Source organism: Salvelinus sp. IW2-2015, linkage group LG4q.2, assembly GCF_002910315.2.
Source record: "Salvelinus sp. IW2-2015 linkage group LG4q.2, ASM291031v2, whole genome shotgun sequence".
In the NCBI taxonomy this organism is placed as follows: domain Eukaryota; kingdom Metazoa; phylum Chordata; class Actinopteri; order Salmoniformes; family Salmonidae; genus Salvelinus; species Salvelinus sp. IW2-2015.
Genome location: NC_036843.1, coordinates 5,512,998 through 5,657,176, shown reverse-complemented (window position 1 = coordinate 5,657,176; position 144,179 = coordinate 5,512,998). Strand labels below are relative to the sequence as shown.

At 42.7% G+C, this 144,179-nt stretch overlaps 1 protein-coding gene and 1 non-coding gene across 10 annotated transcripts; both read right to left on the bottom strand.

Moving 5' to 3' along the window:
* Nucleotides 1–38,774: 38,774 nt before the first annotated feature.
* LOC111963166 (ephrin type-B receptor 3-like) lies at nucleotides 38,775–140,556 on the bottom strand. Of its 9 annotated transcripts, none has more exons than XM_070443330.1 (16): nucleotides 139,847–140,554; nucleotides 90,969–91,033; nucleotides 87,541–88,246; nucleotides 80,930–81,085; nucleotides 78,252–78,587; nucleotides 71,853–71,977; nucleotides 70,114–70,276; nucleotides 68,925–69,033; nucleotides 67,355–67,407; nucleotides 65,674–65,880; nucleotides 64,000–64,247; nucleotides 62,879–63,094; nucleotides 59,742–59,927; nucleotides 59,112–59,311; nucleotides 52,912–53,067; nucleotides 38,775–42,768 (listed from the first exon to the last, which is right to left on the bottom strand). In XM_070443330.1, exons 1-16 carry the CDS (start codon nucleotides 139,908–139,910, stop codon nucleotides 42,660–42,662), a joined length of 3,099 nt encoding a protein of 1,032 aa, XP_070299431.1. In that variant the 5' UTR covers nucleotides 139,911–140,554; the 3' UTR covers nucleotides 38,775–42,659. The 9 variants fall into 9 exon arrangements, with proteins under 9 accessions (XP_070299431.1, XP_070299432.1, XP_070299433.1 ...); XM_070443331.1 differs by having other exon boundaries at nucleotides 87,574–88,246; XM_070443332.1 differs by having other exon boundaries at nucleotides 59,742–59,891; nucleotides 139,847–140,553.
* On the bottom strand, nucleotides 85,829–85,901 carry trnas-uga (transfer RNA serine (anticodon UGA)). The gene has a single exon. It is a non-coding gene; the product is annotated as a tRNA-Ser (tRNA).
* Nucleotides 140,557–144,179: the final 3,623 nt, after the last annotated feature.

Genomic DNA, 144,179 nt, shown 5'->3' with positions numbered 1-144,179 from the left:
CAGGGTTGTTGAGTCTAAGAAGGGTGTAGGATCAGTCCCACTGTTTAATTCTGATTAATATATGTTTTTGTCACGACTTCTACCGAAGATAACCCCTCTCCAGGTTCGGGCGGCGCTCGGCGCTCGGCGTCGCCGGTTTACTAGCCGCCACCGATCCCTTTTTCCTTTTCTGTTTTTTTTGTCTGTGTTCATTTTCACACCTGGTTTCAATTGCGTTTATTTCTGTGTGTATATGGGGCACCTGTTACCTGCCTTATTTCGTGCGGGATTAAGCTTGTGGGGGTTGTTGCGCTCGTTTATGGTTGATATTTCTTGTTCTCGTTATTACGCACGTGTAGCGTTTGGCAGAGTTTCGGTTTTGTTTTACTGATCTCCTCTGTGAACTGTGGGACCTTATATAGAGGGATCTGTGCCAATTTTGTATTGGTGGACTATGAATATATAATTATTATATTAAACACGCTTCTCAGTATCCCTGCTCTCCTGCGCCTGACTCCTACACCTCTCACCGAGACGCACCTTATCACAGTTTTCATAGTTTTCATCAAGCGTTTATCATTGTCATTAACCCCCCCCCCCCCCATTTGACGGTTGAGCTAACGTAGGCTAATGTGATTAGCATGAGGTTGTAAGTAACAAAGAAAATTCCCAGGACATAGACATATCTGATATGGGTAGAAAGCTTAAATTCTCGTTCATCTAACTGCACTGTCCAATTTACAGTAGCTATTACAGTGAAATAATACCATACTATTGTTTGAGGAGTGTGCACAAATATGAACTTGGAAATGTCTTAAACCAATAAGGCACATTTGGGCAGTCTTGACACATTTTGAACTGATATGCAATGGTTCATTGGATCAGTCTAAAACTTTGCACATACACTGGTACCATCTAGTGCCCTAAATCTAAATTGCGCCTGGGCTGGAATAATAAATGATGGCCTTTCTCTGGCATTTTAAAGATGATGGTATTATCTTTTACCAGATCTAATGGGTTATATTCTCCTACATTAATTTCACATTTCCACAAACTTCAAAGTGTTTCCTTTCAAATGGTATCAAGAATATGCATATCCATGCTTGAGGTCCTGAGCTAAAGGAAGTTAGATTTGGGTATGTCATTTTTGACCAAAATTTAGGAAAAAAAACAGTCTGATCCCTAAGAGGTTTTTAACTTGTACATTTTATGGGCTTTTTCTAAGACTGATTTATTTTCCTGTGATTTTAATTTGTAACTCAGATCTAACTTCTTATGTGTATGAGATAATCATTTCCCTAATGTACGCTTGAAAAGCATCCCAAATTACAAATCGGTGGTCTGCTTTTCTCTATTCTCTGCCTACATATGTACAGTGCCTTCAAAAAGTATTCATACCCTTTGACCTATTCCACTAGTTGTTGTGTTAGACGGAATTCAAAATGGATTAAAACATTTTTTACATCAGCCATTTACACATAATCCCAATAATGACAAAGTCAGAATATGTTTTTAAACATTTTTGCAAATGTATTGAACATTTTATCACATTTACATAAGTATTCACACCTCTGAATCGATACTTTCTTGTAGAATCTTTGGCAGCTATTTCAGCTGTGAATCTTTTCACACCTGGATTGTACAACATTTTCACCATTATTCTTCAAGCTCTAATTGGTTGTTGATAATTGCTAGACAACCATTTTCAGGCCTTGCCATATATTTTCAAGTAGATTTAAGTCAAAACTAACTAGGACACTCAGGAACATTCACCGTCTTCCTGGTAAGCAACTCCAGTATAGATTTGGCCATGTGTTTTAGGTTATTGCCGTGCTGAAACGTGAATTCATCTCCCAGTGTCGGGTGGAAAGCAGACAACCAGATTTTCCTCTAGGATTTTGCCTGTGCTTAGCTCCATTACGTTTCTTTTCTATCCTGAAAACAAACTCCCTAGTCCTTGCCGATGATGAGCATATCCATAACATGATGCAGCCACCACCATGTTTGAAAATATGAAGAGTGGTATTCAGGGATGTGATAGTTTTGCTCCAAACATAATGCTTTCTATTTCGGACAAATAGTTAATTTCTTTGCCACATTTGTTGCAGTATTCATTTCGTGTCTTATTGCAAACAGGGTGCATGTTTTGGAGTATTGTTATTCTGTACAGGCTTCCTTCTTTTCACTCTGTCATTTAGATTAGTATTGTGGAGTAACGACAATGTTGTTGATCCATCCTCAGTTTTCTTCAATCACAGCCATTAAACTCTGTAACTGTTTTAAAGTCACCGTTGGCCTCCTGGTGAAATCTCTGAGCAGTTTCCTTCCTCTCCGGCAACTGAGTTAGGAAAGACACTTATCTTTGTGTTGACTGGGTGTATTGATACACCATCCAAAGTGTAATTAATAACATCACCATGCTCAAAGGAATATTCAATGTCTGCTTTTTTTTACATTTTCACCCATCTACCAATATGAAGAGGCATTGGAAAACATCCCTGGTCTTTGTGTTTGAATCTGTGTTTGAAATTCACTGCTCGACTGAGGGACCATACAATTATCTGTATGTGTGGGCTACAGAGATGAAGTAGTCATTCAAAAATCATGTTACACACTATTAATGCACACAGAGTCAGTCCATGCAACGTATGTGACTTGTTAAAAAAAAGCTTGTGATAACAATGTGGTTGAATACTTATTGACTCAAGACATTTCAACTTTACATTTTATTAATTTGTAAACATAACTCCACTTTGACATTATGGGGTAGTGTGTGTAGTCCAGTGACAAAACATATCAATGGGATCCATTTTAAATTCAGGCTGTAACACAACAAAATGTGGAAAAAGGTGTTTGAATACTTTCTGAAGTGAATTGTTCTACTCATTTATGAACTGAACGGAGCGAAGGACGGTAAGTGAAGCTCCATCATCTGAATTGTTCTGTTCCTTTTATGAACTTTGGCTTCACCAAAGTCGTTCACCCCCAGCTCATATAGGATGAGACAAAATATTTCATTATATGTTAGTCACCACCCACAGTAGGTTCTCTTTTCGGTGAAGTGTAACTCGGTGGAACAGTTCATAAAAATGTACAGTCACCGGGGTGGAGCCATTCTTAAAATGAACAGGGTCCACTACATCAGAGTTTCTTCAGGTAATGCATCAACTATAGTTGTCACCTCAGCAAACTTGAATCTTTTGAATTTATCATAATTTAGAGCACAACTGAAGTCCTTACTCTACTGAGGCTTTGCTTACAATTTATTTCTCTAAGCAGGCCCTGATATCCTAATGCCAAGGGCAAATCTTATATTTAACCCAAACAACAGATGTGCTTGGGAGGGAGAGGATTGGATATAACAAGCTAATAAGGTTAAAAAGGGGAGAGGCATTGTGTTGTGATGTGCTGTTTTCTTTTCTTTTATATTTATTAGAGATGGCAGGTGAGTTCCAATGTGATCATGGCTCTTTACACAGTATATTACTGTTAATTGTTTTTAATGTGTCTTATGGGATAGGCATGTCTGTCAGAGCTGTATGTTATTTAATTGCATAGACAATTTTGAATTAACACATATTTCTTACAAAAACGAGAAGTGATGCAGTCAACCTCTCCTATACGTTAAGCCAGGAGAGATCAACATGGATTTAGTTGACATTAGCTCTCTGTGAACATTGCAGGGCAAGACGTGCTGTTCTGTTCTGAGCCAGCTGCAGCTTTCCGACGTCCTTCCTTGCAGCACCTGACCAGATCACTGGGCAGTAGTCAAGATATGATAAAACTCAAGCTTGCAGGACTTGTTTGTTCGAGTGTGGTGTTAAGAATACTGAGCATCTCTTTATCACAGATAGACCTCTCCCCATCTTTTCAACAATTGAATCAATATGCCTTGACCGTGACAATTTATAGTCTAAGGTGACACCAAGAAGTTTCGTCTCTTAAACTTGTCAACAGCTACGTCATTCATTATCAAATTCACCTGAGGTTAGAGCTTATTGAGTGATTTGTACCAAATACTTTGCTCTTAGTCTTAGATATGTTCAGGACCAGTTTATTACTGGCCATCCATTCTGAAACTGGCAGCAACTCAGTGATTTCACTAGCTGTGGCCATTGACGTGTATAAGGTTGAATCATCAGCAGACTCACAGGCTTTGCTTAAGGCTAATGGTTGACCATTAGTAAAAATAGAAAACAGTGAAGGGCCAAGACCGCTCCATTGCGGAATATCAGAATTTACATGTTTTACTTTGGAGAGGCTTGTATTAAAGAAAAGCCTCCATGTTATATGTATAGCTTTCAATCCACGATATGGCAAATCATGGTCAATGATGTCAAAGTCTGCACTGAAGTGTTACATGCTGACCACACCGCGAGTGTTGCAAAATAAATGTACACATACATGTTATTAAATCGTTGCACCCACACTGCTCACGCGCGTCAACGAGCGTCTGCGTAGCCAGGCGCTAAAATATAACTTGGTTCTGTTTGTGACGCTTGAAGCACTGCAAGTCCTGCCTCTCCCATCTCCTCATTGGTTTTTAAGAGCATATACCCACGTGGGTGATTGAAAGATGAACTGAGGTTCACACTCCAGTCGGTTGTGGTAATGCACCTTAAAGTTGGTTGCCAACTGCCATATAAAGTCCAAAAAAGGATAAGAAGCCTGAAGGAGGAGAGATTGATTCTAGCAAACTAGGTTTCAACGTTACCCTTTTATCTGTGGATGAATTGTCGGATAAGAGGACCTTGTGCATTTCAGGTAAAATAACAACAATGTTTATATCCCAGGACAAATTAGCTAGCAACAGCTAATAGGTTTCTTCCTAGGTTTTGGCCTTTCTAGGGAGTTTTTCCTAGCCACCGTGCTTCTACACCTGCATTGCTTGCTGTTTGGGGTTTTAGGCTGGGTTGATAAAGATCATGGCCATTGAACTTGACACAGACGCTTTGTCCCAAGGCCTTATGCAGATCGCAGACCACATCATATTCTCAGTTTGGAATGAACAGACATGACAGACCAAGGAGCACAGACCGTCCAACGTGAACAGACTACATTTTCCACTGCCCCCTCCACTCGTTTTGCCTTACTGTAAAAAAATGTAGCAGGTCCCAGTGCTCCCAGTGAGTCATGAGTTTCCAATTCAACTGATTATTTTATGGCCTTTGTTAGTAGAGATGGTGATAGGAAGAAGGGAGCGTGGTGGGGTTGGAGGAAGGGGGTGTTGGGTGGGTAATATCCTTCACTGGGATCCCCCTCACCCTTTAACCCTGGCTAGGCTTGACTCTTTATGTAAACGGGAGGCTGTGGGGGCCTAAGCCTGTAAATGACGATGGCACCCCGAGACCCACAGATGGCTAATCTAGTCTTTGTCTTTTCAGCCACCCCTCAGCTAACACCCGTCCCATTGGCTCCCCCATTCAGGATGCCGGTGTTTACCTCATTCTATCCGATCCCTAATCCTGTTTAGCGACACTCTCAGAAATCCCTGAATGGCCTTTTTTCCCCCATCCCTATCTTTTCTCCTCTCTCTCTTTTGTTTCTCCAGAATGATGGAGGGTGGGTATTCAGAAGAAGGGGCATCTTTATCCCTCAATCCCAAAATGTGAACAGATAGTGCCAGAGGGAGCAGGCTGTAGAATGTGCACTTTTTTTAATGGCGAGTTCATGCCCAGCTAATTAGCGATTATGCTACTTTAGTTTTTGCACTCAATAATACTTAAGGATGATGGATATGGTGCTGACATTTTCAGATTCCTGTGTTGTCCTCAAGGCCTTATCATTCGGCATAAGCCCTGTGTGCATGTGTCACCCCAGCCCCACTAACTGGCACTCCCAGAATCCTTCACTTCTACCTTCAAGCTGGGGGGCCTCTGTTTGTGGTTTCCCCTCGAGTTACAACAACAAGGCCTGAAGCAGAGTCCAAATTGAGCTTCTCTGTCTCTCCAACCTCTACCACAGAGGAATGCTAAAGGATCAGTGGATTGTCTGTTTTTCATGTTGCTTTAAGTCTGTTCTCTCTTTTGTCTCCCCAAATAATGGCATTTCAATTTTTCTCCCTCCTAAAATGGCTTTGCCATTTATACGGATTTGAATAACTGGAAAAAGCACAAAGGATCTCAAAGAATAGGGATCGACACAAAACTCTTTCACCATTCGCTGAATAGGACATTGTTATGTCTGACTGCCATGGTTGAGTTTGTGTTCTGCGTTTCAAGCGGCAGGGAAGATTACAGGTGATGAAAGAATCCACTTAACACATTTTGTTTTGAATTTAATCTATTTTTTATTTTCCTGCCATTTTGAAAGGGGAGGAATTACTGGCAAATGGGATTGCTTTTCTATCTGTTGCCGTCCAGGTATTGGCACTTTAAACTTCAAAGAACAACCAAGCTCTTTGAAGTAGGGTCTAGACGAGAGACACCTGTTTTTTCCTGTTGTAATAATTGTCAAGCGTACCCACACTTAACACAGCTGGTGAATGACAGAGCTGTAGGTTGTGTGGACCTGACAATCGGTCTGTGGCACAGAAATCCTCACACTTAATGATAAATGACAAATGGGAAATAAAACCTTACTGGAGACTTAGTGTAAACGGATAATGACAAGTGTAGTTCTATAGATATGAATTACCACAAATAATGTGCATAGCTGCTATTCTAATATTCTAAAGGTCTTGTGCCTTGCCAAAAATATTTGGTTAATGTCATCAGCTTATAAAATAACACCAAAATAAGATTACATTTGCAGTACATTTGTCCAATGCAGTACTAGTATCCTGGTGATGGCAATTGTCTGACATATAATTTTACCATATAATTTCCTTATTGATTTTCTCTCGGCAGCCATGTAGGTATAAGACAATACACGGTAGACCTACAGAGAAATGGTGGGCAGCATTGGATTTGCACATCTTTTCATTCTATGCCATTCATTTTCAGGATGTCCTCCAGGGACCTTGTCCTAAAAGCATACCACAATAGGATGACTGGATCCATATAACTGTTTGGAACACACATTACCATTAGCACACTTTCAGCGAGGCCCACCAGCTGTACCATTTGCCAGTGGTTATAGCACACCATTGTGTATATTCCCAAACCAACACTCAGTTTACAAAGACATTTTCACCATCTTCAGTTGCAAATGTTTCTCTCGCCATAACTCACTCATCTCACTCTTATGTCTCTTCCTCTCTCAATTTTCAATTTCATATGCTTTATCGGCATGACTACAACAGTCGGTGAGCACTAAACCCAACGCCATATGTTCTATTTTGTGAACTGTAAAAATTACTAGCATTCTCAGTCGATGACTGTTTTTGGAATTTAGTATTTTTAGTTTTGAACATTTTTACCTGCTCCACCACGCACCTGTCTGGTAAGGTTGAAAGCCTCCTCTCCCTCTCAGCCTCCCAACAAAATCTGGATGTGACACCTACACCCTTTGCCTGCTCCACTGCTGCTTGCTCCCCATCTGTCCTGGTCTGTCTCCCCCTGTCTGGTACAGGTACCCCCGCCATACTCTTGCCCATCCAACTCACACACATGACTTTCGACTGATCTAAATTTGTGAATGTTATTATGTGAACTTTACTCAGAAATGGTTTAATTAACTAGCATAGGCCTACTATTTATTTATTTTCTCAGACTTTTATAGCGTACTGGACTCAGAGCTACTCTCTCACATTATTTTGTTGTGGTGAGTGACTCTTTGAACTTACAATGGCTAGCCCGAAGCAGTTAGACTTTTTTCTTGTGCTTTGTGTTATTTTCTCCATGACTCCTGCTCACTTTGTTGACTATGAACTTGGTAATTTACCAGACCGTGGGACAGACAATGTTTTTCCCACACTCAAGACCGACTCTTTATTGGTAATACAGACTCCTGGACTCTCATCCTATTTTAACCCTCTCTCGCCGTTTTTGAATTCATGTAACCTGATGAAATTGCTGTACAATATGATATTGTTGCCATCTGATGCACATTCAAAAAATCAACACTGCAAAGCTCTCCCTGTCCTTTGCCTTGCTCTGATTGAACTACTACTGATGATATACGGAAATGTGCATGTACACCCTGGCCCGTCTACTTTTGCTAGCCACAATTCTGACTTGTGCTCTGTTGATTTCTGCTATCATTAAAAACTGTGTTTTCTGCATGTTAACACTAGGAGTTTATTACCTAAAATGTATCAATTGAAATTGTCGGTTCACAGCTCCAATCGAGATGTGTTGGTCATTACTGAGACATGATTAACTTCTTATGGCTGGGGGCAGTATTGAGTAGCTTGGATGAAGAAGGTGCCCAGAGTAAACTGCCTGCTACTCATGCCCAGCTGCTAATATATGCATATTATTAGTAGATTTGGATAGAAAACACTCTGATGTTTCTAGAACTGTTTGAATGATGTCTGTGAGTATAACAGAACTCATATGGCAGGCAAAAACCTGAGAAATAATCCAACCAGGAAGTGGGAAATTTGAGGTTTGTAGGTTTGCCTATCCAATATACAGTGTCTATGGGGTCATATTGCACTTCCTAAGGCTTCCACTAGATGTCAACAGTCTTTAGAACCTTGTTTGATGCTTCTACTGTGAAGGATGGGGGAATGAGAGCTGAATGAGGCAGAGGTCTGCCAGAGTGGCATGAGCTGGTGATGCGTGTTCACGTGAGAGTCCGCTCTGTTCCATTGCATTTTACAGACAAAGTAATTCTCCGGTTGAAACAATCTTGAAGATTTATGATAAAAAAATCCTAAAGATTGATTCTATACTTCGTTTGACATGTTTCTACGAACTGTAATTTGACTTTTCGTCTGAACTTTCGCCTGACTTGCCCGCGTGTCGTGAGTTTGGATTGTGTACTGAATGCGCGAACAAAAAGGAGGTATTTGGATATAAATGATGTACTTTATCGAACAAATCAAACATTTATTGTGGAACTGGGATTCCTGGGAGTGCATTCTGATGAAGATCATCAAAGGTAAGTGAAAATGTATAATGCTATTTCTGACTTTGTTGACTCCACAACATGGCAGATATCTGTATGGCTTGGTTTGTTGTCTGAGCGCTGTACTCAGATTATTGCATGGTGTGCTTTTTCCGTAAAGTTTTTTTGAAATCTGACACAGCGGTTGCATTAAGGAGAAGTGTAACAAAAATTACGTGCATAACAGTTGTATCTTTTATTAATGTTTATTATGAGTATTTCTGTACATTGATGTGGCTCTCTGCAAAATCACCGGATGTTTTGGAACTGATGAACGTAACGCGCCAATGTAAACTGAGATTTTTGGATATAAATATGATCTTTATCTGTAACGGCTGTTGGAAAGAGAGGACCAAGGTGCAGCGTGGTACGTGTCCATATTTATTAAATGAACACTGAAATAACAAAAATAACAAAGAATAACGACCGAAACAGTACTGGCTGGTGCAGACACACAAAAGGAAACAACAACCCACAAAACACAGGTGGGATGAGGCTACCTAAGTATGGTTCTCAATCAGAGACAACGATAGACAGCTGCCTCTGATTGAGAACCACACTCGGCCAAACACATAGAAATATAAAACATAGAACAAAAACATAGAATGCCCACCCCAACGCACGCCCTGAACAAACCAAAAATAGAGGCATAACAAAGGCACTAAGGTCAGGGAGTGACAGTACCCCCCCCCCCCAAAGGTGCGGACTCCGGCCGCAAAACCTGAACTATAGGGAGGGTCTGGGTGGGCATCTATCCGCGGTGGCGGTCTGGTGCGGGACATGGACCCCGCTCACCCTAGGCTTGGCCCACTTAGGTGCGGCCTCTGGAGCAGGACCTTGCAGCGGGCCCGACAGGAGGGCGACTCTGGAGCTCCGGAAAGGAGGGCGACTCTGGCAGCTCCGGAAAGGAGGGCGACTCTGGCAGCTCCGGACAGGAGGGCAACTCTGCAGCTCGGACAGGAGGGCGACTCTGGCAGCTGCGACAGGAGGGCGACTCTGGCAGCTCCGGACAGAGGGCGACTCTGGCAGCTCAGGACAGGAGGGCGACTCTGGCAGCTCCGGACAGGAGGCGAATCTGGCAGCTCCGGACAGGAGGGCGACTCTGGTGGCTTCGTGCAATATCTCAACCCCTGGATAGGCTTCTTGCCATGGATCATCACTGGAGGCTTCTTGCCATGGATCACCACTGGAGGCTTCGTGCCATGGATCACCACTGGAGGCTTCGTGCCATGGATCACCACTGGAGGCTTCGTGCCCTGGATCACCACTGGAGGCTTCGTGCCCTGGATCACCACTGGAGGCCTCCTGCCCTGGATCACCACTGGAGGCTTCCTGCCCTGGATCACCACTGGAGGTTTCTTGCCATGGATCATCACTGGAGGCTTTGTGCCATGGATCATCACTGGAGGCTTCGTGCCATGGATCATCACTGCTGGCTTCGTGCCATGGATCATCACTGGAGGCTTCGTTCCATGGATCATCACTGGAGGCTTCGTGCCATGGATCACCACTGGAGGCTTCCTGCCATGGATCATCACTGGAGTGGAGAGACACACAGGAGGCCTGGTTCTGGGAGCAGGCACAGGACTTACCAGGCTGGGGAGATATGCAGGAGGGTTAGGGCTTAGCACAGGCACAGGACTCACCAGGCTGGGGAGACATGCAGGAGGCCTCTTCCTTAGCCGAGGCACCGGATACACTGGGCCGTGGAGGCGCACTGGCGGTCTCGAGTGCAGAGCTAGCACAACTCGTCCTGGCTGGATACCCCCTGTAGCCCGGCAAGTGCGGGGAGTTGGAACAGGCCACACTGGGCTGTGCTGGCGAACCGGGGACACCGTGCGTAGGGCTGGCGCAAGATAACCCGGGCCGAGGAGACGTCCTGGAGGTCTGGAGAGCAGGGTTGGCACACTCCGTCCTGGCTCGATGCCCACTCTAGCCCGGCCGATGCGAGGAGCTGCGATGTAGCGCACCGGGCTATGAGTGCGCACTGGAGACACCGTACGTCTCACTGCATAACACGGTGCCTGCCCGGTCACTCTCTCCCCACGGCAAACACGAGGAGTTGGCTCAGATCTATGACCTGACTCCGCCAATCTCCCCGTGTGGCCCCCCCCAAAACAATTCTGGGGCTGCCTCTCGTGTACGCCTCCTCGAGCCAACTCCTCGTAGCGTCGCCGCTCCGCCTTAGCTGCCTCCAGCTCCTCTTTAGAACGGCGATACTCTCCCGTCTGTGCCCAGGGTCCCTTGCCGTCCAGGATTTCCTCCCATGTCCAACTCTCCAACAAATGCTGCTCCCTCCTACCATTTATTAAAGCAGAACACTAAACAAAATAACAAAGAGAATGAACGAAACGAAACAGTCCTGTCAGGTGCAGCAACACAAAACAGAAAAACAACTACCCACAAAACACAGGTGGGTAAAGGCTACCTACGTATGGTTCTCAATCAGAGACAACGATAGACAGTTGCCTCTGATTGAGAAACACACAGAAATAGAAAACATAGAACACACAACATAGAATGCCCACCCCAACTCACGCCCTGACCAAACCAAAATAGAGACATAAAAGGATCTCTAAGGTCAGGGCGTGACACATTCTGAGAAAACATCACAGAAAATGTTTTTAACTAAATCAGGGATTTACTCATCATCTGTTTCATTTTCAGTCAGAGAGAGTCAGCATGGCACGATCATCCTCCAGAAATTAGTCCATCACAACTTTTTCCGACTGACCTTTGTTGATAGCGCCTGATGAATTGGGGGCAGCAATGTTATTGAGAGCAAAAACAATGTTTTTGCAGTTCTCCATATTAAGGCACATGAAAGTTCACATGTTCGAGAAGGCATTTCTGCCAAAAAACGCATTTAGCAAAAAATACTTTTTTTACGTTCAAATGACTCTCCTGTGAAGTCGTGACTTGCGACATAGGCCTAGTTTCCTGAATCGGGTCACATATGAATGAGAGTCATCCAATATGCTGTAATAGAAATAAGGCCATGCTCATGGAATTTATTTTTGTCCTCCCTCGTCTTAATTAAACAACACTGACGGCCACTGGCTGCTACTGTTTATTATCTATCCTGTTGCGTAGTCACTTTACCTATATGTACACACAGTATATACCTCAATTACCTTGTACCCTGCACATTGACTATGTACTAGTACCCCGTGTATATAGCCAAGTTAAGAGTTACTCATTGTGTATATGTTGCTCATGATATAATCTTCCTATATTTTTCTCTCTGCATTGTTGGGAAGGGCCTGTAAGTAAGCCTTTCACTCTTAGTCTACACCTTGATTTGGTTTTTATTTGTCTAATAAGTAATTTACTGTCTGGTGATGTCAGCAGGCAGTCCAAAACTCCATCCCATCAAAATAAGCTGAAATGTCAGTCTTTTCAAACAGTTTACACTAAAAAGGCATTGTCATAATTTTCACAATTTCACAATGTTATTTCAGCATCATAGTGTACGAATATATATATATATAAAAAAGAAAAATCACATTTTTTAACACTGGATTGATTTAGGGGGGCTGTGACTTAATGACACTTCTCCAGATGCTGTTACCATTATCTTTTTTTGTTAATGGCACCCAGACTTGGACTCTTCAAAGATCCCTGTCTGCCCAATCAGTGCTCACCCTGTTAGCATGGAGTAGCATCCTGGGGGGTGGGGGGCAGCAGCACGGCTCAAACGATCGCTACCTCCGCTGGGGGTCAAATCAGTAGCCTCTGCACAGTGACGCAACTGCAATTTTGCTCCGTTTGGGCTCTGCTACTCTCCCGCTGCTACAGGAAGGACACTGACCTGAGCCTAAACCAGCCAGCCAGGCAGCCGCCATCCTGGACCATAGGACACATTTGTACAAATGGTGAAGCATCCATGTGAGTTATACAAATAAAAAAATGGAACAATAATCCCAACATATCTGGCAATCCCTGCATGCCCCTTAAAAATCTATTTTTGTTGACAAAATGTCACCGTTTTCTTATAGCCATTTCTAGGCCCAGTATTGCCACTTGACAACTTGGGTTAGGTGGCTGGGAGATTTGGCCTCCTTGGTTATGAATATATAAGTTCAGTTCTGCTTCATCGCAAGCTAACAGGCTAACTCACTAACAGGCTAATAGCCACCACACTATGAGGCAGTAGAGTATGTCCACCACACCAGTCATGAAATAAACTATAAAAACTATTTCAACTTCCCCCTGCACACAAACTTCAATTTGCAGCCACTAAGTGAATTCAAATTAAGGCCAAACCGACGGGGTTCAAAAAACATATTCCAACTTTCACAAGGTTAAATGTAATTTCTTTATGCATACAAACTAAGCACTCCATCAGATTCTAATGAATTTTCTACAAAGCAACGCAAATAGCCTTCCCTCCCTATAGCAATTAGGTGACCAAACCCTTTCTGAAAAGTTCCTGAACCCATTCGGTGCTCAGATTGAAAGCTATTCATCACAGCTAGCAACTCTGTCACTGCACATGGTGTACGGTGCAATTGAGCCTGTCTGCACAATGTAGGGCACTTAGAGATCTGAGGCGAAACATAATGGTCTGTATCTTTATTTGTTGTGCAATGCAAGTGTGCACCTATAAACACAGCACCTATAAACATGCCACAGGCCACGTGAATAATGGCATACAGCTTTGCATATTTAACCAGGTAGGCCAGTTGAGAACAAGTTCTCAATTACAACTGCGACCTGGCCAAGATAAAGCATAGCAGTGCGTCAAAAACAACAACACAGAGTTACACATAAACAAACGTACACTCAATAACACAAAATAAAATAAAAAATAGAAAGAATCTATTTACAGTGTGTGCAAATGTAGAAGAATAATTTAAAAAACAATTACAACTTAGCATTAATACTGGAGTGATATATGTGCAGATGATGATGTGCAATTAGAGATACTGGGGTGCAAAAGAGCAAGAGGGTAAGTAATAATCTGAGGATGAGGTAGTCAGTTGGGTGTGCTATTTAAAGATTGGCTGTGTACAGGTATAGTGATCGGCTGCTCTGACAGCTTATGCTTAAAGTTAGAGAAGGAGATTGTCAAGCGGGACTACAATGCACACACGTAACAAACTAAAGACAATCCCGCACAAAACAAGGGCGGGTCTACCTACTAAATATAGGGAAGCTCATTAACCGAAAACAACAGAACACAGGTGAAACTAATAAGACAAAACAAACAGACAAACGAAAAAGGGATCGGTGGCGGCTAGTAGGACGGTGACGACGACCGCCGAGCACCGCCCGAACAGGTAGGGGAGCCAACTTCGGTGGAAGTCGTGACAGATATAAGACTCCAGCTTCAGAGATTTTTGCATTTTGTCCAACAAAAAGGAAAGGTGGCCAAAGTAAGTATTGGCTTTGGGGATGACCAGTGCAATATATCCTGCTGGAGCGCGTGCTACAGGTGTATTTACTATGGTTACCAGTGAGCTGAGATAAGGTGGGGCTTTACCTAGCAAAGACTTATAGATGACTTGGAGCCAATGGGTTTGGCGACGGATATGTAGTGAGGGCCAGCCAACGAGAGCATAGAGGTTGCAGTGGTGGGTAGTATATGGGGCTTTGGTGATAAAACGGATGGCACTGTGATAGACTACATCCAGTTTGCTGAATAGAGTTTTGGGGGCTAATTTGTAAATGATATCAGCGAAGTCAAGGATGAGTAGGATAGTCAGTTTTACGAGGGTATGTTTGGCGGCATGAGTGAAGGAGATAAATGTATTCGGCTAGCCGGGAGATGGGCCTAGATTTGAGGCTAGCTCCAGGCTAACTGGTGCTTGCTTCGGGACAGAGATGTTAGCCAGGAGAAGCAAAATAGGAAGCCAATTCTAGATTTCATTTTGGATTGGAGATGCTTAATGTGAGTCTGGAAGGAGAGTTTACAGTCTACCCAGACACCTAGGTATTTGTAGTTGTCCACATATTCTAGGTCAGAACCATCCAGAGCAGTGATGCTAGTTGGCGGGAGGGTGAAGGCAGCAATCGGTTGAAGAGCATGCACTTAGTTTTACTAGCATTTAACTTCTTGTGGGCAGGGGGCAGCATTTTCACTTTCGGATAAATAGCATGCCACAATTCAACTGCCTGCTACTCATCCCCAGAAAATAGGATATGCATATTATTAGTAGATTTGGATAGAAAACACTCTGAAGTTTTTAAAACTGTTTGAATCATGTCTGTGAGAATAACAGAACTTATGTAGCAGGCAAAACCCTGAGGACAAATCATTCAGAATCTTTATTTTTTTGATGTCACTGTCTTTTCAATGAGGTTTCTTAGAGACACCAGATTTCTAATGGACTTGCTTGCAGTTCCTACCGCTTCCACTGTATGTCACCAGTCCTTGGAAATCGGTTGAGGTTATTCCTTTGTGTAATGAAGAAGTAGGGCTATCGTAAATGAGGGTCACATGAAGTACATTTTTTGAGAGAGGCACGTTATGAAAAAAGTTGCGTCAGTTTGTTTTCTTTTTGTATTGAACACAGATCATCCCGTCTTCAAATTGATCGATTATTAACGTTTAAAAATACCTAACGTTCTATCACAAAAGTAGTTTGAAATGTTTTGGTAAAGTTTACATGTAACTTTTGATATATTTTGTAGTGACATGGCGAAAATTGGAAGCTGTGTTTTTCTGGATGAAACGGTCCAAATAAATTGACATTTTGGATATATATCGACGGAATTAATCGAACAAAAGGACCATTTGTGATGTTTATGGGACATATTGGAGTGCCAACAAAAGAATTTCGTCAAAGGTAAGGCATGATTTATATTTTATTTCTGCGTTTTGTGTCGTGCTTGCAGTGAATTGAATTATGCTACTCTCTTTGTTTACTGTTGTGCTATCATCAGATAATAGCATCTTATGCTTTCGCCGAAAAGCCTTTTTGAAATCTGACATGTTGGCTGKATTSACAACGAGTGTAGCTKTAATTTGGTATCTTACATGTGTGATTTAATGAAAGTTTGATTTTTATATCATTTTATTTGAATTTGGCGCGCTGTATTTTCCCTGGCTATTGGCCGGTGGGACGTTTGCCCTCCAATTTGACACACTGAACTCTATCTGAGAAGTATTTGGTGAACCAGGCAAGGCAGTCATATGTGAAGCCAAGGCTATTGAGTCTGCCGATATGAATGCGGTGATTGACAGAGTCAAAAGCTTTAGCCAGGTCGATGAAGACGGCTGCACAGTACTGTCTTTTATCGATGGCGGTTATGATATCGTTTAGGACCTTGAGCGTGGCTGAGGTGCACCCTAGACCAGCTCGGAAAACAGATTGCATAGTCGAGAAGGTATGGTGGGATTCGAAATGGTTGGTGATCTGTTTATTAACTTGGCTTTTGAAGATTTTAGAAAGGTAGGCCGGCTGGATATAGGTCTATAACAGTTTGGGTCTAAGTTGTCTCCCCCTTTGAAGAGGGGGCGACAGAGCTTTCCAATCTTTGGGGATCTCAGACGATACGAAAGAGAGGTTGAATAGGCTAGTAATAGGGGTTGCAACAATTTCGGTGCCAAATTTTAGAAAAATTGTCTTGCCCAGCTGATTTGTAGGGATCCAGATTTTGCCGCTCTTTCAGAATATCAGCTGTTTGGATTTGGGTGAAGGAGAAGCTGGGGGGGGGGGGACTGGGCAAGTTGCTGCAGGGGATGCTGAGGTGTTGGTCTGGGTAGGGGTAGCCAGGTGGAATGCATGACCAGCCGTGGAAAAATGCTTATTGAAATGATCGATTATTGTATATTTATCGGTGGTGACAGTGTTTCCTATCCTCAGTGCAGTGGGCAGCTGGGAGGAGGTGCTCTTATTCTCCATGGACATTACAGTGTCCCATAACTGTTTAGAATTAGTGCTACAGGAAGCAAATTTCTGTTTGAAAAAGCTAGCCTTAGCTTTCCTATCTGACTGAGTATATTGGTTCCTGATTTCCCTGAAAAGTTGCATATCACGGGGGCTATTCGATGCTAATGCAGAACGCCACAGGATGTTTTTGTGCTGGTCAAGGGCAGTCAAGTCTGGGGTGACCAAGGGCTATATCTGTTCTTACTTCTAAACTTTTTGAATGGGTCATGCTTATTTAAAATCGAGAGGAAAGCACTTTTGTAGAGCAACCAGTCATCCTCTACTAACAGGATGAGGTCAATATCCTTCCAGGATATCCAGGCCAGGTCGGTTAGAAAGGCCTGCTCGCTGAAGTGTTTTAGGGAGCGTTTGACAGACCCATTACACACGCAGGCAATGAGGCAGTGATCGCTGAGATCCTGGTTGAAGACAGCAGAGGTGTATTTAGAGGGCAAGTTGGTCAGGATGATATCTAAGAGGGTGCCCATGGTTACGGATTGTGGGTTGTACCTGGTAGGTTCCTTGATAATTTGCATTGAGTGACGATGAGAGAGGTTTTGACTCTAGAAGCACAATTTAAGCCAGGTGCAGTCACCACATGTGTGGGAGGTGGAACAACAGGGCTAGCTAAGGCATATTGAGCAGGGCTGGAGGCTCTACAGTGAAATAAGACAAATATTACTAACCAAAACAGCAATAGACAAGGCATATTGACATTAGGGAGAGGCATGTGTAGCTGAGTAATCATAGGGTCCAGTGAGTTGCTAGGCGAGCTGGAGGCACGGAGATTCAGTCAGCTAGCGGCATGCTAGCAGATGAGCCTCAGGGGGACTTCGCAATGGGGGAGCCTGTTGAAACCCCCGATCTGATGGATCAGATGGATTTCTTCAGGCTAGCCGGGAGATGGGCCTAGCTCGAGGCTAACTCCAGGCTAACTGGTGCTTGCTTCGGGACAGAAACCCCCTCGGACGGTTACGTCAGTAGACCAGTCGTGATTGTTCGGGGGGCTCCGTGTCAGCAGAAAAGGGTCCAGGCCAATTGGCAAAAGAGGTAATTGAAGCCCAGAATTTCTTGATAGATCTATTTGGCTAGCCGAGAGATGGGCCTAGATTTGAGGCTAGCTCCAGCCTAACAGGTGCTTACTTCGGAACAGAGACGTTAGTCAGGAGCAGCCACTTGGATAGCAGATTGCTAATTGCGATGATCCGGAGTGAAGGTTCAGAGCTTGCGGTAGGAATCCGGAGATATGGTGGTGAAAAGCAGTCCGATATGCTCTTAGTTGATATTGCGCTGTGCAGGCTGGCAGGAGTTGACCGGGCTGAAGCTGGCAGATGTCCCAGTTGACGGTGATGGCTAACTAGCAGTGGCTAACTGACTACTAGCTAGTAGCTGGCTAGCTTGAAGGGGGTTACGGTTCTAAAGTATAAAATATATAATACTGTACAGCTGGGATATTTAATGTACTGTTAGTAGTATTAACACTAACTAATCTCCCTAGGCCTACAGTATGTATACTACATGTAGATTTGACTTTGATAATGTGCTGATTGTATAAGATAATAATAACCACCAATCCACTAACATACTGTAATTAAAGACCTGTTTATATTTATTACTTCTGGATTTCCCTACATCGTGTTATTATCATTCACATCTGAATAGGGCTCCCGAGCGGCGCAGCGGTCTAAGGCACTGCATATCAGTGCAAAAGGCGTCACTACAGTCCCTATTTAAAACCCAGGCTGTGTCACATCTGGCCGTGATTGGGAGTTTCATAAGGTGGCGCACAATTGGCCCAGCGTTGTCCGGGTTTGGCCGGGGTAGGCCGTCATTGTAAATAAGAATTTGTTCTTATTAACTGACTTGCCTAGTTAAATAAAGGCTAAATAAAAAAAATTAAAATACATATTGAAATACTCCATATATGCAAGGAAACAGAAACATTTGCAAACAAGAGTACATACTGTAGATCATGCCTCACATACTGGTATTGTTTTAGAAGGGTATGGAGAACGTGTGTGTGTGGACGTATGATAGAGTGAAAGAGCGATGATAATATGTGCATATAATCACAATAAATGTGAAAGTGAGAGAACGAGAAGTGTAGTTATAGGAATATATTCATGAGAGCATAGTCACATCAAATGAGAGTTAGAGCCAGAGCGTGATGGGGAGGGAGCAGAGTACAGTACAGTGAACATGTGCAATGTGGATCCTATATATGCTAATAGCATGCACACTTAATTCCCTTAGTCATGTGTTTGTATCCGTAGGGAAGGTGGGTGGAGACAACAGAAGATGGGAAAAACAAGAAAGGGAGAGCCGGAGAGGAGTACAGTAGACCTACATCATGGAATTATGTAAAGTAGTCCTATATCATGATTGCTCACCACCAGTGAAAATATATTTGGACAACATGACCGTCCCCTGACCTCTTGGAAGGGGCAGATGGACACGTGGATTAAGAGGCTATAGGCATGGCGGAGCAAAAAGGGGAAGAGAGCGAGAGTAGAAATGATCCGGCCTTATTAGAGCTAGCCCCATTTTCGAACGACACAAGGAGGCATTAACATAATTGCCATCAGTCTCCACCGTCAAATCAATCCGAATCCCCTGAACTCTCTGCCGGGAGAGACCTCATTACCTGCCCGTTTCAAGGCGAATCATATGTTTAGAGAGAGAGAGACTCTCTCAAAGTCACAGAAATGTATTCTTGGGTGTGCTTAAAAAAAAATATTCGAGGCCTGACAGAGGAGATTGACCGCAGGAAATAGGAGATGATATGTAAGTAATTGTGATAGGTGTTGACTGGGTGATTGTGCTGTGTCGGTGCATGTCTGTAACCGTACGAGCACCCCTTCCAAGGGACGTGACGGACTTGATCATATCACACCGGGCCAGTGGAGCATACTGTCTTGAAGGGCTAGATTTCTCTACCTGCTTTTGAATCCTCTTCTTCTCTGCTCCATCAGTTGGGATGTTTGTTTAGATGTTAACGTGGCAGCATCCCTCCTCTCGAAACACACAAACACATACAGTAACACATAGTAACATGGACGCATACACACACACGCACACACAAACGAACACACACAGACAGACACACAATAACATGATGTACTGTACACGCTTAGAAAAAAAGGTGCTATCTAGAACCAAAAACGGTTGTTTGCCTGTCCCCATAGGAGAACCCTTTTGAAGAACCCCTTTTTGAAGAACAACTTTCCACAGATGGTTCTACATGGAACCCAAAAGGGTTCTACCTGGAACCAAAAAGGGTTATCCTATGGGGACAGTCGCAGAACCCTGTTTTCTAAGAGTGTATGCATGCGTGTGCACATGCATATGCACACACAAACACACTCACACACAAACACACTGTACAGATTTGAGCCAGCTGTGTACAGGTACACCCTTAGGACTCAAGGTGAAACGCAGCCATCTGTGTCACAGTGGAAGAGAACGATAACGAGGGGAATTGAGAGGGGGATAAAAAGAGTAGGCAAGACACAGATGATAACCGAGAGATATATTTACAAATACAGTAGATTTGGCTGACATAAACCAATGGAATTAGCAAAATGACGGTTTTCAATTGTGTTTCCTTTTATGTCCATTTAATATCTGCCTTTATTACAATAATATACTTTATAAACTAAGCCTCTGTCATAAAGTAACAAAATAACACATATGCCAGGTTTGATAGTTGGTCTCTATTGATGTTCAACATTTTTACAGATTTTCGATGTGAGCATGTGACTGTCACTAATGGTCCAGAATATAATGGACCATCATTTCCACAGCTATCTATGACTGATATACAGTACATCAGATCCTTTTTAGTGTTCTTCATTTGCCAAGATTTAGTCTTTGATAGACTATTCAGACAAATTGAATGTGATTTACATCTCAGTCCGGGTGTGTTTATTCTCCTCTCTAATGTCTCAAATGATTATTGTTCACATATACAATCTGTGTATCTATAACATTATATTTTAGGGCAAGATAAAATGTCTTATTTTTTTGCAGATTTGTTTATAACAATTAATTCAGTTGATCAAATGATCGATATAAGTGCAAGTTTTCTTATGATATATTTCTGAGATTTATTCTTCACTTTATTTTGATGACTTTGTACTAAATAACAAGTACTTTGGCTGTCCAAAGTAATTTGATATATTCCATGAAAATATCTTTATCTAATTCATATTTAACCCTTGTGTTGTCTTAAGGGTAAAAAAAAAATGACCCACCACTATGTTTAACAGCAGAGAAAAAAATATATATATCTTTCTTCAACTTGAAATCGGATATTTTTTCCTAGAGTGTCCCCAACATTAGAAAAAGTGAAACATCGCCTTTGTTCATATTTCCATGAAAGCTGTACACCACCATGGTACAAAGATTGTCTTAGGGTCATCTTTGAACCGGCAGTTATAACTAATCATTCTACCACACACACGAAAACCACACACCACACACACACACACACACACACACACACACACACACACACACACACAATGAGAAATTGAGATTATGTGTGCTGCTGATTGAACTCATCCAGCATCTCCTGAAGAGGAAGATCACCATGGTTGGCACAGTTAGAAAGCACAAGCCTTGCAACAAGGGGGAGGAGGCCTTCTCATCAAACCCCACCACCACTCTAGTTTCCTACCTCCTGTTTTGTGCACACTGCACAAAACAGCTGAGATCAGTGATCGTGAGGACAGGAAGCCAGCCATCATCCTGGACTATAACCACAACAAAGGAGGCGTGGACAACCTGGACAAGGTGATTGGAACTTACAGCTGCAGGAGGATGACTGCCCGCTGGCCCCTGGTCATCTTCCATAACATCATTTATATGTTGTCATACAATGCCTTTGTGATATGGAACAAGATCAACACTACCTGGATGCCTGATAAGCGGAACAAGAGGAGGGTGTTCCTGGAGCAGCTGGGAAAGGCACTTTCCAAACCCCACACATTCAAAGAAGGGAGTGCCTCCTCCGCACAGCAGCCTCTGCAGCGCTTGTGAAAGCTGTTCAGGGGGCTGACTCTTGTCCTGATCCACCTGATGCTGCAGCAGCGCCAGGCAAGAGGAGGAGATTGCAATTCTGCCCCACAAAGAAGGACTGTAAAACAAATACTATGTGCTGCACATGTGAGAAATACATCTGCAAAGTCCATGCACACACACTTGCATACTGTCCTAGGTTAGCTAATTAGATCTGATTGATTTATGTTCTTCAAGTTTTAGTTTTTTATCTATTATCTTATTTTAATCGTATTGTTGTTGTTTATACACCTTGTGGGTGGGTACAATGTTTTTTAAAAATGGGAGAAGACTAGTATTTTGTAGTTGAATTCCTCATTGTACAGTATATAAGAATATATCAATATGTTGCCAAAAAGGTTCAAGACTGTTATTGTTTCCCTTCAATACAATGCATTCAAAACTCCTTTCTGCACATTTCTGCTAGTTTTTTATGCTATACAAGTGCCATCTCTTGCTAAAAAATGTATCTTTACACCAATGCAGTACTTTTAGCAATAATAAACCTCACTTTAGTAAAGAAAACAATTATGGCAGGTGTGTTGTAATAAAAATGATTGGTGTCCACTGGTTAAATGCAGTCTTTCTGCATTGTGAAGAGGGAAAACCCAGATATTCACAAAGTTTGTGATGAATGACAGGTTGTTAATTCATGCAAAATAGATTTGGGGTTTAAAATTCAATTAAGCTGCTTATTTTATGGGTTTAGTGGAGGCGGGTCATTATTTACCCTTAGGACAAGGGGAGTATACAGAATGTTAAGACTACACAAGGGTTAATCAGAGTTTATAAACACAAACTATTGCAAAAATGTCAGAACCGAGTTTCACAGGAATACGGATTGTTTTCTATGTTTACACTATGTCCTACATTCTTGCCCTCCCTCTTAACCAGAGACCCCCCCTTTCGGAAATATTTCCCATCATGCAACTCATTCTGTCCTTTGAGTGACCCCATCCGCAATGATGTCACAGTCTAGTCGCGGGCAGGGTCACAGCTCGGTCACTTTTGTCCAATCAAATTCATCTGTGCCAACTTTGCCTAGCTGACACTGGTGCTAATCACGAGCTCGCCAGCACCATTGGAGTAGCGTCTGTAAAGAAATGAGAGCAACGAAAATAACGGTGAAACACCAGATCTTACATGGCCAGCCTCTCACTCGCTCGTCTAATGGAAGATGTCCCACTTTTCTAGATCGTTTTCCTTTAATATCCTTTGTTGACGAGAAATTATTATCTTTCCAGCTGTGATCGACTCATACTCAAGGGGCATTTTTTCACATTGTCCTCTTTGTTTTGTGACAACTTTGGCTTCTCGTGGTGTTAACAGGTCAACGGCAGTGCAGAAAGGTGAAGCCGAGTTTGTAATGAGTTGACACTTTGGGGATCATGAAAACACCTCCCTCTCCGTCCAACTTATACAGCTGCGAAGCCCTGAAGAATGTTAACACATTATCAACGACCCCCCATTGCCCTTACCTTTGTCCACCTGTCACCTGGCATTCGGTGGCTTCACTAGGAAGCGCTTCGAGGGTGGAGAGGGAAGTGAGAGCAGGGGATACATGGCAGTATGCTACATGACAAGTTCATCAGTGGATAGAATGTTAGAGGCTATGACAGATAGCTCAACATACAGTAGTTGAATTAATGTCTCCAATTGAAATACATTATGGTTCATCCGCTTTGGATAGAGAATGATATTAACCATATCATCCCCCCCATATAGAATGATGATCGAGCTAATGTACGCATTCGATATTCTACAATTATTTCCATAAATGATGTTGGCAATTATGTCAATAACTAACAAAGTTATGCAAATTATAGATTAGATTACGGAAAACCATTGTCGGTGTAGGTCCAGTAGTTCTTAATTCAGCTCTTATTTTACCAGGTAAAAATCTAGATGACATCGAGAATACATTATTTTGGTAATATAACTACAACTATTTTAAGTCCAAATACTAAAGATTGGCATCCTGTCACTTTATCAACACGCTTAATATCCCCCTAGTGCACCAGAAAACACAAATAATGGGCCATTATTTCAACGGTTCAGACCCTGATGCACTTCATACTGTCCACTGTGTTTGTAGTCAGGACAGATAAAGACAAACCGAGGGATTTGCTGTTTATATTCTATTTTATGTGTATCACTACCTTCTCCCACTTCTCTCCTATGGCAGACCTTTTTTTCCTGCTATATCAAGGACGCCGAGGAGGACGCAGCATGATTGCTTTCTCACCCAGGAAGTAATCACATCGGACCTGCCACACTTCTGATTAAGACTGATAAATATCGACGGACAGCTAATGAGATGTCAAACAGAAGATAGCCCCTCCCACGAAGCCCACTGCTACCACTAATAAAGAAAAAAAAAGATTTACATCTCAGCAATGTCATGACCGTCTTTCATTGGCATAAAGCACAGGCTATTAGTTATCCTCAACGGACAAAATGGGAGAGAAGGGAATGTGTGGAATCTGCAGTCTAGGAAAGAGTCACTAAAATATGCTTTGTGGGTTGTTATCTTTCATAATTGTGTATGTTAAAGGAGGAATTAGCATTCATGTGTGTTCAATCAAAAAACAATCTTCACCTTCATGTTCAACTCTCCCTGTGGTGTACGGTGGGAAGAGGCTCAAGGTACGCAGGTCAATTTGTTAATTAAAAGATAATCTTCCATGTTTACCTCAAATCGATTGAATGACTGTTCGTTCGACCCAATGTCCGACATGAGCCTTAAAGTCAAAAAGTTGTGGAATGCCGTAAATATATTAGGAATGTGGATCTCCTTAAGGAGCTCATATGCATTTTGGTTAGTCTGATAATGACTATGCCACCCAGATTCCACAATGTAAACAGCTTCACTCAGACACTAAATTTTCACTCAGACGAGTAGACAGACAGACAGAACACAAGAGACGCCCAAGAGACGTCTGTTCCTCTCTGATGAGGACGTTAGCTCAGCAGGGTGTATCAGAGAGTGTGCTTCACTATCTTGAGGACCATCTTGTGTGGCGTGGGTTTCTGTGTGTGTTCTATTCACCAGCTTGGCAGGCCCAACGTCAATGTGTTTTCATGCTGCAGCATGTGATTTCTCTCTTTTTTTGTGTAGTCCTATTGAAACACGTCCCATATTACGTTTGTGGAGTTCATCTGCCAAATATACATCCTATGCCAGATTATTACATACAGTATCCCTGTCATTTGACTGTTGATTGAAAGCTTTGGCAGTGAAGTTCAAGCATCTCTGTGCACGCCCATAATCTTGTGGAATATTTGTCCTTGGCAGGGATACCCACCATCGATGGTGATCCATCAGAGAGAGAGAGGGACCCCGCAGCTGCACCAAAACACCCAACAATGGGTCACTTGTTCTGGGGACAGAGAATATATGGTGCCCCCTTTGGAGAGAAGACAAGCAGGGGGTTAAAATATTTGGAGGGGTTTTGGGATGGAATAATCCCTTGTGATGTTACTTTGAATGGGGGAGACCGCCCCAGACTTGGTTTCTGTCGGATAAATGTTTATTTGACAAGATGAAACCAATGAAGATGCATATCTTATACACTGAGTGTACAAAAAATTATGAACACCTGCTCTTTCCATGGGATAGACTGACAAGGTGAATCCAGGTGAAAGCTATGATCCCTTATTGATGTCACTTGTTAAATCTACTTCAATCCCTGTATAAGAAGGGAAGGAGACAAGTTAAAGAAGGATTTTTAAGCCTTGAGAGAATTTAGTCATGGATTGTGTATGTTTGCCATTCAGAGGGTGAATGGGCAAGACAAAAGATATAAGTGCCTTTGTTAGTAGGTGCCAGGTGCACCAGTTTGAGTGTGTCAAGAACTTTTGTGAAATATCACAGCACAGTTGAAAAATATATGGCAAATAGACATCAAATCTGGATGGTTTTCAGAGATAGATGGGAGTGGTTGAGGGGAGCTGATGGGTGGGACTAAAACCAAAAAAAGATAACTAATGTAAAATATACTGTGTCCGTAAAATGTATATAATATGTATATATTCCTGTTTCACAAAGTAACAAAATAACACACATGCCATGTTTGATAGTTGGTCTATTTTGATGTTTGGGGCAGGTAGCCTAGTGGTTAGAGCATTGGGCCAGGAACCAACAGGTTGCTGGATCGAAAACTGGAGCTGACAAGGTAAATAACTGTCGCTCTGCCACTGAACAAGGCAGTTAACCCACTGTTCCATGGTAGGCTGTCATTGTAAATAAGAATTTGTTCTTAACTGACTTGCCTAGTTAAATAAAAGTTCAAAACAAATCTACATTTTACAGATTTTCGATGTGAGCATATGACTGTCACTAACGGTCCAGAATATAATGGATCATAATTTCCACAGATATCTATGACTGATATACAGTATAACAGATCCTGTTCATTGTTCTTCAATGGCCAAGATTTACTCTTTGATAGACTAGTCAAATTGAATGTGATATACATCTCAGTTAATGAGAAATATGTGGCCAGGGTGTGTTTACTCTCCTCTCTAATGTCTCAAATGGTTATTGTTCACATATACAATATGTGTATCTAAAACATTTTATTTTAATGCAAGATAAAAAACAGTTTTTTTCTGATTTTTGTAAAAACAATCATGGTTATTTCAGTTGATCAATTGATCGGTATAAATGCATGCAAAACATACTGTGTCTGTAAAATGAATATAATATATATAAGCTAGAAGTTGAAGCCTAGGTGTTGTTGTCTATTAGTTTACTACAATTAGGAGAGGGGTGGTAGGTTTAGGGGAAAATAATAAAGGGAAGAAGAAATATATATATATATATACACATGGGGGATTGGAAATGATGCAGAAAATGACATGATAGAAGCCCCAATCTATTAGCAATGTTAAAGCTGATCCACCCCCCCCTAATAAAAAAACAACAACTGCAACGCTGCTGGGTTTTTCAGCAGTTACCTGAGTGTATCAAGAATGGTCCACCACCAAAAGGATATCCAGCCAACTTCAAAACTGTGGTAAGCATTGGGAGTCAATATAGGCCAGCATCTCTGGAACGCTTTCGAGACCTTGCTCCGAAAAAGTGAGGCTGTGCTGAGGGCAAAACGGGGTGCAACTCAATATTTTTGGGATGGTGTTCCTAATGTTTTCTACACTCTGTATATCATTTTGTATGGGTTTAACGAGCGAACACATACAGCTTTAATGTCACTGACACCTTACAGGGCTGTAGAGAGGAGCATTCTTTCATTTCCTTCAAAATCATAGGGGGATGCGTGTATTAAAAGCATACTGGCTTTATGGCAGGTCATGAATAAAGAAAGGATCATCGCTAATCAGGCAGGCATGTAATAAATGCTCGGCACCTCCCCTTCCTATACCCATTACTGTTGTCAGGTACAGGACAGATAGCATAATGACATACTAAATAATACAATTATAAGACCTATGATTTGTTTACATGCAATTCATACGCTGACATTTAACAGCTGACCATTGGAAAAGCAATTAGACCCACATTTTCTCACACTTGTAGGCAAATGTCCCTGTTGGATCAGTAGTGTGGATATTTCCTCTCTGGTCTTGGCTTAGGTTTCTGCTGTAGCATGCTTGGAGATGTCATAGGCCTCTGTCTACCAGCATCCCCTGTGCAAGTCCACACACACACACACACACACACACACACACACACACACACACACACACACACACACATTCACTCACAAACACTTTTTTGGTCTCTAACACATACACACTCACACTCTTAGCCCATTCTTTGTTCGAAGTCATTGCCAATTAGCAAGTTGCAGCTGCGAAGCTGTAATTAAGGCTGTCCAGTCGGTTGGTGTCAGTGCACAGCTTAGCTCCGACAGGTTCAATGGTAAACGCTACGCTATTTGTCCAGCAATTATGTCAGGTCCCTATGTCACAGTACAGATTTGGCCAATTAGTCACACCAAGCAAAAGAGAAAGAAAGGGATTATACCAGACGAGATTGGAAAGGATGAACAACTAGAGGGAGCGAGAGAGAGGGAGTGGGAGGAAGAGAGTCTTAAGGGAGAAAGAGAATACAGGAGAGAGGGCTTTGCGGCGAGGGGAAGGAGGATGTAATGCACAAACACGCTGTGTGTTCGGTCGAAAAGAGGATCAACACGAAGCATGATCATACACACACCAAAGACAGAGAGAAATCCGCTAGCTCGCACAAGATTTATGCAAATGCCATCGAAGCAACCAGGGGATAAGCAATTCATCTTTATTGATGTCTCACTAATTCTCCATCTCATTATGACATACAGTAAGAAGTATGTTGATGAAATATGCCAGAAACAATCAATATAAGTAACGTCCCACTGGGCACACCACGTGATTTTAATGTGGACATTTCGGTAATAGGGTAAGGGGGGGTAACAAGCCCCCTCTAAGAACAATGTCCAATTGCTGACATAAAAAAGCTAAGTTAGGTAAAACATTTGGTATGTGGGTGATAATCATGCTTCGGCAAACAAACTATGAAAGGCAATAATTGGCTACAGTTGACACTTTTTTATTTAATTTAATGAAATGTTGTTTTTAGAAAAGGGGAATATTTCCCAAGCACAGGGGTAACTGAAGTTTATAAATGTTTATATACATTACACATCAAATATAATTAAGTAGTCGGCTTGAGGATAAATGGAGCCACTATTTATTGTTGAGCTCGGCAGGTTTTGTCTGGCTAATAGCCTACACATATTGGCTGCAATCAAGGTAAATTAAATGAAATCCAACTTGAAACTCGTCTGGTCTTCTGAAGTCCTCCTTGCTGCTTCTCTTAGAAAGAGAGAGACAAGCACAGACACCTAGAGGATTTTTTCTATGTAGAGGCCTGTAGTAGCTACAGTATGCGACTGCGTCACCTTGCATTTTTGTGTGCAAATATTTTCACCATGGCCTGTAGGTCCAGGTTGCGGGCACGACTGTTTTTTATACTGAATATTGACAACCCAGATAGTCTTTCATGAGACATTATGAACTGAGCTGCACACATTGCGCTGCACACTATTTAAAATTAGTCTTGCATGAAGCATGTGAAGATATTCCAGAGATAAGGGACTGTTGATATTGCAATCACACAACTCAAACGCTGGTTCACCAGTATGACCAAAATCGCAAACCGCTTTATTTGTTTGAGCCTTCAAGAACTGTTGTCCACTAAATATGATCATCTGTTTGCATCTGTCAATTTATTGGCTGTTCAGTATCCAGACGACCTGTCCCAAAGCTTATTATATTATACAATTTTTTATTGTGATTTATCAAGGGGTACTGCTGCACCCTCAGTACCACTATTGCCTGCGGCTATGCAAGGTTTGTCTATGTTGAAAAACATAATATCTGTGTTTGAAATTGACTTTTTACAAATCCACGTCACAATACTGTACGTTGACGAAGATTTCACGTCACAATACATTGACAAATTACGTTGAAACAACGTTGATTCAACCAGTTTGTGCCGAGAGGGGTAGCACCATATCATTAGCCATAGGAATGTCTACAGTACCTCATGTTGGCACTGGCCCATATACATCATACTGAAATGTCATAATGTACGTTGGGAGTGCTTTCCTAAAGTAGTGCTGGCTGTCTACCATACATCCCCGTTCTGCTTCAGTGTAGGTATTTGGTTCTGGTTCAACTTGTCTTTTTTTGAACAACGGTTAACGCGTTGTAATGTCATGGTGCTCACAAAGTAGACTGACAGCAGCTGGTTACAATAGCAAATTAAGAGATAGTAAGCAGTACCGGGCCTGTGTCCCCTGAATTCCGCTGCCCTAATATACAGTAACAGTTATTTAATTTTTTACTATTTTCTATATTGTAGAATAATAGTGAATACATCAAAACTATAAAAAAACACATATGGAATCATGTAATAACCAAAACATATATTATAGCCACCTTTTGCCTTGACACAACTTTGCACACTCTTGGCATTCTCTCAACCAGCTTCATGAGGAATGTTTTTCCAACATTCTTGAAGGAGTTCCCACATATGCTGAGCACTTGTTGGCTGCTTTTCTTTCACTCTGAGGTCCAAATCATCCCAAACCATCTCAATTGGTTTAAGGTTAGGTGATTGTGGAGTCCAGGTTAAATGATGCAGCACTCCATTACTCTCCTTCTTGGTCAAATAGCCATTACACAGCCTGGAGGTGTGTTTTGTTTCATTGTCCTGTTTAAAAACAAAGTATAGTACCACAAAGCACAAACCAGATGGGACGGCGTATCGCTGCAGAATGCTGTGGTAGGCTTGCTGGTTAAGTGTGCCTTGAATTCTAAATAAATCACAGACAGTGTCACCAGCAAAACACCCCCACACTATCACACCTCCTCCTCCATGCTTCACAGTGGGAACTACACATGCAGAGGTCATCCATTCACCTACTATGCGTGTCACAAAGACACGGCGGTTGGAACCAAAAATCTAAAATTTGGACTCATCAAACCAAAGGACAGATTTTCACCACTCTAATGTCCACTGCTCATGTTTCTTGGTCCAAGAAAGTCTCTTCTTCATTTTTGGGTCCTTTAGTAGTGGTTTCTTTGCAGCAATTCGAGCATGAAGGCCCGATTCACACAGTCTCCTCTGAACAGATGTTGAGATGTGTCTGTTACTTGAACTCTGAAGTATTTATTTGGGCTGCAATTTCTGAGGCTGGTAACTTTAATGAACTTATCCTCTGCAGTAGAGAAACCTCTGTGTTTTCCTTTCCTGTGGCCGTCCTCATGAGAGCCAGATTCATCATAGTGATTGTTGGTTTTTGCAACTGCACTAGAATAAACTTTCAAAGTTCTTGAAATTTTCCGGATTGACTGACCTTCATGTCAATAGGGGGGCGCTATTTTCACTTTGTAAAAAATCGTGCCCAAATTAAACTGCCTCGTACTCTATTCTTGCTCGTACAATATGCATATTATTATTACTATTGGATAGAAAACACTCTCAAGTTTCTAAAACCGTTTGAATTATATCTGTGRGTAAAACAGAACTMATTTTGCAGCAAACTTCCTGTCAGGAAGTGAAAAATCTGAAATCGAGGCTCTGTTCCAGGGCCTTCCTATTCATTTGCTTGAAATCTATGGATATACATGCACTTCATACGCCTTCCACTAGATGTCAAYAGGCAGTGGGAGGTGGAATGGGGTGTCTAGCTTGATCTGAGGTCGAACAAGAGCTCTTGGAATGACGTGACCCCAATTTCCTTTGTCAAGCAAGGCGCGGGAAGGACATCGCCATTGGCTTCTGAATAGCGCTCGGTATAAACGTCTAATAACTCCGGCTTTGATTTTATTTGATACATGTGATAATATCATCGTAAAGTATGTTTTTTCAATATAGTTTTATCAGATTATTGAACGTTTATCGGGAGTTTTGGCGTTTTCCGTTCTCTGCGTTTGGTGAAGATGGACATCTTTGCGCCACATGGCTTGCTATGGTTGCTAATTCGACAGGCGAAGAGGACATTCTAAAACCAAACAACAATTTATTCTGGACAAAGGACTCCTTGTACAAGATTCTGATGGAAGCTCAGCAAAAGTAGGAACCATTTATGATGTTATTTCGTATTTCTGTGGAAAATGTTTAGTCCTATTTTCCGCCCTCAATGCGGGCGCTGTCTCGCTATAACGTAAGCTGTATGCCGTACTAAAGTAATTTTAAAAACTCTAACACAGCGGTTGCATTAAGAACTAGTGTATCTTTCATTTGCTGTACAACATGTATTTTTTAGTAAAGTTTATGATGAGTTATTTGATTAGATTAGGTGACTGTCCAAAATATCGCCGGATAATTTTGTGCATTTTGACTACGTATTCACATTGTAAAACCACGATTTGTACCGCTAAATATGCACATTTTCGAACAAAACATATATGTATTGTGTAACATGATGTTATAGGACTGTCATCTGATGAAGTTTGTCAAGGTTAATGAATAATTTTATATCTTTTGCTGTTTTTTTGCGATCGCTACCTATGCGGTGAATGAATGCGGTTGTGTGGTTGGCTATTGTGGTAAGCTAATATAATGCTATATTGTGTTTTCGCTGTAAAACACTTAAAAAAAATCGGAAATATTGGCTGGATTCTCAAGATGTTTATCTTTCATTTGCTGTACACCATGTATTTTTCATAAATGTTTTATGATGAGTATTTAGGTATTTCACGTTGCTCTCTGTAATTATTCCGGCTGCTTTGGTGATATTTTTTTATGGTAGCTGCAATGTAAAACTATGATTTATACCTCAAATATGCACATTTTCGAACAAAACATAGATTTATTGTATAACATGTTATAAGACTGTCATCTGATTAAGTTGTTTCTTGGTTAGTGACTAATTATATCTCTATTGGTCGGTTTTGTGATAGCTACCTATGCGGTAGAAACATGGTGAAAATATGCGGTTGAGTCTTTGGCTATTGTGGTTAGCTAATAGAAATACATATTGTGTTTTCACTGTAAAAACATTTTAAAAATCGGAAATGATGGCTGGATTCACAAGATGTGTATCTTTCATTTGGTGTCTTGGACTTGTGATTTCATGATATTTATATGCTAGTATTTACTTGTGGCGCTATGCTAGGCTATGCTAGTCAGCTTTTTTACTGATGAGGATGCTCCCGGATCCGGGATGGTGACCAAGTAGAAGAAGTAATGATGGACTGTAATTTATCTTTGCTTATTTGAACTATTCTTGCCATAATATGGACTTGGTCTTTTACCAAATAGGGCTATCTTCTGTATACCACCCCTACCTCGTCACAACACAACTGATTGGCTCAAGCGCATGAAGAAGCAAAGAATTCCATAATTTTACTTTTAACACGGCACACCTGTTAATTGAAATGCATTCCTGGTGTCTACCTCATGAAGCTGGTTGAGAGAATGCCAAGTGTGCGCAAAGCTGTCATCAAGTCAAAGGGTGGCTAGTTTGACGAATCTCAAATCCAAAATATATTTTGATTTGTTTAACCCTTTTTTGATTACTACATGATTCCATATGTGTTATTTCATAGTTTTGATGTCTTCACTATTATTCTACAATGTTGAAAATAGTACAAATAAAGAAATACCCTTGAATGAGTAGGTGTGTCCAAGCTTTTACCTGGTACTGTATGGCGGGTGGCCCAAGTGAAAATATCATCTAAAGAGAACGGTAGAAAAAAGGGCAACATAAAAGTATTGAGTTGAGGTTGGTGTGCTGCTCCCCTCCAGCTCTCTTATCTGAGAACAAAATATATTCTGCTACTGCAACACAAACCCCATAATCCTCTGTTGAGACTTCTCAGAGCGCATCTAGCGGTGTGTGTCAAAAATATCTGCTCTACCAAGACGCCGAGTTCCCTTTTAATTGGATGGGGAGAAAATGAGAAAGAATGAGAGGAAGAGAGAGAAAGAGTCAGGGGACCTGGAGGAGAGGGGGAGGTGTAGTACATAATGAGTGCATGTTTTTTTATCTTGAAAAACACAAATTAGCTTCTCATAGGTTTATAGCAGGATATAAGGAGTTGACACATAGTTTGTGTGACGGAAGTGGTTGAAATACCTATCCATTGTTTTAGAAGTTTCCACATTGGTATTGTTGAGAGTGAAGATTAAATATTGAATTCAGCTTTGAAGAGGAGTGAGTAGACAACTCATGGAATCTCGGACAGTTCTTCCAGGTTCAACTTCTTTATTACATCATGATGGAAGGGTCGTGCTTCAAGCTAACACCTTGCCTAGTCGGTAACACTTTATTTGTATAGTCTGCAGAGCATCTACAGATGGGCTATTTACAGACTACCAGTAACATTTTAACTAACTATCTACCAACCCCTACCACTAACCCTTACCCTTAACCCTTATTCTAGCCCTAAACTTAACCCTAGTCCTAACCCTTATTCTAACCATAACCTTAGCAAGCAGTTGCTTATCAACAGGTAGTTTGTTGATAGTATGGCCATCTGTAGAGCATTTACAGATGGACTATCCAAATAAAGTGTGACGTAACTCGAGTTTCCCTTCCAGGTGAATGTGTTGTCGTCAGCATCTCACTGTCCGAAGTAAGCCAGGACTGCTTCGTTCACCATCTTTACAGCTCGGTAGACCATTTCTGGGCAGAAGTGAATGGTTAAAACACACAGTGCTGAAGATAAACATACTATTATGGTAAATGTACTAACAATTACTATTTGTATGTGAATATAATATATGGTATATACTGGATATACAGTACCTTCAGAAAGTATTCACACCCCTTGACTTTCTCAACAAAAAAAAGTGTTATAGACTGAATTTAAAATGTCTTGAGTCAATAAGTATTTAAAGTCTTTGTTGTGGCAATACTAAATTACTTCAGGAGTAAAAATGTGCTTAATTGTCATGCCTGCTCCCGGTCTTCCCCCCTGGCGCTCGAGGGCGCCAGGCTGCCCTGCATTACACACTCCTGCCACCATCATTACACACACATGCCATCCCTCGTCACATGCATCAGCAAATTATTGGACTCACCTGGACTCAATCACCTGTTTTTTACCTCCCCTATATTTGTCAGTTGCCCAGCTCTTTTCCCCGCTGCTGCATTGATTGTTTCACGTCTTGTTTTCATGTCTGTTCCGATTAAATGTTGACTCCCCGTACCTGCTTCTCTTCTCCAGTGTCATTCCTTACAGAATGCAGCAGCCATCAAATGAAGCATCGGGGAGTGCTGGCGTTTCGGTTGGTGATGAAGTCGGGTCCGGGGGTTGCCGCCGATGGAAACTGGGTGTGCCTTAGCTGGATGGTCGGGCTTGGCTGGCTCGAGAAGTTTCCTTGCCCTGGTTGGCTCGGAGGGCGCCCATCCCACGTCAGGTCTCAGCCGGATCGTCAGGTTTTTACGCCCAGTTGGCTCGTCAGGCTGCTACGCCTCAGCCGGCTTGTCCATCGCCCGTGCCTGTCAGCCCACCAGGCTCGCGCCGAGCGGCGCCCCTAGAGGGGGGGGGGGGGTACTGTCATGCCTGCTCCTGCTCTTTCCCCCTCTTGCTCTAGGGCGCCAGCCTGCCCTGCAATACGCACTCCTGCCACCATCATTACGCAGACCTGCCTTCCCTCGTCATGTGCATCAGCAAATTATTGGACTCACCTGGACTCAATCTCCTGTTTATTACCTCCCCTATATTTGTCAGTTCCCCAGCTCTGCTCTACGCTGCTGCGTTGAATGTCTTACATCTGTGTCTTACCCGGTTCTGACACTGTTCCTGTTCTGTTTTCATGTCTGTTCCGACTAAATGTTGACTCCCCGTACCTACTTGTCTTCTCCAGCGTCATTCCTTATACTGAATAAGTCACAGAAAAAGTTGCATCATTCTGGATTTTTTTTAAAGCAGATACTGATTATCCCTTTCAGCATGGTGAAGTTATTAAATGCACTTTGGATGGTGTATCAATACACACAGTCACTACAAAGATACAGCCATCCTTCCTAACTCAGTTGCCATAGAGGAAGGAAATTGCTCATGGATTTCACCATGAGGCCAATGATGGCTTTGGAATAGTTACTGAGTTTAATAGCAACTTAAAATGGATCAACAACCCTAGTTACTCCACCATGCTAACCTAATTGACAGAGTGAAAAGAAGGAAGCCTGTACGGAATACAACAATTCCAAAACATGCATCATGTTTGCAAAAAGGTACTAAAGTAATATTGCAAACATGTGGCAAAGCAATTAACCTTTTGTCCTGAATACAAAGTGTTATGTTTGGGGCAAATCCAATAAAACACATTACTGAGTACCACTCCTAATTTTTTCAAGCATAGTGGTGGCTGCATCATGTTGTGGATATGCTTGTAATACTTCAGGACTGAGGAGTTTTTCAGGATAAAAAAAGAAACGGAATGGAGCTAAGCACAGGCAAAATCCTAGAGGAAAATCTGGTTCAATCTGCTTTCAGACACTGAGAGGCAAATTCGCCTTTCGGCAAGACGGAGTTGCTTACCAAGAAGACCTTGAATGTTCCTGAGTGGCCGAGTTACAGTTTTGACTTTTGCTTGAACATCTGTGGCAAGACTTGATGGTTTTCAAGCAATGATCAACAACCAATTTGACAGAGCTTGAAGAATTTTAGCAAGAATTATTGGGCAAATATTGTACAATAAAGGTGTGCAAAGCTGTTGGAGACTTTCACACAAAGACGCAGAGCTGTGATCGCTTCCTAAGGTGATTCTAGCATGTATTGACTAAGGGGTGTGAATATTTATGTAACTTAGATATTTATTTTCACTTTGTCATTATGGGATATTGTGCGTAGATGACTGTGCATTTATTTTATATTGATTCCCTTTTTAATTCAGGCTGTAACACAACAAAATGTGGAATAGGTGAAGGGGTATGAATACTTTCTGAAGGCACTTCAGAATTATAGGTCTTTCAGAGTGCATTAGAAATGTAGTGTCGGGTCAGTAAAATGTCACTGATTCTGCCATTTTTGTTCTATTACTTCCATAATGCAATTGAGTATCTTAATTAGATATGAAATAAGATTTCACATTCTACTTTATGAGGATTCTAGATCCTGGTCCATACCAGCTGAACTATTGGACTATATAATACTATTACCATAGTACAAGTTCTGCAGAAATTGAAAGAAGTTGTACTGCGACTGAGGCTGTCCTAATGTGTACACCGTACACACACACATATACAGAGCCTTCGGAAACTATTTAGACCCCTTGATTTTTCCACATTTTGTTTATGGTTACAGCCTTAAATGTAAAATGGATTAAATAAAAAATATATACTCCGCAACCTACACATATAACCCCATAATGACACAGTGAAAACAGGTATCTAGACATTTTTGCACATTTATTAAAAATGGAAAACTGAAATACCTTATGTACATAAGTATTCATAACCTTTGCAATGAGACTCAAAATTGAGCTCAGGTGCATCCTGTTTCCATCGATCATCCTTGAGATGTTTCAACAACTTGATTGGAGTCTACCTGTGGTAAATTGAATTGATTGGACATGATTTGGAAAGGCACACACCTGTCTATATAAGGTACCATAGTCGACAGAGCAAAAACCAAGCCATGAGGTAAAAGGAATTGTCTGTAGAGCTCCGAAACAGGATTGTGTAAAGGCACAAATCTGGGGAAGGGTACAAACAAATGTCTGCAGCATTGAAGGTCCCCAAGAACACAGTGGCCTCCATCATTCTTAAATGGAAGAAGATTGAACCACCAAGACTCTTCCTAGAGCTGGCCGCCCGGCCAAACTGAGCAATTGGGGGAGAAGGGCCTTGGTCAGGGAGGTGACCAAGAACCCGATCGTCACTTTGACAGAGCTCTAGTGTTCCTCTGTGGAGATGGGAGAACCTTCCAGAAGGACAACCATCTGCAGCACTCCACCAATCAGGCATTTATGGTAGAGGGGCTAGATGGCAGCCACTTCTCAGTAAAAGGCACATGACAGCCAAGATCATGAGAAACAATACTCTCTGGTCTGAAAGAACAATTTTACTCTTTGGCCTTAATGCCAAACGTCACGTCTGGAGGAAACCTGGAACCATCCCTACGGTGAAGCATGGTGGTAACAGCATCATGCTTTGGGGATGTTTTTCAGCGGCAGGGACCGGAAAACTAGTCAGGATGGAAGCTGAACAGAGCAAAGTACAGAGAGACCTTTAATGCAAAAACCTGCTCCAGAGGGCCCAGGACCTCAGACTGGGACGGAGGTTCAACCTTCCAACAGGACAACAACCCTATGCACACAGCCAAGATAACGCAGGAGTGGCTTCGGGACAAGTCTCTGAATGTCCTTGAGTGGCCCAGCCAGAGCCCAGACTTTGACCCGATCAAACATTTCTGAAGAGACCTGAAAATAGCTGTGCAGCAGCGCTCCCCATCCAACCTGACTGAGCTTGAGAGGACCTGCAGAGAAGAATGGAAGAAACTCACTAAGTACAGGTGTGCCAAGCTTGTAGCATCATACCCAAGAAGACTCGAGGCTATAATCGCTGCCAAAAGTACTTTTGTTTTATAGTATTTTTTTTATAAATTAGCACAAACATTTCTATAAAACTGTTTCTGCTTTGTCATTATGAGGTATTGTGTGTAGATTGATGAGGGGAAAAAAATGATTTAATCAATTTTAGAAGAAGGCTATAACCTTGCCCATAGCGATACAGATGAAAGATGCTATTACAGGCAATTTAACAGACTGTTGTTGGACCTAAAAGTCCTCAAGCTGTTTTTAAGGAGAAAGATAATAATGTGGCCTAAAAGGTGGATAGCAAGAAAAAGAACTGGTGGAAGGTGAGTGGGAAGGGAATAAAAAAAAAAAAAAAATTGGAATACGGTACATTAAAAACAATTACAAAAGTAAAGGCTGGGAATGGGGCTTGTGTTTGTTTTTGTCCAGATCACTATCTTAAATTAAGGTGCTGTTGCAAGTATCAAGTAAGACTATTTTGAAAACCTAAGTGCGAGGACTGTGTTTATATAATGTCCTGAAGAGGTGCTTTCAGCAGAACACTGACAGCGCATCAATCGTCTGAAATATGTCAATTTGGTTAAGTAAACAACTGTCGGATAAACAACTGCAAATGCCTTTAATTTCCTATCAGATTTTAATATAACTGTCTTTCAGTCTACGTTACGGTTTACACGTTTCTTAAACTTTGTTATGACTGTAAAGATATAACTTTGTATTTGTCTTGGTATTTATTTTGATAAGAGAAAAAGAAGACTGTTAAAATGAATAATGCATGTCAATATTGATAGTTTGTTACTAGTAAAATATAATATAGGCCTATGAATATATGAAATGTGTATACAAATTCATCACACCACTCAAAAGACTGGTAAATAATTTAATTGCAAAAGGGTATTTAAAAAATATTTCTACAAGAATGCATTTTTTTTAAATTAATTTGTTTTTTTTCTTCCGCACCATCATTAAATACATCTCAATGCTTTCAAAGAGGAACAAAATAATTGCAAATCTCAAAGGTTTCTTCCTTTTCCTCTCACTATACATGTACAACACTTGTAAACATCTCACTTTTTTCGATATGTATTTGGAAAGTGACGAGAAGACAGGCATATTAAGTGAGTTTGTTTAATTTTTTATATATATATTTATATAAAACAGTGACAGATGAAGAAAAACATTTCTGAAAAATATTCTATCGGAAAAGGTTAGGGGTTAAAAGTCGTGGGGTTAGATGGGGTGGCGTGTGGAAGGATTAGGGGGTAGGTAGAGGAATGTGAGGCGAGTGTTAACTCCGTATACTTTCAGAGAGATGGGGTGATTGGCACAGAGAGAGATACTGTATCTACCATAAATGTATAGACTGCGGACTGGATTGGTTCAGTAGAAAATTAAAATACTAGCACCTATATCCACACTCTCCATTCACATGTCAGCGCTAAGCAGAGATACTGGTCTGTAAGATATGATTAAACAAAAACACAGAATGATCAACAATCGTCAACTCTCGACAATTCAAGGTCCTAAGTATGAAACATCTGTTAGGAACATCTCCCTACAGTGTGAAAAATCTATTTGTTCCAACAATATGTTCAGAGTTGATGTGCTAATCATTTTAAGATATGTAGCTGCAGCATCAGAGCTCATCACTCATTCAGCTTCTTTTCCCCCCCAAAGCATAAACCAAGACCTAGCACAGCATGTGCAACAAATCAATAGTTCAACCGAGCTCTGAGCTGCCATTTTTCATGAATGGGCATGTCAAACATCTGATTGTATTCAGCCTTCTCCATTGTTCACATTCATCAACCGAGTTCTATTAAGTCAATGTCCTAGCTGATGTAGCATTTGTACCTCACCTCAACTTTGAGAGCATTATCATTGTTATCACTATCATTGTCGTACAGTGCAACTTTTTCGGGTTAGTAAGCCCTTACATGGGACTCATTGAACTGGAATTGCCTCTATTTTAAAAGAAGATTAAATGAAATCAAAATAAGGAACACATATTTTTTGCATAATATCTGTGATGGCTTCAGAGGGTTCAAAAGAAAGTCTTAAAGAGTAATATGGCAAGACTTGATGCACGGTAGACAACAGAAACTGTCTGGAAGAGAATCTGTGGGGGCCAGCACTGCAAGTACCACCCTGCCCAATACAGGTGGTTCATCCCATCTCTCAGCCCCCAATCCCACTCCCCTCCTACTATAACACTGATGGTACAGTCCTAGGGGATGCAGCTGCTATCATTTACAATGAGCGCTCCAGATTGCTGCCTGTCTCCAGGCCAAGGTTGTTGGTCCCCGCACTGTACTAATCAGGCAGAGCCGCAGAGCCCAGACAGAATGATTGCAACCTGAACAGGAAATAAATACAGATAATTATAGGCCGTCCATCCGTATGTCTGCGCTGGGCTGTGAATGTATCCCTCGGAGCAGCAGATTGGCCACTGCATTAATCAGTCTGACAAGCCGGGTCCAAGGGGCCACTTCTCTGAAAAAAGTGGACTAGGGCCCAATCACAGAGGTGCACACACACTGAGCCCCTTGACGGAGCTCCGTCTACAGACCTATCGGTTTAAGAATGGTCTCTGTAACAGAGCTATACAGTGGTTGTAACGGACAATCTTGGTAACGGACAATATCGAGATGTACAAACACAAAATAAATTCAATAAAATCTCCATAGACCATTGGGTGTGTCAACTGTGTCGGGAAGTTTCATTTGGATAAAGGTGCATGGAAGACAACTACTGACAAGTTCACATGGCTACACAATATATTCTTCTTTACAGACGATTGAGAGAAGGGATGGTACAGCTAAAGATCCAGTCTTGGCGATCACCAATACAATTTGGCCTGAAACACACACTCTCAACATACCCACTCACACACGGAAACATACACTTGAAAGGAGAGGGAGGTTGTTGGTGCAGAGTGTATACCCCTCGTGGTCGAACCACGGTTTACCCCTTGAAATGCTAAAATCATTGCAGCTGTCCCTAACTTCTCTCTACCTTTCCCTTCCTCACTTTCTCTCTCTCTCTCATTCTATTCGTCTTCAATCCCTCGCTCTCTGCTCATTTCACTCAGAATCAAACGACGTCTCACAACAACACTTTCCCAGTTTCTCAAATAGCATTTTGTTTTCATGTTATTTATCTTATTTTTTGTTACAAAACATTACAGGCTGTTTAGAACAACAACAAAAATACATTATCCAATTTTATATGCATGTTTTTGTAATAATCAATGATTTGCCGAATCCTCTTGGGTCTTTTCGTTTCCTCTTAATTGTTCTTTAGAATAAATCCACAGTTCGAATGGCCTCTTGTCCAAGTGGAGAGAAAAATAAATACACTGGGTGGAAGTATAGAAATTTAGCTAAAGTTTTAGATACATTATTTATCCAGGTATTAGTAAAAAGAAAGTTACGGTGTCTTTCGTGCTTGCCCTCAGTTGTTGTACGATGCATATATATTTCCAAATGTTTGGATTTCAATAAAAAAAATGTTAACAGTTGTCCACAGAATATAGCGTAATTGTTTCCGATATAATTGTTGCTTCTTGTCACTGTTCAGTTCATGCGTTAATTGTCCATGGTGGCGATGTAGCTGAAGCTGTATTGTACAGTATTTTGTTACACTCATACGTTCGCATACACACAAACACACATACATACTCACGCACAAACGCAAGCACACACAAAAGGCTGGTCGGTCTTTGTATTGAGTTGCCACAGTCCTCGCCTAGCTCCTCCCTCCCCGTCACACAAAGCGTCCAACAGGAGTATTTAGCTCTGACCAGCCATCTTGAAACACAAATCTCCCCAAAGTGATGGAACAGAAAAACATAAATGGAAGGCTGATGTAAACAAATTAACAGCAATTCTAATAATAAGAAAAACACAGTTGATGAGCCAAAATGAGCCAATGGTCCCAAACTTTGAGAACATCCTGAGTGTGCGTTCCCCCAGGTTTTAGAAAAAGGTTGGTTCCATACTTTTGGCCCTGGTTAGGCCAAACTAAGCTAAGCAGCTCTCATTTAACCTCTTGACCTCTGTGACCCTCTGATTTACCCTCTTCCTCCACGTCCTTCTTAGGCATGTGCCCTTGTACATAATAATACACCTTCAATATGAAGATGGGGAATAACACACACACACCAACAATAAAACAATTTCTATCGTTTTCATTTATCATCTTGGTGTCCAAACACTTTTTTTGTGTACGAACGCTAGTTCACGTTTTCTGCTTTTTTGAAACACTTTATACTCAGTGTTCATCCTTTTCCAACTGTAATGTCCGTCAGGGGGATTTCCGACAGATGTTGGGGTAGGGTCAAGGTTCAAGGAGATGGATTTTCACAGGAGGAAGACTAAGTTCAGGATATAAGAGGTGGGAGGGGAGGGTTTAAGTCCTGGCCAACCTCACAAACACACACGCACGCATGCAAACGATCACCCCACACTGAAACCAGTGAGGCACGCATGGGATATGGGTTCTCTTTCTTGTCTTTAGACATTTCTTTTTTACAAAATGGAAAAACATTGGACTAATAATGTGGAACATAGAAACATAAAACGTTGGCGTGGAAGAAAAATAAGAAAAACACAAGTTCGAGGCACTGCAAGCCAGTTTTGTTCTCATCTGATTGGCAGAGATGGTCAGGCAGCTAGGGTTTCCTATTGGCTCTCTCTCTGGCACAGTTCCTCCCCATCCTGTCTGTCCATCTGTCTGTCTGTTGGTCCATCTCAGACCTGGACAGGCAGTGTTTGGTTCATCTGTAGTCTCATGTCCCGAATGCTGCCTAGAATCTTCTTCTGGTGGCCGGCCAATGTCACCCCTATCCGAAGAAGGTCTCTGAGAAGAGAGAGAGAGAGAGATCAGGCATAAACAAAAATAGGTCTAAAACTTGAACCAAAAAATGTTTCTGGGCAGGAAAACATTGGGTTCTAATTATAAGATGTAGATAGGGAGTCCTAAGCACGCCTTTCCTACTCACTTCTCAGTATTTGGTATTCAGACACGTAACGCGCTCTACAGGTGTGGCTACCTTGCACGCTCTGAATAAATGTCATTCAACCTGCTGAAAACCCTCACACTTGCTGGCCAACGGATTTTTCTTGTGGAGTTTTCATTCAAATGGCATCCCTTTAAATACGGTGTAGCTTTTAGTTAGATTTTTTTTTCCGACAGAGTAGAATATATTAAGAGAATTTGTTAAATATTGGCTCTCTCTCAGGGGTGCGTGCTCAGTCCCCTGCTGTACTCCCTGTTCACTCATGACTGCATGGCCAGGCACGACTCCAACACCATCATGAAATTTACCGATGACACAACAGTGGTAGGCCTGATCACCAACAACGACGAGACAGCCTATAGAGAGGTGGTCAGAGACCTGGCCAGGACAACAACCTCTCCCTCAACATGATCAAGACAAAAGGAGATGATTGTGGACTACAGGAAAAAGAGGACCGAGCACGACCCTATTCTCATCGACGGGGCTGCAGTGGAGCAGGTTGAGAGGTTGAAGTTCCTTGGTGTCCACATCAACAACAAACTAACATGGTCCAAGCACACCAATACAGTTGTGAAGAGGGCACGACAACCTATTCCCCCTCAGGAGACTGAAAAGATTTGGCATGGGTCCTCAGATCCTCACAAGATTCTACAGCTGCACCATTGAGAGCATCCTGACTGGTTGCATCACTGCCTGGTATGGCAACTGCTCGGCCTCCGACCGCAAGGCACTACAGAGGGTAGTAAGAATGGCCTAGTACATCACCAGGGCCAAGCTTCCTGCCATCCAGGACCTCTATACCAGGCAGTGTCAGAGGAAGGCCCTAAAAATTGTCAAAGACTCCAGCCACCCTATAGACTGTTCTCTCTGCTACCGCACGGCAAGCAGTACCGGAGCACCAAGTCTAGCTCCAAGAGGCTTCTAAACAGCTTCTACCCTCAAGCCATAAGACTCCTGAACATCTAGTCAATGGCTACCCAGACTATTTGCAGAGTGCCCCCCCCCCCTCTCACCCCTTCTTTACACCACTGCTACTCTCTGTTGTCATCTATGCATAGTCTCTTTAATAACTCTACCTACATGTACATCCTACCTCAAATAACCGGTGCCCCCGCACATTGACTCTGTATCGGTACCCTGTATATAGTCTCGCTATTTTTATTTCACTGCTGCTCTTTAATTACTTGTTACTTTTATCTCTTATTCTTATCTGTATTTTTTTTAAACTGCATTGTTGGTTAGGGGCTCATAAGTAAGCATTTCACTGTAAGGTCTACCCTGTTGTATTCGGCGCATGTGACTAATCAAATTTGATTTGATGTGAAAATATATGCATATTCGTCTCTGTTTCAGCACCCATTGGTAGATAAAAAAATAGGTTAAGGAAAGCATTTATGAATCATAAAATAACAGGTTTGGAGAGCCTTTACGTGGTTTGATTAATTCTGAAATTGCCACATTCAGTTCTTCAACGCATGGTAATGTTGGAAGTTTTGTGTACATACATTGCCTTCAGAAAGTATTCACACCCTTTACTTTTTCCACAATTTGTTGTGTTACAGCCTGAATATAACATTTATTAAATTGAGTTTTTGTATCACTGGCCTACACACAATACCCCATAATATCAAGGTGGAATTATGTTTTTAGACATTTTTACAAATTAAGTAAAAATGAAAAGCAGAAAAGTATTGAATCAATAAGTAGTCAACCCCTTTTTTATGGCAAGCCTAAATAAATTCCGAAGTAAAAATATTCTTAACATTTCACATAATAACTTGCAAGGACTCACTCCATGTGCAATAATAATGTTTAACATGATTTTTTAGTGACTACCTCATCTCTGTACCCCACAGATACAATTATCTATAAGGTCCCTCAGTCGAGACAGTGAATTTTAACCACAGATTCAACCACAAAAGACCAGGGAGTTTTTCCAATGCCTCACAAAAAGGGCACATATTGGGGTAAAGTAAAAAAAAATTTTTTTTAAAGCAGACATTGAATATCCCTTTGAGCATGGTGAAGTTATTAATTCAACTTTGGATGGTCTATCAATACACCCAGTCACTACAAAGAGACAGGCACCCTTCCTAACTCAGTTGTACATTGATCTGGTACTGGTACTCCCTGTAAATAGCTCCATTCTTGTGCATTTAATTTTATTCCTCTTGTGTTACTATTTCTTATTAAATGTTTTACTCTACATTGTTGGGAAGGGCTCGTAAACAAGCATTTCGTCTGCAACGTGTAGGGAGTTATTCGGCACGTGACAAATAATATTTGATTTGCCAGAGAAGAAGGAAACTACTGAGGGATTTCACCATGGTGACTTTAAAACAGTTACAGAGTGATATGAGAAAACGGAGGATGGATCATCAACATTGTAGTTACTCCACTATACTAACATAAATGACAGAGTGAAAAGAAGGAAGCCTGTACAGAATAAAAATACTCCAAAACATGCATCCTGTTTGCAATAAGGGATTAAAGTAAAACTGGAAAAAAATGTGGCAAAGAAATTAACTTTTTGTCCTGAATACAAAGTGTTATGTTTGAGGCAAATCCAACACATCACAAAGTACCACTCTTCATATTTTCAAGCATGGTGGTGGCTGCATCATGTTATGGGAATGCTTGTCATCGGCAACATCTAGGGAGTTCTTTAGGATAAAAATAAAACGAAATAGAGCTAAAGACACAGGCACAATCCAAGAGGAAAACCTGGTTGTCAGCTTTCCAACAGACACTGGGAGGCAAATTCACCTTTCAGCAGGATAATAACCTATATCATGAGGCAAAATATACAATGGAGCTGCTTACCAAGATGACAATGAATGTTCGTGAGTGGGGGGGGGTGATCATTGTCTAGGAACAACCAACTTGACAGAGCTTGAATACATGTTTTAATAATTGTACAGTCCAGATGACTTACCAAGAAAGACTCACAGCTGTAATTGCTGCCTAAAATGTATTGACTCAGTACTTATGTAAATGAGATATTTATTGAAAATGAAATACAGAAATGTGACAACATTTCTAAAACCATGTGTGTAGATATATATATATATATTTTTTAAATACATTTTGATTTCGGGTTGTAACATAAAATGTGGAATAAGTCAAGGGGTAAGCCACTGTAGAAATATAATAGGGAGAATATTGTACAATAGTAGGCTATACCCTTGTCTATTGCCTGGACTAACCATGGATCTGTGTGATGACACGCCCAAGTATTGCGCCATGCATCAGGTTCAAACTTTTGCTGCCTGGTCTGCGCTCCACTCCATAATGATTTAATTAGTGACGCGTTGACAGAAAATTAAGGTAAACAAAACAATGTAATTAAATGGAATGATAACATAGGCAATACCAACAGTAACTAACAGTCAATTGTCAGTTTAATATATGTGGTTATTAGGCCTAATGACGGTCGATACTGACAGTGGCTAATGTTTAACATGATAGAAATAGGAGACAGAGAACATCGGGGTAGCCGTTAATTAAAACATTCAAGAATGCCCATCCCTGCAAGTTAAAAGGGCGTACCATTTAAATTCAGCGTAATGGCATAGCATTTCATAAACAGTACTGTGGGAAAGTTGATATGCTTCAGTTTGCTGCCATATGACTGGTTTCACATTTGTCTCCAGAGATAAGGTAAAAGAGATATAGAGCAAGTGTCATTTATATTTACAATTCCCTTATCCAAACGGATTACTCATTTACCAAGCTCTTATCAAAAGCTATTATGAAGTTATAAATTGCAGAGCTTGGAGAATGCTTTTATTTATATCGGGAAAAAAGTCGATTTCTTTCCCACTTGGAACAGTTGGGTTCGCTAGACCTTATTAATGGTATACTCACGCGTAAAGGTGGTGGAATTATTAGGGAATAAAGTCAATGTCAGAATACGGCATATCTGTATACACACCTCCGCCACACCTTCATTTTTTCGACCCCCCCCCCCATAGGGCATTACATGGACTCTACGATTTGGTCCTGCCGTACATACCTACACGTACACTACGGTCACAAGATGCAGGCCTCCTTATTCTCCCTAGAATTTCTAAGCAAACTGCTGGAGGGAGGGCTTTCTCCTATAGAGCTCCATTTTTATGGAATGGTCTACCTACCCATGTGAGAGACACAGACTCGGTCTCAACCTTTAAGTCTTCATTGAAGACTTATCTCTTCAGTAGGTCCTATGATTGAGTGTAGTCTGGCTCAGGGGTGTGAAGGTGAATGGAAAGGCACTGGAGCGACGAACCGCCCCTGATGTCTCTGCCTGGCCGGTTTCCCTCTCTCCACTGGAATTCTCTGCCTCTAACCCTATTACAGGGGCTGAGTCACTGGCTTACTGGTGCTCTTCCATGCCGTCCCTAGGAGGGGTGCATCACGTCGTCCCAGGCTTTTTTGCTCTATACTCGACTTGAGTGGGTTGAATCACTGACGTGATCTTCCTGTCCAGTCTTGCGAGACCTGTGCGGTGGAGGAGATCTTGGTGGGCTATACTCAGCCCTGTCTCAGGGTAGTAAGTTGGTGGTCTGTTGATATCCCTCTAGTGTTGTGGGGGATGTGCTTTGGCAAAGTGGGTGGGGTTATATCCTGCCTGGTTGGCCCTGTTCGGGGGTATCGTCGGACGGGGCCGCAGTTTCCATCGACCTCCCTCCAGTATCTATGCCCCGGGGGGCTAGTGTCAGTCTGTCCTATCTGGTGAAATTCTCCAGTGTGAACTTAAGTATGCTCCCTCTAATTCTCTCTCTCTCTTCCTCCTCTCCCTGAGGCTCTGAGCCCTAGGACCATGCCTCAGGACTACCTGGCCTGATGACTCCTGGCGGTCCCCAGTCCACCTGGTTGTGCTGCTGCTCCAACTCCACTGTTCTGCCTGCGGCTATGGTACCCTGACCTGTACACCGGATGTGCTACCTTGTCCCGGACTTGCTGTTTTCGTCTCTCACTCCTTCTCTCTCTCTCTCTCTACCGCACCTGCTGTCTCGACCTCTGAATGCTCGACTATGAAAAGCTAACTGACATTTACTCCTGAGGTGTTGTCCTGTTGCACCCTCTACAACCACTGTGATTATTATTATTACCCGGCACAGCTAGAAGAGGAATGGTCACCACTCACAGCCTGATTCCTCTCCAAGTTTCTTCCTAGGTTCCTGCCTTTCTAAGGAGTTTTTCCTAGCCACCATGGTTCTACATCTCCATTGCTTGCTGTGTGAGGTTTTAGGCTGGGTTTCTGCATAAGCACTTTGTGACATCTGCTGATGTAAAAAGGGCTTTATAAATACATTTGATTGATTACATTTGATTGACATATGCCAGTAGGTTTAAATGAGAACAAATACAGTTTGCCCTTGTGGAAACAGTTGCAGACAGCAGTTATCTGTGTACACCAATAAAATGTCTTCCTTGTGTAACAGTATAGCTTCTGTCCCTCTCCTCGCCCCTACCTGTGCACGAACCAGGGACCCTCTGCACACATAGACAACAACATAGTGCACTGATACCTGGGCCAGATGTAACATACTTCAATATCCTGGCAGGTGGACGAGAGGAGGAAAATAGTAAGGGGGAAGGGAGGTTAATATTTTATCAGTGCTTTACGCCACTGTGGGCCAGCTGGTGCTTTTCACGTCACTAAAACCAATCTGCCAGCCAGCCAGCCAGCCAAACAACCTGTCAGTCGAGAAAACAAGTTAGTTATTGAGAAAACCAAGCGAGTGAGGAAGTCAGTCATGGAACATTCTGTCAGTAGCCCATCAGTTATTTCTGCAACAGACTGTAAGTCAGTGTGTCAACTAGTCAGTGATCGAGAAAATAAAATAAGTTAGTAATTATGTCAGTCAAAGAACAATCAGTCAGTAGCCAATGGCTTATTCATATAACAGACTAGACTGCCAGCCAGTGCGTCAACTGGTAGGTCATTTGATGGTGATTCGTCTAATCTTACACAGTCAGTTAGATGACAAAGCTGTCTTGAAAGACAAGACTGGAAGAGAACAGTAATCCATCCTTTCAATCAATCGTATAGCAGTCACCCAGGTTGACTTGTCTTTTAACAGTTTCTCAAACTGTCTTCATAGTTCAAAAGAGGACAGAGAGAGTTCACTCCGAAATGCGAGAAGCAATGGGGAAATATGAAAATGACACCCACACAGAGGCCTTATTAAAGAATGGCTGCTATGAAAAAAGCTGCAGCACCTGTTTGGCCGCAGTCAGTCAGACGGTGTAATCTAATCGTCTCAGCGGTGTTAGTTTAACACTAAGGCCTCATGTACCGGGTTGTTAGGAATAATTTCACAAGGACTCTCTTTTCCGCTCTTTTGTTTGTTTTTCCCTTGCCGATAACGAAGGAGAGAGCAAACCACGGTCGGCATCTGGGGGAACGATTAGCAAACCACGAGGGCCCAGCGCCTGTCTGGATCCTCTCCGTTCACACAGACAAAGACACACATATATTCAACCTTCTACACAGACACCATGCCCTTTGCAAGTCTGCATGTTTCTGTTGTCCTCTGCATTTGCACACACACAGACAAATACACACACACACACACACTGCATACTACCTTATCTCTACTTTTACTACGTATTTTGGACATGAGACTTTTATTGTTATTATTGATATTGATTCATGTACTGCATTGTTGAGGGAACTAGCACATAAGCATTTTGCTGCACCTTTGTACCTGCTGTAAAGTGTGTACACGACGCAAATTTCTTTATTTTATTTTGATTTAACACAAACAATTTTGCCTAAATGAAATCAATTGTGTTTTTGTTTCCATTGCAATCACTCCAGCAACGGAGGATAAAATGATCATAAATGCAAGCCATTAGAGGAATTACCTACCATCAAGAGCAGGAGAGAGCCACTGTACAGCACACTTGTCGGCCTGCCAAATTGAAACAAATCCCCTATTATCCACCTAACGAGGATGATATATCGATCATTATTATTATAATTCCTTTATTTGATAACAACTAGCCCCGTTTCCATGACTTCTATGACACACATTTCCTGTTATATAAATAACGTGCCAAGCTGGCTCTGAAAACGTTGGTCATGTTCATTAGGCCCCAAGTGAAAGAAAATGGAATGAAACAGGGAGGGACTACCAGGACTTGTCCAATGACAAACGTTCTTTTTCATTTTGCGTTGCAAAACCTTTTATAACGTTTTGTTTCCTAATGAACATGACCCAGTTCTGTGTCAACTCTAGGTTATTATTGCTGGAAGGGAAGGTGTCGTGAGGTAACGTGCACTATGGAGGAAGAGTGTATGTAGTGTCCTTCAAGTCTCTCCAAGATGAGGAAGAACCTTCAAGAGAAGTGCTTTTTTCCTTATTGTGTTTTCACTTCAGGGTCAATTAGTGTTTGTGGACCCTTATCCCAAATGGTCTCTCACTAGTTTTACAACTGACTAGATATCCCCCTTTTCCTTTTCAATCACATACAATGAGAACAGTAACAACTGCAGCCACCATTATTACCAAAGCAACTCAATTTGTAGTGTTACCAACGCTGTCCTGGTTCATACTGTACAATCTGTGTGAGAACTGGGCCTCTGTGAGTTAATATTTAAATGCAATTTGAATGTCTCCAGTCATGTAGATTTCAAGGGCCATGCTCTCATTGCACCCTAAGGATGTCTACAATGAGGCCGTTTGAATTCACCATTCTATTTGGTTGATTAAAATTGACTATTTCCCAACTACGTGGTAGGCCGGCGCCGAAAACAGTGAAGTGGATCGATCTACTGTATGTCGCGGGAGGGGATGATTTTTTTGCACATGACAATATTCTTATGATTGTCAAACTTGTTGCCACCTTCAATTCTTGCAAATTTTTTCAGAAAATGTATTCTGAACAAAAACAGAAATGCAAAATGCAACAATTTCAACGATTTTACTGAGATACAGTTCATAAAAGGAAATCAGTCAATTGAAATGAATGAATTAGATCCTAATCTATGGATTTCACATGACTGGGCAGGGGCGCAGCCATGGGTGGGCCTGAGAGGGCATAGACCCACCCACTTGGGAGCTAGGCTCACCCACTGGGGAGCCAGGCGCAGCCAATCAGAATACATTTTTCCCCACGAAAGGGCTTTATTACAGACAGAAAATCTCCTCAGTTTCATCAGCTATCTGGTGTGGCTGGTCTCAGACGATCCCACAGGTGAAGAAGCCGGATGTGGAGCTCCTGGGCTGGCATGGTTACAAGTGGTCTGTGGTTGTGTGACCAGTTGGACGTACTGCCAAATTCTCTAAAATGACATTGGAGGCAGCTTATAGTAGAGAAATGGACATTCAATTATTTGGCAACAGCTCTGGTGGACATTCCTGCAGTCAGCATGCCAATTGCATGCTCCCTCAAAACTTGAGACATCTGTGGCATTGTGTTGTGTGATAAAACTGCACATTTTAGAGTGGCCTTTTATTGTCCCCGGCACAAGGTGCACTTGTGTAATGATCATGCTGTTTAATCAGCTTCTTGATATGCCACACCTGTCAGGTGGATGGATTATCTTGGCAAAGGCAAATTCTCACTAATAGGGATGTAAACAAATGTGTTCACAAAATTTGAGAGAAATAAGCTTTTTGTGAATCTGGAAAATTTCTGGGATCTTGATTTCAGCTCATGAAACATGGGACCAACACTTGAAATGTTGCGTATATATTTCAATACTGTCTGCTCAAGCAAATTTGCTCAACCTAGAACCAATCAGAACTCCTGTACATATGCCTCGTGATGAAGGCATTAAATGGCCTGCTTCTATCTAAGATCGAAAAACAGTGTCAGTGTGTTAAGAGGAACTAACATTATCTACCAAAGACTAAAGATAATTATCTGTTTTTGAGTGCACGTTGACCATTTAGACAATTTATCAAAGCTAGCCAATGTTACAGTTGACTAGCCTAGCCAGCTAAAACTATAAACATCAATGTGATGTGTTTCATTAGCTATCACTCTGTCAGTGAATAAAATGTTGAATTATGTTTTGGCAAGATTGTCTCATTTCAAGTTAGCCGCAGGCTTAAATTAACATTCAATCATATGATTTAATAGAAACCCAAATAAAAGCATGTACATAAATGTGTGTGTGTCATTTATGGTAGAATGGAGGTTAAAAAAGGACAGCTGCACAGGCATATTAGCCACTGGTGTAGCCTACTAGGGCTGTCACCGACAAAAACAAATCTTGGTCGACCGAGAGTCGTCCTATTCTTTTGACAAATCGATTGGTCTAAATGTTTAAACTTATTTTTTATAGACCGAAACCCTCGGTGTTTGAATAAAACCAATTACATATGCACTGACCTTGTCTGATGCATTTCACCTCCGGATGAAAAGTATGCCCAAAGTAAACCGCCTCTTACTCAGGCCCAGAAGCTAGGATATGCATATAATTCGTAGATATGGATAGAAAACACTCAAAAGTTTCCAAAACTGTTAGAAATAATGTATGTGAGTATAACAGAACTGATGGCAGGCGAAAACCTGAGAAAAATCTATCCAGGAAGTGGGATTTTTTTCATGTTTGTAGTTTTCCATAGACTGCCTATACAGTTTCCAATGACTTAGGACTCAGATTGCACTTCCTATGGCTTCCACTAGATGTCAACAGTCTTTGGAAATTGTTTCAGGCTTGTATTCTGAAAAATGAGGGAGTAAGACCACTCTGAGTCAGTGGATAGTGGACCCACCGCCTAAGTCACTCACCCACACTCTACTCTTGCCATATCAACGAGGCCTTTTGAACTGAACTAAACTGAATTGAGTTTGATTCATTTGAATCGACTATTCCTCGATTCACTCAATCACCCTGCTATCTTGCCACATCAATGGGGCCATTTGAGCTGAAACAAACCAATTTGCAAGTGAACCAACTCATGTCTCAATGAAGCCATTTGAACTCAACTAAACCAAACCAAATATAATTAATCGGAATCGACTCATTCTTCACTCACTCTGCTGTCATCTGGGCCACTAGATCGAAGGATGCGAAGCCGGCATTGAGGAAGTTGTCGCGATAGCGACTCATCTTGATGGCATCCAACCAGTCTCCCACGGTGGTGAAGGTGGTGTAGTCAGGGACGCATCGGTCGAGCAGAGGCTGCGATGCCCTACAGGAGGGAGGAGGAGAGTGAGACAAAAGAGAGAGGGTTAAGGTCACGCCTCGCCTCCAGCACCAATGAAATCTCACTCCCAATCCCCCAAAACGCCACCTCGCTCTCCCCCTCGCTGCCCTTGTAGGGTCAAGGGTCAATCGCCTCCGTCGCCTGACGTAACCGCCTTTGGTTACCGTTGGAGACTGGCTTGGCCGGGCGTGTGTGTGTGTTCTCTTTGGTATGCTGACCAATGTTAACGAGACAAAAGGCGTGCAAACAACACAATACGGCGAAGATGGAAAGACATTTCCTCAAGAATCTCTTGGACAGCGTGGAGATATTTGTGGACTGTCAACATGTGTGTGTGTGGTGTGTGTGTGTTGTGTGTTGGTGTGTGTGTGTGTGTGTGTGGTGTGTGTGTGTGTGTGTGTGTGTGTGTGTGTGTGTACACTTGTCGTCACCCAACAGGGCCCTCGGATCTCCAAAAAACCCAACCACCCCTGATTGATGTCATAGATAGGGGGCCTTTGCAGTTTTAATAAACAGCAGTGGAAGTTTGAAAAGAGAGGGAGAGCGAGGGTGAACGAAGGAAGGGGGGAGAAAAGGACAGATAGAAAAAAGGGGGAAGAAAGAGGAGAAAGAGAACCTCTGTCTCTGTCTAGCTCTCTCTCTCTGACCGCTCTCTGCTCTGTTGATCCTTGTCGTCTTTTGATGGCATTAGATTCACAATCAAAGGTGGATGGAAAAAAGAGAGGGAGCGAGTTAATAAGAGTCAATACAGAGGCTCCATTGAAGGGTTGACTGCTGCAGAGGGATAGGAGGAGTGCTCTTTAACAAGGCCTGCGCTTCAGGGCCCCAAGGGTTCGGGCTAGCCACCATCAACCATCAGACACAGTTCCCTATTAATAGAGCACTGTTAGCCACTTTCTGAAGTCTCGTACTGAAGCGGAAGGTGTCTAGCCTGATCCCAGATCTGTTTGTGCTATCTTGCCAACGCTTTATGGTCAGTGGAAAGACAGCCATAACAGAGGATGTGGAATCAGGCTAGAAGCTGTTTACCATAGTCAAAGGAAACCAACGGCACTGGGAGAGGCCACTAAGGCCGTATGTCTCATGTTATGAGGGGCAGTTACCTGAGTGGGTACTCCCAAACTGGAGCCCAAAGGGCAAAGGTGTTGTGACTGTTTACTCATGGTTTTTGGTGAGCGTTTTTTTGTTTGTCTTCAGTGTGAGTGGTGAAAGACACAGATCATTGGATTTTTCCGTGTCAGGCTACATGGGTATGCATTATGAGGCAGACACACCTGACCGCACATCGCCGCCACCCCCTTTACACACACGCACATACACACACACACCACACACACGTACCACACACACTCACTCGCACATGACAGGACACCTCCACTTGTATTGTATGAACTATAACACGACTCCCAAACCAGTGACAAAAGTTATCCTAGCTACCGCTAACCACTACAAAGCACTAATGTCACGCCGGACGTCATGGTAGCTCATCTCTCACTCACTCTTTCCTCATTAGGATCGGCGGGGGGCACACGTCTCCACTGGCCCGTTTAAAATATATTTTGCATATTTTATATCGTTCAAGTCTTTTCGCGTCACTCTTAATCTAGCTAAATACTGGCTAATTAATCTAACTTAATCTTCCCAGCCATCGCCATAGCTACAGCTCCAGATCCCCGATGGAATCACCCCCTATTCCTCCTCACCCTCTTCCCCCTTCGGGCTCTTTCCATGAAAACTACAGAGGAATGTAGCATGAGGATATCACTAAATATGTGAAACCATCGATCTAAGAACTTCCTTGCAGGAGCTATGGTTGCCTTGAGTGCTTTATTGAGCAATGGTAAATCCACATTTGCATTGACAACACTGGCCAGTTTTTTGGTGGCTTAAAACTTCTTGCCACTAGGGGGGTGCTATTTCGACATAGCACAAATGTGTATCCAATGTAAACGGTCTCCTACTCAATTCTTGCTCGTACAATATGCATATTATTCTTACTATTGGATAGAAAACTCTCTCTAGTTTCTAAAACCGTTGGAATTATGTCTGTAAGTGAAACAGAACTCGACTTAGAGCACTTTTCCTATGTCTGTGTGAGAATGGGAAATTTTATCATCTGCTTTGAGACCTGTCTTTAACTTTGCCTGTCTTCTATTGGTTGAGATGCACTGCATACGCCTTCCCCTGGCTGTTAGCGAATAGGGAGAGTTGAAATGACGTGGCTACGTATTTCCCAAAGTTTTTAAATTGATTGGAACCGAGGTGTCCGACCATTCGGGACTTCGCGCTGACGCAAAGAGGGTCTTGGCATGTCTTTTTAGAACGTCTGGTTTTAGCTCCTAGAAGTATCCGGCTCTGTTTTTATTCGCTATAGGCTTTAAAGACATCATAATCTTGTTATTTTGAACCGAATTATACCAGTTTAGGTCAGTATATTGCGATTTTCAGGTATTTATTTCCATGGCGCTGTAGAAACGTGGGTGTCTCTCTCTCGAATGCCATTCTGTACTGCTAATTGCAACGTCGAGGGAAACATTCTCCAACCCGGCAACGATTCTTTTGGCCAACGGACACCTTCCACAAGATTCTGATGGGAGTTCAGCTAATAGTAGGTACTATTTATGCTGATAAAACGTTGTTCTGTTGAAAAAGAAAAATGTATTAGACGCCATTATTTTCCATGTAGCGTTGCGCTATCGCACCCTKTATTGTACCCAGTATTGCRCAGTAAGGTTAATTTTAAAAATGTAATTCAGCGATTGCATTAAGAACTAATTTCTCTTTCAAATGCTGTCCAACCTGTATTTTTTTTGTCAAGTTTATGAATAGTTTTYGATAAGATTAGGTGCCTTTCCAAAATGGCGCCGGACAGATTGCTTGATTTTTTGCCCACTAAACACGTTGTGTAACCACGAATTGTGCGGCTAAATATGCACATTTTCGAACAAACTATATGCATTGTGTAATATGATGTTACAGGACTGTCATCTGAAGAATTCTGAGAAGGTTAGTGAAAAAATTAATAGCGTTTGGTGGTTTATAACGTTATTGCTATTTTTGGCATGAATCAATGTAACTGTGTGACTGACTTGTAGTAAGCTAAGATAACGCTATATTGTGTTTTCGCTGTAAAACACTTAGAAAATCTGACATATTGGCTATATTCACATGATCTGTGTCTTTCATCTGCTGTACGCTGTGTATTTTTAAGAAATGTTTTATGATGAGTAATTAGCTAATACACGATGGTCTCTGTAGTTATTCTAGTCATTTTAGTGATAGTTGTAATGGGGGCTGCAATTGTAAACTATGATTTATACCTGAAATATGCACATTTTTCTAACAAAACCTATGCTATACAATAAATATGTTATCAGACTGTCATCTGATGAGAATTGTTTCTTGGTTAGTGGCTATTTATATCTTTATTTGGTCGAATTTGTGATAGCTACTGATGCAGTAAAAAAAATGGTGGATTAAAAAAAGTGGTGTCTTTTGCTAACGTGGTTAGCTAATAGATTTACATATTGTGTCTTTCCTGTAAAACATTTAAAAAATCAGAGACGATGGCTTGAATCACAAGATCTGTATCTTTCATTTGGTGTCTTGGACTTGATATTTCATGAACATTTTATTTTATGATATCCCTGTAACTTTAGGCTAGGCTATGCTAGTCAGCTTTTGTGATGGGGGGGATCCCGGATCCGGGTTTGTGACTCGTGAAAGGTTAATGTTTTAGCTATGGGAAGTACTGTGTACTGTAGGCATTGCTGAGACACCGATATTTGTCCAGTGAAAAGTGTTATCGTTGTTGGCATGACTCGGGTGACTCTAGTACCACAGTCACCGATAAAAAATGGCACCGTCACTACTAAACGCTAGTCCAGGGGACACACTGTATTGCAGTAGACAGAAAACCAAAGAAACCCATTTCAGAGATATATATTTCTTCCTATTCTCTATAATGTAATCCATCACATACATACATACATACATACATACATACATACATACATACATACATACATACATACATACATACAGTACCAGTCAAAAGTTTGGACACAACTACTCATAACATGGGTTTTTCTTTATTTTTACCATTTTCTAGATTGTAGATGTAAACTATGAAATAACACATATGGAATCAAAATATATTTTATATTTGAGATTCTTCAAAGTAGCCACCCTATGCCTTGATGACAGCTTTGCACACTCTTGGCATTCTCTCATTTCAATTAACAGGTGTGCCTTGTAAAAAGGTCATTTGTGGAATTTCTTTCCTTCTTAAAACGTCGTTGGTGTAGGGGGCAGTATTTTCACGTCCGGATGAAAAGCATGCCCAGAGTAAACGGCCTGCTACAAAGTCATAAAAGCTAGAATATGCATATTATTAGTAGATGGATAGAAAACACTATGAAGTTTCTAAAACTGTTTGAATGATGTCTGTGAGTATAACAGAACTCATATGGCAGGCAAAAACCTGAGAAACAATCCAACCAGGAAGTGGGAAATCTGAGGTTGGTCGATTTTCAACTCAGCTCCTATTGAAGATACAGTGGGATATTGGTAATATTGGTAAGCCTTTTTGAAATCGGACACTGTGGCTGGATTTACAACAAGTGTATCTTTAAAATGGTGTAAAATACATGTATGTTTGAGGAATTTTAATAATGGGATTTCTGTTGTTTTGAATTTGGCGCCCTGCAGTTTCACTGGCTGTTAAAGTGGTGGGACGCTACCGTCTCACGTACCCTAGAGAGGTTAATGTGTTTGTGCCATTCAGTAGTGTTGTGACAAGGTAGGGGTAGTATACAGAAGATAGCGCTATTTGGTAAAAGACCAAGTTCATATTATGGTAAGAACAGCTCATTACTTTAAGACATGCAGGTCAGTCAATCCGGAACATTTGAAGTTTCTTCAAGTGCAGTCGCAAAATCCATCAAGCGCTATGACGAAACTGGCTCTCATGAAGACCGCCAAAGGAAAGGAAGACCTTGAGTTACCTCTGCTGCAGAGGATAAGTTCATTAGAGTTACCAGCCTCAGAAATTGCAGCCCAAATAAATGCTTCACAGAGTTCAAGTAACAGACATCTAAACATCAACTGTTCAGAGGAGAATACGTGAATCAGGCCTTCATGTGCAAATTGCTGCAAAGAAACTACTAAAGGACACCAATAAGAACAAGCGACTTCCTTGGGCCAAGAAACACGAGCAGTGGACATTAGACCGGCGGAAATCTGTCCACTGGTCTGATGAGTCCTTATTTGACAAGAACTACCTTGTCTTTGTGAGATGCAGAGTAGGTGAACGGATGATCTCTGCATGTGTAATTCCCACCGTGAAACCATGGAGGAGGAGATGTGATGGTATCAGGGTGCTTTGTTGGTGACACTGTCAGTGATTTATTTAGAATTTGAGGCACACTTAACCAACATGGTTACCACAGCGTTCTGCAACGATACGCCATCTCATATTTTGTTTTTCAACAAGACAATGACCCAAAACATTAGAGTTACCAGTTACTATGACCTCAACCCATTTGAGATGGTTTGGGATGAGTTGGACCGCAGAGTGAAGGAAAAGCATCCAACAAGTGCTCAGCATTTGTGGGAACTCCTTCAAGACTGTTGGAAAATCATTCCAGGTGAAGATGGTTGAGAGAATGCCAAGAGTGTGGAAAAAGGCAAAGGGTGGCTACTTTGAAGAATCTAAAATATATTTTGATTTGTTTAACACTTTTTTGGTTACTTCATAGTTTTGTGTTATTTCATAGTTTTGATGTTCTCACAATTATTCTACAATGTAGCAAATAGTAAAAATAAAGAAATACCCTTGAATGAGTAGTTGTGTCCAAACTTTAGCAAAATTCCCAGGTTTTCTAGAAATCCAGGTGTGAAGATAACCGGGTTATGGTTATTCTGGGAAATCTGTGAATTTCGGGATTTTGCAACCAGCACCAGATTGAAGTTGATGCTAACTAGGCTGAGATGGGCCAGGCTGTTTGACAGCTTAATTAAAGGCTTACCCAGAAGATTGCGTGCTGCTGGTGACCACCTTGAGGCTGGCGGCATTGCGGATAAGCTTGTCCAGCGTTGCGACGATCTGGGAGAACTTAGGCCGGAGGTTCCTTTCCTTGACCCAGCAGTCGAGCATGAGCTGGTGCAGCGCTGTGGGGCAGTCCATGGGCGGGGGCAGCCGGTAGTCCTGCTCCACAGCGTTTATCACCTGGAGGGTTGGATAAGAGTTAGATTAACAAGTGGGATAGAATCAGACCTACATCAAAATATAGAGGTCAAATCGAGGGAATATGGTTTTGAATTATGAGACAAGAAAAGGATAAGAAACAGGGTGATGACTGGGGAGAGAAGGGATGGGAGAGAAGGTGGGTTTAGAGTCAAGATAAGAAGAGTCAGGAGACAGGGAGAGGGAGGGTGGGAGGGGGAAGATAAGAGAGAGCATGAGAAGGGAGAAGGGGGCAGGGGGCAGGGGGGAGAGAGGAAAGGGAAGGGGAACCAGTTAAGAAAAAGAGGGAGTCAGAGAAGGAGAGTGACAGCTTGAAGATGTGACAGTGTTTTTCGGGAATGTTGAATGTCAAACTAAGTCAACTTAAACAAAGTCAAGTCCAGTAAAGTAAATAAAAGAAAGTTCCACTCACGTCCTGGTTGCTCATGTCCCAATATGGCCGCTCTCCGTACGACATCACTTCCCACATGACGATGCCGTAGCTCCACACATCACTGGCCGAGGTGAACTTCCTGTAGGCGATGGCTTCGGGGGCCGTCCAGCGAATAGGAATCTTGCCTCCCTGTGGATATGCGAATGAGTAGGTGAGCGTGAAATACTGGGGATGGAGTCACACACAGAGTTACACACATACAGAGGGAAGAGAGGGTGAGACAAACTTACACTGGTTGAGACACGTTTGATTATGATAAGATGCCAGGTAAAACTGAGGTACACAAATACCATACACACAAAACCCTGAACAACAATTTAATTGTGATTCTTATTGAATGTACAGTACAATTTGTGATTGAATAAAAAATAAATAGCAAAAAAGAACACTCACTAAAACCAATTTATTACCATTCATTCAAGACTTGACGTACACTATACTGTATATACAAAAGTATGTGGACACCCCTTGAAATTAGTGGATTCGGGTATTTCAGCCACACCAGTTGCTGACAGGTGTATAAAAATCGAGCACACAGCCATGCAATCTCCATAGACAAACATTAGAAGTAGATTGGCCTTCCTGAAGAGCTCAGTGTTTTTCTACATGGCACAGTCATAGGTTGCCAATTTTCCAAAAAGTCAGTTCGTCAAATTTCTGCCCTGCTAGAGCTGCCTGTAACTGTAAGCCCTGTTATTGTGAAGTGGAAACGTCTAGGAGCAACAACGGTTCAGCCGTGAAGTGGTAGGCCTCACAAGCTCACCGAACGGGACCGCTGAGTGCTGAAGCGCGTTGTGCATAAAAATTGTCTGTCCTTGGTTGCAACACTCACTAACCATTTCCAGACTGCCTCTGTCAGCGCAATAACTGTTCGTCATGAGCTTCATGAAATGGGTTTACATGGCTGAGCAGCCACACACAAGCCTAAGATTACCATGCGCAAAGCCAAGCGTTGGCTGGAGTGGTATAAAATAAAGCTTGCCGCCATTGGACTCTGGAGCAGTTGGAAACACATTTACTGGAGTGATGAATCACGCTTCACCATCTGGCAGTCCGGCGGACGCCAGGAGAACGCTCCCTGCCCGAATGTATAGTGCCAACTGTAAAGTTTGGTGGAGGAGTAATAATGGTCTGGGGCTGTTTTTTGTCATTCGTGCTAGGCCCAGTGAAGGGAAATCTTAATGCTACAGCATACAATGACATTCTTGATGAATCTGTGCTTCCAACTTTGTGGCAACAGTTTGGGGAAGGCCCTTCCTTGTTTCAGCATGACAATGTCCCCGTGGACAAAGCTAGGTCCATACAGAAAGGGTTTGTCGAGATCGGTGTGGAAGAACTTGACTGGCCTGCACTGACCTCAACCCCATCGAACACCTTTGGGATGAATTGGAATGCCGACTGCGAACAGGCCTACATTTGTGCCCGACCTCACTAATGCTCTAGTGGCTAAATGGACTCTCCCCGCAGCAATGTTCCAACATCTAGTGGAAAGCCTTCCCAGAAGAGTGAGGCTATGTCATGACGTTGGCCTGTGGGTAAGGTTTATGACCCCCCATAGATACCTTTCTACCTTCCCTCTCTCTTGACTCTACAGAGGGACTCTTGAATAGCCTTTGTTGAACATAAAGAGTCTGGGAACATCAAACAAGTGGAGGGAAAGGAACCATATTTCGATAATAGAACCAGTTGAACATATGCATTGGTACTTAATGAATATGATGTCAGTTCGGTTGTCATCTGAGACATTATGACTGATGACAGGACGACCTAAACTGTATCTGGGAAAGTCTACACATTATAGTTATCAGATTCACATGGAATTGTTGTGCAATTCAAATGTTTAAATATAAAATTATTTGTGAAAAGATTAAATGTAATTTTAGCTTCCAATTGAGAGATTTGGGTTTTCATAAGGTTAGGGCTCTGCTCAATCAGTGGCCAGCCCCTGTGAAGAGACATGGGTTATAAACTATGAAACACACCCTTCTCCCTCCACTATATAAGCCCTTGATGAAAATGTAACCTCCTGTTCCGGGTACATTAGGACTACGGTACGATGTCAGAAGGATTCAGATAATAATGCCAACCTTAGCGTGAGCTTTGGTTGCGAATGGTATGAACTTTGAACTCTTATTCGCTACAGAAGTGCTACCTCATAGCCGTTGAGTTAGCAGCGGCCGCTGTAAACGTGGGCTAGGAGAGGACAGACAGAGTATCCCGTCTACCACACAACAACGACACTACAACGTTTCCCGTTCACCACCAGAGACACTCTTCAAAGGACAAAGGATTCTGTTGGCAAAACACGGCCTTCCATCTACCACCAACCTATTGAAGCGCGGGTCAGAGTAAATATGTATTGCATTTTCCTTTTCCAAGTGGGAGGTAATTTAGAATGCATAAGATTCTGTATTTACGATAGAGTAGTTGCCTACGGCCCGATAGAGACATCGCTTCTCCATTTGTTATTCAGTCTTCCCGCTCTTTCACTCAAACCCAACCCCCTTTTCTTTGTGTAACCAGCTGTCATATCTGTTCCGTCCACTAGGGAAGTTTTCCTTTATGACATAATTTGTAATCAAGGTATGATTCATTCTGTGTACATGTAATTCTGTGTGATTATTTAGGTATTTAGTAAATAAATAATTAAACCCAATTTTGTATTGCTGATTCAACTTGTTAGTCAGGGTTCGTGAAGATAACCAAGAATTTACAACTTTCAGATGAGACTGAAATAAGGTGACGATTAATATTGACTGCTATTGCTGTAAAATATTACTAGGTCTTTAAGAGTTTATTCGGAAGATAACTGCTCTATAAATATTATTTCGTGGTGCCCCGACTTTCTAGTTAATTACATTTACATGATTAGCTCAATCAGGTAATATTAATTACAGAGAAAGTATTTCATAGAATAGCATGTCATATCACTTAATCCGGCATAGCCAAAGACACGACAGCTGTTATAGCAGCAAAGGGGGGACCAACTCAATATTAACGCCCATGCTTTGGAATGAGATGTTCGACGAGCAGCTGTCCACATACTTTTGGTCATGCAGTGTAAATGCCCACACACACATGCATACACACACTACCAAAGTGTCCTACACACTAACCAGTGAGCTGGTGTAGGTGGGATCCGTGGCGTCATCTTCGAGGAAGCGAGACAGGCCGAAGTCAGACACCTTACACACCAGGTTGCTGTTGACCAGGATGTTGCGTGCAGCCAGGTCCCGGTGGACGTAGTTCATATCAGACAGATACTTCATGCCCGCCGCGATGCCACGCAGCATCCCCACAAGCTGGATCACTGTGAACTGCCCGTCGTTGAGCTGGCAAAGACAAAGAGATAGAAAGAGAAAGATAAGCAACCATTATACTATAATCTACATTCAATAATTAGTTTAACTGTTTAACATACTCCCGTTCCTACCTCTTTGCCGCTCGCTCTCTTTTCCTACCAACTCTCTTTTGTTTTGTGTCTCTTGCTCTCTCACGGTTTTTCTCTCTCTCACTCTTTTTCTTATTTCCCCCATATCTCTACCTAGCTCTCCTTCTGTTTCTCCCTTGTCTTCTGTTTCACCCCTTTCTCTCCACCCTCTTTCTCCTTCAATCCTTCCTTCCCTCCATCTCTCTCTCCCTCTATCTTCCGCTCTCTCGCTCTCCTTCTCAGTGTCAGACAATGTTTAATATGAGGGCGAGGCAGTGATTCATAGGCTAGTGAAACCTCTGTAAATGTCGGAGATTGCGAGAGGAGCGGCACATTTGTAAGATACTGACAACAGACGGGGGATAGGGCCTTTTCCACAGAGATAGAGAGAGGGTGTGGAATAAGAGGACATTATTAGGGAAGATTAGGAAGACATGTTTGGGTACTTTGGCAGATGATGAGATGATTACAGATACACATTTATGTGTTTTCAAGAGTATCAATTCTCTGGGTGTTTTTATATAGTGCGTGTTCAAAGGATTTAGTACAGAGATTGACAGCAAGGTAGGCCTTTGTTATTATGAAAACATTTTTGGGGTTACAGTAGGTGATGGGTAATGTTACCAAAATGTGAAATTATGTTTTTTTTTATTACCTTTGCCAAACCCTGAGCTCAATGTTTCAAATAATTTGCTAATTCTAAACATATCCTTGTGTGTGTGTGTGTGTGCACCCACCAAATTATTATTATTATTTAGTATTGTGTGTGTGTGCACCCTTGTGTGTATGTTCCACAGGTTCTCTTACCCTCAAGAAAGAGTCCAGCGCCCCGTTCTCCATAAACTCTGTGACGATCATGACTGGCCGGCTTTTGGTGACCACGCCCTCCAGTCGAATGATGTTGGGGTGGTCAAACTGTCCCATGATGCTTGCTTCACTCAGGAAGTCCCGCCTCTGCCGGTCAGTGTAGCCCACCTTAAGTGTCTTGATAGCCACAATGATCTCACGTCGGCCGGGTAGCTTGCAACGCCCGCGACACACCTCCCCAAACTCTCCTGTGAGAGCGAGGAATGGGAGACAGCAAGAGAGAGAGAATAGAGAGAGAGACGGAGGGGGGAAGAGAGGAGGTATCGAAAAAGTGGAGGAGAGTGGGGGAGAGAGGGGAGAGGGACAGTTTACTGGTTAGAACCAAGGACCCAGGGAAGGGAAGCGGGAGACTGCGAGAGAGAGGGGCTCGGGCAGTGTACGGTGGCTAGGAGTGACAGAGAAAAGGAGGGATGAAAGGTGAGAGTGAGGGACGGCCGAGGGAGAACTAAAAACGTAGGGAAGAGTGGGTTAGCGTGGGTAGTTTGGGGGTGGGGTTAAAGCTTGATAAGAGAGTGGGGAGGTGGGAGGCTAGAGATATAGGTGGGGGTAGAGGGGTGGTTGGGGAGATTAGGATTCAGAGGAGTCAGGAGAAGAGGCTGGAGGCGAGAGAAGCTTGGGGGTCGTGGAGGCTTTGCATTTAGGTCCTAACACGCCAAGCGGGTGCGAGAGTGTGTGAGAGAGACAGAAACAAGGGAAGTGAGGGAAAGGGGGAGGGTAAAGGGGAGGGGCAACAGGGTTTGAGGATTTTCCCTAAAGGCGAAGGCTGGGAAGCGACGGGTTCAAGTAGCAGCAGTAGATGTTACCGTGGTAGTGGTAGCAGTAGCAGTAGTAGAGCAGAGGGGGCTCAGCTGCAGGCGACATACACCTCAAAATCCAAATTCCCATCACCACAAGTCTTCATTCGGCTCAGATACAAGGCTAACTCTGAGTCGACAACAGTCCTGCAGCTTTTTAGCAAAAGTATTACTAATATTTCAAAATATCAAGATTTTAACTCTAACTAGTACATCAAAAAGGGGCGGAGGGGTGGAGCAAGGGTGTAAACAGGAAGAAGTAAACAGGAAGGATGCCCACAATAAGTGATGAGGTCAAGGGTCAAAGGGACTTTGGAGTGGCCCCCTTTTAGAGTGGCCCTCAAGACCCTTAAAGAGGGGGATGGAGTTTTGAGATGAACGATCCTGGCCCTGGAAGGCTGCTGTTCTAGCTGCTTGACCAGCCAATCAACTCTCCTAGATGATGTTTCAGTCAGTTAGATTCAAGTAGGGGAGCTAATCAATTGAAGTGATTGATTAATGACAGTTGAACAAACAAAATAACGTCCTACTGCAGAGCACCTCTCCGGGACCAGGAATGGGCACTTCTTAGAGGTTAAAGGTTTAATAAAACAAAGAGACAAAAAGTGGGGAAAGGAGGTAGCAATCATTAAAGGCACTTAGGTCCCAACCTAAGGGGGAGCTACAGTTGTGAGAGAAGCGAATTAGGGGACGCAACATTTTTTGCAAAGATGTAAGTGCATATTTGTGATTAGGGGGGCTGCTAGTGCTGGGGGGATGGGGGGGGGGAGCACGAGGGGAGGCGGGGCGATGGTTGTGACGATGAATTGAGTGAAAGTACCGCTTGGCGTGAAGTCCTCTAACGGTATGGCCTGGAGGTGACTAGCATTCTTCCCCCTGTAGCTCAGGAGCTTTTGTTGGTTACCTGCGCCAATGACTTCCTCGATCTTCACGCAGGAGATGTCGATCTCCTTGGCAAACTCGCGGATGGCCTCATTGGGGTCCTCGTAGGTGAAGGGGTCAATATAGACCTTCATTCCAGGTGTGACTATAGGGGATTCAATAGCGGAAATAATCACATGAATCAAGGCAGTCAAGCAGAAATTGCCATTCAAAATGATATGTACAGCATTGATTGCTAATCAATTAAATGCATGAAGGTGGCCTACGTGTTGTAATGATAGCTTAGCTTCTAATAATAACGGGTGCATTAACATATGATTTTACAGTCGAGGAATAACACCAATGAGATCCACAACCACTACACTCTCAGAAAAATGGGTTCCAAAAGGGTTCTTCTGCTGTCCCCAGAGGAGAACCCTTTTTGGTTCCAGGTAGAACCCTTTTTTGGTTTCAGGTAGAACCCTTTTGCGATCCATGTAGAGTCCTCTGTGGAAAGGGTTCTACATGGAACCCAGAAGGTTTCTTCAAAGGGTTCTTCCATCGCCTCAGTAGTTATTAAATAGAACGCTGCGGCCCTACCGCCCGTGGGGAAAACAACCCTTGGTTGTCTTGGTTACCCAATTGACTCAAAGCAAAAACGTCACCTTTATAAAACACAATTTTTTTGTTGTCTGCTTGTTTTCCTCATTTACAAAATTACATTTAAGAAAGTACAACATGTCTAAAAGATTACTTTTGAACATTTCCTGCTTCCAAGCGGTCTCACTAATATTGTAGGGCTTCCCTCATGCCCCTTTCATGCCGGCGCTAAAGTTAGCTACGTGAGTGAGTGCTAGCTAGCTACCAATCAGAACATTAAGCTAGCCAAGACCAACAACACAAACAAACAGAATTTATAGCTACAAGTAGTGATTGGAGTTACAAACGGACTATACTAAATTAGTTAAATCTCTTTCCTGTGAAATGTTTTCCACAGACAGCTACATGTAGCCTACTTGGACATTATGTCCCCACAATTTCCCACACCGAATAGATTGAAGCCACAGGGCTCTTTTCGCAGGCTTTATTTCCCTTTTTGTGAGCATTGTGAACCGTAGGTCGGGATTTTTGACCTGGTTACTTTGAACAACACAGAATTATTTCTGTATAACAAAAAATCTGTGATGAAATTGGCTTTTTTACAATGGGGGTCAATAGGAAAGAATGTTTGTTTTCCCCAATTTGTGGGCGTAGTCGAGGGGAATTTCTTCTTATGACACCAAGCTTTATCTTGGCCAGATTGCAGTTGGCCTACCTGGTTAAATAAAGGTGAAAAAAAAAAATATTCAAAACATGAATACCGACTCAGAGTATGGGTACAGCCGGTTAGGTTCTAGATAGCACCTTTTTTTCCTAAGAGTGTACCAATGCTGCCTATATAATCTATGCCTGTTAAATGACATAAACCATCTTTTGACACAATATGTGGATATAGGATTCTTGTGATATAACGGCTTTTGACATGTAGTGTTTGGGTATACTGTTAGATGTAACTAAGAACTAAGTCTAGCTCAGAGGGTTAGAATAGAATATGGATCATGTGGATTGCTTATAATGGAGGACAGGCAGTAGAGACTTACTGTACTGCTGCAGTTTCTCTGTGTACTCTGACTCGGAGCCATTCCTCTGCTTCCTGTGGGGCAAACCAGAGTAAAAACACAAAGTCAGACAACTACCGTATGGTGCAATACTCAAAGGAGCAGGAATGAGTGGAGATGATTTCGGCACAGCCGTGTCATTAGAAATAGAGAATACCACTGTATTGCTGCTCACTACGATATCTTTATATTTGAAACTAAGAAATAGAGAATTTCAGGTAAAACTACAAAATAAGATAATATATTGGACAGGAAAAGTAGGACTCTGTTTGTATGTCTGAATAGGCAGCTGATAGAAAACATAATGGCCCAACTCGAGAAGTGAAGGACAAAGCCTCATCCAATGGCAGCCTCAGCTGTCTCCCTCAACACCCAGCTTAACACTCCCTCCTGCACGCTGGTTCAGACTAATACACTGTTCACTCCCAATCCCCCCTTATTTATTCTGTTCATTCTCCTCTTTCTCTTATTTCTTCAGTATCAGTCCATTAATGCAGGGGAGATGGCTATGACAGGGCGAAGGGGGTGGGGTTGTTGAAATTACATGTTAATGTGGTTCCTTTGTTGTCTAACCAGTAACCGGGGCAATAATACCCGCCAGTGATTTGCATCTCATTTCCAATTCAAATGCAGCTACGGAATATGCCAAGGAGCCTCTGAGTTTTCCTTCTTTTTTCTTCTTCTCTCGTGGCAGATGCTAGCGAGCTAAGCTAAGACAAAGAAAGAGACTATTCAGCCTGACAGGGCCTGGGCCTGTCAGAACGGGCGGCTCACAGTGAACCATGCCACTGCCGCCGCGCCAACCGTGCGCGCCAACCAATCGCCAAAAGGGAGGGTGTCAAACTTGTATGCTTCGCCAACCTGCAGACTCCCAGTGACAGATGAGTAGTACTATGTACAGTAGAGTTGAAAGACCACAGCCAGGCTTTTACAAGAACTGAATGGATATTAAAGTTAAATGGACTAATATCCTACAAGTGAATAGGAATCAATAGGGATTGGCCATGTCCAGGTTTTTGGGACGGGCAGCTTCCGAATGCATAAACCTGGGAACTCGATGACAAGGCCATGAGTGCAGGCCTATTAGCTTCTAGCAGCTGAAGCTCATGCTCTGTCCGGTGGGCTAGCCTAGCGAGGGATTGGGAGGGAAATCTCTATGGACTGTCCACTGGATAGAGCTAATCTCCTACTCGCAAAAACTCTTAGGTGGCAGCCAGTGCAGAGTGTCCCTGTCTTTCTTTTGTGTGTTTTAAGGATGTAAACACATTCAAACGTTGACATTTCCATTTCGTTTTTGTGTGTGGGTGTTTCAATCTGTAAATCAAATATGCCAGGAATGAGCATAAATATGCGGTTTTCTCACTTGCTAACATTGCTATGCTAACATTATTTCATCCACAAACTGAAGTACGGCTAGTAAGCCAGTATTGTATGAGCTTGGTCAACTGCTTTTGATAATGAACGTGGCTTCAACGTCGGACGTAGACACTTTTTCAACGTTGTCTAAACGACAATGTGTTCACTGGGTAGTATTGACTATGATTATTCTCACCTGAGGCAGACGATGGCAATGACGACGACAGCGATAATGAAGACTAGACTTGCGGTGGCAGAACCCACAATAAGGGGCAGCTGCTCCTGAAGAGACTTCTCGGGGTCACCTAGAGGTCAAGAGGTTAGAGGTCAGGGTTACCCAAAGGTACCTGTCACCACTAGCACATAAATACATACACACTACACCCACACGGCCCTCACACCCTCAGACTAGGCGAACTCCCGACATCACTTTGTCCTTGTGATGTATGCGTGCATCTCCCACCTGTATAGAATGATTTGAGACAATAATCCTGCTGCAACAGGACATTTTTATTATTATTACATTTTTGTAGGAGTTGATACATTTTTCCTAAGGGAAAATCAAGTCTGAAATTTCAAAGTGGAAATTACAAACTAGAGAAGCCTTTTTAAACCTCAAATAAACTACAATTAAAAAATTTCCTGCATTGCAGGAACGCTCTCCTGCAACAGGGTGATGAAATGAAGATCCTACATCTGTACGGGCTTTCAACTCCTACACTTCGGCTACTCCAAGAAACCACTCCTACACTTACTTCTAGAAACCATATGCTTATGTAAAGACAGGCATGCCCTTGTGTTCACCACTCTGCATCAGAGAAAATGGGAAGGATATTGGCAGTTTGTCAGTTTCAACCTTTCGATTCACGATACAGTACTCTAGCCTAACTGGCTCTCATATAAATTGGAATGAAAGTCAAATAATGGGAAACATCGTCATAAATGATTCGGCAGACAGGCACCAAAGGTGTATTATTTAATTGATAAGCCTAAAGAAGTAATAACCTTTTGTAAGGCTTTTGAGCCTCTACATATTTATAAGCAGGGGCACAGGGTAAGGAAGTGGAGGTAGGCAGCAAGTGATGTAATATGGTCAGTTAGCCGACACGTTAATCCAAAGCGATTTACAATGAACACTTATACAACAGGCTATATGTGGCCTTCGCACGAAGCAAACCCACAACCTAGTGTTGCAAGCACCGAGCTGCTACCAAGTGGTGAGTCATCATTGCAACCACAAGAGATGTGTACCTGTTTTACAGCGTGTGAGAAATTCAGTATATTCTGATGCATGCTTGTGTCAATGGTGTCCCTGTTTGTGTCTTAGACTGTTGACAAACCCCAATTTCCGCTCATGGGGAGAAAAAAAGTTAATTAATTCATACTTTTTAGGTTGGTGCTGAAGTCGGCGGGGCTGCTATAGCGGCCGTACCCAGCCACTGTGCGGGCCCGGACCTGGACCACGTAGGGCGTGCCCGTCTTGAGCCCCTCGATGCGGGCAGAGCTCCTTTGGGCTGTCATGGTGTGGGCGATGGCCTCACCCTGGTCCTGCCAAACCAAACGCACAGAGAATGGTTAAGAAATGCTTCAAAAATTTACTAAACAAACATCCCCTCAATGATATCATCCATATTCATCGCCTTCCCTCCACCCGCTTTGTGGCACATGCCGTGTCCAACAAATCTCACCGTACAGATGGCGAGAGGCAGCGCGATGCAAGAATAGCTGGAGAGCTTTAATCGGTGGGTACAACACCACAACAAACATAGAGAGAGACACTAACCAGGTTTCCATCCAACCTTGTTTTACCGATCACTGTACTTGTACACAGCCAAACTGTAAAGAGCACACCCGACTACCTCATCCCCATATTATTACTTACCCTCTTGCTCTTTCACTCCCCAGTATCTCTACTTGCACATCATCATCTGCCCATCTATCACTCCAGTATTAATGCTAAATTGTAATTATTTTTGCCTCTATGGCCTATTTATTGCCTACCTCCCTACTCTTCTACATTTGCACACACTGTACATAGATTCTATTTTTATTTTCTTTTGTGTTATTGACTGTATGTTTGTTTATGTGTAACTCTGTGTTGCTGTATTTGTTGCACTGCTATGCTTTATCTTGGCCAGATCAGTAGTAAATGAGAACTTGTTCTCAACTGGCCTACCTGGTTAAATAAAGGTGAAATAAATGTTTTTATAAATTATGCAAGTAAAAGTCCATGTCAAATAAAACGTATCACGTCAGGCCTGATGGAAACAGCAAATCTGTCGGTTAACTTTCCATTTGTAAACTTTAATAACGGGATATGGTGTGTGGTCTTCCCACTATGACTCGGGAAAGCATGCAGTTACTGTATATACAAATAAGTTATGATGAACTTCCACAGGGTGGTGAAAGTGCACGGTAATGAGCTTGATGCTACTTTTCCAATAAATATAGAGTGTCATATTTTGGTGACAAGATGATCGATGCTTGGCTGCAGTTTGACAACTAAAAATTATATTGCTTTTATCAATAATAATCTCATGAAGTACAGTAGGTAGCCTACCCGCACTGTATCTGCGAGCTGTTGGTTAGAGCGCACGTGCCAAGACCGGACTGGGCACATTCACTATACAATGCAACATTTATTTTGACAAAATCACCAGTAGAGTTAAAAATTAGATAGAAAATGAAAATAACACATAAAAATGAAAATAACTATTTTGTATTAATTACATGGGAATGTAACCGCAAAAGCATGTTTTATGTCCACTACGTCATCACGCACAACCTTTTATCATCAACAAGTCAATTTGATAGAAACAGAACTCTAGTAGCAAAATATTGTTTTTAGAAAGATTTTCGAATATTTGCTTGGGGGGGTAAACAGAAAAGAAAAGGAGGAGGAATTGGGAGGGGAAGAAGGAGTAAAGGCAGGAAGGAAGGATCAACTGAACGCCCAGCGGACAGAGGGACAGGATTAAGACTTTGTCATAAGTGTTGTTGTCATTGTTGTGGTGTTGAATTATTTCCTACGGGGCAATATTATTACAGCATGCAACAGAGGCAGAAATAAGACTTGTGAAATAGGATGTGGAATTAAGAAGCGTTCATTTACATTGTTGCTTACCTTCTCATGGTACTTAATCTCATAATCCAGAATGATTCCATTGGGTTTTTCAGGGGGCAGCCAGGAAAGACTCATGGTGCTCGCTGTGGCCCCCATCAGGTGAACTGTAGGTACTGCAGATGGAGCTGTAAGAGAGGGGTAGAGGGAAGGAAATATGCACTGTAATTCGGTATTGTGTGTTTTCTGAGTTTCACACCCTTTGTATATCTACACAAGCCTAAGCATATTGATGCTTTGCAGGGCTTTGTGATGTGCTGTGCTTGCGATACTTAGTGGCTGGCTGCATAGCGTACCCTCTCTCCCTATAGCTCTGCTGTTCCTTTTCCAGACAAGGGATCTGTGATTCTTTCTCAGCAACGAGGAAGTCAATCAACAAAATGGTGGCGCTTAGTATTTGTAAGATCCAATACACACCCTGTGCGGCACACACACACGCACGTGAAAACACGCACAAACGCACACACTCACACATACATGACCTCACCCACATCAGGTTCATTTCTCAACCCACTCTTTTATTTGTGACCTGTGTATGACTACACACACAGCAGTCTGTCTCTCTCCCTCTTCCTTTCTCTCCAGGCATGTTTTGTTTCTGAGTCACTCCCATGTACTCTCCCCTGATCCATCCTCACCTCCCTAGTTCCTACCCTATCATTCACTTTTATTTAACATCCATTGTCACTTCAGTCCTTCTTTAGTTCGCTCAAAAATGTCCCCCCTCTTTCTTAATGATTCTCTTCCCCAGTTTCATCTGTCTCTTTTACTCCTAGTATTCTCCTCCCCCCCCCCTCCCCCCTTCTCCATCTCTCCGCCAATACTCTTTGTTAAACAGTTTCTAATCCCCAAGTCCGGTACTTTGAACCTTTGTTTCTCCGCCTTGTCATTGTCACCACCACCACCCTAGACCTCCCTCTCTCTCACTGTCTCCCCTCTTTCTCTCTTTCTTCCCTAACCCAAAACTCCATCCCTATGTAGTAGCCTACCACCAGCCACCCATTCCTCCCTGAAAATCTCAAACCTCTCCCCATAGACAATACTCCCTGGGCAAACTCCCCAGGTCACTGGGAGCCTCCTCCTGGCCGAGACACTGGGGAGTAACCAGTAACCATGGCGGGCCTCACACGGCTTATCGCCTCTATTTATTTTTGGTCTTAAAAGGTGAATGCGGAGAGCGGCGAGAATGGTAGGGAATCTAAGGATAATCTGATCGGGGTGGTGCCTCTCCTTCCCCCTGCTGCTCCCCCCTGACCTACACTCCTCCTGGGGGGTGAATAGTGTGGGACGGGGGTCCCTGTTACCATGGGCGCTTGACTTTGTGTGAAAGTGGGGGTGCAAAAGCTTGGAGGGGAGAGGGTGGAAGGAGGGGATCAGAATATTTTTTGAATACATTTTCTCTACTGTTTCTTAATATGTGGAATACATATTTGACAGAACACAACAATTTAAACACATCAATTATATTGAAAAAGTGTTTTAATGACTCGTTTACTAATCTACCCGCTTCCCTGAAAATCCCACCTCCAATAATTCATTGACTGGTCTGAAACCCTCCCAGCCATGTGACTCACAAACATCCTGCTCCTTCCCCACCCACAGTGATTGATTGACAAGCCAAACTGTGTGGCCAGGATAACGCATGACAATGAGGAAATGAAATCGAAAATGGGAGGAATAATATTGTTTTACCCAATAAGGATTTGAGTTTGAATGTTGTAATTGGTAGGTTAAGAAAAAGCATTGTTAAATTGTTAAGTTTTCATTACCTTTTTGTCAGAAATAACGTGATCACAATAATGTAGTACAATAAAAAACGTGAACTTTGATTTATCTTTTAAATGTAAAAAAAATATTTTCTCAATATGGCAATTATCTGGTAGGGTATTGAACGAGAACTATCAACTTGAAAATGCAAACTGGAGTACATACAAAAAAAAAAATTGTTACTCATATGCAGCCTGCATATGTTGTTATTGTGTAGTCCTAATTTGACTAATAGAAACAAAGAAAAGCACTACATACATAATCGAATCACGTTTTGGTTCTTAAAACCACATATCCTACACAAATCCTACTGTACCCTACCTGGAGAATCTTGCATTTTTAAGATGAGAGAAAATAAGCGGGTTTTTACATTTCAACAAATCTGTAGCCTGCAATTACAAGACACGGCTACTATCAATCATTTTCTAATTGTCATTCTGTTTAATAGTGGCCATTTCAACAACATACCACAGTGAGTAGGCTACGTATTTGACAACAAATTGTGAAGAAACATAATCATCATAAAAATGATGAGAAATAACAAGTGTTGTCTCAGCAAGCACAATAATGTTCCAATTTTCCTCAGACCTGAACTTTTTTTGGCGCCGTCGTTTGATGCGCCGTCACCATGAAAATGTTTAAGAGCAACTGAAGGCAATACACAACTTCTCTCATAAGAAATGGCCTACGTGGCATCAATATGAGCCAGAAACATTTAGTCTAGCGTCAAAATTTACTACAAAGTGTAAATAGGTCAAATGTTGGTCATAAAGTCAGTCTCGTCCAAAACTGAGTTTTGTAAGTGAGTTAGTTACGACGTACTTGAGGGTTTTGGTATGGATTACTTACATGCCCACTTTTGCCAAATATACCAATTTCCCAGAGACAACACATTGTGGTCCGCCCCCAGCTGCCATGTGGAGTTTTTGGACAATGTTGTCAAGTTTGCATCTGGGTGCAACACATGCACATTACATTTCCGCTCAGCAAATAGGAGTGAAAATGGGCTTCCATAAAGTTGGTGCCAACTTCCAATGCATTTCAACAATATTGCCAGATGGCCAGGAATGGAGATATGTTCATTATTATATTGGTACTAGCTAGCTATCTACTTTTCATTATACAACATTATTTGATAATGCTAGCAAGCCAGGCTAGCTATGATACCACAGATGAACGGGGAATGATACTGTAGCTAAGTAAACACATGACGCTAATGTGTCATGTGATGCAGCATGTCAGAGGAAGATGAGCAAATCTCATATTAGCTAGCTACCTTGTTATCAACAGCTAATTGTAGCACATTTGCATTTAGTGTCAATACAGGGCAGGCATTGGATACTAGCTAATCATACGATGTAGCAGACATGTTTTCAAACTTTCTTTCAATAAGGGTTGGCAGACACTAGCTAGCCAACTCATTTAAACTCGGACAGATATTGATAACTAACCCGGATTTGCAAGTTAGCTTGCATTCGGGGGTGTCTGCCACAACATGCCTGTTCTCATAAAAGGTTATTGTGTATTTTTTAGGGCAAAAATAAGTGAAGGATGGTACTTGTGGCTTTTGCTCTGGTAGAAAATAGCACACAGCTGGTTGCATAGAAACGGCATCAGCACTGGCCTGAATCTATTCTGTACTTACAGTCCGTCTATTAGCATATAAATTACTTCCAAACTAGAGAAAGTAATTTTTCTCACTATATGTTTATTGAGTGACAATATTTTATTTCATTCACAGGCTACAACCTGGTGGATTTGTTGTTCAGCAGCATCGTGGGAAACCTCCTGCCATATCAGGAGCTGTTACAGAAGTCTGAGGCAGTGGCCAGACACCAGTCCCGGTTCAGATTAATGGAGGACACCTGGAATTCACCTAACCACCATTGATAATGTAATCAATGCTGTGTGTATATGTGTGTCTTGTATGTTGTAAGAAGGTGACCCTTTCCACTGTGCCAATGGATTACTCCTGGGCCAGAGTGAGAAATGACAACCATGCTAGCACGTGTCCCTTGTGAATCAGGATCTCTGATTGGCGTGTATCTAATGTTGTCTTCCATGACTGTATGGTGACAGTCTTTCTCTCCCTCCCTCTGTGATATAGGAGCAGAGTCGGATATAGGAGCCAAAGTCAGGCTCCTTCATGACCAGTATCTGTGATGAGAGTGGCCTGGAGCTAATCTGCGCTGCCATGCCCATCAGGCTTTGACAAACACCACAGAAGGGACAAAAGGTGATTACTTATAAGACAGTACATGACAAGTGTTTAGTAATATCACCCTTTCAATACATGTGTCACTCATCAAGGACCGAAGAGATGCTTTTGAAATAGAGTTCTCTGACTGAAAGACTGGTCGATACTGGTGTCTGAATTGGGAGAGACCTTGCACTCCGGATTAAAACGATACAAGACACATCTATAACTTTTTATGATATGTTTTTGTTATTATTTAATCGAATGTTACTATCAATAGTGGGGGACCCTGTGTATTCTTCAAACGTCAGGGAACTCCTGTCTTATACGGGACACCACACAGGAAGGTATAATATTTGCACCTTGTTATATTAGCAGGACACCGCTTCTACAGTATTATGTGAAGTATGGTTTATTCTACATGGAACTGTTACACTTGAAAGTCATTAAAACACTTTTATTTAGAATAGCTACATAACTTCAGCAATTGCACTTTCCTCATATTACTCTGTAGGCTACTGACTGATGCAAAGCTTCTTCCTGGTCAGTAGCCTTCAGAGTGGTATGAGAAGAGTGCCAGCCTCCTCCATATCACATCTGCCTGTAGTTATTGAACTCTGCCTGCTGGCCCGTGGGTTGAGGCAAACTCAGTCATATCCAGGATGGAGTGTCATGCACGCCATCCTTCCTGCCACTTGCCTTTACATGTCCATAACCTGTAATACATTACATCGATGGAAGGGACTTCATGACCCACTGGAGACTTGAAGACAGAACCTCACCCAGAGAGCTGTGCATGTCAGTGTGTGGTTAGACAACCAAATCCTTAAATTTGGCCAGATACACACATAAAATGCCATTCTAGTTCTGGTTAGACAGCAAATGTTGTACTCTACACACAACTTATTTGCATTTTCTAGGAAAGTGTAGTCATGCTGTCTTTATGAGAACATCAATATGACATTTACAGCATAAACTGTTTTGTCCGCTGTACCAAAACCGTGTCGTGCGGGAGCGAAGCAAATCTTTTGAGAAGTCAAAACCACTCATCTTGAGGTGACGGGGGGAGGGGTGCAAAATGCAATCTGTCAATTATTATATCATATATAATATGGACATATCTATTTCAATACAGACTAGCTCAAAACATTACTAATCATTGAAAATGAGAAATCACACGTTTGCACCCCTGTTTTGAGAGTCGGTCTGCAGCTGCTCCGTTTGCTCCAGTGCTCTGGCGTCTATGCCTGTCACCCGTGTGGCACCCGGTGCCCGACCCTTGCGCAACAATGGGGGACTACGGAATCCCCACCGGAGCCCCAGGCACAAACAGTGGGCCGTTCCTTTCGTGAGGCTTTGAGGAAGAACAGAAGGGAGATGAGGGACACATGGCTGCGGACGGGGATAATCCCAGGGTCTGTCTGAGCCTGTCTAAAGAGCAGACTCTACATAGAGACCCATACACAAACCCCAGCTATATATCAGAGACTTATACACAACCCCTGGCTATTGGCCTACACCAGGGAAAACTCCACACAGGAACCAACACACAACCCCAACTACAGGTAGATTGAGCAAACTCTACATAGGAAACGCAAAAACCCCAGCTAAAAGGCCTGCTGCAAGGGAAACTCAAATCAAAGACCAACAAAGAAACCCCAGCTATAGGCCTACATAAGGGTAAACTCAACACAGAGACCCAGACACAAACCCAGGCTATATAGGCATACAGCAGGGAAAACTACACAACAGGAAATAATACACAATACAGATATCCACACACAAGCTCCATACAGCAAACCAAAGGCAGATTGAATCGGGCTTGGTGGTGCAGATTACTCTGGTGGCCTAGTTACTGAAGATGCTGTGGGTTGACAGTGGGTTGATCGTTGTGGGCAGAACAGTGTCGGTTCAATGCCTAGCCATACAAGCAGCACTGCCTCGCTATTGCTATTTGTGGTGGTGTGTGCCGAGTGCTGTGGGCGTGTGAAATTGTCCTTCTGTAAATCTCATTTAGATGTTTTTCTTCTCAATCCTCACTTAAAATACATATATTGTATGTAACCCACACCTACATGCAGAGGAAATGTATCTGAACAAATGTCTGCTTTTACCTGCCTTGCTGCTGTAAATCACTATCTATTTTTCCTTGAAGCAACCATCATCTATTCTCGAAAAATGCTTCACCCTATCGTAAACATCACCGATTGTAGCACACTGCCATTGTGCCCTTGAGCAAGGCACTTCACATCGCTAACCTACTTCAAAACCCTGTTCTGCAGCTGACCATGTTTTGCTTCCATTCATTCTCAATCTGTACATGTGTCTTTATCTTCTAGGTTAGGAACAACACAAGACATTCAAAAGACAACTGTCCGTTTCACAATGGAACAATGCAGTTATATTTGATCCTATAGACTAGCCACGGTTTTACCTACCAGCCTGGTTGGTGGTGATGTTGACGGCGGAGAACTGCGGCGTGTACGGGCTCTTAATCGAGACGCCGTTGACGGCCTGGATCTCAAAGCTGTACTGGGTGTGTGCCTGCAGGTTGCGGACCGCCACACGACGCTGCGTCAGGCCCAGGTGGCGCGGCGAGATGTCCACGTTGTCGTCGCAGCGCGAGCACATGCCACGCTCAGGCAGGCACTTCTTGCAGATGATGTTGTAGAAGATGTCGCCTCGACCACCAGAGTCGCGCGGCTCGCTCCACTCCAGGACCAGGGAGGTCTCATTGACGTTGGAGATGACGCTGCGCGGTGCAGAGGGGATGGCTGTGGGGGTAGGAAAGAAGAAGAAAAAAAAGGAAGAAAACAGTGTCAATTCAAATACGCTTTAATGGCATGCCAGAAGTATTGACAAAGTAACAATATTGAACAATTCAACAGTACATGAAATATATTTAGAACAGGGAGTAGAATCTAATAGATTCTATTTCAATAGGACTTGGTGGTAGTGGTAATGGATGAGGGTTAATTCTCTCTGTGTTTTGAGTGCTTAGAGAAAACTCAATATGGAATAAACAGACCGTGCAACTCTTTCTGTAAGGAGGAGAGCGTATAAGAGCGTGTGTGTTTGTGTGCGGGCACGTGCATTAGTGATGCACGGGTTGACTCATAGCCCGCAGTCCCCGCGGTTATATCAGGGCGGGCGGGTTTTGGCTCATGAAATATTGTGTGGATAAAGGGTGGGTGGGTTGAATAAAGAGAAGACAATATCTTAAAAAATCCAGAAATGTATAATTCTTGTGCAATTTATTGGCTACATTGAGGTTTTTCTTTCATTATTTTAGGCTATTTGGCATTAGTGTGTAAGCCTAAGTTTAAGGGCCTAACTGTACACGAGCCAAATAGCATACAGGCCAAATGCTGTTGGGAACGGGCAGAAAAAAGCGGATCCACAAAAAGGACAATGCCGGAGTTTAATTAATTCAATAAGAGAGTTGAAAATATAAAGAAGGGAGGGCCAGAAAAGTAATGTTTGGGAAAGATTTGGTGAAGTGGTAAAAGAGGAAGATAGCAGTGTTATATGTGAAGATTTTTAGGCGCTATACAAATTCAACAGTCCCAGTCAAGACGGGGACTTCAAATAGGCCTATGGCACGTCAAGGGAACTGTAACCTACTGTTCGGATGAGTTAAATGGAAACTGAAGTCTCACATATACATAATATTAACTCCTGCAGAATTAAGGATTTCTTGCAGTAAAATTATAAATCAAACGTAGGCAAACATTTTACTCGGTAACAGGAGTGGAGAAATATGATTTCTTTCTTTCAGCATCTTGAGAGAACGCAAATACGCTGTTAGATATCATCTGTCGAGGTGCTATCTTCAACAGCATCATAGAAGCTGATAGTATTTCAACCACATAACATATGCATCCAATACAAACTGAAATCTTTTCAGAAACATGTTGTGTCATTTTCATAGATTTCTTTTACTTTACAACCGGTCAAACAGATGTCATTTGGACATCTTGCACAGAAAATCACTAAATTTTTTGGGGGCGATTGCAATTTCTCCCCAGTCCCTAAATGTCTTTGCTCTGCGAAAGAAGCAGAGGTAACAGAGAACTTTACAATCAACTACATTAAAGCATTCATTCTCTCTATTTATGATGTTATTCTGGTGAGCAAGGGTTTAATTACTCTTCTAGGGCAACATATAATGACAGAAGAGAAGCTGCATATATCTAATTATAGACTAACAAATAGCCTACCAAAATGTTTGAAATTATATGCAAAAACATATATAAATCAGGCAAAAAAAATCCTGCAACCCCTGTCAAAAAAACGATCCACCGTATCTGATTGTAGCCTAGAGCACATTTTCATATATTATCGGGTCAGTGTCGGTTGCGGGCCTCAGATTTTCACTTTATCACTTACAGTCGGGCGGTTGCGAATGGGTTATTAGCAATTGCGGCCGGGTGCGGGTGAACAAACAGCTAACCCGTGCACCACTAACGTGCATGCCTGATTGTGCACTCCTGTGCGCATGCATGAATATGTGTGCTTGTGGAAACAGCTAAGGGGGACAAGAGAGACTCTTGGCAGGAGGCGAAGCAATTGTTATCCAATTATTGTGGCCTTATCTCTGCCTGCACTGTGGGAGAATCAAACAAACCTCCTAACAACAAGAGAAAATAGGCCCTCTGTTCACCACAAGTGAAAGGATTACTCCCTGTGTGTGTGTATGCATGCTCTCTTTGCTCTTAACTAAGACACATCCACTAGATAAATTCCTACACTCTGCCAGTGAGAGGTGGCGGCTGCACAGGCGGATAGGCTACGGTGTGCAAAAAGCACTGATAACGTTGGGATAGCGCTTGGAAAACATTGGGAGAGAGTGGCTGTGTTTGTTGTACATGTGGCAATGTGGGAATGTTCTCAGGCCCTTCAGAGAGTGCTGATAAAGGTAGTGAGTGAAGGTCACAGTCCAGCGAGAAATGAATCGTTTTTTGAGTGTCTTAGAAGAGGTCGGGAATGGCTTAATGGCTGCAGAAGTGAACACACAACAATACCCACAACCTCAGTGTATATTCAGGCCTTTGAGTGTAGTAGCATATTCTAATGTGTGTATTACGACAGCAGCTAAATGAGAAAAAAAACGTACTGGTGCAGGCATTGTCGGGTGAGTCTGTGTCTGAGCGGTAGTAGCCGTTTCTGCAAGAGCACAAGCTAGCTGCTCCAGAGCTGGTCCGGCTGTTTGGTGGGCAGGGAGTACAGAAGCCCTCACCCTGCTTGGATTTGAACGTGCCCGGGCTGCAAGCTGAGAAAGGGAGAGATCAAAGGAGTGAGTCCAAAAGCCAGGAACTACACAGATAAGGTGGACAAGGTTAACACAGGTGAAAGAAAGCACTCATTTGAATCTCAAGAATAGCAATATTGTACCTGTGTAAAGCTAGGTTGTAGTTGTTTGTATTTGCATTTGTGTGTGTGTGTGTGTATGTACATTGCCGTGGCACTCCCTCTGAGCATCTGTGATAAACTATAGCTTCCGATATGATTGACAGCTCTCACTGCCATGTGTTTGTTTGTTTTTGTTTTCCTTTTTTCCGCCTCTCTGGAGAGCACATCCCCCAGCAACATTACAGGAAGAGGGCATTTTAAGAAACACGCAGTCCTTTGCATAAACCCGTGCACAGATGCACACACTGTCATCCCAATTTACTAACACACCCCTCAGAACAAACACACACACTAGCGTGAAGCCTTCCTCTGAACTCCTTCTCTTATCCCTGATACACACACAAATGTATGCACACACACACATATGCATGTTTGCATACACACATATGCACACTTGCACAAGCACACACACATGCACACACACTTCCATGACACTTGGGAACAGCCTTCACTTCCCAGTAACATGCTGTAATACTACTACAATACTACAATTATACTTCTCAAAAGTGTGCCTATCGTCTTCCTTTTTTCAAATCAATCCAATTTCCTGCAACACTAATGGATAAAATATCTGTCATAGAGAGCATTTGTTCTCAATGCTAAATGGTAAAAGTAATACATTAATCCATAAAATAAATCAATAAATAACGCCTCAAGCAGAGAGCGCATAGTTTATCTGATGTGTAGAGTTATAACATTGTCGACAGGTGCCCTTTGTAGACTCCCTATCAATTTTTACAGGGCCTGTTTAGAAGTTTATAACTGATAAGTTATGAGCTAGCATGCCGGACAGGGAAGCATAGCATAGGCAGTAGATGGCACTCTGATCCGGAACATTCCAGCCGTCTCTATCTATTTATCTCTCACTAAACTGTCTTGTTAAAAGATGAATGGAGGTGGTATGTTAATAAAAAAAGGGAAGGGAAGGTGAGACAGCAAAGTTGCTTAGCATGACCCGCTATGCCGCTAACTCACTCGTCAATGTCAAGGTTGCTTGGTTTTGGTTCAAAATGTTAATTGCTGTGTTGCTACTGGGTTTGTTTGCTTCCTGTGGAAAGTATCATTTGGAAATTACGTCAGTGGTAGCACTGTGGGACTGGTTCTTGTCACATTTGTCACCGTTTTGCTGTGTGTGAAGGTAAAATATTGGTACAAAGCCGCATTAGCTGCTGAGTGGTGTGCATTAGCACTGAGTGTGTTTGTTCTTCCACCATTAATCACAGACACCCACACCAACAAAAAGCGCTAACATCCTGGCATGATAACATTTTTACCTCAAATAACATTTGTCTTCTTAGTCATGTTCGTGAACATCCTAGTTGTGCTTGTGAACTTTGCAACTACGGAAATAGTTTTTTCAACGTCACTATGAAGTTACAATGCATATCATATTCTGTCATATTGTCCTGTTAAAAAATATACAGTGGGGAGAACAAGTATTTGATACACTGCCGATTTTGCAGGTTTTCCTACTTACAAAGCATGTAGAGGTCTGTCATTTTTATCATAGGTACACTTCAACTATGAGAGACGGAATCTAAAACAAAAATCCAGAAAATCACATTGTATGATTTTTAAATAATTAATTTGCATTTTATTGCATGACATAAGTATTTGATCACCTTACCAACCAGTAAAGAATTCCGGCTCTCACAGACCTGTTAGTTTTCTTTAAGAAAGCCCTCCTGTTCTCCACTCATACCTGATTAACTGCACCTGTTTGAACTCGTACCTGTATAAAAAGACACCTGTCCAACACTCAATCAAACAGATTCCAACCTCTCCACAATGGCCAAGACCAGAGAGCTGTGTAAGGACATCAGGATAAATTGTAGACCTGCACAAGGCTGGGATGGGCTACAGACAATAGGCAAGCAGCTTGGTGAGAAGGAAACAACTGTTGGCGCAATTATTAGAAATGGAAGAAGTCAAGCATGACGGTTCAATCACCCTCGGTCTGGGGCTCCATGCAAGATTTCACCCTCGTGCGGCATCAATGATCATGAGGAAGGTGAGAGATCAGCCAGAACTACACGGCAGGACCTGGTCAATGACCTGAAGAGAGCTGGGACCACAGTCTCAAAGAAAACCATTAGTAACACACTACGCCGTCATGGATTAAAATCCTGCAGCGCACGCAAGGTCCCCCTGCTTAAGCCAGTGCATGTCCAGGCCCGTCTGAAGTTTGCCAATGACCATCTGGATGATCCAGAGGAGGAATGGGAGAAGGTCATGTGGTCTGATGAGACAAAAATAGAGCTTTTTGGTCAACTCCACTCGCCGTGTTTGGAGGAAGAAGAAGTATGAGTACAAACCCAAGAACACCATCCCAACCGTGAAGCATGGAGGTGGAAACATCATTCTTTGGGATGCTTTTCTGCAAAGGGACAGGACGAACTGCCACCGTATTGAGGGGAGGATGGATGGCGGCCATGTATCGCGAGATCTTTGGCCAACAACCTCCTTCCCTCAGTAAGAGACATTGAAGATGGGTCGTGGCTGGGTCTTCCAGCATGACAACGACACGAAGCACACAGCCATGGCAACTAAGGAAGTGGCTCCGTAAGAAGCATCTCAAGGTCCTGGAGTGGCCTAGCCAGTCTCCAGACCTGAACCCAATAGAAAATCTTTAGGAGGGAGCTGAAAGTCCGTATGCCCAGCGACAGCCCCGAAACCTGAAGGATCTGGAGAAGATCTGTAGGGAGGTGGGCCAAAATCCCTGCTGCAGTGTGTGCAAACCTAGTCAAGAACTACAGGAAACGTATGATCTCTGTAATTGCAAACAAAGGTTTCTGTACCAATATTAAGTTCTGCTTTTCTGATGTATCAAATACTTATGTCATGCAATAAAATGCAAATTAATTACTTAAAAATATACAATGTGATTTTCTGGATTTTTGTTTTAATTCCGTCTCTCATAGTTGAAGTGTACCTATGATAAAAATTACAGACCTCTACATGCTTTGTAAGTAGGAAAACCTGCAAAATCGGCGTGTATCAAATACTTGTTCCCCCACTGTATATTCGGTCAATGAAAACTTGAAAAGGCGAATTTTCAGGTTTGATGGGCACTATCCCAACTAAAGCTTCCTCGATAAAGCTGCAACCTGATCAAATTCCTCCTTTGCCGCCTTTCCTTACAGTTCTCGGCTGCCAATGACTGGAATGAATTGCAAAAATCACTGAACCTGGAGACTCATAACTCCCTCTCTAACTTTTAAAGCACCAGCTGTCAGAGCAGCTCACAAATCACTGCACCTGTACATAGCCCATCTGTAAATAGCCCATCCAACTACCTCATCCCCATACTGTTATACATTTTTTGTTCCTTTGCATCCCACTATCTCTACTTGCACAGTCGTCTTCTGCACATCTATCACTCCAGTGTTTAATTGCTCAATTGTAAATATTTCGCAACTATGGCCTGTTTATTGCCTTACCTCCCTTATCTTACCTCATTTGCACACACTGTATATAACATTTTCTATTTTATTATTGACTGTATGTTTGTTTATTCCATGTGTAACTCTGTGTTGTTGTTTGTGTCGGACTGCTTTGCTTTATCTTGGCCAGGTCGCAGTTGTAAGTGAGAACTTGTTCTCAACTGGCCTACCTGTTTAAATAAAGGTGAAATAAAAATAAAAAATATATAGAAATGTGAATTATAGAGCTGTCATTCTCATTGAAAGCAAGTCTAACATGCTGACCACACTGCTTGCGTTGTGTGCACGAGCGTTGCAAAATACATTTATACATGTTATTCAATCATTGCACCCACACTGCTCGTGCTCGTCAACGAGTGTCTACGTGGTCAGGCGCTAAAATAGAACTTGGTTCTATTTGTGATCCTTGATGCACTGCAAGTCCCGCCTCTCCCATCTCCTCATTGGTTTTTAGGAGCATATACCCACGGGCCATCTCTTCATTGGTTTTTAGGAGCATATACCCACGTGAGTGATTGAAAGATGAACTGATGTCCACACTCCAGAACCCGTCGGTAGTGGTAATGCACCTTAGAGTTGGTTGCCAACCACCATACAAATTCCAAAGAAGAAGAAGAAGCCTGAAGGAGGAGAGATTACTAGAAACAAACGTTTACCGTTTTATCTGTGGATTAATTGCCAGAGTAGAGGACCTTGTGCATTTCAGGTAAAATAACAACCCAATGTTTATATCCCAGGAATAATTAGCTAGCAACAGCAAGCTAGCTAAATTGCCATACGTGTTTAATGCTTTTTGACCTGTCCCCAAATGTATATTGTTGGTTCAGGGTTTGTTTTGATATTTCAACCTGCGTGTCCTGATCAAGGCTGGTGTGGTTGGACAAAATCAACTTGCGCGCAGTTTTGGTCAGCATGTGAGAAGTGATAGATATGTTCTATGAGCGCTATTTCTATGCTTTCCGTGTTGAAGTTTTGTTTTTGCGTCTTTTACTTTCAGTTTTGTACACCAGCTTCAAACAAGTTGAAAATACAATATTTTGGGTTATTGAATATATTTCAATAACCACAACAGTTTACATTTTTACATTTTTTTACGTCATTTAGCAGACGCTCTTATCCAGAGCGACTTACAAATTGGAAAGTTCATACATATCATCCTGGTCCCCCCGTGGGGAATGAACCCACAACCCTGGCGTTTCAAGCGCCATGCTCTACCAACTGAGCCACACGGGACTAGGATGGGACTAGGAGACTAGGAGATTAGACTAGGAGTTTAGATGGTAAATGATTCACATGAATTGAAATTAGGTGAACTATTGGAATTTCTGCATATTGCAGCTTTAAACGAGGCAAGTGTGAATGATTGAAAGTGCTGATCAATCGCTTCCAGTGAGGTAAGAAGTCATCCCCCTTTGCTTTCATCTTCCCTCCCCTTCGAGCACCACTCCTGACAGGGCGAAGAGGGGGAGGGGGAGAAGGGAGGATGAGGAGGAAAAGGCAGAGAAAATACTAATCCTGCAGGCTCTTTTTTTTTGCAGATCTCTCCCTCCTCTCTCTCACTTCCCATCTCTCTCTGTTTTCTTCCTCTCTCTTTCCTTCCCTCTCTCTCTCCCTCTCTCTGTCTCTTACCATCTTATGCAGAGCAAAGGGCTTAAGGAACTGATTAGGATGTGTGCTGAAATTGGAAGTGAGGAAGCAAAAAATGAGTGGGTTTAAAAATGTGGAGCGGTAGGGAAGGAAAAGAGGAAAAAAAAGGTATCGATTGATTAATATTCATGTGGATGTCCTCACCGTGCTCTGGTGGGGTATTAATGAAAGCTTTAGATAAAGGACGGGAGGGAGGGGAATACATAAAGAAGGAAAGAGGGGCAGGATAAGGAGAGAGAGAGAGATTATCAGGTAGAAATACAGAGAAAGTCACAGAAAGAAAAAAAGACAGAGGTTGGCTCGGAAGAGAGACTAATAGATAGATAGATAGATACTATACAGGGAAAAAGAGAGAGAGAAAGAGGGTAAGAAAAGACATTGCAGGGAGATTTATCCCCTGTGGTTTCCGGGTCGACTTGTTTAGAGAGCGTTTTTTTAGGTCCAGTCGCCAGGGCTTTGCCCTTGAGCTGCCAGAGGAGTTTTTAACCACACACCTGCCACTAGATTTGCTGTGGCCACTCTCCATTAAAGGTGGGCAAACATTCACTAACCTCCATTCAACGCCATATAGGGAGCTATCTCCCTTTCTGTTCTTCTTAGACTTCACGATCCCTAAGCTCCCTTCCCTATTTCACACGTTCTACCTTTGTTGATCTCTTTCCTGAATCTCTCAGCCCTCTCCTGTTTCTGTTAGCGGGGTGGTATGAAGTACAGGCCCTTGTGGTTTTTTACACATTTGCACACCATGCATCACAATCAGCAGTGCGAAACGATAACTGACAGCGGCCTACCTCTCATCTCCCCTGCTCTCCAACGTTCCACTACCCCCCCCGCCTCCCCACTCTGTCATCCGTACAGTTGAGCCCTGGCCTGCTGTTTTAATTCACCTTGGTCTGGACTTCTGTGCACCTGTTATGTTCTCTATCAGATCTGGCCCTCCTAGATCTCTCCAGTTTGCTCCAGTGTCATATAGGTTACTGACAGCAGCGCCTAAGCATTTTATTTATTCATCAACTCACTGTCTGGGAAAATTGAGGTCAGGAGAGTAGAGGCTCAGTTGAGAGAGTGCCACTAACTATACGATGTGTTGTGTTGTGTTTCTCGCTGTTTCATGATAGTTGGGTGCAAATGTACAGTATCTGGATGCATTTGGCACAAAATGGCTGCCGTCAAAAGGAACAAGAACATTGGGTGATGACCCAAAAATGGCCGGTAAAAAACTCACCCTGACATTGTGTGTCCTTGATGTCACACTCACCCTGACACTGGGTGTCCTTCATGGCGGGTTCAAACCCATTTGCACAGGTGCATGAGCCAACAGGAACCATCCACTCGCCGTCCCCATTGCAGTACAGCTTGAGAGGCACGGACACCTCGAGAGCGTTAGAGACGCATGTCCCTGGCGCGATGACCAGCGACGTGGCCTCGGCCCCTGTGGCCGTCTCGGGGAACACGGCGAAGTTCGCAATGGTGGTTGAGCACTTCTTATAGAAGACCCGGACGGATATCAATGACATACAAGCCCCCAGGTCCTGGAATGCCAGGTAAAACCCAACCTTGGATAGAGGTCCGAAGCTCCGCACTTTCGTGTTCACCCTTCCCGACTCCAACATGGAGAAACTCTCATCGGGTGCGATGGTGTCCACCTTCACGTAGGGGTTCTCCATCCAGAATGGACTTGTCTCCGTGGCCGAGTCTGAGTCGGACTCATAGTAGAAGAGGTTGAAGGTCTCCTTGCAGGAGCCGGGGATGTTGGGGATGCTGTTGCAGTCGCGCACAGTGAACTTCATCTCCACGTAGACTCGGAGGACGTCTTTGCGTGGGATGAAGTCACTGCGCAGCCAGTTGTTCTGATTGCTCTCCCGCACGTTGCACACCTGGTACGTCCGGATGGGGTTCATGGCATCGTCGTAGCCGCTCACCTCCTCCCACTGTGGATGGAGAAAGAGGGAAGAAGAGAGGGAGAGAGAGGGAATGAGAGAGAGAGAGAGATGAGTGTTAGGGTCAAACAAAGGTCAAATGTCCTATAATGTATGCATTCTTAAACACATTGGCACACATACACATGATAGCTAAGGAATGATGTAAGGAGTGTTAAATGTTTCCATCTCTAGTCTGTTGGTATAAGCCTTAGGTGTGGATGAAAGCAGCAGTACACAGCACATCCAGGGTTTGTGAGGTACTTAACATGATGTACAGTGCTCTGTTCTGGCCTCAGATACTAAGTCCAATAACACAATTCGGAGAGAGAAATTAGGTGAGGCGTTAGGAACGGACAGATGAAAGAAAAAAGGAGTCAAATTTTTGGATTTGTGCCTTTTCAATTACGCCCCGATCGGCGCTGTTAAGTCGAGGCCCTTTTCCACCCCCACCGTGGCCTTTCATCTCTGGTTGCCACGGTGATGAGTCAGGAAACAAGGGACGGCGAATTCATCACAATTACAGAGGAGTGTCAACCCGGGTGCGTCCCAACTGAACAGCACTGGTTGTTTACCTCATTCTCCAGGTTCGTTGTAGTCGCTGCATCGCTTCACAAGCAATTACCCTTCAATTACGGAGCAACGATCGCATCGTCCTCTACAGCCTGCGAAAAGAAAAGTGTAACCTTTTCTCTCTTTCCTTCCTACGTCTTTATCTCTCACCGTTGGGAGACAAATACATAAATTGCTGAGGAAAAGCTCTGATTACGGGTTTCAGTAAATGAAAATATGTATGCAAATTGGCAAATGTATAAAGTGTTATATACAGAAAATACATAAAAGGCCTGGTTGGGTGAATCTTTTAATGGCATCCAGGTTTAACTTAATGTGTTTCTCAATACATGGCTCCACTTGCCTGAGGATGTTTAGAACGATAAACGTCAATCGAAACAAAACAGTCCGTTCAAGTTGGGCCAAATGGAAACATGCTTAGTACTAGAGAATGTCATCCCATACCCTGGGCTTCCTCCTACACTGTAGCTTGAATTTGTGCTCATCTCAACGGTATTTTTATTTTATTTTATTTTTACCTTTATTTAGCTAGGCAAGTCAGTTTAGAACAAATTCTTAATATGGATGTAGCGGAGGCAGGCTATTCATCCAGCAGGACCCTCTAGACCTGTGGAGAGAGGGGGGCTTAGCTGAGGATCAGGCCCAGAGAAGGCATTTATTTGTGAGCTATCTGCTGGAGTCGAGGCCGTCGGGGGAATCAATAATCACCAGCCAGGTCAATGAGACGAGAGAATGCATGAAGTGTGAATGGGTATTTAGTTCAGTGTAATACATTGCCCAGTGTGCAAGAGGGAGATTGTGTGTGTGTGTGTGTGTGTGTGTGTGTGTGTGTGTGTGTGTGTGTGTGTGTGTGTGTGTTTGTGTGGAGGTTAACCCCATGCCACACGTACAGCACAGATGCGGACACTTCACGCCAGCCCTGCATACCAAACCTGAATGAATTAAGTAGGTTGTGTGAAAGAGGGTCAAATTCTTTGGCATCAATTTGGAACAAGATGAATAGTTATGCAAGCTTTACAAGTCAACTCCTTTTTCCTTTTGTCCTTTACAGTCAAAGGCTCTACATTTTACTTTCAGATTCACTGGGACCTTGGTGCAGTGGATGTGAGGGGGATGTGAGGACTCAAGCCTTCTTCCAGACCTGCATACCAACCGAGGCAGCTAGATAACACATAGTCAAGGATTAGCCATAAATGCTAGTTGTCACACTAGTGTCCTCAAACCATAGTGTGTAGCAAAGTTAACATGTGCCTAGCATGTACCAGCCTGTAAGCTCATGTGTGGTCTGCTAATAGAACCATGCTAATAACAGTCATTAGAGCTGTGGGCTCCTGCATGCTACATGCTACAAACTACATGCTGCATAATAAGGGATACATGCTATAGGCTACAGGCTACAGGCTGGCTGGTCGCTAGTAACACCTTGTTATCTGTTTCTGTGAAACCCCCTGGAGGCTACATACTGATCCCAGGGAGAGCCATTTACTCCGCTAGAGCATGGAATTCCCCCTTCAATGGCCATCTGTTTGGGGAGAAATGGCATGCCCAATGTGCGTGCGTGCACAGACACATACAGACACAGACAAGAAAAATCCAGACGCAGACATAAACAGACATACAATACAAGAACACACACACATACAGCTCACTTTACGTACACTTTGCACACACATACACACGCTTCCATATCTTGGGCAGAATGGTATGTGGAGATACTGTCTATCACACATACACAAACAGAGGTCAATTTGTATCAGACCCTAGCAGCACCACGCTGCATCACACTTGTGTGTTTGCCTCTAGACCCTCCAGGCCTGTTATTGTCATGTGGAGAGGAGATGCCGCTCAGTCTACATCTGTGTTTGTCTTCCTATGTCCACACACACAGCTCTGTAACAGGCCCAATTCTCCCAACACAGAGAATGTGAAAGAGAGACAGTGACTCAGACCTGGACGTGTACCTTCTCACATACCTTCTCTCTTCTCTGTTAATACTGCTGCTGGAGTCACTATAATGAATGTTTTGTTAGGCAGTTAAATAAAAAAATAACAACTTTACATAGACACACATGCATTGTGCATACATACACACACACATACACTGAAACACAGAGAGACACACATGTGCGATCAAACACGCACACACACTCCAACAATTTACCCCAGTTTCAGGATGTGCGGTCCAGGCTAGTTCTGTTGTGGCCCACTTGGTGTCCATTAATGTTTCTGTAAACAGACAAAAGGAGACAAATACTTTAGCGAAAGAGGAATTAACACAGACGAAATCAAGTAAACCTGCAACAGTTACCAAGATAACGGCATCATAAAAATACCAGTTACTTCTGAAGTAATCTGCCATAATGAATAGAGACATTGACCAAAGTATGCTGAATCCAGGTAACTACCTTGTCCAAGGAGAGGAAATTACTTATTGATAGATAAGATGGTTACTACCGCTCAGTAAGCTGCTAAACTTGAATAAAATATTCTCCATTTAGCGTAAAAAAATATATTTAGCGTAAAAAGACTGTGGAGGAACAAGACATCTAAGTGGGTGATCTGGGAGGTGTTGTAGACGTTTTATTTTGTTGCTCGTTTTACTAATTTAATTAGACATGTTTTTACATCGCTGCGGGCGATTCCCTGATCCACCTCTACGCAGACGACACCATTCTATATACTTCCGGCCCTTCCTTGGACACTGTGCTATCTAACCTCCAAACGAGCTTCAATGCCATACAACACTCCTTCCGTGGCCTCCAACTGCTCTTAAACGCTAGTAAAACCAAATGCATGCTTTTCAACCGTTCGCTGCCTGCACCCGCACGCCCGACTAGCATCACCACCCTGGACGGTTCCGACCTACCGAATATTGTGGACATCTATAAGTACCTAGGTGTCTGGCTAGACTGCAAACTCTCCTTCCAGACTCATATCAACATCTCCAATCCAAAATCAAATCAAGAATCGGCTTTCTATTCCTGCAAACAAAGCCTCCTTCACTCACGCCGCCTAACTTACCCTCTAGTAAAACTGACTAATCCTACCGATCCTCGACTTCTCGCGATGTCATCTACAAAATAGCTTCCAATACTCTACTCAGCAAACTGGATGCAGTTTATCACAGTGCCATTCGTTTTGTTACTAAAGCACCTATACGACCCACCACTGCGACCTGTATGCCCTAGTCGGCTGGCCCTGCTATACATGTTCGTCGTCAGACCCACTGGCTTCCAGGTCATCTACAAGGCTTATGTAGGTAAAGTTGCCGCCTTATCTCAGTTCACTGGTCACGATGGCTACACCCACCCGCAGCACGCGCTCCAGCAGGTGGTAATCTCACTGATCATCCCTAAAGCCAAACCTCATTTTGGACGTCTCGGCCTTTCCTTCCAGTTCTGCTGCCCTGCGACCTGGAACGAATTGCAAAATTCTCTGAGTTGGAAGACTTTTACTCTCCCTCAACAACTTTAAAAATCTGCTATCCGAGCAGCTAACCGATCCGCTGCAGCTGTACATAGTCCATCTGTAAACTTCATACCCACCCCAATTTACCTACCTCCCCCCATACTGCTTTTTATTTATTTACTTTTTCTGCTCTTTTGCACACCAGTTATCTCTTTCTTGCCGCCTATGGGACTCCCCAATCACGGCCGGTTGTGCTACGCCTCTAGCGCTGAGATGCTGTGCCGTAGACAATTGTTGTCACTCGAAGACCCCCCCAGATACTGTATATAACTTGAATAGAAGGCATATGGGATAAGGGATGTCATAAACACCTCCCAGTAGCACAAAAGAAAATCTCTTCACCCAGAAGAAGGTCAATACACTTAAATTTCCCTCGCTTTTTTAAAATCAGCCAATCCCCTTTCAGTCTTTTCTATTTCTCCCTCTTTCTATTGCCTAGGCAAAACAGTCTCGCTCCGCAGAGAGAGAGAGAGAGAGAGAGAGAGAGAGAGAGAGAGAGAGAGAGAGAGAGAGGAGAGAGAGAGAGAGAGAGAGAAGACGAGAGAGAGAGAGGAGAGAGAGAGAGAGAGGAGAGAAGAGAGAGAGAGAGAGGAGAGAGAGAGAGAGAGAGAGAGAGAGAGAGAGAGGAGAGAGAGAGAGAGAGAGAGAGAGGAGAGAGAGAGGAGAGAGAGAGAGAGAGAGAGAGAGAGAGAGAGAGAGAAGAAGAGAGAGAGAAGAGAGAGAGAGAGAGAGAGAGAGAGAGAGAGAGAGTAGAGAGAGAGAGAGAGAGAGAGAGAGAGAGAGAAGAGAGAGAGAGAGAGAGATGACTATAAATTAACTATTTTACTACCTGGCACTTGGGAAGCAGTACTAAGCAACTGCATGTGTTATTATCCTACCACTCTGCTGTTCTACAAGACAGTAAAGATCATGGAATGGTGCGATACCAAAAGTGAGCCAATGTTTGCATTGGCATAAAATGGAAAGTTTAGCAGTACCTTTTTTCCACAAAGGCCTTCTTTTTCCTTGAGAGCTTTTCTCTCTCTCTCCTCTCTCTCTCAATTAAATTCCATTTCAATTCAAATTGCTTTATTGGCATGGGAAACGTATGTGTACATTGCCAAAGCAAGTGAAATAGGTTTTTAATCTAAAGTGAAATAAACAATATAAAATGAACATTACACTCACAAAAGTTCCAAAGGAATAGAGACATTTCAAATGTCATATTATGACTGTACAGTACAAAAGGGAAATTAGATAAACATAAATATGGGTTGTATTTAAAATGAAGTGTGTTCTTCACTGTTTGCCCTTTTCTTGTGGCAACAGGTCACACATCTTGCTGCTGTGATGGCACACTGTGGTATTTCACCCAATGGATATGGGAGTTTTTTAATTCTATGTGGGTCTGTGTAATCTGAGGTAAATATGTGTCTCTAATATGGTCATACATTTGGCAGGAGGTTAGGAAGTGCAGCTCAGTTTACACCTCATTTTGTGGGCAGTGTGCACATAGCCTGTCTTCTCTTGTGAACTAGTTCTGCCTACGGCGGCCTTTCTCAATAGCAAGGCTATGCTCACTGAGTCTGTACATAGTCAAAGTTTTCCTTAATTTTGGGTCTGTCACAGTGGTCAGGTATTCTGCCACTGTGTGCGCTCTGTTTAGGGCCAAATAACATTTTGGTTCGCTTAGTTTTTTTGTTAATTCTTTCCAATGTGTCAAGTAATTATCCTTTTGTTTTCTCATTAATTTTGTTGGTTCTAATAGTATTGCTGTCCTGGGGCTCTGTGGGGTCTGTTTGTGAACAGAGCCCCAGGACCAACTTGACGCTTCTCCAGGTTCATCTCTCTGTAGGTGATGGTTTTGTTATGGAAGGTTTGGGAATCGCTTCCTTTTAGGTGGTTGTAGAATTTATTAACGGCTCTTTTCTGTATTTTGATAATTAGCGGGTATCGGCCTAATTCTGCTCTGCATGCATTATTTAGTGTTTTACGTTGAGGATATTTTTGCAGAATTCTGCATGCAGTCGCAATTTGGTGTTTGTCCCATTTTGTGAATTCTTGGTACGTGAGCAGATCCCAAACATCACAACCATAAAGGGCAACGGGTTCTATAACTGATTCAAGTATTTTTTGCCAAATTGTAATTGTTATGTTGAATTTTATGTTCCATTTGATGGTGTAGAAGGCCCTTCTTGCCTATTCTTTCAGATCGTTCACAGCTTTGTGGAAGTTACGTGTGGCGCTGATGTTTAGGCTGAGGTATGTATAGTTTTCTGTGTGCTCTTGGGCAACAGTGTCTAGATGGAATTTGTATTTGAGGTCCGGGCAACTGGACCGTTTTTGGAACACCATTATTTTTGTCTTACTGAGATTTACTGTCTGGGCCCAGAAGGACACAAATTAAAGATCTAGGTGCTGCTGTAGGCCCTCCTTGGTTGGGGACAGAAGCACCAGATCATCAGCAAACAGTAGACATTTGACTACAGATTCTAGTAGGGTGAGGCCGTGTGCTGTAGACTGTTCTAGTGCCCTCGCCAATTCGCTCTCTCTTTCTCTCTCTCTTTCAGTCTGTTTCAAGTGTTCCAGGTGAAATGACATGAAAAAGGGAGCTACATGTAATCTCCTTTTCCGACTGCAAATTCCTGCGTTGAAATACTTATGCTGACAAACGCAGATATTCTCGACCGCATCGAACTCAAAGACCTCTCTCTGTCAGTCAGACTAGCTTTGTAGCATCTCTTTCTTTTGCAGAAACGTCCCATTTATGTCACCCTGTTAGGTTTGAGTGACAGCATCTGAGAGAATGTGTCAGTGTGTACATGATAGTATGTGTGTATCTTCTTTGCTTAGGACTTCCCCATCTGACTCACACATCACAGTGTTCTTGTCAGACCACTTACAAGCAAGCAACCACACAGGGAGATGATGAGGTACAAAGGTATACAGTGTTAAACTACTATAGTACCTAGTCTATTAAAACAGACCATGTACACCCTACATTAGTGCTAACTTCACTGATAATGACAGTGTGTGACACACACACACACACAGAGAGACAGTGCACGGAAGGCCAGACTCAGTGTTAACTATGGAACATTCAGGAAAGGAGTGCATGCGCATGCAGTGGCCTAGCCAGTAGGTTCTGCAACTTTCTGTTTTGTTTGAGCTCTCGGCCGGTGTGTAAACAGTATATATCTACGGCAAAGCCCCCTCATTGTGCCCAGCAATGAAGAGGCAACCCTGAATCAATTGGGCAGAGCAATGCCACAATGACCCCGTCATAACCCGGATCGTCATCACTCCCCAAAATCAGTAAGGGCCACAAGGCCAGCAAGAGAGCACACACCGAGTCCATCCTCAATATGGAACTGCAAACGCAATCACTAGGAACTCGACATATTTTGTATGGAAAACATTTCTAAGACAAAACCTAGTTTTTTTCCTTCTTACTGGGCCATGGCAAAGAAAAGGATACACAGAGAGCTAACACGACTAACATGCTAGGCAAGAGAGCTCTTAAAGCCCTGACCAAAAAAAAAAACCTGACAGACAACTCTTTAAAGAAACAAACATACACAGCTCAAAAGGTATTGTCCATCAGATCACCTTTTTAGCCCATTTTAACCTTCCAAATGTCCTTTTGAAGTTTTACTATGGGACGCCACAATCAGAGAGAGTAAATCTTGAGGATGTCAGACAGAGGGTAAAACATTGACAGAGTAAAGCTATAAAAGGCGGTGTCATAAAGCAGTGTACTACATAGACTGGGGCCGTTGGCAATGGGATAGCCGCCACACTGACATGCAAATGTAATCTTTTAATCCATCCATCTCTCTTTCTCTACCTCTCTTTACCCCTTTATTTCTCTTTCTCTCTGTCATTGTCTCTCTCTCTCTCTACATCTCTTTCTCTCTCTATTTATTCTCTTCATACAGTATGTGAAGCTTTAGCTCTGTTGACTGTGTAATGATGGATGGTACAGTAAGTCTGGCCAGAGGTAGATGTTTTCCAACCACCTATACTGTACTGGGATGGGCGGAAGATCCCTGAGTCATAGGGGATTGCTGAATAAAAGTGTTATTTACAATGTAGGTTAGCTCTACCCTACCTAGCACTGTGTACAGTGAGGGAGAGGTGGGGAGGAGGAGTGACACAAAAGCTATGATATAAACAGGACTCACTGACCCTGGTTCATACATAGAGAATATAAACACCGTGAAACATGGATGACATAGACATCACACACACACACAAACACACACACATATGCAGGCACACATATTAACATACAGGCCGGCTGGCAGGTAGGCACGCAAAAACACACACACACACACACACATATTAACATACAGGCCGGCTGGCAGGTAGGCACGCAAAAACACACACACACACATGCACATGGGCGTGCGCACACACACACATACATATTAAAATACAGGCTGGCAGGCAGGCAGGCACACACACATACAGACTACCCGACAAGGCCGGCCCATATACTCTAATCCCCTAATGACAGAGCAGGCCTAATAACATGGGGAGCCATTGAAACACTCATTCCTATTGAGTCTGAAAACACACACACACACACACACACACACACACACACACACACACACACACACACACACACACACACACAGGGTTACAAGCCTCTTCAAATATTTCTTTGTTCAAACAACCAGTCATCTCAAAAAAAAGAAGAAAGGGGAAGAGGGAATGGGGGGAGAGGCAAAAGCGCCATTATTGACCTAGAAGAATGTGTGCTCGTTTCATAGGCCACACCTAACTCCCAGGCCAGGAAGAGCAGACAGGTGAGGGATTATCTAGTAGTGTGTTGCTAGTACCTACAACCTTTTGTTGTTATTTTCTGCAAGTAGCCTCTTTTTACAGTTGACCCCTCAACAGTTCAGTTACGGGAGGAGATATTTTCTCATTTGGCAGGGAATGTCAATGGATATTTGTTGGCGTTTCAGTGACTTCCTGGATGATAAATGTTGTGTTAGCTCAGTTACACGGATGCTAATTCTCTAATTAGCAAATTTTCAGCAACTACACCACAGTTTAGCCTGCCTGCAAAATTCGGGAGGATTTTTTGTTGTTGTTTTCAACAAACACCGTTGCACACACACATCAGCGTTTCTGTCTTGAGTCCTTCTCTTTCCCCAGTTAATTATCGTTTTTCTCTCTTCTGAGCGCCTTTGTTGTGTCATTCCAGAGAAACACACAGGCGCATGGCAACTCGACTTCAACAAAGGCCAAGCCTGCACCGTCGCCAAACACTTCAGCTCTGTTTAGCCACAAAACAGTGAAATGTGTCAACAATAACCAGAGGATCCCCAACGTTAAACGTATTAGTGCTATATTAGCCTAATTGCTTTGTAGGCTGCTTTTGTTGCCGCTGCTTTTATCAAGCCAAGAGGAGAGGGGCGCGGCAGAGAGAGAGGAAAATAGAGAGAGAGAGAGAGAGGAAAAATCCAATTTCAATTTGAATGGGGCAGGCAGCCTCTCTCCCTTTGTACCGCGATAGTGTGCCATGATTAGGAGGGGACCCCGTTTTGTGCTGAGCCCCCCTGCTTCGGTAATTGGTCGACGTGCTCGATGTAGGTGGCTGTGGTGTTCCCTCTGTGGAATTCCTTCAAAAGACCCCCTTCTACCCACCCCACATTTCCCCCCAAATCACCCCACCTCCCATGACACCTCTCCCCTAGCTCCCCTACTCTCACTCTCGCCACTTGCTGTCACTCATGCCACAATGGCTGTCACAGAGCGCTTGCCTCTGTGTACTAACCGGGTTCCACTGTCAATGCTGGGCAAATGAGCTCTCTCACTGCAGGGCTACACTAATGAACACAGTCTTCAGGGGCCACACAGTTTGTTGGCCCCCTCATTTACTTGGCTTATCAAATGGATTGCAGACTTAATAGTGTTAAAGGTTCCTCTGACTGTCTGCCTCATTGCTTGGTTGGCTATCCATTTTTATGCAGCTTTAAATAAATAGTGGCAGTGTGGTGACTACGATAAAATGTGATTAGTACATTTAATTTCTATGGCAGCCATAGACAGCGATGGCGACGGTAAAGTAGATAACAGGGGATAGAAGCAAAGTCCTTCATGTTTTGTTTGTCACATCAAAGGGAGTGTAGGGAATGGATTGGGGGTCTGAGTTCACGTATGCATCATTTAGGGAGAGGAGCAGTGGCCACTGGGAGTTAAAATGAAGACTGGTGATTTGATCACGTTGGTGCAGTAGTCTCAGACATGGGCTTGTTCTCAAACTGAAACAGCTGAGAAGGGAATGGCTGACTCAAGCACAATATTCCTCTGTTGGTGTGTGGATTTTTGGAGTATGTGTGCGTGCGTGCATGCGTGCTATCAAGAGCTCTGTCTGTACTAGTTCCTGTATTGCCAGTGGAATGGTCTCTTTTGTATTTTCTGACATTCTTTCTTTCTCTCTCTCTCAGCCCCCCTCTCCACACTCCCCCTTTTCTTTCACTACGGCCTGTAATTACAGAGCAGAGCGGATCTGACGAACAGGTAGCCCCTAGGGCAGCTGTCTGCAAACCAGGTGTGTGTGTGTGTTGTAGTGGTTGGTGTGTGTTGCGCTGTGTGGTGTCGTGTGTGTGTAGTGTTGATGTGTGTAGTGGTGTGTGTGACACAATATATGTGTGTGTGACGTACGTTGTTGTGTGTTGTGTGACGTAGCCCTGTATGTTTGTTTGGGCAGTACTGCTGATGCTGACAGTATGGTGACGGGACTTTAATGATAGTGTTCAGGTCTTGTCTAAGGAGAGGCTAACATGTCTAAGAGAAGACTAACTGCTTTTATGGCCATGTTTCACCGTATGACGTTACGCTGTAGGGCTGCGCAAGCACACACACCGAACCCCCCCCCCCCCTGCTCTGCGATGTAGTCATCCTCAACCCCAAACTGATTTATGACATTCAGACCATGTGATTTCAAATCATCTAGATCCGCCATGTATTGTGCTCTACTTACAGGAAATCACACATTGGCTTGGATTTCTGAGGGACTTGGGATAAAACTTTCTTAAAAAAACAAGAGTTCTTTCCACTGGACCAGATCTTAAAAGATGAGTTCGCCATTTTTGTTCACCAAATTTATATTTTGATGTAAATGGCATGTTATACAAGGGTCCAGTTGTGATTTCACTTCGTTTTGAGAAACTATTCCTACCTGCAGTAGACTTCCTCATTGCTTGATCTGCAGTTTCCCCTACCAGCTGTGCTGCTTCTCCATGTAGCTCGTGCTGCTTCTCCGTGTAGCCCGCACAGCACAGCTGGTATGAGAAAACCGCTCGAGTCGCACATAATGGAATATGACGCTGTTCAATATTACACAATTTCATGTGTACAACATCTAAAACCCTGCATCACTATACTGAGTGCTTTGCCGTGTCTAAGGACGTATTTTGGGTGTTTTGGAGCCTTTGTTCACGTTTTTCCGTAGCCACCATACTGCAGAACGAGCAATTGCGGTTTCTCAAAACCAACTAAAATTGCTAAAATATTGTCTGGACCCTTCATTAACATACCATTTACATCAAAAATAGAGATTTGGTTCAAAAATTGTGAACCAATCCTTTAAATGGATTTCATTCCACTTTACCCAATTAAACTTTTCCTCCATTCATTTTTCTCCACTTTTTAAAACTTCTTCAGAGATAATGTTTGTCTTACTACTTCAATCTAGTAATTGCACACATTTGCCATTTCAGCAAACATGAACACAGCGCTGTATTTAGTCTAGTCGTCAATCAATCTTCAAATCGGTGTGGGAGTTTTCAAGTAGTCTCCGTCTGCCAGAATGTCTGTTTGTTTCTATAATCTGATATTCTCAGCGATGACTCAACTGCCTGGGTTGAAAAAACCAAGGTAGGAGTTTACCCTTGCCCATAGCATCTGCATATGGAAATGGAGATCTGAGCGCTGTGTGTGTGGCCACAAGTGTGTGTGTTAATGTGCGTGCATCTGCAAGTGTGTATGTGTGTGTGTCTGTACAGCTGTTAGTTGAGCTAAGTATAAACTCACACTACCTTCAGGCTACGAGACCAGGAGTATGATTCATATTTAAACATACAGTAACCACAACTCCTGTGTTTTGATTGATTCATACTACTCCATAATTGCGACAGACAAGCTCACACACTCATTCTCAGGTACACGTTCCAAAATCCTATAAAAAGCCCTCCATGATACTGAAAATAGCCACGTCCTGCACGCTCCATAATATCAAACTGGCCATTACCCAGGTTTCAATCCTGCCTATTTATACCTCGACTCTTTGGTACCCATTCCCCACAGCCAGTCCCCTACGCCAAACAACATTTCTCTCTTTATTTTACCGTTTAATACACATAGCTGCCGTCAACGCTTGGCTGTCAGGTTTGGCAGTCAGGATAGCTAGCTATAAAAGTTGTGTGGCTATACATGTGTGCTGTGCTCACGAAATGTCAAGCTGTCACTTTCACTACTTTAGCCATACAGACAACCAGCTAACTAGCCACGAAATAGAGATGAGAGTAATTCATATTTATCTGTTGGATTTAGGTTATGGTTTGTCATATTTGCTAGTTTGCCTCGTTTTCCTATTATTTGACAGCTTGCTTAGCTGTCGTGTTATGGTAGAAGCCCCCACAGTGGAGCTCAAATAATATTCAGTTGCTGTGAAATTTGTTTAAATAGCCAGTTGCTTGTTTTGTCCTGTTTTTACCGGTGCTATTCATTTGGAACCTGTCCCATCTTTGTAACAAATTTTCTAACTCTGTAGTTGTCTGTTAGGCAAGAAAAGGAGAGTTGAGTGTAGGCGACAACATTGTGCTTTGCTCGCAACGCTGTCACTTGATCGTCTCACTCCCTCCCTACAAAGACAACCAGCTAACTAAGTCATCTAACCATGGGTCTTGAGGTGTGTATACCATATATTGCCTTTACGGTTATAATCTAACTCTGCTGGTCATCTATGAGCATATTTGTGAACGTCTTTCTGTGTGCTCCATGATGTCTGAATACCCATCAGTCTAAAAAACATATAATACCAGTCAAAAGTTTGGAAACACCTACTCATTCAAGGGTTTTTCTATATTTTTACTATTTTCTCATTTCTGAAAAATAGTGAAAACATCAACACTATGAAATAACACATACAGTTGAAGTCGGAAGTTTACATACACCTTAGCCAAATACATTTCAACTCAGTTTTTCACAATTCCTGACATTTAATCCTAGTAAAAATTCCCTGTCTTAGGTCAGTTAGGATCACCACTTTATTTTAAGAATGTGAAATGTCAGAATAATAGTTGAGAGAATGATTTATTTCAGCTTTTATTTCTTTCATCACATTACCAGTGGGTCAGAAGTTTAAAAACACTCAATTAGTATTTGGTAGTATTGCCTTTAAATTGTTTAACTTGGGTTAAACGTTTAGGGTAGCCTTCCACAAGCTTCCACAATAAATTGGGTGAATTTTGGCCCATTCCTCCAGACAGAGCTGGTGCAACTGAGTCAGATTTGTAGGCCTCCATGCTCACACACACTTTTTCAGTTCTGCCCACAAATGTTCTATGTGATTGAGGTCAGGGCCTTGTGATGGCCACTCCAATACCTTCACTTTGTTGTCCTTAGTGTTTATACTTGCGTACTATTGTTTGTACAGATGATGTTGTACCTTCAGGCATTTTGGAAATTGCTCCCAACCAGACTTGTGGAGGTCTACAATTTTTTTTCGGAAGTCTTGGCTATTTCTTTTGATTTTCACATGATGTCAAGCAAAGAGGCACTGAGTGTAAAGGTAAGCCTTGAAATACATCCACAGGTACACCTCTAATTGACGCAAATTATGTCAATTAGCCTATCAGGATCTTCTAAAGCGATGACGTCATTTTCTGGAATTTTCCAAGCTGTTTAAAGGCACAGTCAACTTAGAGTATGTAAACTTCTGACCCACTGGAATTGTGATACAGTGAACTGTAAGTGAAATAATCTGTCTGTAAACAATTGTTGGAAAAAATACTTGTGTCATGCACAAAGTAGATGTCCTAACCGACTTGCCAAAACTATAGTTTGTTAACAAGAAAATTGTGGAGTCGTTGAAAAATGAGTTTTAATGACTCCAACCTAAGTTATTGTAAACTTCCGACTTCAACTGTACTGTGTGTGTGTTTGTGTGTCTGTCTCTCTCTCTCTCTCTCTCCCTCTGTTACTCTGTTCCTCTAGGTCAGTGAAAGTGAGGGAAGTGATGTGGAGAGTCAAGGCCCAGCAGCAGAAGGCAGGGAGGAAGACGAGTTAGAGATGATTGGAGGGATAGAGATGTGGAGTGAGGAGGGAGGAGTGGAGCGAGAGGAGAGTGAACGGAACATTGAGAGGTAGAGGAGGAGGAACCGAAAGAGGAAGAGCACACCAGTGATGGGAGCCTACGTTTCCATGGAATGTGTCTGCCCCAAGTCTCGGGCTCCCGAGTCGCGCAGCGGTCTAAGGCACTGCATCTCAGTGCTTGAGGCATCACTAAAGACACCCTGGTTCGATTCCAGGTTGTATCATAACCGGCCGTGTTTGTGAGTCCCTTAGGGCGGTGCACAATCGTTCCAGCATCGTCTGGGTTTGGCCAGTGTAGGCCGTCATTGTAAATAAAAAAATTCTAATAAAATAACAAATTCTTAAGTCTCACCTTGTACCACACAGCTTACATTGTGCAATTTGTCTGTCTCATTTGTTGAATTTGGATCTGAAAACTGCATGTACCTACATAGCTTCTCAAAGCGGTTGCGCGGCATATTGCTACCTATGTATGGTACCCTGAGGGCGGCGTCAGTGGACTAGTGTGGGGGACCCTGCAAAGGCCCTTCCCAGAAACCGCATGCATTGGTCCCCGAAGGCATTCAAAATGCAGCTTGTGCATTCACTTTGGGATGGCTACAGTGGCAGGAAGCGGTTAGCCAAGAGTGTGGCACGTGGAGGTTTGGACCGAGTTGTCACTCAAACCACTACCTGGTGTAGTTTGAAGGGTGCAAGAGAGGGTGTGTGGTGTGCATCTGGAGTGGACGCAGGGCAGAGAGTGGGAGTTGTGTAGAAACCCCCTTTGTGTGCTTTACATGTTCTTTTCCACTTTGCTGGATGGGGCTATGCTTCCAGAAGTCCCATGACATGTTGTAGGCTAAATGCAAACACTAAAGTGACAGTGTGAAATACTAATTTGTCCTACAAATCTTATAGGGAAACTGTGTATTTCTTTTCGGATTGTCTCTGAACAGTAGTTATCTGTCTATCTAATACATTCACTGAATTAAATGAATTGTTGTCAAAGTAGGCTACTATTTCTACATTTAGTTTGAGGCCTGGTCTGTACTACATGTTATTGAGAGAGGTTATCTAGATTTGCAAGTCTCTGAATAGCTGTTTGCAGTTTTACATTGTTACAGAAGAAAGTGTCGTTGTCAATCAAATAGCCTACTTTGAATATTTCTGAATATTGTCCTCTGGTCACATTTTTGATTATTTGTTCAATATTTGTAAGCATAATATATTATGCATTGTTCATTTTGAGTGAGAAATAGTGAGTGTCTTTACACAATGGCTGTTATTCCTATTGACATGAATGTGGTGTCATATTGAAGAAGAGGTTAAAAGAAAGTGAATTTGGAATTGTCATTTGTTCTTTGTTTTTGAGCTATGTCTGTTTGTATGAAAATGTTTGAGAAAAATTGCTTTATCTTGAAAATTCTCAGTCATCTACAAAAAATATTTGAGAATTCGTTTGCGGTCTAAAGGGTTAAATGTGTTTCCAGAAAGGGGAATAGGGTGGTGGAGTAATTTATTGGATAAGATAAGGGCGTAGTGATACGCTTTGATTTGTTTCTTTGTCTGGCCCAAACGGCTTCTGATGAATCCTCAGTAGATCTAGCTAATGAGCAAAGCTGCTCGCCGTTAACAAGCCCTCGTAAGAGCCATATGAGGAAGTGTGGACAGGAATATATATGAGGCCTCAAGCACCGGGGCTAGTTCTTCCCTGGCTCACCGTCTTGTGTGTGTTGGTGTGTTGATCTGGTCTGTGGTGTTGTGTAAGTGTGTGTGTGTGGGTGTGTGTGTGTGGTGTGTTGGTTGTGTTGTGTGTGTTGTGTGTGTGATGTGTTGTTATGATCAATTAAATGTGTGTGTGCATGTGTGTGTATAAATTCAACTGGCGCCTCTCTCTTACAGGGATTTTTGCTTTTAAGTGTGTGGGTTACGGTTGTGCCAAACCTCAGTGACACCGTCCCGACATATTTAGAACACAAACAAACACGCAAAATGCTTTATCAGCCAATATAATCCAAGAGCCAAGAATATCCCCTTAGTTCACCAATACTCAAACCATCTCTCTCTCTCTCTCTCTCTCTCTCAATTCAATTCAAGGGCTTTATTGGCACAGAAAACATATGTTAACATTGCCAAAGCAAGTAAAGTAGATAACAAACAAAAGTGGATAAAACAATAAAATTAACAGTAAACATTACACTCACAGAAGTTCCAAAAGAATAAAGACATTTCAAATGTCATATTATGTCTATATACAGTGTTGTAACGATTGTGCAAATAGTTTTGGGCACAAACCCACTGTCGCTGGACCAGACAAGACTGGCAAAAAGTGCTCTTCACTGATGAGTCGCGGTTTTGTCTCACCAGGGGTGATGGTCAGATTCGCGTTTATCGTCGAAGGAATGATAAACGCGAATCTGGTAACGCGCAGCGGTGAGATTGCCTGCAATGACAACAAGCTCAGTCCGATGATGCTGTGACACACCGCCCCAGACCATCATGGACCCTCCACCTCCAAATCGATCCCGCTCCAGAGTACACCGAGGCCTGTACTCTGGAGCGGGATCGATTTGGAGGTGGAGGGTCCATGATGGTCTGGGGTGGTGTGTCACAGCATCATCGGACTGAGCTTGTTGTCATTGCAGGCAATCTCAACGCTACGCGTTACAGGGAAGACATCCTCCTCCCTCATGTGGTACCGTTCTTGCAGGCTCATCCTGACATGAACCTCCAACATGACAATGCCACCAGCCATAGTGCTCATTCTGTGCGTGATTTCCTGCAGGATATGAATGTCAGTGTTCTGCCATGGCCAGCGAAGAGCCCGGATCTCAATCCCATTGAGCACGTCATTTTGCAACAAAATTGGAGGTATGCTTGGTGTCATTGTCCATTTGGAAGACCCATTTGCGACCAAGCTTTAACTTCCTGACTCATGTCTTGATATGTTGCTTTAATATATCCACATAATTTTCCTGCCCCTTGATGCCATCTATTTTGTGAAGTGTACCAGTCCCTCCTGCAGCAAAGCACCACCACAACAAGATGCTGCCACCCCCATGCTTCACAGTTGGGGTGGTGTTCTTCGGCTTGCAAGCCACACCCTTTTTCCTCCAAACATAACGATGGTCATTATGGAAAAACAGTTATATTTTTGTTTCATCAGACCAGAGGATATTTCTCCAAAAAGTACGATCTTTGTCCCCATGTGCAGTTGCGAACCGTAGTCTGGCTTTTTCTTGCGTTTTTTTGGAGCAGTGGCTTCTTCCTTGCTGTGCGGCCTTTCAGGTTATGTCGATATAGGGCTTGTTTTACTATGGATTTTGATACTTTTGTACCTGTTTCCTCCAGCATCTTCACAAGGTCCTTTGCTGTTGTTCTGAGATTGATTTGCAAAGTACATTCATCTCTAGGAGACAGAACGAGTCTCCTTCCTGAGCGTTATGACAGCTGCGTAGTCCCATGTTGTTTATACTTGCGTACTATTGTTTGTACAGATGAACGTGGTACCTTCAGGCGTTTGGAAATTGCTCCCAAGGATGAACCAGACTTGTGGAGGTATACAATTTTTTTTCTGAGGTCTTGGCTGATTTATTTTGATTTTCCCATAATGTCAAGCAAACAGGCACTGAGTTTGAAGGTAGGCCTAGAAATACATCCACAGAAGAAAACTCCAATTGACTCAAATTATGTCAATTAGCAAGCAAATTATGTCAATCAGAAGCTTCTAAAGCCATGACATCATTTTCTGGAATTTTCCAAGCTGTTTAAAGAAACAGTTAACTTAGTGTATGTAAACTTCTAACTCACTGGAATTGTGATACAGTGAATTATCAGTGAAATAATGTGTCTGTAATCAATTGTTGGAAAATGTACTTGTCATGCACAAAGTATATGTCTTAACCGACTTGACAAAACTATAGTTTGTTGACAAGAAATTTGTGGAGTGGTTGAAAAACAAGTTTTAATGACCCCAACCTAAGTGTATGTAAACTTCCGACTTAAACTGTGTGTGTGTATATATATATATATATATATATATTTATCACTAAGCTGAATATGCCTATGTGACAGAGCTTGAAATGTGGCCATTGTACATTTTAAACCACTACATGAGCCCATAGAGCCACACATTGCATATAAAGCTGGATTCAATGTATTGCCATATACTTTCCCAGTGTTGGGTGTGGCTGTGAAAAACCACATTAAAGGCATTTAGTTTACTAATGCTGTTTACAAGTCTCTCTAGATGGGAGAGTGTGAGAGAGAAAACAAGGGAAAGAAGAAGGGAGCCAAGAGAAAGAGGGGGAGGTGGAGATTGAGGAAAAAATACAAAAAACAAGCCACCAGAATACTCAGAGAGAGAGAGACTCCCCTATTCCCCTATCTCTGTGTTCCTTTCATTACGACAGCGGAGGTTGGTGGCGAGGTGGCCTTGAGTGTTAGTGTTTAACGTTCTCTCCGATCAGTGTGGTCTCCTACTGCAGTCTGCAGCCGCCCAGAGAACCATCTCCCTCTCCTCTTCAATCTTCTTTTAGATTGCTCTCTGCTTATGCGGTGCGCTGCAGCTACCGACTGGAACGAGCTGCAAAAAACACTCAAACTGTACAGTTTTATCCCCATCTCTTCATTCAAAGTGGGGCTCCCGAGTGGCACAGTGATCTAAGGCTCTGCATCTCAGAGCCAGAGGCGTCACTACAGACCCTGGTTCGATTCCAGGCTGTATCATAACCGGCTGTGATTGTGAGTCCCATAGGGCGGCGCACAATTGAAGCCAGCGTCGTCCGGGTTAGGGTTTGGCCGGGGTAGGCCGTCATTGTAAATAAGAATATGTTCATATTAAGGTTAAATAAATGTAAAAAAAATAATAAATCATGGACACTCTTACTGACACTTGTGGTTGCTTCGCGTGATGTATACTTGTCTCTATCTTCTTGCCCTTTGTGCTTTTGTCTGTGCCCAATCATGTTTGTAGCATGTTTTTCTACCATGTTGTGCTGCTGCCATGTTGTGTTGCTACCATGTTGTTATCAGGTTGTGTTGCTACCATGCTGTGTTGTCACGTGTTGCTGCCATGCTGTGTTGGTGTCTTAGGTCTCTCTTTATGTAGTGTTGTGGTGTTTCACTCGTCGTGATGTGTGTTATGTCCTACATTTTTATTTTTAATTCCAGCCCCTGTCCCCACAGGAGGCCTTTTGCCTTTTGGTAGACCGTCATTGTAAATTAGCATTTGTTCTTGACTGAATAAATAAAGGTTAAAGGTTAAATAAAAAATAAAAATGCTCTGTTTACCCGACAAAACATTCATTATATTGACTACAGCAGCAGTATTAACAGTTAGCCCGGATGGGTCCCAGACAAAATATATGAAAATATGATTGCAGATTGCACCACGGCTATCCTAGGGGAATGGGGAACACAGACTGTCTGTGTGGTTGTATTGCCCGTGGCTTGTCTCCCTCTCAAATCAATTCAAATCAAATGTTATTGGTCACATATACATATTTAGCAGATGTTACTGCGGGTGTAGCAAAATGCTTGTGTTCCTAGCTCCAAAAGTGCAGTAATATTTAACAGTTCACAACAAATGCAAAAGTAAAATAATGGAATAAAGAAATACATAAATATTAGGACGAGCAATGTCAGAGTGGCATAGAGTAAAATACAGTAGAATAGAATACAGTATATACATGAGTAAAGCAGTATGTAAACATTATTAAAGTGACTAGTGTTCCATTATTAAAGTGACCAGTGATTCCATGTCTATGTATATAGGACAACAGCCTCTAAGGTGCAGGCTTGAGTTACCGGGTGGTAGCTGACTAGTGATGGCTGTTTAACAATCTGATGGCCTTGAGATAGAAGCTGTTTTTCACAGCTTTGATGCACCTGTACTGACCTCGCCTTCTGGATGATAGCGGGGTGAACAGGCCATGGCTCGGGTGGTTGGTGTATTTGATGATCTTTATGGCCTTCCTGTGACATCGGGCGCTGTAGGTGTCCCGGAAGGCAGGCAGTGTGCCCCCGGTGATGCGTTGGGCAGACCGCACCACCCTCTGGAGAGCCCTGCGGTTGCGGGCGGTGCAGTTGCCATACCAGACGGTGATGCAGCCTGACAGGATGCTCTCAATTATGCATCTGTAAATGTTTGTGAGGGTCTTATGGGCCAAGGCAATTTTCTTCAGCCTCCTGAGGTTGAAGAGGCGCTGTTGCGCCATCTTCACCATGCTGTCTGTATGGGTGGATCATTTCAGATCGTCAGTGATGTCTACGCCGAGAAACTTGAAGCTTTCTCTCTCATATGTATGGCAGTCTCTCAAGAACACACTCATGCAGACACTGGACATGCATGCCCATGTAACGGATGTGAAATGGCTAGCTAGTTAGCGGTGGTGCGCGCTAATAGCGTTTCAAATCGGTTACGTCACTCGCTTTGAGACCTTGAAGTAGTGGTTCCCCTTGCTCTGCAAGGGCCGCGGCTTTTGTGGAGCGATGGGTAACGATGCTTTGTGGGTGACTGTTGTTGATGTGTGCAGAGGGTCCCTGGTTCGCGCCCGGGTCGGGGCGAGGGGACGGACTAAAGTTATGCTGTTACACACACACACACACACACACAGACACACATAAACACACACACACACCATCCTTCTGCTTGCGCAGGGAGAAGTTGGGACATAGTCTGACATGCTCTGTCCGTGAAGGTTACGTCCCATGCTAATGCGAGGTTCCAACTGGTTTGTAAGTGAGAAACTTGCACAACAAACAGTGTGCTGCTATCACATGAGAATGTGAGCCACCGTGCACGTACACACTCATACCCACACATAGATGACGGCCATCCCTGACACAGTACATGCCCCAATTTATACACGCTCGCACACACTCACACACACAAACACACATACAAACCACACACCGATACAGGCTTGTCCACACAATGACAAAATCCTGCTTGTCCTCTGTGTAGCTCAACACAGAAAATTCCGGAGCCAGTCCGGGTATAAAAGAAAAGCAGTGAGTCTGAATGGGGACTGGCTCTAAATTAAAAAGAGGGCTTAACTTCCAGCTTAACTGTTCTGTATGAATAGCTATTGAGTCTTTCTTTATAACTGCCGTTATGAGTATCCGCTCTTGATATAGCCATCATGTCAACATATCGGATTGTCTTACAGTCTTTACAGTCCACTTGTAAAGTGCTGTGTAATGATTGTGTTCAATCTAATTAGCGATCGTTGCTTCAACATTTCTATGAACAGCTGGTTGTCTGCAGTGTACAGACGTGATGTGGTGGTTTCACATTTTCCACATACCAGCGGCTTTCAATTACTTTATAATGCTCAAAAATATACCATGGACAGCTCAAATCCCTTGAAGTTTTAACATGTTCTTATTTTATTTTTCCTCTGGTTTGGCATCCCTCTTGAGTAACATAAAACAAAACGAGAAAAGGACAGAATGTGAAATGCATGGGCTCTCAAGCTTTTAAGGAGGAACTGTGAGACTACCCGAGCAACTGACGTTGATTTATTAAAACGTGCCAGCAAATTTTGGAGTCAATTATCACCCGTGAGCGATGTTAATTTCCCGAGGTATGTCCTCATGTACCTGGGATAGGGAAGAATAAAAAAGCAATCCTAATAGGTCCAGCTTTACCACAGTGTAATAGATGAGTAATTATACATGTTTTTTCGCTGTATTTCTATCCCTTTCTTTTTCAAACAGGCTGCTAAGGAGTTCCAGGGGAGGCGATAGCCTCGGGGTGAGCTAGCTAGCCAGAGCTCGACTGGCGGTTCTCACGTTAAGATCATTAAAGAGAGAGAAAAGACAGAGAGAGAGCGAGTGAGACCCAACCAGAAGACACCCAATTAGAACCAACCAAATCATGAGAAAACAAAATGATAATTACTTGACACATTGTAAAGAATTAACAAAAAAACTAGAATGATATTTGGCCCTAAACAGAGAGTACACAGTAGCAAAATACCTGACCCAAACGTAAGGATTTTTTTTCTTCCCTTTTGTATATATACATAATATGACATTTGTAATGTCTTTATTCTTTTGGAATTTCTGTGTGTAATGTTTACTGTTCATTTCACATGCCAATAAAGCCCCGTGGGGGGGGGGGGAAGAGAGAGAGAGAGAGAGAGAGAGATTTTAGGCTCACACATTGCAAGAGAGTCACTCAAAGTCACAGAACAGAAATCTCTTCTCAGGTGCAACATTCATAGAATTAAATGTGAGAGTTTACCTGCTCACTCATTACCCATTCAGGTCAGGAGCACAACAACAAAAGCAAGGTTAGGGCAGTTAGAGGCAGGAACGCAGCCAGCCGGGTCAAGGCTTTAGGGCTGTGTCGCTGGCTGCTGACACATGCTCTGAAACACACGCACACACATACATTCACACCTACGTGCACGCATACACACAGTCGGCTAAGGAGGCTGACACGCACAGGCAGGCAGAGACATACACACAGGTAACCATACACACACAAACACATTTAGAGGCATACACCACATGCTCGACAGAATTTGTGTTACAGACACATGACACGCACACAACTTGGTTTGATTAAACAGCAGGGTTCCTGGCATCTCCTTCCCTCTTCTCCCTTTCTGCCTCTCCCTCCCCTGCCTCTCTCTCCTTCTCTCTCATTCACGCATGGCACTCCTCCCTCTCCAGATCCTCCCTTGGGGTATATAGCCAGCTAACCACCCTAAGATTCAACACCCCCTTCCCTCCCTTTCAGTTGGGCCTATGCCCATGTTATCTCTCTCTCTCCCCTTCCCTCTCTCGCTCTACGTTCGTAATTGTTTTATATACTTAATGGCCTATGATGACAAACAGCTGCGGGTTAATTATGAGGGATTTATATATATATTTCCAGCTTTTTGAGGACTTTTCGTTGGCAAAAAAAAATCTATTTGCTATTTGGCGTCATTAACTTTCAGAGGAGGGAAGATCATCATTATTATTTATGGTTATTTTGTTTTTCTTCTCCCAAATGGCTCTGCGAGATAAATCACGTTGATTTGTTTCCAGCGCTCCCCACCGTTACTTTTAGGAGACCGTGTCTGCTCTATTCCTAATCGCCACTCAGTTAATTAATCTCACACTTGGCTGCTGTAATAACTTGACTCGTTAGACCCTTCCGAATGGGCTTGGCCTCTTTAGCTCTGAGGCCCATCGCTAAAGTGCCAGAAACCCAGAGAGGGAGAGAGGGACAGGGAGAAAGAGGGAAAGAGAAAGACAAAGAGAGGGAGAGAGATAGAGAGAGATAATGAGAGGAACAGGGAGAGAGAGGGGGGGGGGGCAGGGAGAGAGAGAGTGAGGGAGCGGACAGAATAATTTACCAACGAACCATACCATGTACAGTTGTGCCCAACCTTCCCAGATGACTATGCAGTGCAGTTTTGCCATACCGGAGGCCCCTATCCCTGATCCCAGACCTGTGTTTTCAGTCTCTACTCTCTATCTGGTCTGGGCCTCCTTTACAGAGCCTTCATTGCGTTAAGATCATCATTAGAACCATCTTACGATGTATTTTCATTAGTAACGTGGCTCCGAAGAAACCTTTGCACATCTACGAGTGATACAGACCACCCGTAGAGCAGCCAGCGTGCATTGTTAGATGTTTTTTTGCCCTTCCACGTCACTTAATTCAGAGAAAAATTGCCATTAAAAATAGAATCAACATATTTAGGCTAGGTGTCTGTCTGACTGTGACCTCCGATAACTACAAATACAAATTTGCCAAAGTATTTCCAATTGTTTCAAACAATTGAAGGACACAATTATGCTTCAAATGAAAATGTTGATGACTGCATTAAAAGATACATAGGCTACATGGGCATATATAGGCTTTTTCAATCATTTTGCAATCAATAGAGTTCTATTTTGCGACTAGGCCACTGTCTGTCATTTTCTGCCTCAATGTATTTCATGATGTGTGACAACATGTGCGCAATAATGTGCCCAATCTGTGATTTAGGGCATTATTATTGGGTAAGCATAATAAGCCACCTCAATAGCCTACTTGCAGCCATAGGTGGTAATATCTCTCTAGGAGCTGATCCGTCGTTAGTATTGTGGAGTAGTTCTCATGTACATTTGAATGGAGAGAGCTGATCCGAGAGCAGTGTGCAATAGCCTTTTGATCTCATCAGTATCGACACGTTGTCTAAAGACACACTTAGTGAACGTTCTCTCTACGCGCTTGTTTGAGAAACACTTTAAAAAGTTTGCTCGTAAATAACGATGCATCTGGAACGGTCACTGTAATGTTTGAGTTACATCGCTCTGGTGCATCGCCACGACACAGAGATAGCTAGGGGCCCGTGACAGCAAATGAGGACGAATAAATCACACAGCACTTAGGGAGCCAGACCAGACACACTGACTCAAATCTTTCTCTGTATCCGTTGAGAGAACTTGGCTGTGTATGCGTGGAATGTTGTCTGTCTGTCTGTCTGTCTGTCTGTCTGTCTGTCTGTCTGTCTGTCTGTCTGTCTGTCTGTCTGTCTGTCTCAAATCAAAGTTTATTTGTCACGTGCGCCGAATACAACAGGTGAAGACGTTAGTGAAATGCTTACTTACAGGCTCTAACCAATAGTGCAAAAAAGGTATTAGGTGAACAATAGGTAGGTAAAGAAATAAAACAGTAAAAATACACGCTATAAAAGTACCGAGGCTACATACAGACACCGGTTAGTCAGGCTGATTGAGGTAGTACGTACATGTAGATATGGTTAAAGTGACTATGCATATATGATGAACAGAGAGTAGCAGTAGCATAAAAGAGGGGTTGGCGGGTGGTGGGTGGGGCACAATGCAGATAGCCCGGTTAGCCAATGTGCGGGACAACTGGTTGGTTGGCTCAATTAAGGTAGTATGTACATGAATGTATAGTGAAAGTGACTATGTATATGATAAACGAAGAGTAGCAGCAGCGTAAAAGAGGGGTTGGGGGAGGGCACACAATGAAAATAGTCCGGGTAGCCATTTGATTACCTGTTCAGGAGTCTTATGGCTTGGGGCTAAAAACTGTTGAGAAGCCTTTTTGTCCTAGACTTGGCACTCCGGTACCGCTTGTCATGCGGTAGTAGAGAGAACAGTCTATGACTGTGGTGGCTGCGTTCTTTGACTATTTTTAGGGCCTTCCTCTGACACCGCCTGGTGTAGAGGTCCTGGACGGCAGGCAGCTTAGCCCCAGTGATGTACTGGGCCGTACGCACTACCCTCTGTAGTGCCTTGCGGTCAGAGGCCGAGCAATTGCCGTACCAGGCAGTGATACAACCAGTCAGGATGCTCTCGATGTTGCAGCTGTAGAACCTTTTGAGGATCTCAGGACCCATGCCAAATCTTTTTAGTTTCCTGAGGGGGAATAGGCTTTGTCGTGCCCTCTTCACGACTGTCTTGGTGTGTTTGGACCATTCTAGTTTGTTGTTGATGTGGACACCAAAAAACTTGAAGCTCTCAACCTGCTCCACTAATGAGAATGGGGGCGTGCTCGGTCCTCCTTTTCCTGTCATCCACAATCATCTCCTTAGTCTTGGTTACGTTGAGGGATAGGTTGTTATTCTGCCACCACCCGGCCAGGTCTCTGACCTCCTCCCTATAGGCTGTCTATTCGGTGATCAAGCCTACCACTGTTGTGTCGTTTGCAAACTTAATGATGGTTTTGGAGTCGTGCCTGGCCATTCAGTCGTGGGTGAACAGGGAGTACAGGACGGTCTGTCTGTGTTTGTCTATGTCTCGGCTACTAACTAATCGAGAGCTTGGGACTATAAGGATCTATCTGCAAAAAGATGATTCTGAGATAATTGGCTTTCAAGTTCCGAACCTCATTGGTTTGAATGGTGTCAGCAATTCTTATCTTGTATTCTTTTGAACATCACAACATGAATTGGGGTATTTAGAGTACAATATAGGTAGAGGACATTGAACAGAACAAGGCGAACAAAATGTTTACAGAAATGCAGATATAACATTATAGTCCAAAGCTCTCACAATCTATTTTGCCGTTGTGTCAAGGCGGTCAGTCACAATCTAGCTGACTGGAACACTGTCTGTACAATTTGCACTCAGCCATTAAAACGGAGGTGGATGGGTGTCACTTGTAACTGTTGACCCACAAGAAGAGACCACTGCCAGCAACTTCCCTCAGATCAAGTGAGTCAACTGAATCAGAGTTGATGTATGCATCACTCCCCTTCTCATATATCCAAGGACTGGTGTTGTTGTTTAGCTGGGACATGAATCTTCCATACAGTATGGTCCCATACAGTATACCATATATCTGAATTAAGCGGGGACATACTGTAGGCAAACAGGTTGCAAAGCAGGGAGGGATCTCCTGGGTTGGATGTAAAAGAAGAGGGGGCAGATGCTGGAGATGTCTCCCTCTACTTCTCCCTCCCTCTCTCTCCCCCCGCTCTCCCACTCTTTTTCCTTATCTCTCTCACTTTTTCTTCCCTTCTCTTCCTTTCAGGAGTAGAAGGAACGTATAGGCCATGCTGGTTAATGTATTATTCACCCCTCACTGATGTGTAACTAAAGCTGCTGGTTAGGAAGAAGGGTACAACTAGTATAGTAGTCTGTAAATTAAATTACATTTTAAATGATAGTCTATAAATTGTGCATATAGGCTGTGATTTACTTAGAATTAAATACAAATGCGATGGTGCCTGGAGAGAATATCCTCTCCACACAGCGGAGAATATCCTCTCCAAACGTGCAGAGTCACTGGGGATGCTAAACACCCTTTTTGCCAGGCTGGGCAGAGATGCAGAATTTATTATTTTAAATTTTTCTATTAGGTAGGCCTAAAGTTTTTAAGCTAAATAACCCAATCAAAACGGAAAGCTCCTTGAACATAGGAATATGCCAGGCTTATTGGGACAAAATCAATGATGGCCTATTGTATAAATAATAGAACAAAAATAAACTAAAAGTTTATCATTTTTAGTTTATAAATACACACTTAGTTATCTACCCACCTTGTTCCTTTCGTTTAGCGTGTGCACATAGTAAGTACACCATCATGCCTTCGGGATACTTTTCAGATTCCACAATGATTCTCAAGTTGTTGACACTACATCACCACACTCCCTCCCTTGCTCTTGGTCCTCGTCTTTGTAAGTCACCTTGATTTAGCACCTTTGTGTTTTATCAGTTTCTTTAAGACAATATTTAGCCAACTCCATGACAGTAGCTTAAGCAAGGGGCAATAACAGCACACAAGTAGACTACAAATGAATGATGAGCCGGGCATGCCCTGAACGGGTGAAGTGAGCGTAACTGGAGCGCTACTGGAGCAAAATTGGATCGGGCGGGAGGGCCGACGCTCCAGCCGTTGCGAATCCGAATTGGGCACGCTCATCCTCTGGCATGTTGATGGTGAAGCCTCCAGATGACACACACATGGAATGCACACCACAAACCCTCATGTGTTTGATGCCATTCCATTTACTCTGTTCCAGCCATTATAAAGAGATGTCCTCCCCTCAGCAGCCTCCTGTGGTGTGCCTGCAAGCGTGTGTCATCTGGAGAACACACCATCAACATGCCAGAATAACCGAGCTGAAGCATTATAGCAGTCAAACAGCAGAGGTGATCATGTGCAGAGGTGGCATGCCCATAGGGGGCATGGGGACACGTTCTCCCTCAGATGTGTCCTGTTTTAAAAATATACACTACCATTCAAAAGTTTGGGGTCACTTAAAAATGTCCTTGTTTTTGAAAGAAAAGCAAAAAAAAAAGTCCATTAAAATAACATCAAATTGATCAGAAATACAGTGTAGACATTGTTAATGTTGTAAATGACTATTGTAGCTGGAATGCTGGCATTCCAGGCAGAGTTGCAAAGAAAAAGCCATATCTCAGACTGGCCAATAAAAATAAAAGATTAAGATGGGCAAAATAACACAGACACTGGACAGAGGAACTCTGCCTAGAAGTCCAGCATCCCGGAGTCGCCTCTTCACTGTTGACGTTGAGACTGGTGTTTTGCGGGTACTATTTAATGAAGCTGCCAGTTGAGGACTTGTGAGGCTTCTGTTTCTCAAACTAGACACTCTAATGTACTTGTCCTCTTGCTCAGTTGTGCACCCAAACTTTTGAACAGTAGTGTATATATAAAAAATATTTAAAAAATAATATAATTATAATTTTGCAAATCAAATCAAAATGTATTGGTCACATACACATGGTTAGCAGATGTTAATGTGAGTGTAGCGAAATGCTTGTGCTTCTAGTTCCGAACATGCAGTAATATCTAACAAGTCATCTAACAGTTCCCCAACAACTACCGAATACACACAAGTGTAAAGGAATGTATTTGAATATGTACATATAAATATATGGATGAGCGATGGCCGAACGGCATAGGCAAGATGCAGTACATGGTATATCATATATACATATGAAATGAGTAATGTAGGGTATGTAAACATTATATAAAGTTGAATTGTTTAAAGTGACTAGTGATACAATTATTACATGCAACTTTTTATTATTATAGTTGCTAGAGATTAGAGTCAGTATGTTGGCAGCAGCCACTCAATGTTAGTGATGGCTGTTTAACAGTCTGATGGCCTTGAGATAGAAGCCGTTTTTCAGACTCTCGGTCTTGATTCTAAAGTTTGGATTAGAATACCGGCAACTGTGAATGTGAACGAATGCAAACAGAACAAAACAGAGGTACAGAGTAGAAGTCCTAGTAAACAAAACATATGATCGATAAAAGGCATGAAACAATTTATATTTAGGCTAGTTACATTTAAAAGTAAACAATTGGCGAATGGAGATCAAATAACCAAAACATAGCCTACACACTACTCCAGTGAGATGCAGCCATGCACAGCTGTCTTTCCAAATTAAAAGGCCTATGCAGGCCTGCTTCAAACATGGAAAATCATGCCGCTTGCTCGCGTTGTGATGTGGTAAAACACACTTATGTGAAACAAATTCTACCCGCATAATCAATAAAAAAAAATGCCAGCCTACCACAAACACATTTCCAATACGTAATGTTCCATTTACAGCAAATGCAAACCTATAAGCTACCAAGAAAAGCATAATCGAATGTAGCCTTTCTATTTCTATGATGAAACATATGGATATGTAGCTATACCAACAGGTATCATTTGGGTTCTTGCATTGGAACTATGTTGAATTCTGCTTATATCACGCTATACCCTGATAAACAAAAAAGTTCAAAAAATGCTTTTGATCAAGAAGTGACAGGTTCAATGGCACAAAATATCGCTGCGCTCTATCAGCACCATGGGCAACGCCCTACACACTAAAGCAAGGTTTAATTGTTTTTTAAACAGCTAAATTGTTTCAATCTTACCTTTTCAAAAGATTTGCAGCTTCCTTGATGCTTTGTGACATTTCCAGAGTAACCAACAATTCCATTGTCTCTAAAAAATCGTCTTGCAAGATCCCCCTCAAATACAAGTTGGTTTAGCTGAGCATTCCTCGGGTGTAGCATGCTTCTTCTGTGCTGACTGAACACGTTTGTCAAAGTGGAAAATGAATTATCGCATGTGGCTGTGGACGTCCCAAAAGGGACTCAATGATGCCCACAATCGGCGACAAATACATGCGATTTCTTGCCGGCTGCCCATCATTAACAAGTGTTGACACCAATCTTCCCATAGCACTTCAAACTAGTTTTTATTTCCACAGTGCAGTGCATTTCAAATGCTCTTTGCTTGATGCATGCCTAGAAAATAGTTAAGTACTATCAATAACATTCTTCCAGTTAGAAAACCCAGTTGGGGTGAAGGCCTTGTCTACGTTAGCATTGGATACAATACAAAACGTTCGATTGGCTGGTTCGAGCTTGCTAAATAGGCTAAAGCTTTTAACAGCTAAGAGGGAAGCAGTTTCAACTGTAAACATGACCCTGCCCTTTTAAATCAAAATCAACTATTACAGGCAGAGGATTGTCACATTATTCACCTAACCTACCACAGAGATAAGAAGTGTTTTTCCCAGCTTTTTATGGAAACCCAAAGGAGTCATACCTAACCACCCAATGGCTTTCTATAGCCCCCCGGGTGCAACCTGGTCTCAGAGCATTTTGTATTTAAATCCGAAACCCTCCATTTAGTATGATATTCTCATTTACAGCAAGGACCTGGGGAATAGTTACAGGGGAGAGGAGGGGGATGAATGAGCCAATTGTAAACTGGGGATGATTCGGCGACCGTGATGGTATGAGGGACAGCTTGGGAATTTAGCCAGGACACCAGGGTTAACACCCCTACTCTTACGATAAGTACCATGGGATCTTTAGTGACCACAGAGAGTCAGGACACCCGTTTAGCATCCCAGCCAAAAGACAGCACCCTACACTGGAATATTTTCTCTTTTTTTAGACATGAGGAAAGAGTGCCTCCTACTGGCCCTCCAACACCACTTCCAGCAGCATCTGGTCTCCCATCTAGGGACCGACCAGGACCAACCCTATTTTGCTTCAGAAGCAAGCCAGCAGTGGGATGCAGGGTGGTATGCTGCTAGCTATCATATAGTATGTATTAATCTGAGAATGTCCCTCATCAATTTTCGCATGATATGTTATGAATTCCAATTTGTTTGATATGTTCCGAATTTGCTAAATACACAATATGTTATGAATTCGCAAAAGGCACAATATGTTTTAGACTTATCACTGCAATGTATAATTTTGGGGGGTGACTTGTCCAAATTCACATAGAAATATTGAGCTATAGACCTGTCATTCTCATTGAAAGCAAGTCTAAGAAGTGGTAGATCTGTTCTATAGGCACGAGTTCTATGCTTCCCGTTCTTAAATTTAGTTTCTGCATCTTTCACTTTCGGTTTTGTACACCAGCTTCAAACAGATGAAAATATAATATTTTTGGATATAGAAAATATATTTCACAGTGGTTTAGATGGTACAATTATTCTCCACACAACGACTGATCGTTTTGTCACATAAACTGAAATTAGGCAAACTATTACAATTTTAGCAACCAGGAAATGGCAGGGCGATTTCTGCATATTGCACCTTTAAGTAACCGTATGTCTTATGTAACCATACCAAACGTAACATATCATACTAATTTGAGAGTCCCAGATTTACATTTACTATGTCACGTCTAGTCTATGAGACCAGGCTGCCTACACACAGGAACACAGTGAAGCAGAGATACAGATTTTGGGGGGGAGCCAACCTGTGACTCAATCATTTTAACTTATTTGATAACTTCTTTTATATAAGGACCTAAAATTAATAAATTAAAGTTTGAATTGTGTGAGCTACGAGCCCCCTCGTGGAGCCAGGCACACCTCCCAGCCATCCTCAAGTACTTTCTGCCCCGGTCAGATTTTTTGGGGTGCATGATGCCGCTGTTTCTGTGTGTGCGTGTGCATGTGCGTGTGTGTGTGTTTGTGTGTCAGTGAAGGCTGCTGAGGGGAGGACGACTCATAATAATGACTGGAACAAAGCGAATGGCAACCACCTGGAAACAATGTATTTGATACCATTCCACTCATTCCTCTCCAGCCATTACCATGAATCCGTCCTCCCCAATTAAGGTGCCACCAACCTCCTGTGGTATGTGTAGCCCCTGAGGCAAACATCCTATGAAACCTGTACCAGTCTATCTAGCAGCTAGTGTGATTGAGGGCAATAGAGGCCAAAGCGCAGCAGGGAGGCAGAGGGGGAGTGAGGGGGAGTGAGGGAGGGAGATAAAAAGGACAGAGGGAGCAACTGTGGCTATATGGCTCGAGGGATAAATAACAGATGTCAAAGGACTGGAAAGGTCATTTTATATCCACCCAGAGTCAATCGCTGATCTATACATTAACTATTTTGACAGCTCACTTCAAGATGTTGAGTCAATCCTGCCTGGTAAGCTGCCAATCACACTGGGTGATGGTACGGGATGTGATAGTGGATAGGCTGACTCACCCACACACACTCAATAATATACACTCAGGGATGGAGGAGGACAAAGGGTTACGTAACCCTGACAAAAAAAAGAGGGTTAATAAATGCTCTTGGTGAGCGAGAAGGATTTAACAGGTTTAGGTTTGATCAGAGGTATCTTTCCAAAAAAATCTCTCTCTCTTAAACACATGTACACATACACACAGGCAGAAAAACATGCATACCTTTGATTCTCGTTTGGTGGTGACAGTCATAATTACAGACCTCTTGACCACACCCATGTTCCTGTCATCAAATCCAACTTTATTTGTCACATGCGCCGAATACAACAAGTGTAGACCGTGAAATGTTTACTTACAAGCCCTTAACCAACAGTGAAGTTCAAGAAGAGTTAAGAAAATATTTACCAAATAAACTAAAGTAAAAAATACTAAAAAGTAACACAATAACATAACAATAACAAGGCTATATACAGGGGGTACTGGTAACGAGTCAGTGCGCGGGGATACAGGTTAGAGGTCATTTGTACATGTAGGTAGGGGTGAAGTGACTATGCATAGATAATAAACAGCGAGTAGCAGCAGTGTACAAAACAAATGGGGGTGGGGGGGTCAATGTAATAGTCCGGTGGCCATTTGATTAGTTGTTCAGCAGTCTTATAGCCTGGGTAGAAGCTGTTAAGGAGCCTTTTGGTCCGAGACTTGGCGCTCCGGTACCGCTTGCCGTGCGGTAGCAGAGAAAACAGTCTATGACTTGGGTGACTGGAGTCTCTGACAATTTTATGGGCTTTCCTCTGACACCGCATACTATATAGCTTCTGGATTGCAGGAAGCTTGTCCCCAGTGATGTACTAGGCTGTACGCACTACCCTCTGTAGCAGTTGCCATACCAGGAGGTTATGCAACCGATCAGGATGCTCTCGATGGTGCAGCTGTAGAACTTTTTGAGGATCTGGGGACCCATGCCAAATCTTTTCAGTCTCCTGAGGGGGAAAAGGTTTTGTCGTGCGCTCGTCACGACTGTTTTGGTATGCTTGGACCATGATAGATTGTTGGTAATGTGGACACCAAGGAACTTGAAACTCTCGACCCGCTCCACTACAGCCTCGTTGATGGGTTCTGTGTTAATGGGGGCCAAAGTTTGGCCCGCCTTTTCCTGTAGTCCACGATCAGCTCCTTTGTCTTGCTCACATTGAGGGAGAGGTTGTTGTTCTGTCACCACACTGCCAGTTTTCTGACCTCCTCCCTATAGGCTGTCTCATCGTTGTCGGTGATCAGGCCTACCACTGTTGTGTTGTCAGCAAACTTAATGATGGTGTTGGAGTCGTGTTTGGCCACACAGTCATGGGTCAACAGGGAGTACAGGAGGGGACTAAGTACACACCTCTGAGGTGCCCCAGTGTTGAGGATCAGCGTGGCAGACGTGTTGTTGCATACCCTTACCACTTGGGCGCGGCCCGTCAGGAAGTCCAGGATCCAGTTGCAGAGGGGGGTGTTTAGTCCCAGGATCCTTAGCTTAGTGATGAGCTTCGTGGCCACTATGGTGTTGAATGCTGAGCTGTAGTCAATGAACAGCATTCTCACATAGGTTTTCCTTTTGTCCAGGTGGGAAAGGGCAGTGTGGAGTGTGATTGAGATTGCATCAACTGTGGATCTGTTGGGGCAGTATGCGAATTGGAGTGGGTCTCGGGTGTCCGGGAGGATGCTGTTGATGTGAGCCATGACCAGCCTTTCAAAGCACTTCATGAGTGATACAGGGTGGTAATCATTTAGGCAGGTTACCTTCGCTTCCTTGGGCACAGGGACCATGGTGGTCTGCTTGAAACATGCAAGTATTACAGACTCAGTCAGGGAGAGTTTGAAAATGTCAGTTGGTCCGTGCATACTTTGAGTACACGTCCTGGTAATCCATCTGGCCCTGCGGCTTTGTGAATGTTGACCTGTTTAAAGGTCTTGCTCACATCGGCTACCGAGAGCATTATGACACAGTCATCCAGAACAGCTTGTGCTCTCGTGCTTCAGTGTTGCTTGCCTCGAAGCGAGCATAAAAGGCATTTAGCTCGTCTGGTAGGCTCACATCACTGGCCAGCTCGCATCTTGGTTTCCCTTTGTAGTCCATAATAGTTTTCAAGCCCTGCCACATCCAATGAGCGTCAGAGCCGGTGTAGTAGAATTCAATCTAAATCCTGTATTGACGCTTTGCTTGTTTGATGGTTCGTCTGAGGGCATAGCAGGATTTCTTATAGGTGTACGGTCACTGTGGGGACGACGTAGTCGATGCACTTATTGATGAAGCAGATGACTGAGGGGGTATACTCCTCAATGCCATTAGATGAATCCCGGAACATATTGCAGTGTGTGCTAGCAAAACAGTCCCTGTGGCGTAGCATCCGTATCATCTAACCACTTCCGTATTGAGCGAGTCACTGGTACTTCCTGCTTTATATTTTGCTTGTAAGCAGGAATCTGGAGGATATACTTACGGTCAGATTTGCCAAATGAAGGGTGGGGGAGAGCTTTGTATGCATCTCTGTGTGTGGACTAAAGGTGGTCTTGAGTTGTTTTCCCTCTGCTTGCACATGTGACATGCTGGTAAAAATGTGGTAAAACTGATTTAAGTTTGCCTGCATTAAAGTCTCCGGCCACCAGGAGCGCCGCATCTGGGTGAGCATTTCCTTGTTTGCTTACGATATCAGCTGATGTACGAAGGGCTATATAAATACATTTGATTTGAAATTTAATTTATGGCCTTAGAGTTGGTTGAGTGCAGTCTTAGTGCCAGCATCGATCTGTGGTGGTAAATAGACGGCTACAAATAATATAGATGAGAATTCTCTTGGTGGATAGTGTGGTCTACAGCTTTTCATATGGTACTCTACCTCAGGCGAGCAATACCTCTTTAATATTCTACATCGCGCACCAGCATTCGTCGCTACAAGTTAATATTAATTTCTAATATTTTACCACCCATTAAAACTCAGACACACCGGTAAGATTGCCAAACGTTTGCCTGCCAACAGTACTTAGCAGCTCTGAAGTGTCGGCAGTCAATCTCATTTGTGTTCACACAGCAAAGACCTTGGAAATCGTCAGCCACTCAGCCTTGTCAAAATACTCCAAACCAGAAGGTGGCAGTAGCGTTGTTTGGCGATGCATATCCGTGCATATTGCTAATTGTCTAGATTTGAAGCTACTGTGCTAATGATGCTATTTTGTAGAAAGCCCTTGTTGATAGTAGCCTGATGGCCACAGCTACATAACTACCTAGCAAAATGATGAAGAAACAATTTAATTCACTCTCCATATTCAAAACTGTAGTAATCCCCATAGTAAGATAACTGAACTAAATGACTATCTCCCCGTAGAACTCACTTCATCATGAAGTGCTTTGAGAGAATAATCGAGGATCATATCACATCCACCCTACCTGTCACCCTAGACCCACTCCAATACCACCCCAACAGGTCCACAGACGATGCAATCGCCATCACACTGTCCTATCCCATCTGGACAAGAGGAATACCTACGGAAGAACGCTTTTCATTGACAGCTCAGCATTCAACACCATTGTACCCTCCAAACTCATCATTAAGCTTGAGACCATGGATCTCGACCCCGCCCTGTACAACTGGGTCCTGAACTTCCTCACGGGTCGCCCCCAGGTGGTAAAGGCAGGAAACAACATCTCCACTTCGCTGATCCTCAAAACTGGGACCCCACAAGGGTGCGTTCTCAGCCCTCTCCCGTACTCCCTGTTCACCCATGACTGCGTGGCCAAGCACGCCTCCAACTCAATCATCAAGTTTGCAGACGACACTACAATGGCATGCTTAGTTACCAACAACGACGAGACAGTCTACATGGAGTAGGTGAGGGCCCTCGGAGTGTGGTTTCAGGAAAATAACCTCTCACTCAATGTCAGCAAAACAAAAGAGATGATCGTGGACTTCAGGAAACAACAAAGGGAGCACCCCCCTATCCACATCGACGGGACAGTAGTGGAGAAGGTGGAAAGTTAAGGTCCTCGGTGTACATATCATCGACAAACTGAAATGATCCACGCACACAGACAGTGTGGTGAAGAATGTGCAACATGGCCTCTTCAACCTCAGGAGGCTGAAAAAATGTGGCTTGTCACCAAAAACCCTCACTAACTTTTACAGGTGCACAATCGGGCTGTATCACCGCCTGGTACGGCAACTGCACCGCCCACACCTGCAGGGCTCTCCAGAGGGTGGTGCGGTCTACGCAACACATCACCGGAGGCAAACTACCTGCCCTCCAGGACACCTACAACACACGGTGTTGCCCAGGAAGGCAAAAAAGATCATCAAGGACAATAACCACCCGAGCCAATGCCTGTTCACCTCGCTATCATCCAGAAGGCGAGGTCAGTACAGGTGCATCAAAGCTGGGACAGAGAGATTAAAAAACAGCTTCTATCTCAAGGCCATCAGATTGTTAAACAGCCACCACTAGCACGGAGAGGCGGCTGCCTATCTACAAACTTGATATCATTGGCCACTTTAATAAACGGAACACTAGCCACTTGAAGAATGTTTACATATCTCACATTTCTCATCTCATATGTACAGTATATACTGTATACTGTATCCTTCACTATCTATTCTTTACTATCTATTGCATATTAGCTGCTCTGTCACTGCTCATCCATATATTTTATACTTATATCTTCTTATCCCATTCCTTTACTAGATTGTGTGTATTAGGTTTTGTTGTGTAATTGGTTAGATATTAGGTTTTGTTGTTGAATTGTTAGATATTACCTGTTAGATACTGCTGCACTGTCAGATCTAGAAGCATAAGCATTTTGCTACACTCGCAATAACATCTGCTAAGCATGTGTATGTGACCAATCAAATTGAATTCGATTTGATTTACTGCCAGTGCCAGCCCATAGCCAAATGTTTAGCTAGCTAGCTAACGTTAGCATATTTGCTAGCTAGCTAGCTAAGGACACTGCACTAACCCGGCAGCTAACACAGGCAGCTGTTTCATGGAAATAGCTAATCCATTGTGACTTAATTATAGTGTCAATAATAGCCACAGTGTTCAATAAGCTTGGGGGAAGTATTTAGTATTGTGTGCATTGCATCATTGTATCTTTGCACTTGGCTACCATCCCATAGCCTTTATTGCACATGAAGTGAGACTGGATCATCCATGGCTTTATGGAGAAAATGCCCGATTATCCTTTTTTTGATAGCTCCGCCACGTGGGGGTTCATGCTCTCTAATTGGCTCAAAGTCAAGTGGTTGGCCACTGACGAACATTGCGATTCTACAAGTAGAATCGGTAGGTTTGTCGCTACTGAGTCTTTCAAGAGAAGGAACGGCCTCCCACTGTGATAAGTACCTATCGGCAGTCTATCGGCAGTGAGTTTCATGCTATAATGTTCACTTCCAATATTTGACCCTTCTGCCTCACTGTGACCCCTGCAACACTGCCTGTGGCAAAGCCAACAGGCAAATGAATAAAGATCATATTCTGATGACTTGCCTCACCATTTCAGTTGTGGCTTTCAGCTATTTCTGTGACCACAGCTGAGGGCTATAAGAACTATGACAAATGTATTGGCTACAAATGAATTGGCTATTCAAATACAAGACTGCTTTCTTGAAAAAGTGATGTTCATCTCAATGTGACTTGCCTGGTTAAATCAAATAAAGTATTCTAAATGTCCTATACCTACCTATCTGTCAGACAAAATATGCAACCTAATTCAATGAACACACACATACTGTATTTGCCATCTACCTTAGACACACACACACACACATACATATGAGAGCTCTAGATGGTCTGGGTTAGTTGGGGTTCGTTTGGGACTGGCCGAGTCAGTCCAGACCACAGGGCGTGGATCAACCCCTGCCTGATTAGTCGTGGGTAGCTTCCCAAATGGCACCCTATTCACCATGTAGGGCACTACTTTCCGTAGGGCTCTGGTCAAATGTAGTGCACTATATAGGGAACATGGTGGCATTTGGGACGCAGACCTAGACCTGACCCTGAACCACAAAGAACCACTAAGAGTGGGCAGAAACTAATGAGGTCCAAATGCCCAGGGGCCTGTAAATCTGACTCAGAACCTGCGTTTATAGCTCTAAAAGCCACACCATACAAGGCTGCGATGGATAGACGGACGGACTCACTGTCCCTGAGTAGTGATGTCACCACCACCACCACCAAAACTAGACAAACTTAGCTAGTCTGCGTGGGGGTAGTGTTTCGGTTACATGATTGACGTGGTTGTGCGTGTGACATCTTATTGACCCGCATTGTCAGGGGTGCACGAATGAGCATCACAATCAAGTGTGGAAATGAGTTGGGAGAATGTTTGTGCCACATCCTGACTTTCTCTGTTAGCATTTATGCTGTGGAGGAAATCAAAGGGTGTGACACCTCATCCCATTTGATCTCTCTTGAGGTTTGTAGTCAAATGACACCAAGCACACTAAGAGGAGGATCTGGGAGAGGGGATTAAATACTGCAGCTTAAACTAAATTAAAGTACCTCCTCAAAAAGTACCTGCATATGACTCCATTCAATATGGGTGTCCAGATGGAAATAAAGTTCCATGAGGGTCAAATTCTCAAATTTGCTCTCAAACAAGCAACACAAGACCAGAAGTAAAGGTCAGAAGTACGATGGCATGTTCCTGCTGACCGTAGATGTTTAGAACGTATGGATCGTCGAGAAGCTCAGCCATTAGTGATGGACTAATTAGGGTTTAGAGTCGAGTTACCTCGTGGTCCCCTGCACCGATCGAAGCGAAGATTCATTAATAAGTAAGTGCAGTGGCAGCTTTGCCGCTTAATTAGGAAAGCAGAAAAAACGCCTACTCCCAAGAGACCAACCCAGTCTGGTTTTAAGAGGCTGGGCTATCAACATCACTCGCCTTCCTCCCTCCAGCATTGATTGATGGAGAGCTAAATTGAATCTCTAATCATCACCACACTTTTAGCCCCCGGTCCCATAGGGATTCAGAGAGGGCAAAAGTGTCTTTGGGGTTAATGTTTTCAGATCCGTCTTCTGACACCAATGGTATAAACATCGACCCCCTTGTTCACTGACCATTCCCATCTGGTCGGGGGGTTATTTGACTCTGCTGTGTGTTCCTGCACGCTTTCATGTCCCTGGCGATTGTTTTCACACTCTTCGCCATTCTGCCGGGTATCGAAAACCTGCTACACCTCACGTGCCTTGCACTTAGGCACCCTCCGACACCCTACAGCAACAGATTGAATTACAGCCCATTGAAGACCTTGTGTGTTTTCTTACATTTGTACTAATCTCTCTTTTTGTGATGTCTGACAACTGAGGAACCTGTTCTTGGAGAAGCCAAGGGCGATGGGGACAGGTTGAAAGAGAACGCCATTGCGAACATGTCATGTAAGTGTCGGTGCTTGAACTCAAACTGCATTTTCTTTTGCATACGGTCGCCATCATTTCGTGTTCATGGGAAACAATGTCACAGAACGAGGCAGAGAACCGCAGACTCCTCTTTCCACTTCAATAGAGGAAGTGAGTCATTTGACTGTCAGCCCTTATCAACAAGTGGACACATCAAAAGACCATGGGGCAGTAAATATCCCTGTCTCCTAGCTTTGGGGATTTCTATATCACAAGGCTGGCAGATAACGGGAAGGGAAAATATTGCTACAATTAGAACCAAACTATTAAAGGATGTGAATCAGGGGTACAGTAAAGGGTGGGAAAGGACAGAGTGAAAGAGTGACGGAGGTGAAGAAAGAGAAAGTAAACAGAGGAGAGAACGGGAGGCATTGTCTACGGTTTGTTTAAAAGTCTACCTGTTTGAATGAGGACCGGTGAACATTTCGTTCTTCCCCTTTTGCATACCACAGCGCCAATCTGTCTACCCAGCTACAAGCTCAGGGCCTAAACGGCTGCACGTGTTCACGCGCTAAATCATCACGGAAGACATACAGCCCTATAGTTCCTTGAATTAAGCGACAATAAAAGTTATTGGACAGTATAATCTCATAAACGGTTGAGCAAAAGCAAACAATGCCGTTTGAATTTTTTGCCCTTAGCACTACACAGCTGATTATCTTGCAGTCTCTCTATCTATTTCTCTCCGGTCTATCTCTCTTGCAGTGTCTCTGTCTCTCTGACATGGTCAGAGATGCTGTCTTGGAAATTGTGGCACAATGTTGCCAGTGATCGGCACTCGGTTGCTTTGTCAGATTCATTAAAAACAACTGCGGATTCCTTCCGGCCTGCATCACAGCCCAGACTTTTCATCTGGTAACCTGGGTGGTAAGTGAGAGAGAGAAAGAGAAATGGAGGGAGGGAAAGAAAGAAAGAAAGCTGGATCTTTCTTCCCAGGCTAAAGCTGGATTAAGATAGTCTAATTGAAGATGAGAGGATACAGAAGATATGTAACACTGGTCCAAGGTAGGAAATAAAATCTCCCTTCTCTGATGCTCACACCTTCCCAGAGCCCACCACCACCCCCAACCCCCTTTACTCCTCCTTCCTCACCCTCTTCCCCACTCATTTTACCACAGCTCCCCCCAATCTCACATGGGTCCCTCTGTCCCGCATTGTCAACACTTTCAACACCTTTTGAAATTAACTGTCTTGCCAACACTGAACCAAGTGGCTTTCTCTCTGCCTCTCTCTCACTCTCTTTATTTCTCTGTTGCTCTCTTTCTCTCTCTCGGTTCAGGTTCAATAACTGATAAGCCTTCGACTGCGGCTCAGCGGAGAACCAGAGTGCAAAGCTCAACCCTGCAATCATACATCTCTCACCCGGTATGGGAGGCTTCTCGCAAGGCAGGGGGTTTGTGGATAATCCCTGTAGAAAAGGGCTGCCCTGGGTGAACACTCACTGCCTGCCTGAGATATGTCACCTTGCAGATGTAGCTATCTGGTGGACCCATGCCTATAGATCAAAAGGCTTTGATACACCATATCTGTGAGCTGGTGTGGTGGTTTAGTCGCCATACGGTTTCATCTTAACTAGATAAAAGTATATAGTGTATTTCTCGCTCTCTCTACTGTCTATGTCTATCTCCATCTCTTTCTCGAGCTCATCAAGCACCATATTCCAGTGAATCCTTTAATAAGCGAGGGGTCTTTGAACTGTCTGCATGTTTCGAACCCCTTGCAGGTATTAGAACATCTACCAATGATAATAATAGAAGTCACATCAGTTTTGATCAAACCACGCTCAGAAATTTAATTCCTTCAAATGGTACGCTAAGATTGAATCCTTCAAAAAGATATCTTCACAAACACTTGACAAGGACACTCATTCGCTGCATGATTAGAGCTTGCTGTAGATAAACAATCTACAGAGGAAACATGAATATGTAAACAAATCACAATGACAAGACATCTCCTGTGAGGTTATTTTTTATTTAACCTTTATTTAATTGGGCAAAAATTGTATTTTACAATGACGGCCTACCCCGGCCAAACCTGGATGACGCTGGGCCAATTGTGCACCGCCCTGTAGGACTCCCAATCACAGCCGGTTGTGATACAGCCCGGGATCGAACCAGGGTCTTAAGTGACGCCGCTAGCACTGAGATGCAGTGCCTTAGACTGCTGTGCCACTCGGAAGCCCTACTACAGATGGGGGTCCTTAGATGTATATATTAAACCTATTGCCTAGGATTGCCTAAAGGTAAAAATCTGTGGTTCTACCCCTGAGCAAGGCAGTTAACCCACTGTTCACCGGGCGCCGAAGACGTGGATGTCGATTTAGGCAGCCCCCAGCACCTCTCTGATTCAGAGTGGTTGGGATGAATGCAGAAGACACATTTCAGTTGAATACATTCAGTTGGACAACGGACTAGGTATCCCCCTTTCCTTTCCATAAAGCATCTCATTCCCCTATAATAGATAAAGTTCTCTCAATAGCCCCGTGGGGGAGAGCACTCTGTTCCCCCCACAGGGGCTTCCGCCACTGAAAATACCAGCGGTGTAAAGTACTTGAGTAGTACTTTAAAGTATTTTTACTTAAGTAGTTTTTTGGGGTAGTTCACTATTTCTATTTTTGACTACTTTTACTTCACTACATTCCTAAAGAAAATATTGCACTTTTTATTCCATACATTTTTCCCTGACAACCCAAAGTGCTAGTTACATTTTGAATGCTTAGCAGAAAAGAAAAATAGTGAAATTTACGCACTTATCAAGAGAACACTTCGTCATCCCTACTGCGTATGTTCTGGCGGACTCACTAAACACAAATGAATCTTTTGTAACTAATATCTGAGTGTTGGAGTGATCCCCTGGCTATTCTTAAATGTTAAAAACAAGAAAAGGGTGCCGTCTGCTTTCCTTAAAATAAGGAATTTGAAATGATTTATACTTTTACTTTTGATACTTAAGTATATGTTTTAGAATTACATTTACTTTTGATACTGAAGTATATTTAAAACAAAATACTTTTAGACTTTTACTCAAGTAGTATTTTACTGGATGACTTTTACTTGAGTAACTTTCTATTAAGGTATCTATACTTTTACTCTTGTATGACAACTGGGTACTTTTTCCACCACTGGAAAATACACTGTGGTAACATACACACACACTCAGAGACAAAGACCAAACAGTCAGAGAAACACACACACTTCACAGCTCCCTCAGTCCCGTCTCCCCAAATGGAGAGGTGTCAGATCGGCTAGGCAGTAAAACAATGTCTACCTCAACTCAACACCAAGACATTTGGTCTTTTAGTGCACAGGATGCACGTAAAGACATAAAAATGCCTCACCGGTTTGGCATTTGCATTTTTGTCTTTGTCCCTTAACGTGGTATGCTTATTCATGCACATAAAAGAGCATAGGGCATTGAACGTCTTTAACGTTCACTGCCCCGTCTTTAACATTCAATGCAAAGCTTAGCGGAAGTCTTCCCACAGACAAAACCTTCAAGAGGTCATAGTGGGAACTGTGAGGACTATCGTCACTCTCGACTATCGTACATTCTATGCAAGCTGCGTCACGTTGAGAAACCCTGTTTAAGTCATTAAGAGTGAGTACTGTCAACGTTGGTAAGTGGTAATAGGGGGTATGGTAAAGTCTGCACCCATTCATGAGAAGAAGCTTCCTTTTGGCAGGGTGTGTTGTTTGAAGTGTAGATTGGGAGCAGGTGGAGCTGGGTGTTTTAACTCTTAGGAGAAGGAGTGAACGGATGGAGTTTTAGTGCCAACTGTAACTCTCGACTCCCACGCCATGAAGACACACAGGCACACAGGCACACACACACACCACCATTCACACACAATACACACTCACTTCACACATCTAGTTCCATTAATCAAAGTGGACGTTCACACCTAGCACACTAACCACGACTTCAGTCAGTGCCTCCAAGATCCCCTATCATCACACCTTCTCTTTATGGCAGTCATTTTAAAAAGTAGCAAAATGTGTTGCCAGTCTTCAAAAACGTATCCAAAATACAACCAAGTGTCCGGAGCTAAAGCTTGCATTCAACTATTTCAATATGTTAAAAATATCTTAGAGTTGGCCCCTTTTCTTCTTTCCCTTACATTTTAACAAGACTTGCGACGCTGAAACCAGGTGATAGCTTTTTCCTCCAGGCACTCAATTTTGGAACGGCCGACAGATGTGACTGGGTTTTTTAAAAGACAAATATCAAAGATCCCTTTCTGCTCTATCAGCTAAATTTGTTACAAGAGCCTGTAGCTCGTAAAAAAATGGRGGGGGGGGGGGGGGGGCTGAAACGGATCAAACCACTGTGCATTGCAGAAGGAGAAGTCCGCTCGGCTCTTGCCAAGTGACTCTCGGCAGAGTAATGACCATGGCATGCCCATAAAGTGTGTTCGTCTTCTCCCAAGAGCGCCTCCGACCTACATGTGAATAGCACATTGGCCCTGGACTGCTAGCTGGCGTCGAGTGATGCTCAAGCACACTTCAGCGCAATTGGCTTGTCTGTTTGTATCCTTGCATGAGTGTTTATGTGTGTCGACAGGCATGAGTGGCTGTGCATGCACATTTCCCCGTACAATAAATACACATCACCACTTGTTTCCTTTTTCGTCCTTAATTCCATTTTTATTCAACCAAGCATGGCCCCGAGGGTTTGATTCTGTTTGGGAAGCCATTGTTACTGAATAAAAAGACTGGCTTGGTTAAGATGCAGTGACTTCCTTGTTTTGAACCGACAGAAGGTCAAAAGGCATAGGTTCTCAATTGCAGCAGGAGAAAACACACTGGGGCCTAACAGAGCCACGTTCAGCAGGCAAACGTTGTGGAGCGATGCAGATAGAAATGTCACGATATAGAGACGGGTTCCTTATTCTAGATGTCAGCGAGGAAGGTTTGTTCGTCATAACATTTTCTATCTGACTGTTCTACAACGTTGTCCCCTGCTGCACGCACCCCCATTCTAACCCAACCCGAGTTGTCACACATGGTCAATTCAGCTGCGCTTTATGGACGTCCGATGTGGAAGGGGCCTATAAAATGCCTACTTTGATGGAAGTTAACATTATGTATAGCATTTCACCAGAATTTTGAAACTCATTAATATGGTTCCAGTTGGATGGAAACTTTTTTTTTTTAAACGACAGCAGACTAAGGGGCCAAATGGTAACACACCCACCCTGCACGCACATACCCACATTCACTTTTAGTCACACATTTTCGGTTGGAAAAACTTTTATAGTCGACTTGAAAGGGAAAAACCTCAGAGAAAGCACCTTCTGACTTTGACAGTGACTAAAGAGGTAAAGGAGTGGCGCTACTACCCTAACGCCAGCTGCCATCATGTGACTTTGTTTAGGTGGCTTGAGCTGTCTCTGTTGGCCTCAGCAGTTGGCACTGTGATATAAGACACGGCCCTAAAGCCGTGCCACAGCCACCCATCTCGCTCTCTCCAGATGGAGTGCAAGTCCTCTCTCTCTCCTTCTCTTTCTTTCAATCCCTCTCTTTTTTGTCTCCCTCCTCTCCCTCGTTCCGCTCGGCTGGCTGTAGACAGCACCAGTGGGAATTTGGCAGTGGGCAGGCCCAGACACATTTGCTCCTCACGCTCTCAGGAGCGGGTGTCAAAGACCTTCTATTCGACAAGACCCTTCATCAGCTGCAGGACAGCCCTTTAGAGGAAGAAAGGGGGATCTCCGTAAGCACACACACACACACACACACACAGGAAGGTCTGCAACCAAGCACTTATGCGTTAATTAGCCAGCCATTCACTTCACAGCACAATAAATCCATCCAGAATATTCTGTCCTTATGGCATCCAAAATGTAGGCTTTACAGTAACCCTTATAGACACACTGTCCATATTGTCCATCCAAAAAGGCCACCTAGTTTTCTTCTATGACATAGAAGTTCCTGGTGTGCAACTGTTGTATATGGATATGTGAGCAAACGTTCATGTGCTACGTGACCGTACCATCAGCATTCACATCCCACTGGGCACACACTGGTTGAAACAATGTTGAACCAACGTGGAATAGATGTTGAATTGACGTCTGTTCCCAGTGGGATGTGACCATTCACATAAGCACTCCTGAGTCCCATAGCATCAATAAGCCTGTCAGCTCTCTCTCTCGCTGCACAGCCACAGCCCCCCACCAACCAACCCCCATCTGAGCGCCAATCTGAACCAAAGACACTGAACATCTGTTCAACATGGCCTCTCCTTAGCATGTGACCTTCAACTCAATGGGGCCCTATCTAACCTATACAGGGCCAGAGTGGGGAAGATGCCACTGTTTTCTAGTTGTCATTCTTCTCTTATAGAGGATTTGACAGTTGTAAAGTCACAATTGATTCACAATTCCAGGCTGAATCATGATGTGACAATTGTGAAAATAAATTGAATTATAATGATGGAATCATTTTTACATTAATTAATTATACTACTATTATAAGTATCATCATCACACTATCATTCCTAATATTATTGCCTTAGATTATAAGCGCTCAATTACTCTAAAATCCAACAAATTTGGATTCAATTGTTTACTTAATTATATTGCTTTTGAATTTAACAAAAGTTCATATTATTCTTAACAGTAGAAAAAAAATTCACATGGGAAAATAGACCTACACAATTATTTGTTATGCATTAATAATACTCTAACAATGGAGTACTGTATTTTTAATAATGGCCAAACTCTACATGAAAAGAACATGTTCAATAAACAAAATTAGATGATAAAATAGGCTACAACTATAATTCACGGAATGGAAAACAGAGACCATAACCGTATAGTAATAAACCTATATGCTATCAATTTATGAAAAACCAAGACTTCATAAATAGACTAGGCTTTTCGTAATGAATCATTTTATACTAAAAACTGAAATTATTAACATATATTTTCACCTATGTAATTCAATAAGTCAAAAATCATGCCAAATGTAAAAGTCTATATGCGCTCATCGCCATCGTGCTGTCTGTCTCGCTCTAGCAGAGCGGCCTACGTGGCAATTAGATTGGCACACTCATCCCCTCTATCCGCCAGACCATTTGATTCCAACCGCCTATCAAGAAATCGCCTTAATTGGTGCACTTCAACGTTTCATCCTGTGGACTACTCTGCAATAAAGACCTGCCCTCCGATAGATTGTAAGGCCAGGGATATTCAACTGGTCAATTTGGTTCACAGACAATAGGAAGGAAGCCAATCTCTTGCATCACTCTATCGATTCTCCGGTTAAAGGCCTAAGCAGCGCGGTTGTCCTTAATCAATCAAGCCACATCGATTGCGACACTCTGGCTGTAGGGACGTTTAAATAATTCATACTTTCAATACTTCAACAAAGTATGCAACCCAAGATGCAATTCAAAGTATTAACGCAAAGTCAAAAACGTATTGATAAGAAATTAAATGATGATATTATTAGCATAGGCTATACATATAATGAAGCTATTTTAATACGTAAAATACTCGTAAGTGTTATAATTATAAAAAAATATATATATATTACAAACTGCATAAATTCTTTAAAAAATCTAAAGAGTTCAATTAAATCCAATGTACTTTTTTAGCCCTGTAATTCTCATTTTGGTTTGGTCAGTTTTTCGTTTAGGTCTAATAAAGTATATCTTTAACAACAACAAACATAACAACAATAACCAGTGGACAGGAATCTACATTCTGTCGATTCTGTCATATTCAGCAGCAAGGTCTCCATATTGAAAGTGCTAGTTGCGGCTTATTGTGTATTGTTTTACACATTCTGCCGTCCAATTTCCCCCTCGGCCCCTAAGAGGGTTTGGTTGTTACAGTTGTTAACCTTAGTACTAATAATTTATTTTGTCCATTCAATAATGCCCATTATTATCCCTAACGACGTTTGTTGAGCTTTTGCCTTTGAATGCATTAGCCTATGTAACATGGATTCTCCGAGGTGGGCGCTCAGTACTTGATCTCTCTGGACGCACTACAGGGTCAGTAAAAAGTTAACAAAAATCCTAGTTCATTCAAACAGAATAGGCCTGTTGCATGTTCGAAAAAAAGCTGGGTAAGGCTTTCCTTATTTAACACAGAACAAGTGTGCCGAACAAAATGGGTCAAGCAATAATAATGGTGACGAAGAGCCTTCCAGGCACGTTGAAGAGGGAAGGATTAAACCTGGCTGAGAGAGAGAGAGAGAGAGAGATACTTTGAATTGATTTGAGAGAGTGAGAGATTCGCCAACTGCAAATTAAGGACAGGAAAATAGGCCTGCAGAGGTGTGATCTTGGGCACAGTATAAAAGCGCAAGCTGGTGCGTACGAGGCTCGCAGCCTATTTACGCACACCACAACCAAACATAAATAGCAACGCAACGAGACAGAAAGATTATGCCATGGGCATGGGCTAAATATGGTGAAAAACTCATCAAAGCAAATAATCCGCACTTTAGTTAGGGGAAATCCATACAAAATAAACTTGATAAGATTTGCACCTGTAGGCCGATCTACAAACATGCAAGCAGTGACAATGGTAAATCAAACCAGTTCCAGTACATTGCACGGCTTGAAAACACTGGCGTTGTGAGGTTAGCTTACGCACTGTCTGGGAATTCATGAACTGAGGAGGGAGGGTGGGCTAATGGAAAACGAAGTTCAACGTACTTGAATTGAAAATGATTATCCTTTCCCTCGAAAAATAATAGGCTGCAAAGTGAAGGATGGGACCTGTAAGTGAAATGAAATACGCGTCAAAGTGGGCAAACGCGGTTCCAGATTGCCTGCAAATCGTGATAGATGTTGTTGTGTGTGCACCGCTAACATATCTGCTTCTATCTTAAACCTCTATCATAAACATAATTTACAATGAGGAAAGAGATTAACGAATCCCCCAGTGCACTAAAATGTCATCGGGACAATTTATGTCTCCGATGGAGCGCTGAGAAAACCGATAGCCACAGAGCTTCATCCAAACAACTCCCGGTTGTTGGCCACTTTATCTATGTAGCCATGTACAGTACAGTAGGCCTCGTGAGGCTTTTACAAGATGATACTTTGGCTTTGTTATCAAACTATTTCAAGTACAACATTTCAAACAACTACAAACAACATTAACTTGAAGTCAAGGGCATTTTAAAGCCAACCATAGTGCGTAAAAACGCTCAATAGGCTTAGAATATTAATTGTTTTGACAGCTATAACACTGCTGAATAGTCTGCTTTTGTTTCTGAATAAATAAAGGCGAATCTTCGTCATATAAATTACTTTAATGGTTGAGTTGAAAAACAGACTATTGCCACAATACCCATGGCTCATTTTTGCTAAGCAAAAGATTAAGCAGAAGTCACATGGTCACACTGTGATGTTAAGGCGTAGTTTATGTGTCCAGAATTAGGTCACACAAAAGACCTATGGGGGTATCAAATTATATAAATTAATCAGGAATATGTTTAATGAATAATTTAACATATTCAACGGAATCGTGAAAGTGGATGCTGAGCATACGAAAAAACATGACCTATAATACAAAAAAACTAAAGGTGTTTTCTTTTCAATAGGCTATAGAAAAAGTATTCTCTAAAACGGTGCAATGTTACTTTTAACCTGTCCCTTGTTAGTAGCGGCTGTAAGTTGGGTAAAATAGGGGCATTCTCTCGTTTATGTTCCTGGTCAGACCAGACGCTCCGTGTGGTCGTGTATTGTTCCCCGGGCGGTCGCTTCCCATAAACTATGCTCCCTCTCAGAAAAGTCTCCAGCGCATGTCATAAATCACCTGCCCATGTTAAACGCTTAGCTAAGCCCCGAACCAGGTCAGCGAAGAGAAATGTATGGCAGCACTTATGGTGGAAATAGGTTGTTCTAACGAAATACATCAACTTCAGCCAAAAACGGACTATTTGCATTGCCCCCCTCTTTTACACTACTGCTACTCTCTGTTGTTACCATCTATGCATAGTCACTTTAATAACTTTACCTACATGTACATATTACCTCAACTAACCGGTGCCCCCGCACATTGACTCTGTACCGGTATCCCCCTGTATATAGTCCCGCTATTGTTATTTTACTGTTGTTCTTTAATTACTTGTTACTTTTATATCTCATTCTTATCCGTATTTTTTTAAACCGCATTGTTGGTTAGGGGCTCGTAAGTAAGCATTTCACTGTAAGGTGAACCTGATGTATTCGGCGCATGTGACTAATACAATTTGATTTGAAAATTTGATTTGAAAAGCTGCACCCATAATTTCGGTGCCGTTATATACCCTGACACACCACTCAAAATGAGTGCCTCCCACTAGGCATATCTTGAATGCTACTAATAACAGGCCTAATATAGTCTACATAGGCTAGGTGAAAGGTGAATATGTGGATTTCAGTGCACATACCAACCAATTCATAATTTACCGCTTCTTTTTGACATGAGTTGGTCTATAGTCTACCGTATACAGAATGATTGCGGGCACCAATGAAACAACAAAGCTTATCAGATAAAGCGGTATAGGCCTACATTATTTTGACCCGCGCTATAGCCTACTTCACTTTACCACAACTTCAAAGGGCGACTTTGAATAAAACAGAACAACCGATTGTTTAAAACACTGTCTAAACATGATAATGTTATAATCACGCACAATTAAAATGTCATTTTATATTACGATCTGAAATTGGGTCAAGGCTCGCTCGTAATCAAATAATCCCAAGAATCATAAAACAGTGCATGCTATTCGGTTTCTCTCTCAAGTCTTAATCGAAGTTCAACACCGTAGACAGCTTATCTTATCAGTGTAAATTCAAAGGAGTTGAAAATGTATTGGCAAGTCATGAAAGTAGACAAGAAACCTATGGGAGAGCGCCATTTACAAAAACAGTGGCACACTGTCCTACTTTTCTAGTGGCAACAGTAACACAAGCCAGCCGGGTATCCTACAAGCCGCCTTGCTACGGCAATAGACTACAAGCTGTAGGCCCGTTCAAACCCACTGTGTGCCAGACCTGTTTCCCCATTCTACACCAATGAATAAATGGTCCACTGTTAGGCAATAAAACGCTTTTTGTTTCCATATGTTTGCTGCATGACAGAAAAAAATGTACTAATTTTGCTAATATTGCTCTACATATTAACGAATTAAATTAAAATATATTTCACAGTAATTGTGAAGACAAATAGTGTATTATCCCAATTTACAATGACTCAAACGCTTTGCCTGCAATTAATCATAATTCAATAGCAAATATAGCTACACTTTGATGTAATGGTGTGAAAGCCAAATCTGCTTAAAAAGTAAATACTTGATAGGCTTCTTGTCAAACCGATCCACTATTTTATGCAATGCTGAACCTTCCAAAATACTAGAATACATTTTAGTGTCTGGGGCACCAATTGCGCTGCATGCCCGCGGAGCTGCAACCTACATAGAGCTCCGACTCCCTGTTGAGATATGGGCTAGTGTTGCGCTAATTTCCTTAGGGTAAGAATGAAAAGGCAAGCATCAAGGAGAATGAATGATCTTAACCGAAATTCTACACAACTCTCCTTGAAATGATACGACTGGTGAGCATTACAAATGTGTATTGAAAATCGGCAATGGTAAGGCACTTGGAGTTGTTTGGGGTTGTCTGCCGTTGCGCAAAGCTTTCTGTGGGAGCGAGTTCATATCTGTTCAAAATGTTCTCTCAGAGCCTGATAAAATAATGTCGTTTAAAATGCTAAAATATAAATAAGAGAGCTATAGCTCGACGAGGGATACACTTGTGTTACTCGGCTTCGGCTACTACCAATGCGCACTGCTGTAGCCCATTGGCGGTCCTCATGAGAGCTTCGGCGTAGTTAAAACCCAGAGCGAACAGGGTCTTAACGAAAATCCCTAAACCAGAAGCCAATAATAAACCACAAAAAATATGAATGTGTCTTACCTTCAACAGCTGACGCCATGGCAAGCAAGAGGCTGCATAAAACCATAAAGTAATCCATTGTCATAAAGCGGTAAATTCGGACATGAAATAAACCCAGGGGAGAGCGGAATACAATCCGGTGTTCCAACGCTCCACGCACCCAGTCTAACCGCGTCTAGCACCCAAACCCAGAGTTACCTCCATAAAACCAACAAGAAAAATATCAATATGAAGGAGGTATGAGAAGCTTTGTGCAATCTAGGAGCCCTCTCCTTTTCAATAATTTTCAATGGGTTTATGCAAGGAACGGGAACGGGCAAAAGTTGTCCAACCCGTAGACTTCGCATTTGGCAATCACGGAAGAGAAGTTGCCTCGTTCCCAACAGCCATTCAATACATATCCCCGATTATGTTTGCTATTATGATTACGCAGGGAAATGTAAGTCCGTTTCACGCGGTCCGACGGGAATAATCCAAATACTTTTTTGTAGTCAAGACGTTCGATATTTCCACACTTCTTGTATCAATACCATAATGCAGTCCAGCTATGTCTGTAGTTTAGCCAACCCGTTTACATGATCAAGTGTTATTCCCGAAAAAAATCTCCTTGGTTAATATATTGTAGTAATGTCCCTGAGCGAATTATCGGCGTGGCTGCAGAAAGCTTATGCTCCTCTTGGTGTGTGCATTGGAATTGAGCACGATTGTGCAGAAACAAGGGAAGAGTGAACGAGAGAGAGAGACCGGGAGCATAGGAGGAGGGGTTATGGTTAAAGAAGCTGTCAGTCTCTGATATGGTCACACCCCCGCAACTAGCTTGTTAAACTGATGCTCCAGGGCCACTGCCTTTCTCGGGAATCCCAGATCAGGCGTTTCAGCGGGGACAGAGCGCCCCCTGTGGGATACTCATATTTCAGTGGTCGATTTAATGCAAAACTACGGAGTTTCTGCTTATTTTCTTTGTTATAAAATAATTTTTAGCTATTGCAGCAATTATGTGTCTAAAACAGAGTCGAATATTCAGGTTTTTCAATGGACATTTTGTGTTATCAAAATGCAAAGCCCATTGAACACTGGGATTTTCTGTAAGTATAATTGTGCGCAAATCTCACCCAGTGTACAGACCACTTTCAGAATCTCGGTTTCTGAAGAAATACAAATGATAATATGCTGAATATAAAACAAAAAGTTGCATATTGATTCGCTGTAGTTTACTGAGAACAATAATTAGGCTACATACTTGAAGGACATGGATACAAACTCCAGTTCTGTTGAAATGAATATGAAGACATCTAAAAAGCTTACAAACTGTACCGTATAGTTTAGGGAATCGCTATTGTTGCTTTAGCCTCTAATCTTCATTGGCATATTGAGAAGGCGCATTTGAAGAACAGTCAGTAGGCTATGATGTTTCTTCTTCTTCAATTAGCCTGGAATAGAGGTTTCTCTTTCTTTTGAAAACCAAAGAAAATAGCGTCTGGGATGAGTATCTTTTAGTGCCGTTCGCCTCAAATTTACAGCGTTTAAGGTGATTTTATTGCATCATTGTGTCATTCATTTAAATTAATAGGTAACAATAACCTATACAAATTAGTTGAACATCATGCCAATGAAGAGCCCTTCTGTCTTCGAATTTGAGAAAAAAAAATCAAAATTGTATTTTTTTATTAATACCTTTGTTCCATATTATGAAATACAATACTTCGAGTGGTAGCCTGATACATTAAATGCATGCATAACTTTTTTTGGATGTTAAGGTGTTAAAGTTAACCATATACCTATATCTAGCCTCTGCAATAACATTGTATTGTGCTGTAAAATGCTTTGATTAAAATTACAATTTGGCGGTCCAAAATGGTGCACAACTGCGGATGTAACTCCTCCTGCCCCTCAAAATATGAAAGTTCCTGGAACGACTACTACTGATATTTTATTCGGGTAGCCTAAAGTTTGCCTATTTTACATTGATTTATTGGATGTTAGACCTTCTATTTCTATATGCTTAACTATTATTTAGCAGTAAGATATTATCATGGGACCAAATCCATTAAAAAACTAATCCATAGGCCTAGTTTGTTTTTGAGACGTAGGTCATATCGCTAATGATTGTAACCGAATTGAGATAGGTCTACACCACTCAAGTAGATACTCAAGTAAAAGCCTTATATACGTGCTACCTGTCCCAGACATGATCGGCTATGAAAAGCCAACTGACATTTACTCCTGAGGTGCTGACTTGCTGCACCCTCGACAACTACTGTGATTATTATTATTTGACCATGCTGGTCATTTATGAACATTTGAACATCTTGGCCATGTTCTGTTATAATCTCCACCCGGCACAGCCAGRAGARGACTGGCCACCCCTCATAGCCTGGTTCCTCTCTAGGTTTCTTCCTAGGTTTTGGCCTTTCTAGGGAGTTTTTCCTAGCCACCGTGCTTCTACACCTGCATTGCTTGCTGTTTGGGGTTTTAGGCTGGGTTTCTGTATAGCACTTTGAGACATCAGCTGATGTAAGAAGGGCTATATAAATACATTTGATTTGAAATTTGATTATATATATATATATATATATATATATCTTTTTTTAAATATATATTTCAGTGATGACTTCAGGAGCGAGAGTAATGGCTTCACAAGGGTGGTTTCCTCTCCATCCCAAAAATTGGCTCCAGACCTGGCCCTTGCCTTGTCTTCTCCAGCTCCCTCTAACCCAGGGCCCGCCTCGCAGGGTCTTGATAACGGCCCGGTGTCAGTGGAGACAAGAATGGGTGATAAAGCCAATGTTAACTGGACTAAGACTTACATTTTGTACTGGAGTGGCAGTTCCTCAAAGCTATGCAAAACTAATAGCCTACTTCACTAACCACGTATGCATAAATTAGGTTGAGATATTAAGTTTATCTCATGAAGCCTATTGTTGCTAGCTTTTTTCAATACCAAAATGGTATTGATTGACATTTTGCCAATCATTTTGAGAGGCATTGGATTGTTTTCACAATAATAATAAAAAAACAGGCTAAATAAATATAATAAAAAATAGAACGGCCAATAATATATTCATGATTTGGCTATACAGTTTGTATAATATCTAAGAAAGTAAATAAATACAGATTAGAAAAATGTCCAACATGGAGTAGACCTATCAGCTATGGCTGGTCACTCAAAATAGATAGGGATATCTTGATTGTTGACCAGTTACTGTAACCTAGATCAAGCAAATGAAATATAATTAGCTAATCATATGTTTGGTATTTAAACAAAAAAGCATGTGAATTGAAGTCGAAATGGTAGTGTTCCATTCAGCGCGTCTCTTGAGACTGAGTGCACAGCTGAAGGCCCTAGCAAGGCTTGACTGTCATTTCCTGAGCAGGCAGATCGCTCAAGAGTGACTTCGAAATTGGATGTCTATCCATGTCCTGATGACGTCGAGAAATGCCTTCAAAACTGGCCACTAGGGGCAACAGTGAGCAGCACTATTACCATCAAGTAGGCTTGGGATTTGATAAGGCATTGTGGACGGGGTGGCAGATGAGTGTAATCCCATGACTGGTTGAATGTTTGATCCAAGTGGTGTACACTCATTTTACATTTTTTGTTTTTTAATCCTATCCTATCCCAAACCTTAACCCGTACCTTTTAACCATTCGAAAAGAGTGCCTAAACTGAATGTTATAACCCCATCCAAAACCGTAACCCGTGGTTCAACTTCAAAATTTGACGTTCGGAGAAATGGAAAGATACTGAGCAGAAGGAGTCAACCCAGGGTGTCAAAAACACTTTGAAATTTGATGTTTGGAGAAACATGTAAAAACGTCTAATTCTGCAGTGAGACTGTGAGAGCTTGTTGTTCCTGAGAGGTGTAAGGTTCGGGGATAAAAGTCAGGCAGAGTGTTGTTGTCTTTATGGTCGCTGGCTGGGCTCGCTGCAGTGTTTGTTGTCTCAGTGTTTTTATTGACACCGGGGTTAAGCACTCCAAATATCAGGGGTCACTCTCCGTTCCTCCGGTTTCCACAGTCACACATCAGTCAGGAGTTAAGAATAGCTTGGAGAACACTAAAGTCTGGCTCAACTGACTGTTCTGTACGCCAGTTGATTTTACAGCATCTCCTAGAGCTTTTTCAACTTTATTAGATTGAGTGGATTGATACAACTTTTGTATTGAGTTTTGTGGTGAAACATGAAGTGTAGTAGGCTAGTCATACTTTTTGGTCACTTTAAACAATGCCACTTTATATAATGTTTACATACCCTACATTACTCATCTCATAAGTATATACTGTATTCTATACCATCTACTGCATCTTGCCTATGCCGTTCGGCCATCGCTCATCCATATATTTATAAGTACAT

Excerpts from the sequence above, each read along its gene's own strand:
- LOC111963166 (XM_070443330.1), bottom strand. The coding sequence starts at position 139,910 with ATGACAATGGATTACTTTATGGTTTTATGCAGCCTCTTGCTTGCCATG. Across the intron at positions 69,034-70,113 it reads CTTCAGCACCAACCTAAAAA|GTGACCCCGAGAAGTCTCTT; the intron begins GTATGAATTAAT and ends CTTGACCTCTAG. Across the intron at positions 65,881-67,354 it reads AGAGAAACTGCAGCAGTACA|TCACACCTGGAATGAAGGTC; the intron begins GTAAGTCTCTAC and ends AATCCCCTATAG.